This window comes from Dendrobium catenatum, unplaced genomic scaffold (assembly GCF_001605985.2).
Source record: "Dendrobium catenatum unplaced genomic scaffold, ASM160598v2 fragScaff_scaffold_716, whole genome shotgun sequence".
Classification (NCBI taxonomy): domain Eukaryota; kingdom Viridiplantae; phylum Streptophyta; class Magnoliopsida; order Asparagales; family Orchidaceae; genus Dendrobium; species Dendrobium catenatum.
The window spans coordinates 9,004,634-9,133,652 of record NW_021319178.1 but is presented as its reverse complement, the minus strand read 5'-3'; the positions used below and the strand labels follow the sequence as shown (position 1 = coordinate 9,133,652).

Below are 129,019 nucleotides of genomic sequence, written 5' to 3'. Positions count from 1 at the left end.
TATATATATATATATATATATATAATAACAATTTCATCCACTCATTTTCCTTTCTCCCTTAGCTTGTCGTGGAAGGAAAGGAGGAAGGGGAGAAGGAAAAGAGAGAGAGGAAAGAGAAGTCTGAATTTTGGTCGCCGATTCGTTTCGTTACTTTTACTAAAACTACTCAAATCATTGTATGTGATTTCTATCCTATTTATGTTTTCAAATATTTTGATTTCGATCGTTTGATTTCTCCCAAAATGATTTTATTACATTTTCTATGATTTATTGAACTTTTAATGCTTAGCTTTTTATATTTTGTAGCACTGATTATTTCAGGCATTTTGACTGATTCATTTTCATTTTGTAATTTCATCGGATAAAATTGTAATTATTGCATTTTGTATGATTTACATAGAATACTAATTTTGGCATTTTAATGCAAGCATACTATTAAATATTAATACAAGCATTGTGAATAATATGGGCATGTGATTGGGTAATAGTCATTTGCTATTACTTTTGTAATAATATGCGTGAAAACAAGTAAATGTTGATTATTTATTGATGTTGGCTAAAGACTAGCTAACTTGGACAATATAGTCAGCCGACATACTTTCTTTTAAATGCTGTGGTTTAGTGTTATCATTTACTGATTAACATGATTTTTTGATTAAGAGTTATAAGGAGATGATTATTGTGCTGATGGGTAAAGTGACAACTCTGTTTACTGAGCAAACGATTACTGATTTACTGATTATTGAAAAAATATCACGAATATGATTTTTGGAGTAATGAATACAAATCTGTGTTGATGTTTTGACCAATAGATTAATTTTTCGATGATATTTTATTATTGAAAGAGATTAGATAGCTTTGGTTATTATTATATCTAAAGATAAAATATATAATTCTTTTCTAATTTAGATTCTAGGACGTGACATGTATAATAATAAATAGGACAGAGAATTTTGTTTAATTAGTGAGATATTTGTGGTTGGGACATTTTTAGGAACATCTTAGCAGAATGTGATTGTTGGGTGCATTAAGTTAACTTTGATTGAAATAGATAGATGAATGAGGTTACATGTAGCATTGCCCAAGACTTGGTAGGCAAAATTGTGGGCATTATTGCTTATCTAAGTAATAAATATACTCAATCCTCTTGTGTGATAAACTATCTGAAGGAGTTTGGATTAACAATGAGGTAAATCTTATTTAGGGGATATTTAATGTGCCTTATTAATAAGTTATTGTTTACATGAAGCAAAAAATTATATAGTAATTTTGAGGAATTTAAAATATTTAAAACTCTATTTTTTCCTGTATTTTAAAATCATTTAAATTGGGCGATTACCAATTATAGCATTACACCATCTTGCTCTTCCTATATATATATATATATATTCAATGCATAAGCTGTATATTTAAATGGACTATATTTATGAAATGCATATATTTTGAAAACATCTAACAAAGCGAACCCTTAAAAAAATTTAGGATGTCTTGCTTATTTCCATGTGGATTCTATTGGCTTAAGATAAATTAAACAATAAATGATGCACGACTACAATGTTAGATGATACTTGATCTAGGATTTTGCCCGCTTAAATTTCAGAGAACAATAGTAAATACACTTATATTGATTTTATGCGATAAGACAAAACAATAAGACGATAAAACAAGCTTAGACCAAATCACATGCGTAGAGGTTAAGATCCTAAAATAGTCATGATGGAGACATCAGATCTTGGAAGGTTTATCAGAGGCGTGACCGCCGATCTACGGACACGATCGAGTCATTGTACTTTTGATTTATTTTATGTATTTACTTATTTATGCGTCATTGTATTTGTTTTATGTTTTATCTTATTTCCCATTATACCCTTTTAGTAAAAAGATGTCGTATGTAAGCCCCAAGGGCATTGTCGTCTTTTCTATTTTTGAGTCTCATGTACTAGGCTATTTATAGCCCCTTGTTTTGTCTTTGAAGGGTAATGAATGAATGAATGAATAATTTTGAGAATTGTGTTTTATTGTTGGAATTCTTGAGAGCTTGAGAGATCAGAGAGAGATCCCTTGGAAAGGGAGATTGACGCATTACTCACCAATTTTGGAGACGGCCGGGTTCGTGGTCTTAATTCTCTATATTCTTTCCCCAAAACAACCCCACCTCCACCTAACCGTCGGCCCTCTTTCCCGACCCAAGCAAGCCGCCGGCCCTAGCCCTCCTCCCACTTTAATTTCCCTTGCCTAATTTGGATTGGAGTAATTGGGGCAGATTTTGAATTCAAATCTAAGCGATTTGAAATTTAAAATCTTTCTTAAATTATTAAATCTATTTTAAAAAAATTTCTAAATTAACTCTATTTGAATTTCAAATTTAAATTGAAGTTAATTTAAACTTTCATAATTCCTAAATCCAAAATAGGAAGCCCCAATCACTTGCCCCCAATCCCCTCCCAGCCTCATGATGCCGTCGGCCCTCTCCCCTAATCCCATTAATTCCCTTTTAATTATTTCCTAAACCCAACTCTTCACTTAGGAAATAATTTCAAATCCCCAAATCCTCTTTGGCCGAAATTTCCAAAGCCATCACACCTCCTTATTTCTTTCCAAAATATAATATTGATATTTGGAAATAAATCCCTAGCCTCTCTCCTTGCTGCCGCCCCTCCCCTCTATCATTCCCTTTTGGAATTATGTCAAATCCCAACTCCCCTTCTCTCCAAAAATCTGAAATTATTTTCAGATTTTATTTCTTCTCCCTTTCAAGTCCAAAGCACAACCTTTAAATCTCTTCTCCTTTGGCCTGCCTCCTTCCACCCCACTTCTCGAGAAACTTCTTTCTTGTCAACGATCCTCAAGAGTATTAGCAACCCTTGGGAGGACTTTGTCATCAAGCACCCATGAATGGCCGATCCCGACACCGAGTATGAACTTGAGTACGACGAGCACGGGTTTGTGTGCATCTTACATTCGACCTTCTTCGACGTCAACCCGAGGATCGATCACTCCGTTGAAGATTACATTGTGCGCATCTTGGATATATTGGTGGAAGCCATTGAAGAGCAGTTAGAGATCGTTGAGTGGAGGATCGCCGCCGACCCTTGACGAAGGTTCTCTACTCCTCCTCAATGTACTTCTTTAGCCTAACTTTTATTGTGAATTGATTGTAGTCACGAAGGATGCCTCCACCTGCTTCTGCTAAGCTTAGTAAACGTTGGGATTTGAGTGTACTTTTTTGCTTACTAATTCTTATTGTTAGACTATGGATTTTGATTGAAGCTAATGATCTGACATGGTGTTATTTTCTAATTTATTTTGAAGTTTCAAATCTCTGGTCACGTGACTTAGGCTAAGCGGGCGTGACCCCTTTTTTCGTTTTATTCCGTTATTTTAAATGCTTGTAGTTCTCTTTGTTATTTTCTAATCAAAAGTTGTGCAAGATCTTACAAAACTTCATCGGATTCATACGTAGTTCTACATCAAGTCAAGTACTCAAAATGTTGCATACATGGAAGGTTTTCATCAAAAATCCCTATGCTAACAATAAGATTAGTTACTAAGAAAGGTCTCTCACTCAACTCTTCAATTACTAGGTTTTAGTGGGGAAGCATTAACACTATCTTCATGAATATAATAAAACCACAATTGATAAGCAACTAAGAAGATAAATGACTTGGAGGAAGAGTTTACCAAATTGAGAAAGTACTAGGCTTTGGTGATGTTGTTTGGGGCCAATGACGAGAGGAAAGCAACTTGCACCTTTAGAACGAACCTGCAGCAGTTCTGGACTGATTTCGGATGTCTGGACAGAAATGTAGCGTGCAGTAAATCTCTGGATAGCAATGTATTTTGCTGTGGGAAAATTCTGGACATCACTTTGGGGAATTAGGCAATGGTGTGACTAGATCCCTTGGGTTGAAGACTTCTGGACAACAGGTTTCTAGTGCTGGTAACTCCAAACAGCAACTGGAAAAAATATGGACAGCGATAGGGCGAGTTGCGGGGCTGGACAGCAGATGTGGAAGTACAGGAATCTGTTGGACAGCAGTTTAACAGAGTCTTGGGAAGGTCGGACAGCAACTATGCACTACGGGATGCCTTGGACAATCTCACACAGTCTTCTAGAATCACCTGGAAGCAATCACTGACCAGCAAACAGGGATCGCAGAAAGCAAGGGGTAGGGGCAGCCAAGGTAAGGGGGAGATGATATTTGGCTTTGGGTTCTTAGGGTTGGGTGGGGAATTAATGTGGAGAGAGGAAGGGGGCATGTGTCTAAATTCAATATATTTTGATTTAAGGTATTAAATACTCAATTAATTCAGATTTGAATTAATTGATTTGATTAAAGACCTTCCAAAAATAGGATTAATGAAATAAGAAGGATTCTAATAAATTAATTTAGATTTGATTTAATTGATTTAATTAAGGATCTGATGTCCGCATCAGTAAATTTGTTAGATATTTTTTTCATTTGGATATGAAGTTGATGAATTTGGCTTACATATTTTTAGGATTATCATAATTGAATGATCATAAAAACTAAGAGGGTTGTGTTAATTGTAACTATCACTTATAAAGGTGGGTATTTTTATGTTAAGCAGCAGACCTGCAATGGAAATTAAGTTGAGCTAGAGGTGTTTTTCAAGTGTGATATTTCCTTTGGATAAAATATTATGATATTCCATTTAGAGATGGAGTTTATAAAGTTGGCTTATATAGTTTAGTGTTATCATCATAAAAATCAGAAAAAAAAAAAGTTTCACTAAATGAAAATATCATGCATACAGACGGGTATGATAATGTTAGGAAGCAAATCTTCATAGGAAATAAATTGAGCTGGAGGAGTTATTCAAAGATGATGTGCAAGAAAGATGTCAGGTGGCTTCTAGGAGTGTTGAGATACAATTAGATTTGAGCACGCCTGTGATACAACTGAGAAGATCTTAAAGGATGCTGAAACCTAACTATAGATATTTTCTTTCCATACATGATTTATTTTTAACTCATATTGATGAACTTGAGTGCTTTTAAGAAGCAATATAGGTCAAAACTTTGCCAAATAGGAACTACCAATAGTAGAGGAGATTGACTCCTTATAGAAAATGACATTTGACAATTATACAAGCTACCAAAGGATAAAAGGCATTGTAGAACAAATGAATTTTAGAATCAAATAAGAGCTTAAATGACAATAAAAGATACAAAATTAGGCCACTCATAAAAGGATTTCAAAAGTAGTATGATATCAACTCTAATGAGAATTTTTTTTATTTGTTGAAGTAATACAAACTTATGTTGAGTATAATATTTTTGAGATAAAGATTACTTATGAAAATTTGGCTTATTCGTTGAACCTATCTCACGTTCATATTTGAGATTGTTTTATATATATTTATTATGCTAAGATCAAATATGTGAGTATTTTCTTGGTTTGTCACTTTAAACTCTCAAAGCAAAAATTATTTGAAACTAATGAAGGACAAAACATATTGCCAAATTTTGGGTTGATAAGCTGGCTCAATAATACATTTTATGGCGTGCGTTAGCAAATGTAGTTCAAATCCAAGCAAGATACATTAAGGGGCTATTTGGTTAGATGCTTGGCTGAAAAAAAAAAATGCATTGTAAAAGAAATACAATGTAAAAGAAATACTTTGGAGTTGTTTAGATGAGTATAAAAGGAATGCATGAGATTATTATTTTTGTTTGATTTGAAGTAAAATGAATACAATGTTAAGTGCAAAGAGGGTGTGGTAGATGGCCGACATTGGCAACCAATAGTGGTGGATTGTGGTGGCTAGTAATAGTGGTGGCTGTCATCGGCAGTAGCTAGTGGCGGTGCTCGTCGCTCGTCGGTGGTGGCCTGCGGTTGAGGCGGGCGGCGGGCAAAGGTAGTGGTCAGCGGTGGTGGGTGGCGGTATGGTGGTCGAGAGTGGTGGTGATTGGCGGTGCTTGTAGCCAACTTTGGTGGGTGTTAGTGGTTGGGGGTTGTGGCGGTGGTCTTTTATGGTGGCCGACAGTGGTTTGTGGAGGAACCGACGAAGGCGGAGACGGTGGTCAGCTGCAGGCGGTGGTCAGCGGCTTGCGCGTTGCAACGGTGGGTTGTGTGGGACAAAAGGAGGCAATTGCAATGAATTTTCAATGTATTTGAAACTTGCTCAAATATGAGGAATTTCAAATACACCAAAAATGAACTAAAGGGTGAATTCGAAACACACCAAAATTTTACATTGCATTTGTTTTACTTTAAACCAAGCACCAATATTCTTAAAACCCATGCGTTTGGAATCCTTTACACTCCTTTTACCTAAGTGTAAATGGTGTGGATTTTATTTTAATTGATAGGAGCACTGTTAATACTTATGCTTTGAAAGAATGTCGTGAAACTATAAATTTTTATTGATGTGGATTAAGTTAGTGATTTTGACACTTCAATTATGATAGGATCTATTGATACCTTGGTTGATACTACTAATAGTTGAATATCATGATTATTATAAATTGTAGCTTTATCTAACACAGAAGTTGAATATTCTATAGTTATTGAGGATGACAAGGAAATAATTTGGCTGAAATTTTTATTTAAAGAATTAGGAGAGGAATAGAATGGCATTGTTCTTTTTTGTGATAGTAATGTTTGCTTGCTTGCTTTAGTGATTGAGGATTTCTCTCTCCTTGCAGAGGACTCAGGTTTGAATCCATTTGCTTGCGAACTTTCTCGTGAAATATCACCCATTCCAAAAAGAAAAAGGTTTTATGCATTTAGTTAAGAGTGCAACGTTCTGTTTCATGATAAAGCATATTCAACTTAGATATCTATTTATCCCAATTTACATGGAAGGGGATTTCTTAATGGTGAATATACTGGAAGAATCCAAGGTTCTATCAAACAGGCTTACAAAGACATAAATGGAGAAACCATCTTTTGCAAAAACTAAATTAATCTCCGTGGATAATTGAGGGGTTGTGTTGCACGGAGTTAGTTTTGTCAGTTGATTAGGTAAAATTTTTGTTTTTTTGGATAAGTGATCATTAATTTATGAGAGCACAATTTGTGTTATATAAAATTAAAACACAATTTAAAATAGGTAATTTTTATGGATTAATACTACTTGAGCTTGGATAAAAAAAATATGGATGAAAGGTTTTTTCAGTTATTATATTATTATGTATTAGATCCAAATCAAAATTTAAACTGGTTTTTATTTATAAATTACATCTTCATAAATCTTATAAAAAGATGACCGCAAGAAGATAATTTGATTGATTTTTCTCCTTCTTGTGTGATATGATTGTGTGTATAGGAAAAAAATATTATTTGCGTAGTCCAGACTCCAATGAAAATGCGCCACGTCCAGTACCGAGCTTAGTACCGAGCGGTACCGAGTACCGAGTTTGGTATCTAAGCGTAAACCGGACGGTTCTCCCGTCCGGTGTCCGCGCAGAATAATCTCTCGTGTGTGTGGGGGGGAGGGCAGAGAGAGAGAGAGAGAGTTAATGTCTATAAGAATAAACTAGAGAGAGGAAAAGGATAGACAAAAAGAAAGATATAAGTGCATAGAGTAAAAAAATAGGTGGAGATGGAGAATAAAAAATAAAGATTAAAATGTTACTTTTCTTCTTTTTGTTTGTGATCATGGTGAATTTTTTCGATGCTGCACAAGATTGGTGCATGCATGGTGGTGTCATAGTCGATCATGACCGTGTTGGAATAAGTGTTAGTTATACACTTATACCCTTTTGCCATGAACAAGGAATATAATTCAAGGTTCTTTCTTTGATATATTCTCCTTCAAATGTGTTATTTTGTTGTCTTGTTCCTTTATTATTTTTCTCCCTATATTTTGAGGTCTATAAAAAAAGAATTTTGATGTGCCGCTCTCAATTATAATGAAAATATTCCTTGTTTGAACATGGATGCATAAGAGTTGATATAGTCTAACCATATAAAATTTGCATCTTTTATATTCTCTATATTTTACGTCTCGTCATTGCTTTCACTCTTATTGTTAATTTGTGCTAGTAATGATAATGTTGACATATTTTTGTCTTTTCTTTTTGAAATCTTTGACAATATAATAACACAGTTCAGTAGTTCACTGAACTTCATTTTCTGATAATGGGGATCAGGAAATAAATGAAGAATAAGCATTAATAAAGTGGGCCCTGGTGGTTGGGATTACGGTAGTAATGATAATGGTAACATTTTTTGTCGTTAGTTTTGAAATCTCATTTAGGCTTCCATAGCTCATTTAGGCTTCATTTGAGACGGATTTTTATTGCTTCTTAAAGTAACGTTTTAGTACAAAAATTGAAAATTTTGAACTAAAAAATTGCTTTAAGAAGCAGTAAGAAAGCCCTCCCAAACAAAGTTTTAGTCTATAACATATAAAAAGATTATGGCGTTCATTTCGTAACACTGGTATCAGAAAGTTATATTTCTTGATTCCTTCAGCTTTATGATTTCACAACATGATTTGAAACATATGAATTTGGAGATATTTACTTTTTTGCACCAAGTAATTCTTTAGATAGTTATTTCCCAATGGCACTTTAAGAACCTCATGTTGGATTGAAAGCTCTACGAAAAGAAGTCTGTTCATGGAATATGAGGTTTACAGAGATGCGAGACAATAGAGGATCAAAGGTTAGTTAAGGTTCTAGGTCTTCTTGGAGTGGACGGATATAATAAACGATAAAAATAAGAGACGTTGCAATTGTGTTTTTAGTACTCGTAGGTTAGTGGAAGGTTGGCTTCTCAGTGCGCATAGGCAATCGTGTTTGTGTCGAAAAATGTGCAGTAACACAACTGATATTCTGTTGCTGTGAACAAGAAATACAACTAAAGGTTCTCTCTTTATATCCTCCTCTCCAAGTCTCTTTGTTGTTTTTGTACCTCATGATTCTTCTTCCAATTAGGGGTGTCAATATTTGACCGGACCCGACCCTAACCTGGCCCAAAAATTTCGGGTTCGGATCAACCCGAACCGGGTTGGGTTCGGGTTAGGGATTTCGACCCTAAAACCGGGTTGGGTTCAGGTTGACTCGGAAACCCGAAATCAATCCGGTTTGACGCATTTTTTATTGATTTAGGAGAGTTTTAGAAGATTGTTATGAAATAAGTAAATGTTTTTTCCGAAAAATAATAAATCATGTTGCTCAAATTGAATTAATTTTGATTTATTTTAAATTGATTGAAGTAAATCTTACCTTAATTCGATTTAGGTTTAAATAAATCGAATTAAATAAAATTATTTTAGTAAAACATAAAAGAAGCGGGCCGGGTTCAGGTCCAAAAATTCGAACCTTTTGCGAAAACAGTCAGGTTCGGTCGGGTTAAAAAGTGCCGGGTCCGATTTGGGTTCAACCCAAACCCGACCCGAAACATGTTTTAGGTTAAAAGATTAAGGCTTAGTATTGATAATGGTTACATATTTTTTGTCATTAGTTTTTTGAAATGAACCCAAATCTGACCCGAAACATGTTTTAGGTTAAAAGATTAAGGCTTAGTATTGATAATGGTTACATATTTTTTGTCATTAGTTTTTTGAAATCTCAGAAATTATATTAACATTTCACTGTGCATCTAATTGTCCATTAGTTTATAGCATCTAAAAGATTAAAGCTTTCATTTGGTTCGGTTGGTTTTAGAAATTTAAATTTCTTGATGCATTGGACGTTCTGATTGAATAACGTAATTGGAAACTTATAAGTTTTTTGCTACAAAGTAATTTTGCAATACTTATTTCTGAATGTCACTTTAAGAACTTCATGTTCGATTAAAGGCTCTACCTAGGTTCAAGGAGTAAAATTTTTATAGAGATGTGAGATAATAAAGGATTAAAGGTTTGTCAATACTCTATGGTTCTTGGTCTACTTGGAATAGACAGATATAATAAAGCAGAAGAAAAAAACAACATTGCAACTGACATGTTCTTTGTATTGTTGTAGAGTATACTGAAAATTTGAGGCTTTTCATCTGCTTTCAACCTCTTTCAAATCCTGTGAAACAACATACAAACAAGTTTTTGATAGGAAATACTTGAGTTTGCAAGTAACCCTAAGGGTAATACTCGAGTTCGCAAGCAAACCTATCACCAATTGGTGAAAAACAGCGAGAATAATGCGAAATCTGGGTGAAAACAGCCCAAGGCAATATATTGCGGAAGAAAAATCAAAGCCAAACAATAAGGAAAACAAGATACAAGAGATCCTCAATTCAAGAGGACGATCGTCTCTCCCAAATCTCTAGAAAAGAACGTCTAGAGCCCAAGTCGCCAAGATACCCTAATTGAAATACAATCTGTCAAAATCTCAGTCATCCCTTGGCATTTGATCCCACGGTTAGGATGAGAATCCGTGGGAGGCTCACATGGATCACGCAAATATCCTTCTATATTTGGGTAGCTGAATTAGGAAGGATTATATTGAGGCAATTATGCATCAATTAGAAGTTATTTATTTCTTTATTAAGAAATATTGTATATATCTATAAATAGGGATAATTTTGTATAATAAGAAGAAGGTATTTTTCCCCTTCTCAAATTCTATGAATTCTAACATGGTATCAGAGCCAACGACCTTAATTGCCGTCGAAGAACGATCTTATATCATCGGAGGAAGAAAAAAAAATCGGAGCATCGCTGCCGACCCTACACGTAGAAGCCGGAAGCCAAGAAGGAGCAGAAGTCCCGATCCAAACTTTCGATCCGATAGGAAGGACAAGTCGTCGAAGGAGGATAGTCGAACATCCAGGAGATGAAGTCGCCCGAGAGAATCGCAAGCCAAACTGATCCCGTCTGGAAGAATCGACCGCAATAACCGAGCTCTGCGGACGACTAGGACGAAGCCCTTGCGGATGAAGCTTGGCGAACAGACGACGGATGGAGGCCTAGACTGAAGTTGCAAGCCGCAGACGAAGCCTTGCCTTGACGGAGAGCAAGTCGTCCAAGGAGGATAGTCGAATAGCCACGAACGAGTCTTCAAAACTTCCGATCCAACAGGAGGAGCAAGTCGTCGAAGAAGGTCAGTCGAAGCCAACGACGGAAGAAGAGAAGACGTGCGACCAAAGCCATGGGCACGGACGGAGCAAGAAACGGCCTTCATTGCCGTTGAAGATCAAGTGCTGTCAATCCATCCAGTGGAGACGGGGATTCGGCAGAGGCCATGCAAACTGAACTCCTCCTGCCGACCGAAAGAAGGAAGTCGGGACGGAGACTCGACTTGCGTCTTGAGAGGGCAAATCGTGCCTTTCTTTGTGCCCTAGCCATCCGGTCCGAGTCTTTTAAAACTCGGCTTAACCAATCGGAAAAAAAAAAACGACCTTCATTGCCGGACAAAAAATTTTTTTTTGGTGAAAAAAGGGAGGAAAATCTTTATCATCGACCTTTATTGTCGACAAGGGAAATTTTCTCCGAGAAGCCTTCATTGCTGAATTTCTGAGGAATACTATGAGAAATACATGTTCCCACCACCGGCGTTCATTGCTGGAATTCTGAGGGATACAAGTTCCCACAACTAGCCTTAATTGTTGGAATTTTGAGGATAGTTTTCCATCATCGGCCTTCATTGCCGACTTTCTCTGGTGGTTGATATCCTATCCATAACCAATGCAGCTCTACCTCTGAGCGAGTAATTGCAAGCTGGTCTCCAGCTTGAGGGGGAGTGTCAAAATCTCAGTCATCCCTTGGCATTTGATCCCACGGTCAGGATGAGAATCCGTGGGAGGCTCACCTGGATCACGCCAATATCCTTCTATATTTGGGTAGCTGAATTAGGAATGATTATATTGAGGCAATTATGTATCAATTAGAAGTTATTTATTTCTTTATTAAGACATCTTGTATATATCTATAAATATGGATAATTTTGTTTTATAAGAAGAAGGTATTTTTCCCCTTCTCAAATTTTATGAATTCTAACACAATCAAAACATAATCCCTTCCTAAACATCTCATGCTCTTAATACAAAAACTTTCGCAATCAATTCTCCCTCTCAAGGCCTACCCGCCCCCTCCTTTTGAATTTGAAATCCATTAGGCAAGTTGGGAACCACCATGTGGGCGGGCAAGAGTAAGGGAGGCGGACATGTTCCGCCTCCTATAAACCTGAGCCGGCCCTTGGGCCGGCTGGACCGGTTCAGGGTGAACCGGCCTAACAGTTTTCTAAACTTATATTTCTCTTTTACGGTCTATCTTATCAAAGACTTATGAGATTCATATGAACTCCTGAACAATGAAGTTACAGTTTTATTGGATGCATCGTGCATTTTCTTTTTTTGAAGCATCTATCTGGCTGTAACCTTTATCTGTACAAGATATGTGCATCAGAAAACTTAGCAAGTAAAAGCAATTGCAATCTAATTTTTTTTAGAAAACTTAGCAAGTAAAACCAATTGCAAGTTTAGTTTAGGTTGCACACTAAAGATTGTTCTTATTTGCTTCCTTAATCAGTTGACAAAAAAAAAGGATGATGTTGGAAAATAGACTAACCCTATTCAAAGATAGAGCAAAAAAAGTAGAGCAGCTTGCACAATTACACATGAATCTTATATAGAATGACTCAATTGATGGCTATATCTTGTTGTTGCTGTTACTGTAGATTGCACTATAATGTGATTGTTGAAAATTGCAGCCCTAATTTTTTTGATATAGCTAAAGATGGCCCTCCCCTCTTTATAAAGAAAAATATTTAAGACAGCTTAAATATAATAAATCCTCAAAATGCTCTTATTACAATAATCCAACAATGTTAGAACTTAGAAACCATTTAGGCGTTTGTCTCTTTACTAACTCGTGTAATACATTTTATTTATAGGGAAAATAATTAGATTCCACCACTTAACAAATGAAATATCTGAATAACTAGGTTTCATTCACCATATGAGAAATAATTTAAGCCTTTGTTTCTTTTTTCCAGCTCAATTCATAAGATATGTTTCTCGCTTCTGCATATTTTATCTGAACAATGTCAAGTCATTTTCCTGATGCTTCTATGTGTTAATAATGTCTGTTTCTGCTTTCCCTAGTATGTCTAAGGTTTCGTTTGGGACGACTTGCTTACTGCTTATTAGAATAATTTTTTAGTACATAAATTAAAAATTTTGTACTGGATAGCTGCTTTAAGAAGCAGTAAGAAAGCCGTCCCAAACAAAACCTTACTATTTTTTTATTGTTTCTTAAAGTAATTTTTTAGTTAATTTTTTTTAATTTTTGTATTAAAAAACTGTTTTAAGAAGTAATAAGAAAGCCGTTTCAAGGGACAGCTATTTATTGATTTCTAAAACAGCTTTTTAGTATAAAAATTTCTAGTTCTAGAATACTAGAAAGCTACTTTAAAAAACAGTAAGAAAGTTGTCCGAAATGAAGCTTAAGAGGCATGCTTGTTATAGTTGAAAGATATTTGGAATTCTCTCCGCCCTTTGATTCAATTCTCTTGTTTCCCAGATTTCTGCTGCTTTCAATTTGGCGGAGAAGAACGCCATACCTAAAGTTTTTGCAGAGAGCACGCTGAACTATGACTTCTGATACAGTTTGTTCAGAAATACGTATCTTTCTACCCCCCTAAATTTGATCTTGCAAGAAATTTATTTTCCCATTCTGTTCTTTAACGGACTGATTTCTGTCTTCAAAAACTGAGCTTTTTCTAAGGCAAAAGGTGATTTGATATTCAAATGTGAATTTATTAAGTTATGCTGGTTTAGCTCTTTTTGATATATACTGAAAAAAATGTGCAAGAAAACAAATTTTGCTAGGTTGGAATTGAAATTTATTGAATTTGTTTTGCTTTGAGATTAGTGCGGCATATAAAGAGTGTTTGTTGTACTAAATCTTAGATAAATCTAATAATTTTTATGTCCAATATAATGCAATTTGATATCTTGATATAATTTTTATTTTTAGATTGCTCAACTCCCTATATAGAAGTTCTCCTCAAAGATTAGTTTTATTGTTGCAGTTTATCAATCTTATATATATATAGTTTCATTTGGGATGATTTTTTTTTATTACTTCTTAAAATAATTTTTTAATTTAAATATTAAAATTTTTATTCTAAAAAATTGTTTTAAGAAGCAGTAGCAAAATCATTCCAAATGAAGCTTTAGATTTCGTGTGGGATAGTTTTCTTACTACTTTTTAAAGTAATTTTTTTGGTAAAAATTTTTTGGACTAAAACCAAAATTTTTTTGCTATAAAATAAATTTAAAAATAGTAAAAAAAGCTGTTCCAAATGAAATCTTAATTTCAAATCAAAATCATCTTCTTAAAATAGGTTTTTTCTAATGAAATGAAGGTCATAATTTATGCAATTTTTGAACTATTGTATTGATGAAGAAATGAACATGAAATTTTCTGAGACGTCTGCCATTTTTTTATATAAATTTTAGAGGATGGTTGGTAGGAATTTTGTATTTGATTTTTGAAGGTCATAATATTTATATGTAAAATGAGAAAAATAACGCTTTGCTAAGGAGAATAACATTTTTGTTATATATTTTACATTTATGTTAATGACTAGGTTAAATAAAATGAAAGTTGGAGGGAAAGCAAAGTTAAAAAAAAAAAAAGTCAAGTTTGTACGAGTGTCAATATTTTTACTCTTCAATCGGATCTTTTTTTGGAGAAATTATTTTGTGTGGTTACCGGACATTTTAGAGGCAAATTAGAATGTGTCATGTCATTCGGTACATAACAATACACAACAGTGGTAGTGTGGTACACAGAAAAAAATGATGTGACGTATCCTGATTCATCTCTGAATGCCGTCTGTTAACTGCGAACTTTTATTAGGTCCGGTGTAAGGACGTAGAGGAACGTTCGGTCGGAGGCAAAATCCCACCAGAAAACTCGATATTTGCTCGGTATTGCTAGGTATTATTTGATAATAACGAGGAATACCGCTCTGTGAAGACCAATACCGAGTTATATCGAGCTATACCGAGCAATACCGAGTTGTACCGAGTTTTTTTCTAGGAAAAACTCGGTACAACTTTGGTATAACTTGGTATTGCTAGGTATAGCTCGGTATAACTCGGTATTGGGTCTTCATGTGATGATATTCCTCGTTATTGTTTGGTATTCATCGGTATTTGCTCGGTATTTCTCGTTTTTTGGCGCGTTTTGGCCTCCGACCGGACGTCCGGTCGGAGGACGTAAAAATTTTCTCGTTGACTGCATAGAATAAATTCTCCTTATCTTGATATTTTGCTTTAGGTTTTATTCGAGATATTTTTTTTACTAGTTGTTAAAGTTTTGCTCATTAGTGTGGCAAATTGTCTTTGGTTTTGAGGTCACATAGGTTTGGCTCAATTATAGACTCTTCATTCAGCTAATGGTCATAAAAGAAGAACAATTATTAAGAGTGCTAGCAGAATTGAACCCTTGAACAATCTCATTAACAAGAATGAAGTTGTTCGCAATATCTATCAAAAGCGAAAGCAGATTGGCCAGGATGTATAAGTTTTTGAAGCAAAGGCTTGATCTTAGGGGTGTAAACGAGTCAATTCGTGTATCTACATAATCGAGCTGAGCTCGCTTAACTCTAATTGAGCTCAAAGTCGGGCACGAGCTCATTTGCTAAACTCGTGCTTGACTCGACTAAATTTTTTTGAGCTCGTTTACTAAGCTCGTTTAAGTAGCTCGAGGTTGACTTGAATATGGAGCTAGATTTTCTAATTTTAGATTTAAATTTTAAGTTGGATATGACAATATTGACAAGAATCCATTATGGAGATTCATAAGAATATGATTATTAGAAATTTATTTTCAGCATTGATTTAACTAGGCATTTATTTTTAGCTCTTATTAAATATCAATGCCTTTATTATGATCTTATGGTCCTTATCCATCCAGGTTCTTTTTCAAGTTCTGATGGCCTAAGTGTTGCTTAGTTCCAGCACCATATGCAGGCCTTTAATTCCATGAATTTAAATTTAATGTCTCCCTTTCACTACAAACATAAGAAACACTGATGAGATTCCTCCAATGTGCTTGTCATTAGTCTTTTTCATCCATAGAACCACTGAACATAAATAAATAAAAAAAGAACTAGAAAAAAATATTGTAGTTAGAGCAAGAATGTTATGGGTTGCATTTGGTTCAAAATAAAATCATCATGCTTCTAGCAGTTACATACAACTTAGGCTTCGTCTGGGGCGGCTTTCTTGTTGCTTCTTAAAAAAATAGCTTTTTAGTATAAAAAATTTAATTTTTGTAGTAAAAAGCCTTTTTAAGAAGAAGTAACAAAGCTGTCCCAAACGAGGCCTTAAATACTAAGCTTATAGTAAATGAAGGAAGCAGTGTAAACTAAATATGTATTACATGTTAGGATTTAATGGAGACAAAAAATAATTCGATCGTCTCCGAAAGACATGCCAAATCATCGAGAAAAGATATCGGAAGTGTACCTGAATCCATTGAAATGCAGAATGAAAGTTTTCGGTCTTCCACGTTTGAAACGACGTTCTCCAAGAGAGCGAGAGACCCCTTCTTTTCACTCAAGATGGGGAATGAGGAAAATGAGAACTTAACTGCTTAAACTTGGGACCACGACCCTTTTATACTTTAAGTGTACATATTTTATTTCAGCCCATCATTAAAATAAAATAAATACTCAGCCGCTACACAAATTAATTCCATATAAATTTAATTGAGATGCCACATAAGCCAAATAATAACTTAATTCTTAAATAGATCACAAATTTATTTGGCTCAAATTTAGATAGCTTCTAATGTATAAAAATTGTATTTATATGTATAAGTATATGAGTCCACATATAGAAATTTTCTAACAATCTCCCACTTGGTTACATATATATACATATAATTATACATTATAAAATAACCGCAAAAGTTCAATATTTGCTATATTTATAAAATAACATCTCAAGACAATATGGTCCATCAATCATATTAATATAGAATCAAAACGATCTTTATTACATTCTTCGTAACAAGATCCATCAATGATCACTATATTAATATAATTAACAACATAGATCAAGTATGTATGTGTAGCATGAAAATTTCATGTAATGTGATATCAATCATGAATATTTTCAACTGGTCCAATATTATAACTAAAAAAAGTTATAATAAAAATTCAATATTTTATGCTAAACTGTAACAAAAAATTAAATAATTTTATTTCAGAATTTTCAATCACTAAATAATAAATACTTTAGTTTGATCATAAAATAAGTTTATAATATTTAAACAGTACAAACAACCTCCCACTAAGCTAGCATAACATCAAAACAAATTACACCCATACGAGTCACATGCTCATGAATACTTTAGGTAGTAATCCTTTTGTTAGTGGGTCTGCAATCATAAAGTTTGTACTAATATGTTTAATAGAAATTTGACAACTCTTAACACTTTCTTTCACAGCAAAAAACTTTATGTCAATGTGCTTTGATTTTGACGAGTATTAGAAGATTTTATTTGCCTTAGCCTTTAGCTCTAGCCGAGTATTAGAAGACCTAACCATATAGTCCTGCAATCATCTATTTGCATTATCAAATAAATATTTCTTGAGGGTGCCTCTAACAAATAATTTGAAGCATTCTAAATGTGCTAAATTATTTGACGTATTCTATATCAAACAATTTCAGAAGTTCACTCAAATTTATTTATTTATTTTTTAATTACGTGCTCATATTGCTAATGCATATAATTACCCCCCCGCTAAATATGATATTTTTGTACCCTTTTGCCCCGCCGCTAGCAGACGATTACCGACTTCTTTCCACTGGTATATAAATTCAACTGGACGACGGCCATTTCGCGCATCTCGGTAACGATTCACGTTGCAGGAATTTTCTCCTCCGGAGCAGAAAGAGAGAAATCGTCAGAGCTACCAAGTGAAGTGAGATAAGCGAAGGTCTAACAATGTCCGAAACCCTAGGACGATACGAGACGAGCATAGGTGGATACGTCGGGTATGGCGGCGAATCTCTTTTGTCGAATGGTGCCTACTCGGGAAATTCCAGATCGCAGGTCTGCTTCTCTTCTATCTCTGTTCGTGTTATAGTTTTTTGCTGTTGGCGCGCGTACCGGTTTGGTTGGTTAACAAAGTTGGTAAAATTCTGCTGTGGAATGATTTTGCTGATAACTCCGTGTGCTTTTTTTTTGCCTTCGATCTGCTGTTAATTTTGTGGATTGGAGTCGTGAATTCAGTGGCACGAGGCTTTATAGTTTCTGGGAATAATCCGTTCGATGTTTGAGTTTTGAACTGGATGCGTATGAGTCTTCTCTTTAGGTTCAAAGTGGAACCTTTTTTGGGTTAGATTTTCTCCGTGTGAACTATATGAGGAATATGCTTCTTTCTCTAGTTGTTCGTGCTTATACTTACAGAAACGAGGGTTTTATTTTTTTTGTTTGTGATGGTCTATTGTATTGGGGGGATTGTGACTTTGGGCGATCAAGTCATTAATAAGAGTACACTTTTTAGATATTTTGGGTCTATTGTTTAGAGTGATGGTGAAATATAGTGATGGTGAAATAGATGAGGATATTGTTATTATAATTCAAGTTGGACGGCTGAAGTGGAGGGATGCATTGGGCTTGCTGTGTGATAGAAAAGTCCCCTTCAAACTTAAGGGAAAATTCTATAAGATGGTTGTTAGACTTGCAATGCTTTATGGTGCAGAATGTTGTCCATTAAAAGAGAAATATAATATTAAGTTAATTGTTGCAGAGATGAGAATGCTCAGGTGGATGAGTGACTTTACTCTTAGAGACAGGATACGAAATGAACATATACATGAAAAGATTGGAGTAGCTTCAGTGGAAGATAAGATTAGAGAGAGTCTCCTTAGATTGTTTAGTCACATAAAATGAAGGCCTTCCAATAACCCAGTTAGGAAAGTAGATGTATTAGATTTGACTTATGTTAAGAAGGGTAGATGTAGACCTAAAAAGACCTGATTAGAAAATATTAGAAGTGACCTTTCTTTTTTAGATTTAAATGAGAATTTAAATTTTAACAGGGCACAATAGAGAAAAAGGATTCATGTAGCCGACCCCACATAGTGGGTTAAAGGCTTGTTGTTGTTGTTGTTGTATGGTTTGTTAGCTCTGCATCTTATTTGAGGTGTAAATAATTTGTTTCTTATTGGTTGATCTACTCGATATTAGCAGTTTTCGTTCCATTGCTATAATGGAAGATGGAAATACATTATGTTATAATTTGTGAAATGATCTCCTTAGAGTGGGGTTTCGGTATTAATTTTTAAAAAGTTCTTGTATACCTTCTTCCCTCTCTCACTTTTATTCTTCTCTTTCGATTTTTTCAATGTGAGTTAACTTATGAACATGATGCTTTTCTAATGCATGAGAAACATTTGAGAAGTGCTGCTGTTCCATTTTTTCACATAGTATGTAATTTTTTGTTTATTTGCAACACAATTTACAGGAGCATGAGCAATGGTCCTCTAAAAGTAGGGAAAGAGGCAGAGTAAAGGAAGACAAAGAAACCAATAGAGACGAGGAAAGTGATTTGTATATGGAAAGGGAGAGAGATAAGGAACGTGACCGCCATCATGGAGACCACAAGGACAGAAGTGATAGAAAGAAACGTGAACAAGATAGAGTTGATCGCTATGATCATCACCGAAGAAGATGTAGATCTGAAGATCATGATCGCGATCGCCATGGCCATCGCCATAGGCGAGATTTTGATGGTTATGAACAGGATCAATGTCATGATGCCGATGATTATAGAAAAAATTGCAGCCGAGATTTTGATAGGTAAGAAGATCTTATGTTGTTTGTCCAAAACTTGTGTTTTCCCTAATTTTATGGTGGGTACTTACAAATTTTCGTGCACCTAGTGCAAGTGGCTTCAAATTTATACTTTACTTTTAAAAAATATAAAAATCCTTCAAATTTTCTTTCAATATATGACTTGCTGTATTCTTCTGCTGTAGAATGTGGAGATCTTCCAAAGTTCAATCTTCAAACTAGTAATGGACGCTAACATTACACACTATAAATCATTTTAATGAGAAACTACGTGGAATTCATTTGGACAATAAAATATTTGCCTTCCTAATCAATTAATACATTATAAAGTACCAAGTTAACATAGAAAGATTTATTTTTTCTGAACCACATCTTTAAGTATAAAATAGTGGCATACCATTCATATCATTATTCTTTCTATATTGTCATTTGAAAGGCTTTAGAGATATTTGATAGGTTTTACCGAGCTTTATAAGAAAGCAACCATCGTTTTCTTAATCTAAAAAAAAAAAAAAACATCTTTTCTTAATCTAAACATGCATTGTAAAATGGTCTCTTAAGCTCCAAAATTTTACGAGAATGAATGTTTTATTAACTGCTTGATCAAATAGGAATTTCAAGTAGGAGCATAAATATATTTCTTTTCATCATAAATAACAATAAAAAATATGTTATACAAAACATTGCCACTTAGGCTTCGTTTGATTGGAAGTTTTTGGTGTTTATTCCATTTTAAAACGACAAATTTATTTCTTTTTTACTGTTTGGTTCGTCAAATCACATTTCCAATAACTCCATTTTTTTTTTTTCATTTTTCTGCTGTTTTGAGAAAGTTTTTTATATATGCTTCAATGTTTTTTAAAATTGTCTTTCACAAAAGTACCAAATAACCAAACGAAACCTTAAACATCTCAAAAGTTTAATGATCTCATCATTCTTTTTTCACTTTTATTTATTTCATTATATTCTCTTTGTAGTCCACAATCATAATGTGACACCAAGGAAGGTTTGATGAACTATCAAACATGTAACAAAATTGTCATTCAAAAAAAAAAAAAAAAAAAAAAAAAAAAAAAAAAAAAAAAAAAAAAGAAGAAGAAAGAAAGAAAGAAAGAGGAAAGAAAGACAAGAATTGCACATTTGCATAGCATGGGCTCATCTTTTTTTATTTTTATTTTACGAAATCATCTTTCAGCTAATTCGCAGTTTCTTTGAAGGATATTAACATGGAAATGAAGCCAATTGATATCCTGATATACCGATAAGTTGTTAGGAAAATGATTTGTTCTCTTTAAATTCTTTAGGCATAATATTCTTTCACTGTGAAGAACTCAATATGAGGAGATAAATATACTAATTTGAAAACTATATGATATTAGTCGGTATTCCATTAGTATTGTATTCAAGTAGTAATTAGATTTGCAAATGCCAAACGCACAACAAAAGAGCACGCAAATCCATTTTAAGGTTTGTGGAAAATTGATTCTTATTGTTGACTTTGTCCTTACTGGCGATTCTTCCCTATTTTGATTTCACGAAAGGGACATATTTTGAATTTTTATAGGATAACATTTATTGTTTCTATTTAATGGACATCATGTCCCGTGAATGTAGTTGTAGAAAATGTATTAGAATCCTTGCAAACATGGATTTAGGATGATTAATCTTTGAAGAATGTAGAATATCTACATCTTATATGATATTCTTGTGACTTATCTGTTCCTTTGTTTTTGTTTCGTGCAAGCCTTAGTTTTCTCAAGAGCACATCTGTATTAGTTTTTTGAACCAATAACCACTCGTTTTCATGCTATCTCTTGCCTTTTTAAGTTTTGATAACAAATAGCTTGATGATCTTGTGGTAGACAACATGTTGGGACTTAGAAAAAAAAAAAAAGGGTGGGGGTTAAATATTGGTAAGCTTTAATTTATTGTCCATTATTTAAAGCAACTCCCCCCATTAAAAAAATAATTAGGTCCTTCATATGAATTTACCTGTGAAGAATGAGTCTTATAATTGCTTATATTTGCTGATAAAGTAAAACCCATCTTTCAGATTGGCAATATCCCATCTTTTAGATTGGTAATATGGACAACAAAAAGTTAATATGTGATAAGTTAAAATTTATTGTCCATTATTTAAAGCAATTACCCGATAATAAAAATGTGAGCCCTTCATATGAAGGTTGTTATGAAGAATAAGACTTACAATTACTTATATTGGCTTCTACAATGGCACCCATCTTTCAAATTGATAATTCTTGCACATTTTTTTTTTGGATTCATTACCTTTAATGATGATATTCGTGGGACTATTGCTTACCTTAAATGTTGATATCCATGTGATTGTTTTATGATATAAAGTTACCTCATCACTCTTAAATGTGTAATTTAATATTATTTATTTCGTTGTAAATTATCACCATAAGAGTTGAAATATTTTTCCAATTCCATAGGACAATTTGGTTTGAACTAAAATATGTTTAAAGTATAGCATTGGTTTGCTTTTTAACTTTTAAATGTTTGTTTTGCAATAAACCTGATAGTAAGTAAAATTTTGCAGCAATCTAAATCCATCAACTTGTTATCCTTATTAGTTGAAAACAATTTTACTTCTCTCTTCTAAACAAAAGACCATGCCACCCTTTCATCTTCTAAAATTTTAACTCTAATCTTTCACTAGAGAAGGGCATGGTTGTTGTTTGGATTAGAGTTTGATCTTCCTTCATTATGGCTATTAGCACCATCGCTACCCTCATCTGTAATATGGACATAATGATGTCAGCTTTGTGCCCTTGCCTTGTTATCTAATGTGGCTGTATTCTTTGCTCAAAATTTTAGCGTTGATATGAGTATGCTTTTTGCTTTTTGTACGTTTGATTTCACTAGTTTTAATTGATATTGATATATATTTCCATTGCGACCTATAATGCCCTATGATGAGTATTTCTCTAGCTCAATCTCCTTACCTAGGGTTTATGTTGATAACGCTTGCATATTGTTCTATCTTTAACACTTCTTTCACCATACAAACATATATTCATATAATAATAATAATAATAATAATAATAATAATAATAATAATAATAATAATAATATTAATAACAACAACAACAACAATAATAACAATAATAATAATAAATAGAATAATAATGATATAAAAAAGAATAACAATAATAATGATAATGACAATGATAATACATAAACAACATTAACAACAAGTCTTTATCCCACTATGTGAGGTTGGCAACATGAATCCTTTTTGTCCATTATGTCCTGGTAAGAGTCAAATTCTCATCTAAATCTAATAAAGAAAGATCATTTCTAATATTTTCTAATCAAGTCTTTTTAGGTCTACCTCTACATGGTCATCAGAAGGTTGCCATTTTATGGATAAAAAAATAATAATGATGATGATGATGTTTTTTTTGTTATTTTCTATGAATATTAAAATAGTTAATAATAGGTATTTGCATACTATTAATAGCTACTATTAATTTGAGTTTTTGGTAATCTTCTCACTTTCCACTATAAAGGAGCCTTTCATGACTCTACATTTTTAAATGGTTTGTTGGTACGCATATTTCTTATAGTACATTACAACAAAAGAAGTTCGTTACATGTTATTGTTCATGACTAGGGATAATGATAGAGAGAGTGAATGGTGTTACAAACATGGATCTCGATCTCGATCAAGGGATAGATCCAGGCACAGGTCAAGGTCTCGGTCTCGTTTAGGATCAAGGAGGTAAGAACTGTCATGCATAAAAAAAGATATATTTTTTTTCTTAAATTTACATGCTCGTTTTTTTATATCTTTTTATGTTAGAGGAATATAGTTCTTTAATGTATTATTTTTTCTTCTAGATCGTGTGATTTGGATACTAAACTTAAATTTATAAATTTCTATCTTGAATTGTATCAACTTAATGATTTGACACTCTAAATACAAATGAAAACATAGTTATATGGTTTTAGAACTCAGTATTATTTATTCATGTTTAACATATTATGCGTCTCATTGCTGTTTTCCTGCAGTTTTTTTGGATGGATTTGAAATTATTTGTTACCATGAATTATGATACATTGAACGATCCATACATGCTCTTATGCTTATTTTTACTCTATTGGAATTGCTTTATTCCTGTTAGAATACCTGAGAATTTTATGTCTTGTAACTTTATAGCTCATAGAATGAAGTACTTGTTTCTTTATTTTAATTTTCTCGACTAATGCTAGAGTACATCAATGTGCATTTATAGTCATCATTATCATTTGTCTTATCCCAACTATTTGGTGTTTGATGTTTGTATTATAATTTTCCTTCAGTTTCTGTTAAGTTTTGTCTGGGTATTAAACCTAATTTTCACAAATCTCTTTTGTGAAATTTGGAGGAAATCTAATAAATTTTCCTCTATTTTCTTGTTTGGAATGCACAAAATATGAAGATTTATACAGCCACGGGACCATATCCCTAGCCTTGCAACCTTCAATTCATTAAAACCTACCTAAAATGCATAACAAAAAATTGCAAGCAATTATGTTGAAAGAGATTTGAATGAATTGTTCTAATCCCTTTTAAAGCATAAAGCATTCCTATATAGGGAGAATTTTAGTTCCTTTCATGTTGGAAATACGGCCAAAGCTTCCCCTTATGCTGAGTTATAAATGTCAGTCATTTGATCTTGGACATCAGATTTCTGAAGTTGGCATGTTGAAGTGGCTTTGTGTGAAATCTACTATTTGGACATTTGTAGGAGTGTATGCTAGCCTTATGATTCCTTTTTCTGGTTTCTCTTTGATGAAGTGATGATTGATATCTATATATTTTATTTTGCTATGATGAGCATGATTGTTCGCAATGTTTATGGCAGCTTTGTTATCAAATAACATTTTCATAAAAATTTCAATTGAAATTTTTAGTTCTCAAAGAAACTTTGTTAGTTACATGCCTTCACACATGCTGTGGGATATGGCTCTTAATTCAATTTACACACTATTTGATGCAGGACTAATATGTGTTAAAAGGATGTGTTAAGAATTGCACGATTTGTTGAATAGGCAAGTAAGATTAAAACAATTATTAATCAAAACGACAATAGAAAACAAGAGAGGGGTGCCTACGTTTAGGCTAAGCCACTTGCCAAGCGCTTGGAATATCAAAACAAGTTAGAAACTCAAAAACATGCAAAGTAAGTAGCTTCAATAAAATCCATAGTCTAACTGATGAAGACATCGGAGATCAACGGCTACGATCTTGAGCTATTTATTTATATGTTTTTGTACTAGTTTATTTCATATTGTTGTTTTTCCCTTTATACCCTTATGGGTGGTCATGTAGTGTTGTAGCCCGGAGGGCATTTCAGTCTTTGTTATTTTTCTTCTCATGAGGCCTATTTATAGGCTAGCTTTCTTGTATTGAGATGATGATTATTGAATGAAAATTTTGCTCTTGTGTTCTCTTTGTGAGTTCCTTCTTGAAGATCTCTTAGTGAGTTCTTTTCTCCTAGATCTCTGTGTGAGTTCTAGGGAAAGCCCAAGGTGAGGGCAAAAGCAATACCCGCCAGTCATTGGAAGCGTCCTTGACTCGTGGTTTATTTTTATCTTATTGTTTTCTTCTCCAAATCTCGTTTTCCTCCTCCCCACGCCAAGCTCTACCCGAGTTCCCATCATCCACCACGTTACTCATTAGCTTCCTCCACCGCAACCCAAGATCCACCAAGAAATCCCCAAAATCGATGGCAAGCCCCTCTTCCTCCTTTGGCCGCCGGCCACCACCTTGCCCCAAGCCATGATGAAGATACCAATCATCATAATGGCTCCTTGATTGTGGCCTAGCAATAAATAAAGGAGTTACTGATTTTTGAATTTCAAATTTGAAATTCAAACTTTCCATTTTTGCAAAATTCCTAAAAAGGAAAGTTTTCGAATTGATCCAATCTAAATTTCATGACATGTGGAGTTATTAATTTTTCATCCTAGGTGGCATCGACTCAATTGGAAAACGCCTCATCCCTCCCTAATTTCCCTCCCCCTCTCACCATGTCGCCGGCCCCCATGAGGGATTTCCCCCATTGATTGCTCATTTAATGCCCCATCCTATTTGGATTTGAAATTAATTTCAAATAATGTTTCTCTCAACAGATCTTTCCTAATCTTTTAATTCTGAAATCAATTCCAGAATTAATCAAATAGTTAAGATACGGAATCGAATTTCCTTCAGTCTCTTGAATTGGAAATAAGTCCAAAATATGGCCCCAATTCAGCCGCCTACTTCTTAATTGTGAGCCTCACTTGGAATTTTTTTTTTCAGTTTTCAGCCACCTCTATTAGCTGACATTGAATTAGTTTATTGCTTAATTAATTCCCAAATCAAGCCCCGTCAAATTGGAATTAATTGGATCATTTCGAATTTTCTAATCAGTTTTTTATTGGAAACAAATTAGCTGAATACAAAAACCTGAATTGTTTCGGTTTTCATTAATTCCTAATGGAATTAATTTGAAGACCTCCAAACACATTAGTCTAGATTGAAATCAAGCCTGCCTTCTTTCCCCTGTTGGCCGGAACTCCCCCCATACCGTGCACACAGGTTCCCTTCCACAGATCTCTCCCAAACTTCATCTTACGGGAGCTTTCTGCCTTGCAAGGATTGCAGCCAGAGAATTCCAGCAGGGATTATTTGTTTCCCAGCAACTTGAAGCTTAAAAAAAAAAATCCTGCAGCAGCCCACCGACGTCCAGCCATCCCGGGAGCGACAATTGCTGTCCAGATCTCAGGGACAGCCGTTCTTCCTGTTTAGGAGTTCCCATGAGTTCAATAGGTTGCTATCCTGTTGACCACATCAAACTAGGGTGCTGTCCAGCCGTCCAGAACCAGTCCTAGCTGCTGTCCTGAGGAGATCTAGTGTCTTCCCGCCGCCCGAAGAGACTTCCATTATTGCTGAGTGATTCCAAAAGTTTGAAGGCTGCTGCCCCTTCATTCCATCCATCGTCATAGCTTCATAACTCCTTTTTATTTTGGGTAAACTCTTCACTCACTCTCTATCTTCTGAGTTAACTCTACTCGTGGTTATAATTTGATTCACAAAGCGCATGTTTTATCGCCTCCGCTAAACCTAGTATTTGAATGAGTTTTGAGAGAGGCCCTTCATAATACTAATCTTATTGTTAGCATTGGAATTTCTCGTTGAAACCACTCATGTATGCAAAGTAAGACTTAGTTGGTTATTTAATGATCTCAACCTCTCGCATGTGTTTAGACCTAAGCTATTTTATCACCTTAATGTTATCTCATCGTTTACATCAATAGAGGATTTTGCTTAACATTGCTCTCTAAAATTTACAAGTGCAAACTTTCTTAAGCAAGTCATTTTCGCATGAATTGCATCACATCACTAACAATAAGATCAGGAATATAGAAAGCTAACTCAATTCCTACGCTTACTAGGCTTGACAGAGATAGGTGAACAAGATCTTCATAAATCAATCAAATCACAAGAGTGAGTTAGACTATGAAAATACGAGAGAAAGAAGATTTGTAAACCTTTATCACGGTTGGGTTGCAATCCTCCACTGAACGGTGCCGAGTTGCTCTTCTATAGCTTCGACAAGAGTATCTAGAATGTGGTCCACATATTCCTCGACGGTGTTGTCAATATTCGGATTGACGTCGAAGAAAATTGAATGAAGAATGTGCACGAAACCTTGCTTGTCGTAGGCAAGGCCGTAGTCAAGATCGGGATCGGCCATGCATCGATCTTGTGGCGTCAAAGTATTGACGGAAGTGTTCCTATGCTGTCCTAGCAGATTTTCCTCAATAATCTAAGTAGTGGAAGATGGAGGAGGGTGGTCGGCCACAAGGGAGAAGCTTGGGAAAATTAGGCTCAGATTTTGGTGGAGTTTTGGTTGAATTTGGAAGAGAATTTTGGAGGGAAAGCTGTAAATCATTTCCAAATCAAAGATTCTTGAGTTGGAAAATATTTAGAGAGAATATGAGAGAGTAGAGGGGTGGTGGAGTTAGAGAGGAGGTTGGGATTTAATTCCAAAAGTGGAGATACGATTTTGGAAAGGAATTAAAGGAGGTGGGGCCTTGGGAATTTCGGCCAAAGGAGATGAAGAGGAGCTTTGAATTCTTTCCAAAAGAGCCACTTGGATTTTTGGAAACAAATCCCAAAGGGGATCCAATGGGGCCGGTGGCGATAGGAAGAGGAGGTGAGATTTAATGAGGCAATCAAAGCTTCCTTAAATTAATAAATTAAATTTGGGAAGAAATATTTCATCCCAAGTTAATTTAAAATTCAAAAGGCTATGATTTAGAAAGTTTCCAAAATTAGGATTTCTAATTTAGGCAATAATTTCAAATTCAAATAGATTTGAATTTGCTCTTTAATTGCATTACCTAAATTATGAAAGCTAATTTAGGAAAGGTTTAATGGCAAGGGAGTTGGGAGGGAAACCAAGGAAGGCGCCGGCGGTAGAGTGGATTGGCCGTGGATGGTTTGGGGGTTGGGCCTAGCCGACGGGTGGGGGATAGCTAGGATGGCCGGAGGCTAGTCGAGGGAGGGAGAAAGTGGTCGGTGGTGAAGTGACGAAGAGGAAAGGGAAAGATAAAATAACGAACCACGAACCCGGCCGTCTCCAAGGTTGGTGGGTGATCCAAATTCCCTCTCCAAGGGATCTCGCTCCAATCTCTCTCAAGCCCTCATAAGAACTCAAAGCATGCAGAAAATTTTATCATTCAATCATTAACATGAAAGAGAATAATGGGGCTATATATAGCCTCGTACAAGACTCAAGAAAATAAAAAGACGACGACACCCACTGGGATTACATACGACCTCCCTTAAGTAAGGGATAAAAACGAAAACACTAATAAAGCAAATACAACATAACATAATAATAAAGAAAATAAATAATATTACTCAGAAATACATCGACTTAATCTCGGCCGTAGATCGACGACCACGTCTCTAATAGACTTTTTACGCTCTGATGTCCGCATCACTATTTCTTATTTCAACCATTTGTTTCATGCTTTGCCATGTTATTAAGTTTCTCCACTTATAAGTACAATAACCTACAACCATTTGTTTCTTGCTTTTCTATGCTATTATGTTTCTCCACTCATAAGTACAATAACCTATAGTTGATATTTGATTTGTTGTTGAACCCAGCCCAATCAATATCAATAAATTCTTCAATTTCTCTATTTGAATTCTTCTTGGAAAATAATCCCCATTTCAAGTATTCGAAGTTGTTCCAAGTAGGATTATTCATGAAATTGTTCAGCATACTTAGATAAATTGATATTAGGTCGTGCGTGTGAGAGGTAAATGAGCTTCAGATCAGTCTTTAATATCAAAAATTTATACACAAGCGGAATTTCTTTTTTTATTTCCTATTTTATTTGTGGGGTACGGGGTTCAGTAGGGTGCGAGCTAGTTTGCATCCAAGAATTAGTTAGACCGGTCCACACGGGACTGGCCCAGCGCAACAGAGGTGGAACTTCTCCGCCTCTTGCGCATTCCACGTGAGCCGCCAAAGCCAACAGAGCATTTTAGGAAGAATTTTTTAGGGATTTGGGAGGGAAATTTGAATGTAGGGATTGGTTAGGGATTTCCTTTTGATCTGTATGCCTTAAATACTTTGTTTTCCTAGGGTTAGGGCATCTTGAATTTGGCTGAAATTTAAGATCTCTTAGATTTAGGTTTTCTTTTGGGCTCTAACGGCGTTAGAGATTCGGGAGAGATCGATCTTCCTCTCGAATAGAGGATCAATTGTATCTTGCTATTTTCCATATCCTTTTCATCATATAATACAAAGTATCTACTGTTTTCCTATTTTTGTGTGGATTTTGGTGGAGAATTCTCGCTGTTTTTTCGAAGATTGATAAGAAATACTTGAGATCTACAAGTGTTTCCTATCAAAATTGAAAGGAGAATGTGGGAATTTGATGAAGGGCTTGGGTATGAACGTAGAAGGATGATTGTGACCTTGGGGGGAACCACTCCCTTGGGGAAGAAGAAATTATGAAGGGAACAGAGGAAACGTAGGTGATCTGAGGGTGAGGAAGCTGAAGATGCCTTTTTTCGAGGGAGAGGGTGCCCATGGGTGGATCTATAAGTTGGAAATGTACTTTATTGTCAACAGGTTGACGGAGGGGGAGAGACTGATGGCAGCCAGGATGTGCTTGGAAGGGAAAGCTTTAGCATGGTACCATTGGAGGGATATGAGGTGACAAATAAGTACTTGGAGGGAGTTTAAGGACTGCATGTTGGAACGTTTCCAAACCAGTAGGGGAGAGGACTTCTACAAGCAGTTCTTCGCTTTGATGCAGGAGGGGATAGTGATGGAGTACTGTGAGCAATTTGAGTACCTCGCCAGTCGATTGGATCGGCTTCCAGAGTCTGTACTGGAGGGAAATTTTATGAAGGGACTGAAACCAAAGATTCACGCTGCAGTCAGAGTGATGAGACACCGGGACTTGGGAGATTTTATGGAGCTAGCTCAGTTGGTGGAGGATCAGAGGCACCTGGAAAAAGGAGCAGGAGGCAGCAGTTCTGGAGGCTTGTACAGGATGACCACCACCTTTTTGGCACCCAAGGAGCCAACAGTGGGTACTCTTAGGAAGACTTCGAAGGAGAAGACTACCGGAGGAAGACTTGGAGATAACTTCAAGAAGCTCACAGAAACATAATTACAGAAGAAGAGAGCGAAGGGGATCTGTTTCAGATGTGGCGAGAGTTATACACTGGGGCACAGGTGTAAGGACCAAACTATTCAGGTTTTTATAGTTTGTGATGAAGAAGGAATGGAGGAGGTCTCGTATTTCCACCTTGTGGACAAGGTGGATCTTTTAGAGGGGAGTATTGTTAGACCGATCCATTGGACCGATTGAGCCGGTCCACATGAGACCGGCCCAGCGCAACAGAGGCGGAACTTCTCCGCCTCTTGCGCATGCCGTGTGAGCCGCCAAAGCCAACGAAACATTTTAGGAAGGATTTTTGAGGGATTTGGGAGGGAAATTTGAATGTAGGGATTGTTTATGGATTTCTTTTTGATTTGTATGCATTAAATACTTTGTTTTTATAGGGTTAGGGTATCTTGAATTTGGCTGAAAATTGAGATATCTTAGATTTAGGTTTTCTTTTGGGCTCTAGCGGCATCTAGAGATTTGGGAGAGATCGATCCTCTTCTCGAATAGAGGATCAATTGTATCTTGCTATTTTCCGTTTCCTTTTCATCATATAATACAAATTATCTACTGTTTTCCTGTTTTTGTGTGAATTTTGGTGGAGAATTCTTGATGTTTTATGAATATTGATTGGAAATATTTGAGATTTACAAGTGTTTCCTATCAGAATCCCTATTTCTTTTTTAAGATCTAGAATGTGCTTTTATTTGTTAATGGAAATATCTTTCATTGATGACATCACTTCCATCCTATGAAATTATTTGAGGTGACTTAAGTGTTTAATCCTTACGCTTCATTTGGGGTGGATGGATAATAGTTTTCTTTTACTATGATAAGGTACTTTTTAACCGCGGTTTCTATTACGCTTTTTCAAAACCAGTTTTTCTAAGGCAAAATTTTAGAAAAACAATAAAAAATTATCATCGACATGGACATTTTTTTATTTTTTGTCCACTTACCTTGGCACAAAAGCAGGTAAAAAAGCTGTCGTAGACAAAGCTTGAGCAAGAAGATCCTTCAGGTTATTCATTTATTCATTGTCACCCCTGATTCTACATATTCAATGAGGATGTCCATTTTCCTTTTGAATGAGAATTTGGTAAACATGATACGATCTAATAAATGCTTAAAAACCCAGTCTTCACTATTGTAAATTGTCAAACCATTATTTGGGGAGACTGCAAACATTGTTGGCTTTTTTTGGGGGTTTAAGACCCTGAAGAATTTTTATATACTCTTCTTTTCCCTAGTAATTATTTAGAAATGCATTACTGAACTCCATATTGAGTTTGGTATCTGGGCAAAGGATTGGGTGAACTTATGCAATGAGTCAGGCTTTGAACTTATTCAGGTATCATATGTAATTATTATTTTTTTGGATATTTAGGCCAATTAAGGCAAACTCATACGTATATTATATATGTAATATTTGAGCTCAAGATCCTCTTGGTTGGTAGCTAAAGCTCCCAACCAATAGATCAAGATTAGCTGCATATGTAATTTTTTTGACAATGAAAATACATTTACATCCCATTGAACTTTTTTATGTAGGCATGAGATTTTCTAAGCACTGACTTTTTTTCTTCAAGAGTTATATTTTCTTATAGAATAGTATTCTTTCACATGACTGACAGCATTTTTTATATTTTTTGAAATATGTATAGGGAGTGAGTTGGGTTGAGGAAGGCTTGAGTGGTTTTGTGTTGAGTTGAGGGGAAGGTAGATGGGTTGTTTGGCCTGAACAGAGGGTTGAGGAGGAAGGCTGCGGGGTGGAGTTCGAATGTAATATGGAGGAAGTGATGGTAGCAAGGAGATTGGTCCAGTACAGTGGCTATAGAGGAGATCGTGCGGCTGTTTTGACTGGATGTGGACGCTGGAGTTCGGTGGCTGTGTGGTGCAGGTAGTGTAGGTCTGGACTAGGAGCTGGAGGTGTGGGCTTCTCTACGTGAATGGGAGACGGTTGCTGGGAACTATGGTTGTGAGGAAGAGTTTGGTTCTTGTATGGAATCCAGAGTGGGAAATGTGGCTTGGCCTGCTGGGTGGAGAAAGAAGGCTGGAGGAAACAGGGAGCTGGGGATGGGCTTCACGGCAAGGGAAGAGAGGAGGCCGGAGAGCGAGGGGACGAAAAGGGAGAATGCTGTTGTGAGTCTTGGGTGGTGGAGAGGCCGTTGGAGCTGCTGTTGTGCACAAGAGGGACTGAAGAGCAGGAGGATGGAGATGAGAGTTGTGTATGGGGCTGGTTGCATGCAGGAACAGAGGAATGGAGGCAATGAGTTTGGATGCTGGAGTGAGGCGAAAAGGTATGGCTAAGAGCATAAGGTAGAGGGGAAAAGTGAGCGATACATTTTTTTTATTTGCAGATATGATGCGCAGCTGACAGAGTGACGAGAAAGACTGAGGTGCCGAAATGCAGAGGATATGGCAGCAGGAGAGTTGATTGGATTAGATGATACGCTTTTTTATTGTTATTCAAATGATAATATTAGATTTTGATTAATTTTTTATTATAATTTTAACTGAAATAGTATTAAAATAAATAATAAAATGATATGTGAAATGAATCCTCACATATTTTCTCACTTCGTGCACATCATTTTCCATACTATCACCTCGAAACTCGTGTCATTTTTACTTTTTATTTGTGCATAGGCCCATGCAATATTATAGTCATTTTTTAGTATTCTCGATGTTTTGAACACAACAGCGAAGTCCGTTTCGTGAACGGGCGATGTTCGGGAAACTTTGTGTCGTGGTGCGTCATTCGCCGTTGACAAGTATGGGTTTGGGGTACTTAAATTTATCACACCTAAATAACACATTATAATAGTCATGAAGGGTAATTATAAAAAAGCATAGTCAATAAAATTGAATATTATATACTCATCATTTATCTTGCAGATTCAAAGGCCCATTTCTTATAAATATTTTATTTATTATTCCAATTTGCTTTCTTTAATGGGTGTTTCTCAAATTAAATTCATATAATTTGCAAAAACACATCCTCTTTTGTAAGTATCTATATCACTAATATAAAATAATATGGACTTAATGTTGATCCTTGATGCAAATCTTTGATAATAAAAAATTTTGATGTTACTTCTCAACTTCTTATACTTGTTAATGTTCAATATATATATATATATATATATATATATATACTCTTTAGCTTGAATGATGATATTCGTGAAGCTGTGGAATGAGTATTATAATTTCTTATATTCGCTTCTCTAGTGGGACCTATCTTTCAGATTGGTAATTCTTGCATTAAAAAAAATCAATATGAAACAACACCTCCATGTTTTTTTTTTTTGTAATAAAATGGATACAACAACCACAACAGCATCAAGCCTTTATCCCACTACGTGGGGTCGGCTACATGAATCCTTTTTTTTCATTGTGTCCTATTAAAGGTCAAATTCTCGTTTAAATCTAATAAAGAAAGGTCATTCTTAATATTTTCTAACCAAATCTTTTTAGGTCTGCCTCTACCTTTCTTAACTTAAGTCAAATCTAATACCTCTACTCTCCTAACCGGGTCATTGGAAGGCCGCCGTTTTATGTGACCAAACCATCTAAGGCGACTTTCTCTAATCTTTTCTTCTATTGGAGCTACTCCAACCTTTTCACGTATATGCTCATTTCATATCCTATCTCTAAGGGTAAAGCCACTCATCCACCTGAGCATCCTCATCTCTGCCACACTTAACTTAGTATTATGCTTCTCTTTTAATGGCCAACATTCAGCACCATAAAGCATTGCAGGCCTCACTACCATCTTATAGAATTTTCCCTTAAGTTTGAGGGGTACTTTTCTATCACACAACAAGCCTGATGCATTCCTCCACTTCAACCATCCAACTTGAATTCTGCTGATAATATCCCCATCTATTTCACCATCACTCTGAACAATAGACCCAAGATATCTAAAACGTGTACTCTTATTAATGACTTGATTGCCCAAAGTCACAATCCCCTCACTAGGTCTATTACTACTAAAATTACACTCCATATATTCCGTTCTAGATCTACTCAAGCGAAAACCTTTAGTCTCTAATGTTGACCTCCATAATTAAAGTTTACTTTCAACTCCCTCTCTAGTCTTATCAACAAGAAGAATATCATCAGCAAAAAGCATACACCAAGGTACATCCTCTTGCAAATGTATAGTTAGAACATCCATGTAATAAAATGGATAAGAGGGAAAAAATTATGGTGATCTTCTAAATGTCTCAACCCATTAACTTTATAAGTGGAGGAAAATCTAGCTTCTCTCTTGGAAATAAAAGGCAATTACTTTTTCATCCTCTAAAATCCTAGTTCCAATCCTTTGCCACAAAGAGAATCGTAAATAGTCAGATTAGAGTTGGCCTTTCTTTCTCATAACCATCATTACCATCGCCATCTCATCGATAAGGTGACCATGATGATGTTGACTCTGTACGCTTGCCTCTAGCACCATAGATTTTTCATTGTCCATTGCAGCCTTATGTTTCTACTCTAGTCCTTGGCGTCGATATGAGCATATAATTTTGTTTGTATTGTTGTTGTAGTAGTAGTAGGGTTTATATTAACGATTGATTGATATTGATATATATTTTTATTGCAATCTGTAGCATCAGGCAATGAATATTTCCTTGGCTCAATTTCCATATCAAGGGTTTATATATATTACTCTGCTACTAGTCCATTGCATTCTATAATACTACTATTAATAATACCAATAATAACAATAATAACAACAAGTGCATTATCAAAGGAAAAACTCATAGATCGAGGGGATGAATTACCTATGGTGGCTGATGAATTGCCTAGGGCGGTGTTAACTTAAAATAGCATGTATATCCAAAATCTTAATTCAAGGGATGAAATACCTTGCTGTAGTCTTGTTCCACATGTATATCTAAAATGAAAACTCAAGTTTCCTTGGTAACTAGCTTCATGCTTGATATATGAGGTGTGATTTGTCGATACCATTCTTATATGGCATTACATCCGATACAATTTATGTTATAAATTCTTTGAAAAATATTTTTTTGTGTTTTATGGAAACTTTGTTCATATCCAAATATTAGAATAATTAATAATATGTAACTGAATCCTTTTGATAGCCGCTAATTACTAGATTTTTTTGTGTTTATCTTCTTCCTCTACATTGTTTAGCAACCTTTCATATCTCTAATTACGTTTTTGATCAGTTTGTTGTGCTCGTATTTTTGCTGTAACATTACAACACAATGAACCATTATAATTGTAAGAGAGAGAACATTTGATGAGGATTCAGATGATGCGTCATCACTTATTAAGTGGCATTTCCTTGTCACATTGTTGCTTCTAACTTTTTTCAAGTAAATTATACATGCTTATAAGTTGTGTTATATTTTTACTTGTATTTGTTTATGACTACGGATTATGGCAGAGAGAGTGAACGACATCGTAGACATGTATCCCGATCAAGATCAAGGGATAGATCCAGACACAGGTCAAGGTCTCGGTCTCGTTCAAGGTCAAAGAGGTAAGGACTCCTATTCATGAAAAAATATTATTTCTTTTATAAATTTATATGCTTATTGTAGTTTGTTTACAAAGTTAGTCATGTTTTTTTTTTGGTTTGGTTCAATGATCTTAGATATTTTTTTATACAAATATCATCCTTTAATGCATCCTTGTTCCCTCTAGATCCTATTATTTTGATGTCCTATTGAAATTTATCAATGTCTATCTAGAATCGCATCATGTTAATGATTTTGCTCTTTAAATATGAACGAACAAGTAATTATATGATTTGAGGACTTGATGATTATTTGATAATTCAAAATTTAAAACAAGATTATCCCAAAACGAATTCCTATCTAATAAAAGAAGTGTTATGAAATAATTACCTATATAAATTTATTTGTCAATCTAGTCTGTGGGTCTCCGAAAGGGTTCCGCTCGTGTGGTTCGAATGCAAAGAGTACGATCACACTATCCCGTAGGACAAAATGGTCGTAGACCTTAGTCCTCGTTCAATCTTGACCTGGTCTAGTCATGATTTTAGATTTGGGTTCATAGGTTGGATCAGGAGGCATGTTTGCTAATAAAACTTTCTAATTCATAGGGTGAACCACTCAAAAATATAATGTATTGTTGGCTAATATAACTTTCTAATTCATATGGTGAACCACTCAAACTTTCTAATTCATACGGTAAAACTTTCTAGTTGGACCCGAGTCTAGTCATGATCGTTCGAAGTAGTCAAATGTAGGTTCATGCTTGAGTATACAAATTGTGTGTCCTTGTATGCTAAATATGGAATGTGCACCTTGTGTGCAAGAAATGCTTTTTTCTAGTTTTAGTTGGGTTAAGTTTGGTTTATGATATGCCAGGAGGGCCTAAGGGAAGCTATTTAGAAGGTTTTTAATCAAGGGGAGTTGTTTATGAAGGTTCCTAATTAAGGGGGAATTGTTTATGAAGGTTTTCTAATTATGTTTATATTGTTTATGAAGGTTTTCTAAATTATGTTTAATTGTTTAGGAATGTTTCCTAAATTATATTTAATTTATTTTGGAAGGTTTTCTTAATTATATTTAAATTATTTAGGAATGTTCTATTTATGTTATTGTGTTCTAGGGCTATTTAAGGGGGAGTTGTCTAGGGTTTTAGGAGCATGCTATTGATGAGTTCTGTGAGTGTTTGCTGCCGACTATTTTTTTGAGGGATTCTAGCAGCATCTAGAATTTGGGAGAGAAGGTCCTCTTGAAAGAGGACCATTATATCTTGCTTGTTCGTATTTGTTTTCCTATCAATAAAAAAATTATTGGTTTGCTGAAATTTGCTATTTGTTTGCTGATTTTTGGTGTTCAAGTCGTATTGGTTTATTTTCTGCATTAGGTTTCAAAGTAGTCTATTCTTTGTCATTGTTTGTTGACCATCTTTTCTTATTTGTATGAGGATATTTTCTCTTAATATATCATACATTATTGTTTCTTTGTCCATTTGAACTTTTAATGCTCTTTTTTGGTGCAGTAAACGCATCAGTGGGTTCGACATGCCACCACCAGTCATGATGCCCAGTGTCACTGTTGCAGGTATGTATTACTTTTTTGGCTTCTTTTTTCATGTTGACATTTTCTGGTAACTGCCGCAGAATTGTGTGATTATGCATGCTTTTTATCGGGTAAGCTGTCATTCCATCCATTTTTCTACTTGTGGATGACTCACGTTACTTTCTTTCTCCTTTTTGATCAGCAACTTTACTCGGAAGCTGAGGTTATTTCTATTGGTTGTTCTTGTTTTGCTGTTTTATTTTTTTGTTCTATGTATAACGTTGCTTTGATAAGGCAAATTTGGGTCATTCGCCCCTCTACTGCCAATGGTTGCGAGCTGACTACTGTAGATTTGATGTACACGGAGGAATCAGCACCTATTTGATGTCTTGTTCGTCTTCAAACTAGAAATATTTCTTTTTTGGTAGTCTTGCAAATATTTTCTCATGAAATTTGAAGTGATATGTTGCTTTTCTTTGTGATAATGTCATAGGGAGCTCTGGGCGTACCGCTCATCCGTGAGGAAAAGATGATGCCGTGCAAAAATTTTTGCTAATGTATTCAAATGTTTGTTTTTTTGTAGCCTAATTTTGTTTTACAGGCCAGGTACCTGGGACAACAGCTGCTGTTCCTGGAATGCTTCCCAATATTTTTCCTTTGGCGGGTGGACAGGTGCATGTCTATCGTTTATCCTTGATTTTATTTTGGTTAATATTGTATCGACCTGTTTCTTTGCTTGTGATTAGGTTCAGTTCCCTACTCTTCCATTGGTGCCTGTGCAAGCTATGACACAACAGGTTTGATCTCCAATTTCTCTATTTTCCACTTCATTTATCAATAATGTGATGTTTAAAAAAAAATCTTGTTATTCTCAGGCTACGCGGCATGCTCGTCGTGTTTATGTTGGCAGTCTCTCTGCTACTGCTAATGAGCAGGTTAGACATTTGCCGAGTTTATTTTGATCGCCATTTTCCTTTTTAATTTATTTTTTTGTATGTCCATTATATGTTTACTCGCATTTCATCAATACTTTATATTTAAGTTTATATTTTAAGATAGAGTAAAAGCTCAAAATAGTCCCCCAACTATTAATAAATGTCCAATTTAATTCAAGACTTTCATAAATGCAAAGTTTTTTTGAAGTAAATTTGGAATTCGTTCTCTAGTTCATTTTCAATGTATTAGAATTCGTCCAATTTGAGTAAATTTCAAATGCGCTACTTGTGTAAAGTGATATCATGTGCTGCTGCGATTGGCCACTGTTGCCCACTATTGCCACAAGCTCACCACCCCCATCGACCACTTTTGCTGACCACATAGCATCGAGTCATGTCTGCCTGTTTGCCTGCATCGACGTCGCGTGACTCGTCCGCTGCCTTGCCGCTGCTTGCTGTCATGCCGCTAGGATTTGGCTGAATAAGCGCACGAACGGAGGCCGACGACGGCTTATTTATGAGATTTGGCCGAATAAACGCATGAACGGCGGGAGACTTACGGGTCAGGTCAGGTTGACCCGCACCCGAGGTGAGTTGGGTTCGGGTCCGAAAAATTGACCTGCTTTTAAAAACAGGTTGGGTTTAGGTTGGGTCGAAAAATGCTGAGTTAGTTTTAGGTTGGACTCAAACTCGATCCGTGACTAGATTTGACAGCCCTAGGAGTATTCTATGTGAAAACAAATGTCTTTTATTCCTTTGTTACTGCAAACGAATAAATATAGTTGTTGAATGATAAAAATTTGGGTAAATTATAATTTTTAGTGAGCATTATTTTAAATGACATTAAAATTTCTGAAACATTTTTGAATATGATAACATTATGATAATTTTGAAATGTTGTTTAATTATGTCCCTTTTCAATTAAAAAAATTAAGGTAAAGTTGGATAAAATAAAAATGGAACTACTGTTAATTGATGTTAGTTTTATTAGTAACTAATATAATAATGATATCATTTTTCATCTTATAATTTATTGGCCGTCATTAAATAATGCAAAATGTAAATTTTAACTTGTTTTGCAGTGATAAATATTTTATATGTTCATTTTCTGAAGATTAACATCAATTTAGCATATGACTACGATGATGCAAATTTATGTTTGAAATTATAGATTCGTTATTCTTCCTTCAATTTATTATGTTGGAATTTTATAATTTATAATATTGTTAACTAGTATTTGGTAACAAATTATTTTGCAATATTTATGGATGCTACCGCTTGGTATGATGTTTAGTACCTCCAAGAGTAAATTTAATTTCTTGAAACAAACCCATTGTTTTTTGAAAATCGGAAACAAACAGAACTCTCTCAGAAGGCTACAATTCCTCTCATAAAGCTGGATGCCTGTTGTTGAACTAATTGGACTTACTAAATAATTATTCTACCATGCATTGCATACGGATGCTCATGTTTATACTTCAGTCTTTGACTTTTGGCAGTGTTTGGAAGGAATGGAAGCTTTGTTTTAGTTCATTGCATCATTGTCTGGATTTGTCCACTTAGCGTGTCTCTATGGTTATGCTAATTTCTTTCTTAGCTACAGTGCACGGCAGGGGTTGGTGTTAATGCATGGAGTAGCAAATTTGTCTGAAAGTGCATTTTAAAGATTTATCTTTGACTGCTTAGAGGATGCGTTGCACATTAAGTGCATTTTTTTTCCAAATAATTGATTAATTACATATTGAATCTATATGATTCTAGTTTTTTTTTTTTTAAGAATTGTAGATATCTCGCATGATGATTTCTTATTGCAATAATAAATGATGATGTGAACTTAAATGTTTTGTAACATTTTGTGCATGATGTTTTCATGTCTTATTTCATGATACTGCATTCTTATATCTCTTATGAATTTATATGCAGTCAGTTGCAATGTTTTTCAGTCAAGTAATGTCTGCTATCGGTGGAAACACAGCAGGACCTGGTGAGTGCTTATATTCTTATATTCTGTAGATTTGGATTTATGATGCCAACGGTAATAACCTTTTCATTGCAATTGTTGCAGGTGATGCTGTTGTGAATGTATATATAAACTATGAGAAAAAGTTTGCTTTCGTGGAAATGAGGTCTGTTGAGGAAGCAAGCAATGCTATGGCTTTGGATGGCATAATGTTTGAGGTATGTCCATCACCCAACCCACCCATCCATCCACACACTCAAAAACATATACTAGCATTATATGTGGCCTGTAAAATTATTGTGACTGCAGGGAGCTCCAGTAAAGGTTCGAAGGCCAAGCGACTACATCCCTTCGCTGGCTGCTGCACTCGGCTCAAGCCAACCTAATCCAAATCTTAATCTTTCTGCTGTGGGCCTGATGCCAGGTTCAGCCGGTGGTCTTGAGGGGCCAGATCGTATTTTTGTTGGTGGACTCCCATATTATTTCACTGAAGCGCAGGTGCGAGAGTTGCTTGAATCATTTGGGGCCCTTCGAGGCTTTGATTTGGTCAAGGACAGGGAAACTGGTAATTCAAAAGGCTATGCTTTTTGTGTCTACCAAGATCTTTCTGTCACGGACATTGCATGCGCCGCTCTTAATGGTATAAAGATGGGTGATAAAACACTCACGGTCAGACGTGCAAACCAGGGAAGTACACAGCCTAGGCCGGAGCATGAAATTGTTTTGTTGCAGGCACAACAACGGTTAGCAATTGAGGTGAGGCACAAATTTTACAATACATCAAATGAGTTTAGATATTGTAATATGAACAGCTAATGTCTTTGTTCTTGTTATTGTATATGTAACACCCAATCAAAATATTTCATTATGAACAATCTTCCCAAGTTCTTTTTCTCTCAAATTCTTTACCCAAGCATAGTCAAGCCATTATATGGAAGTAGACTTAGCCTCTAAAGGTTGCCTAGCTTTAAACATGCACTATGGAGTCATATAAGCCGTAACAAATTTGTTCGTAGTAGACTATAAGTTATTTTTTAGAAAAAATTTCTCGTAAAAGTCAAAACCTAGGAATAATTGTAGGTAAATTTGGTATTCTTCTCTGCTTTGAATATTTTTATGCTGAGACAAGTCAACAAGCTTTTCTAAAGCTAAATCTATGTGGTGTGCAACACAAGGTGTCCAATACAGATGATTTCTCTTCTCCAACTTATTCCCAGTTGTTTTATAAGCACTAGTATTATGTCACAACTTGTACCATCAAATGCTCTCCAATCTTATTTATTACTTCATCAAACAATTCAAAAATATACCATGCACGCTTGACATTTCAACAGCTTCAAAAGATTTATGAAAGTAGTGCCATATAAATAATTAATTAAAATGTTGATGAAGCATATATTATTTATATCAAATTAGCTGTTAGACATGATCTTTATGATAGGAAACACTTGGATTTCCACGTGTTTCACACCAAAACCCAAGTAGATCTAGGTTGAACTGCTGTCCACAGCAGGAAAACAGCCAAAAACAGAGAAGAAACGTTGGAAAACGTAGGAAAAAACAATACAAACGCTTTTATTTCGATAACGGATGAAAAGCACTTGCAAGATACAACTTTCCTTCAATTCGAGAGGAAGGAAAAACTCTCCCAAAGATCTCCGGCGAAGCCAAGAGCCCAAGACACCAAAACCTAGATCTCAAAATAATTCAAACTCAAGATGATTCCAAATCCCTCCAAAACACCTAATTAAAGACAAAGGATTAATACAAAATACCTAAACAACCCCTCATTCAAATATTTTCCCTCCTAACTTGAATTAACACCAAGTGGGCCCACCCACTTGTTTCCGCCCCCCCCTCTGCCTTCCGCCTCCTGTAGGCAATGACCGGTCCAGGGTGGACCGGTCCAGCCGGCCCAGGATGGGCCGGCGTAACACTTTACTCCAGTTTAAGGGTGTAAACGAATCGAGTCGAGTATCTGTCTAATCGTGCCTGACTTATTTAATTCTTACTGAGTTCGAACTTATTTAATTCTTATTGAGTTCGAACTCAACTCAAGCTCATTTTTTGAGCTCGAACTCAATTTGAAAATTATTAGGCTTGAGCTTAAGCTCGATTATTTGAGCTTGTTTTGAAAGTTCAAGTTTGACTCCAGAAATAATTAAAATTATTTAATAAATCTTTTATTATGTTTCTTTAGATTAATTTTAAAATATATTTTAATTTAAACCAGTAGATATGCTTATCAACTGAGTCTAGCTGAGATCGACCTTGAATTTTCATGAGCTTGTTAATGAGTCCAATTTGAGCATGCTAGCAAGCTGACTACGGCTCACTTATACCCTAATCTAGTTTGACTCTAGTCTTCTAATTTTGTCAATAACTTTTTCAATGTTGTTCAGCGCCTTCAATATCGAAGTTCTCAAACATATATTAATGGCGATTTTAGGTCTCTACCATAAGAATTTATGGAATGAATTATATTGAAATAAGAAGGGGATGTTGCTACATTAAATTGAATGGTTATCTTGTAGATGAACATTTCAATATCGATGCAAATATGCCTACGTGGCTCTCTAGCATTCTTAGGAGTCATTCTTGCCATGATGCTTTTTATCCTCCCAGTTTACCGTATATTTATTTATGGGTCCCTTCACACCTGCACTTGACATTGTTGACAAAGATGATGAGGAATATTCATCACTACGCTTGCTCCTATAATAAGATCAACATCAATTCTTTTATCAAATTGTCATCATGTCAAATACTTTGACATCGTTATTTTATTCATGTATGCTCAGATCTTTTCTTTCACTTATTTAGGCACCTTAGCGCATTGTGCAATATTTTTGTGTGAGCCAAAATGGTGCTCCTCCTTGTAACACCCTTTTTAAAAACTTTCTTGCAGTAGTTACACTTTAGATAAACATATGTTTTCTCATTTCCTCTAACTTGCACACACTATCTCCATGTCAGATTCTTTCTATATTCGTTGTACTTTTATCTAACAACTTTTAATTTTGAAAAGAAGTTTGAACATGTGAATTATCAAGAAAGAAGTACTGACTAAACAAATAAGAAATTTTAGATTTAGGAAACAAAAAACCAAATTCTGAAGTTATGGATATGAAGAGGTACTATGGAGAAGAGACGAGTCCCTTGGCTCTTGTTGAAGAAGGCTTGGCAAGTAGTTAGGAAGGAGGTGACTCGTGACTAGGAAGGAGCGGCATGTGATGGCGAATAAGAGTTTAGTATGCTGGAACATGTGAGCTGAGAGGTTAGGATTGTAGGAGCTTTGGATGTGTGGTTTCTTTGTGTGAAAGTGAGAGCAAGAGATAGAGGGGGCATGGTTGGTTAGTAAGAAAATGATTTTTTTAATGCCTAAAACCTTAATATTTTGAGGCTCACCCCTCATGAAGATTGAGGTAAGGCATGCCTCACATTATGTGAAGCATATGTATTTCCTAAAAATCTTGAGGCGCACGCCTCAAGATAACAAATACTAAATTGTACTGAGGCATGCTTTAAATTACATCATTTTAAGCCAAATTTTTTGTTATAGTTCAAACTTAAAAATTGCTTTTTTTTCTCTATCAATGGTTTTTTTATTGTAAATTCAGCCTTTATTCTTTTCATGTAAAAAAGATTTTGAAGTCACATGAATTGAGTTATGTGCTGTAATTAGTACAAATCCCTTATCCTTATGTAGCGCTCTGGTTAGTCTTTGACGATTCTTAGTTAGTTGAGGTCAGTAATTTAACATGTACTATATCCGCGTGGTTAGTATTTGTTTGGTTATGTGAACACTTAATCAAGAGCTGCAATTATTGCCAAGAACACTGCAGCAATTGTTTACATGGTTTTTTTGTCGATTGATTCACTAAACCTGAACTTAGAATGGCTGTTCTTTGATTATTCTTGTAAAACTTGGGTTGGAGGCTTGGAGCATCCATCTCATCACATAATACTTAGTTGTCTCAAAACTATTCCTTTGTGCATTCAGTTATATATTCCACACCTCCCTACCATTGAACAATTGTATGCCCCCTCACAAATAGTTGGCAAATAAGTCTGGTAACACCCACAAAAAATACATATTGATACCCAACTCCAAATAACACTTGCATGGATGGCACATGTGTCACCTGTACCGGTAGATGCCCCTCCCTAAGATTTAGGCTGTTCTACAGGTAAATATATATTATCATGGTCTATAAAAAAAGTAGATCTTAGCAACTATAAGAACTTCTTGGGATATATTTTTGCCTAATTTGAATCATTCATGCCTCAGGCCTATGCTAAAAAAGGTAGAGGTAGATCTAAAAGGGCTTGGGTAGAAAGTATCAGAAATAACCTTTTTTTATTAGATTTAAATAAGAGTTTGACTCTTAATAGGATACAATGGAGAAAAAGGATTTGTGTAGTCAACCCCACAGTGGGATAAATACTTGATGTTGTTGTTGTTGAATCATTCATGCATATGGCTATCCTGCATTTAAATCTACTTTAAGTTATTTATAGGATTAATAATAGTCTAAATTTTCATATATCTGGCATGTTTAATCTTGTTTTGCTTGTTTAGCTTTTCTTAGAAATTTCACATGATTGACTATTTTGGTTTTCAGTCTCACAGTTTCTTTCAGTGTTTTTTTAATTTTTTTTTTTGCAAAAAAGTGTTGCATGTAAGCAATAAATAATTTGTTGAGTTCATTGGATGCTCAATATTAGTTTATGTGTTTATGATCGTTTTTAAATTTTCTAATTTCGGGCAGGAGCTTGCGTTACAAGTGGGATCCCTTCCAACAAAGATTGTCTGCTTAACTCAAGTGGTTAGTGCAGATGATTTGAAAGATGATGAGGAATACGAAGAAATTTTGGATGACATGAAGGGAGAGTGTGGAAAATATGGTATGGATTTGTTATGTTAAAGATTGTTTAACTTTGTGTTTCTTTAGTTTGCTGGTAAATTCTTGCGTGGAACATATGGGCAACTTTTCTCGCCCCCTATCCCATGAAAGTATTCAATTGTTAGGATGACATTTAGATGTACTTTTTGCTGTTTTTTTTTTTGGTTCATTTAAGAACTGAAAATTGCTTGTTTTTCAGGCAATTTGGTGAATGTTGTCATCCCTCGTCCAGGCCCTCACGGAGAAGTGGTACATGGAGTTGGAAGGGTGAGTTTGCTTTTAGTTATAAGGAGGTTCAAATTTTGCTATTGTTGCTTATGCTAAATGAAGTCTATATTATATAAAATGTATGTTTTAAAAAATAATGTTTTTTCTTTTCATTCATTTTGTAAATGAAATCATTATCATTATATTAATTTTTGTTAAGTCAATGTTGATTTGTATTAATTAAGTCTAAATAAGTGTTGGATCTACATATATTGTTGATTTTCAATATGCGTTAACATGTTTTCTAACTTCAAACAACTAAATAAGCTGTAGGAAAATTGTTCATTTTCTTCGTTACCTTATTTTGGAGATGACATTTATTACCCTAAGTTGCAACCTTTTATATGAATACTGTTGAAGGCATATATTTGTTGTGTATTATTGATTGATTACATTTGCCTATAAAAACATATATTTCTAATAATAATACACTCCTATGTTGCACATATACGCCTATTTATGAGGCATGCTGTATCGGACACGTGTCAGATACAGATACGCCTCCGATACGGCACAGATACGTGTCAGATACGGCTTTGCCGTTTCCAATTAAAATATTATTTAAATTTGATCGGACACGCGTATCCCATACGTGTGTCCTATTTTTAAAAAAATACTCGGTACTCGGTACCGCTCGGTACTCGGTACCGCTCGATACTCGGTACAACTCAGTACCGCTAGTACTCGGTACTGCTCGGTACCGCTAGTACTCGGTACCGCTCAGTATTCGATATCGCTCGGTACTGCTCGGTACCAACCATTAAAAAAGCGGACGAGGCGTCCACATCGAGTAGCGCCTCAAGTCTAGGCGGAAGTCATGCGTATCAGGGCTTACGCCTCAAACCATCCAGCGAAGCCTACGATTTTTTCGCACAAGGCGTACGCATTAAAGCGTAACGCCTCGGGGCAGTATGAGGCACCGCCTCAAAATTTTTTATTCGGTATATATGTAAATACGACGCAGCCGATTCGTGTTTGTGTATTTGCGTATAGGATTAGGGCTTCCTGTGAGAATTGAAAGGCGAACTATAGGCGAAGCCGTGAGGGAAAGAGACGAAGCCGTGAGTGCAGGAGACGAAGTCAGAAGGAGACGACGCAGGAAACGAATCCAAAAGCAATAACGATTTCGAAAGCAGGAAATGAAGCCGAAGTTGTGAGTGCAGGAAACGTTCAGGCCTCGATTAGGTCGGAAGAGCAGGTGAGCGGTGTTGTGGCCTTGACTTTGAGGTGCAGTAACGAAAGCTTGAATAACTCCTGATTCGGCTTTCTTTCATTCGTTCGCTCAGTACATGCTTGGTACCGAGCAGGTACAAGCTCGGTACCGCTCAGTACATGCTCGGTACTGCTCAGTACATGCTCGGTACTGCTCAGTACATGCTTGGTACAGCTAGGTACATGCTCGGTATTGAGCGGTACATGCTCGGTACCACTAGGTACACACTCGGTACCGAGCAGTATATGCTCGGTACTGAGCGGTACATGCTCGGTACTGAGCTGTACATGCTCTATTCCGAGCAGTATATGCTCGGTACTGAGCGGTGCTGGCTCGGTACTGAGCGGTACATGCTCGGTACTGAGCGGTACGTGCTCGGTACTGAGCATATACAACAAGTAGAATTTCAAAATTACTCTTATAATCCATAACTCGCTCCCATAGTTTTAAAGTATGACACATTAACTTAATTCCTCTATAATTTGCACACTCATGTGCATCACCTTTATTCTTAAAAATAGAAATTAACACACTCATTTTCCACTCATTTGGCATCTTTTTAGTCTTCAAAACAGACAAAAAAATGACATCCCCTCAAAATTAGCACGGAAATTACATTTGAAATATTAAAGTGCGAGCAATATCGAGAAAATAACGATGTTTGCATTCAACTATTCTATTTTGCTAAGATGTATATGGAAAGGATGATTGATTTATAATATACTATTTTCAATAGAGAAGAGCATTTTTAGCACAAAGAGTTCTTATTTGAATAAAATATATACTTCTTATTCTTGATAGAATAGTTAGATTGTAAATAAGGTTGTAAGCTTGACACGTCTATATATAACTCGTTGTAACTCCAATGATGTCATCAATAATGAACATAAACTAATAAAGACCTAATGGGTAGGCATTGTCCCTCAAATGTCTGTTTGAACTAAACCTAAAGGTGCACTATTATGTAAATAGGAAGAAAAGAGGAAGGAAACTCAATCATTTTTACCAAATTTTTATCCTCTTCAAAGTATTATTCAGATTTTACTAGATTTTTTTTTGTGATCCATTTTTCAATAGACATATATTTGAACAAAGGAATTTGTCCAAGGCTAACTATTGTCTATGCTCTTCACAATAATCATGATGGATAAAGTACCTATTCAAATGAATTCCAGGTGATGTTACTGTGTGGATCCAGATAGGAAACTATATTGAATTAGAAGTACTTGAAGCCTTTGGAAAGTCTTTTAAAAATTTTCAGTTTTAAAATTTTAAAATAAAGGATGATACATGAGTGAAGCTTTGAAAATAATGAAGAGGGTGACTCATATGGAAGTTTCATTGATAAAAGGAAATCAATGATAAGGCAAGGCAAGCATTACCAATGAGATAATAAATACGACCAAACACTTCAACTAGTCATCTTCTTTGTGTTGAGACATTGAAAGACAGTAAAATTGATAGAAGTTATTAAAATGTTATTTGCTTTGATTAGACAATTTATAAGACAAAAAATGTTGAATGAAGTCATGAACATGTAGCAATGTCTAATGTTAATGGAACATATAGCAAACCTTTTCCTGTAATCAGAGTAGATCTATCAAGAATAATAAGATGTGGAGGTGTGGCATGATAAATGATGAAAATAATTCTTAGTTACTTATTGTATAAGAAGAACCATCATAATCTATAACTCAAGGTGTACCAGAATGACAGTTGCAGTTACAGTCACGACAATTGATAAACGACATATGAAAATAGTTCAGAAAACGATCATATAGTCTAAAACAGCTTCACACGTTCAAAATTTCCCTCCTAACTTTCCCCCTCCAGCTCCACGCGGATCGCGCCTTCCGCCCGACCCGTCCGTCTCCGCCTCGCGTAGAATTGGACCGGTCCAACCGGCCCAGGATGGGCCGGTCTAACAAAAGGATGATTGATTTATAATATAATATTTTCAATAGAGAAGAGCATTATTAGCACAAAGAGCTCTTTCCTTATTTGAATAAAATATATACTTCTTATTCTTGATAGAATAGTTTGAATGTAAATAAGGTTTTAAGCTTGAAACGTCTATAAATAGCTCGTTGTAACTCCAGTGATGTCATCAATAATGAACATAAACTAATAAAGAACTAGATGGGTAGGCATTGTCCCTCAAATGTCTGTTTGAACTAAACCTAAAGGTGCACTATTATGTGAATTGAAAGAAAAGAGGAAGGAAACTCGATCATTTTTACCAAATTTTTAGCCTCTTCAAAGTATTATTCAGATTTGACTAGATTTATTTTTATTTTTATTTTTGTGATCCATTTTTCAATAGACATATTTGAACAAAGGAATTTGTCCAAGGCTAACTACTGTCTATGCCTTTTCACAATAATCATGATGGATAAAGCACCTATTCAAATGAATTCCAAGTGATGTTACGGTGTGGATCCAGATAGGAAACAATATTGAATTAGAAGTACTTGAAGCCTTTGGAAAGTCTTTTAAAAAATTTCAGTTTAAAATTTTAAAATAAAGAATGAGACATGAGTGAAGCTTTGAAAATAATGAAGAGGGTGAATCATATGGAAGTTTAATTGATAAGTTGAAACATTGAAAGATAATAAAATGGATAGAAGTTATTAAAATGTTATTTGCTTTTATTAGACAATTTATAAGACCAAAAAGGTTGAATGAAGTCATGAACATGTAACAATGTCTAATGTTAATGGAACATATAGCAAACCTTTTCCTGTGATCAGAGTAGATTTATCAAGAATAATAAGATGTGGAGGTGTGTATGAGAACCATCATAATCTATAACTCAAGGTGTACCAGAATGAGCAGTTGCAGTTACAGTCACGACAATTGATAAACGGAATATTAAAATAGTTCAGAAAACGATCATATAGTCCTATTGGGAAATGGTCATTGAGCCAAAAGTACTAGTGGGATTGGCAATATTAGAGCCAAAGACATGTTGGGCATAAGAGGATAGCCAAACTTAGCCCAACAATAGTTATATGAGTGATTGGCCAATTGAAAATGCTAACATGGTGATAAAGAGTTACAATCATGACCATAAATATCGTTGTTGCCACCATGCGCATGAGAACTATGGCCACCTTTTGTTCTTGCAACACGAGCAATATTGTTAGGGCTAGAAGAGAAGAAATAGATAACTTAATGACCTGGAGAGGCGGGGTATGGTGGCTAGGTTTGTTAACCTAGCTTTGATATCATGTTGGAGAGGAAAATATTTGTTGTGTATTGTTTATTCATCAATGTGCATATGCATATAGATAATTAAAATGAATATAAATAGAGATAGTAAAGAGGTAATATCCTCAATTATGAGCATATAATATGCCAACAAAAATACAATTTTTTAATCTCTCATTTTCCTATAATAGTAAATACCAATATCTACGGCCTACATTCAAATTTTTCTTATGCCTTTTCCTAAATTTTTAGCCACATTCTTGTTACTACTCTCTTACCTAAGTTTTTGTGTTTTCTCCTTAGGTTTTCTTGGAATATGACAACATTAATGGAGCTGTAAAAGCTCGATTACGATTGCATGGAAGGAAGTTCGATGGAAATCAGGCGGTCGCAGTTTTTTACCCCGAAAACATGTATGCGAAAGGCGAATACGGTGGCTAACTATCTATTTCACTAATCCATCTACTTGTTAATGCTTGTTTCTGTGTTGTAGTATGATATGTTTAAATATTAATATAAAATTCAAACTTCTCATATATATCCTCACAAGCAATCAAATGTTTCCAAAGAGTGCTTAATGTAATGAGGCGATGGCAGATGCTATTCTTTTACTCATTTTCTTAAGGTTAGTTTAATTATATTCTGCAAAACCATATGATGTTATCTTCTTTCTTGTTCCATTGTCTTGCTCTTTTGTCTTATTAGAGAAAATATTAAGGTTTTGTTTGGGACGGCTTTCTTACTGCTTTTTAAAGCAACTTTTAAGTACAAAAATTTTAATTTTTATACTAAAAAGATGCTTTAAAAAGCAATAATAAAGCCATCCTAATGCGGACATCCAACCGTCCATGTTTATCCGAGCAGAAGTTGAAGATCGACGGCTGAGATCCCTTCATTTTATCTTATTTTATTAATTGTAATTTTTATTTAATTATGCATTTTTCTTTTTTACCCTTAAGGGATTTGTTTTATGTAAGCCCAATGGGCAAAATTGTCTTTTAATTTCTTTTAAGGCCTATATATAGATGCTTTTGCTCTTGTATTAGAAGATGATGGATTATTAAAAAAAGAAGGATTTAGAGCCTTTGTCTTGATCTCTGTGTGAGTTCTGGAGAGGAAAAGTCTTATATGGGAGGACAATCTTGTTTCCACCAGCTGCGGGAAGATCCGGGCTCGTGGATTGAAGTCCCTCGGGGAGGGCAACGTAGTACCCACCAGCCGCAGGAAGAGTCCGGGCTCGTGGTTGGTATCATTTTTATTTTTATTTTTTATTTTTTTTTATCCGTCCTCTCATCTATAGTCTCCATCATTCATCATCCGTTTTTATTTTATTTCGTTTGATTTTGGTTAACTTTTCTTTTGGATCAAACATCAACTCCTCCATCTCCATAGTGGGCCTATCACCTCACCCCTAGTACATCACATCCCAAACGAAGCCTAAGTGTATTGGTATATCCTTATCATTAAATTGAGTTGATAGTTTTTTTATTTGTCCCTAACGAACCGATCAAACTATACTGTTTTGCAAACCTATTAAAACTCCTCAGGTACAGGAACTTGTAAGACAAAACTGAACGTGGTTGAACCAAATCCTCGTTGTGTGGAGATTACAAGCCTCGCATTTGCTGCCAATTAATTCTCAGCAGGTCAGACTCTCTTCTAGCTTTTCACTTCGAAGAAATATTTTTTATATTCATAACTGCCAGTATAGACAATACACCACATGACTTGTTTAAGCTGAAGAACAAATGACCTTATTATATTTGTGAAAACTGGAATCTGAAAAAAAAAAAAGCTAATTGAAAGGGACATGGCATTTATAGTAAATTTAGGATGGCAGGTTGGTCGGGGAATCCTGTTGAAATCTTATTAAATATTTGCTTTGAATTGAATGAAATACAAGGCCCCCCCTACTGGTCTCTGGTGCTTACATATGGCTTCATGTACTGAACTCTTCATTTATTCCAGCCTTCAATATTTTTTACACAGACGCAGGAACTTCCACTTGAACATTTCAATAATAAGAAATCAACATAGAAAATATATAAATTACCATTTTATTTATATGGTGACATAATATGCTAAGTTTTTGTTTTAAAAATTTGTATTGTGCCTATAAAGAAACTCCCATTAAAGAAGATATTGCGATAAGGGATAAACATGTAAGTGATGATATGGTTGGATGCCAACTCACAGGTAAGAATTAGTAGTATATTTATTTGTTTGAGATTGAGATTTTGTTTTGGATAATTTTTTTAAATATTTTTTAAAACAGTTTTTTAGTATAAAAATATTTCGTTCAAGAATTTTTTTGTATTAAAAACTGTTTTAGAAAACAGTAAGAAAGCTATCCCTAATGAAGCTCGAGTGATTTACGTAATTTATGCTTTTTGGGAGTTTTTGCTATTATGTTATTTGTTTGAATGAATTTTTGGTGCATGGGAGTTGATGGTGTTGAAACGTTTGGAGTTCATTTATAATTAGTTTATATTTATATCATTTTATTTATATTTAATGTGAAAGAAAATTATTTTGGACATTTTAAATAAGTATTCTTTTTGTTTTATTGACTACTATAAAAGTTGGTGGTGGTGGTTGTTGATAGTTATGATTGGAAGTCTTCAGTTTTAATTAAAAAAAAAAAAAGAACATCTAAAAAGGTTCCAAAAATTATTTTAAGGATTAAAAAAAGATAAAAATAGCAAAAAGAATGAAAATCAAACATATTTTTTAAAAGTAAAAATTAAAAAGTGATTCAAAGCATCTCTTTGTGTTTTGAGTAGAAAGAACTAATTTCGTGAGTTTTACTTAAGGAGAAGATTATTAATGAGGAGATTTAAAAATATTGAATAATTAATTCTTATTTATTAATTTCGTTTTTTTTAATTATTTGAAGATAAATTTGATAATAGATGTATATGACCTAAGATTAGCACTTGTCATTAAGGACATTTTAATTTTATAAACATTTTGATTCATATTTTAAAAAGAAGATTACCCTTAGAATGCTTTCTAGAAGGGTTTATTACATTGTGGTTTGGCTATTGAATTAAAATTTGAACTTCTTTGCCCTTTCCTGGAATTCATATTCTCTTTAACTATTCCAATTTCATTTCATTAATATTTATTTTTTATAAGCCTTTGCAAATAGATGAGCTATTTCTAACTTTTGAATACCTTTTAACCTTTTATAGCTCTTGCATTACTTTAAATGTATGTTACTTAGAATTTTGGAAAAAATAAAATAAAAAAGAACTTTTTATAGGTTTTGAAATTAATTGTTATTAACAATATATTTTGAAAATAGTCTATATTACTAAATACCTTTAAATTGAATAACAATCTTCTTAATCAGAATGACTAAGAATGATTTGATTCCTTAATTAGAAGTCTTCACTCAAGATTGGATTGTTTTTGGTTTATACAAAAATTTCTATGAATTATAAGATATTTATTTATGTGATTTGAATGTCTTGGGTTTTGTTTGGAATGACTTTCTTGCTGCATTTTAAAACAGTTTTTTAGTATAAAAATTTAAAATTTTCATTAAAAATTTGTTTTAAGAAGCAATAAGAAAGATATCTAAAATGAAGCTTTAGTTTTAATTTCTATAATTTAACCCCAAATTTAAGGTTATGATGTGATATGATATACAATAAGAATAAGAAGAAAGCTGGATAGGGTTCCAAACCTATTTTAATGTGATCTAAATTCTAAAGGGAAGCCTTTGTTTGATGATAATGTTTAATACTCTGGGTGTAATTTGAATGGGATTTCTCACCTTGTTGCTAGAAGAATTAAAATGTTTATTGTTCTTCAACTGATTTAACTTATTTTTATTATAGAACCTTGGTGTAAATAGATAATCTTAACTATTTTATGCACCTCTTATAAAATTTGTGATCCCAACAACCTCTATGTATGTTTCCTTATACTTGTTTAGACCCCTTAAATTTATTTTGTTGATGAGCCACACTTGAATTTTTATATTCTTTTGTCAATATCTCAGCCTATTCTTGGCCTTTCAGTTATAGAATTTTTGTTTTGGTTTAATGGTCACAGAAAGGAAGGGGAAATTTTAATTTTGATAAAAATTGGTTGTTTTTATAGTTATCTCCCATATTATAATTTATATTTTTTGTACGGAACAAAATATTATAAATATATATATTTGTAGATGACACTCGACTTTATTAGCGGGGAATCTTCAAGGACTAGAACTTGAGAATTGATGAATAAGAAAGGAAAGGGAAAATAAGAGAAAGATACACTAGTCTATGAGAAGATAGAGCGAGTCACTAATGCTCCCAAAAAAATATTCAAAATTTGCCTCTTCACCTCTTTTTTTAGGACATTTAGGCTAATTAAGCTAATTAAGATAAACTCACACACACATCACATATATAAGACTCGAACTCAATTCCTCTTGATTGATAGCCAAAACTCTCAACTAACAAACCAAGATGAGATGCTTACATCTTCACCTCTTATTTATAGGAATCTGAAGCCTACCGTTAAAACTACATCAAGAAAAATAAAGAAGTGCATCATTATATATGGCTCGTTGTAGGTTGCACATAACTCGTTTCTTGACCTAATAGGTGCAGAGTGACTCTCTATCATATATAATTCAAGTCTAACTTCCTTTATCAATCAATCAAGTATCCCTTATCTACACCAAGTCAAACTAACTTTTTTTTATTATCAAAGATTCTTCCCGCATCCACATCCCATGACTTATAAAAGCTCTCAAAGAATGTAATTCAAAAGTTTTTGGTGATATATTTTCTAAATTTAAGTAGTCTTAAAGTATGTTGGATGGATGTGAGTTGACTTTCCAAGCTACAAAGTGTGGTGCTGACAGGCCAAACTTTAACCTATTTGTATTATCTATAATCGCCTTTGAAGAGTATTTTTGAGAAAGATATCGGTTATTAAATGAGCCCAACTTGATGAAAATAATATAAAATTCCATCATTTTATAGCTTACAAAAAGGTTTTATTAACATAATGTTCTAAATCATATATAAAAAGGAGGATAGTAACCATTTGGTTGAGCAAACTAAAAAAAAAAAAACTTTGCTACATAGCTGATTACATTATATATATATATATATATATATACTTTTGAGCAATCTTTGTTCAACTGAAACCATACATTCTCACTATTTGTTCTCTCTTTGCTTAGCTCAAACTTCTTTATGGTCAATAGAGTCCACTATAAAGTCAAATCAATTAAGATAACATATAAACATTCATTCTCTCTCTCTCTCAACCTAACTCATGGGCTTTATTTACAATCATAATTGAGTCTTGGTATATTTCCGTGGAAAATATTAGATTCAACATGTTAAAATATGCAGTCGGTGGGACATGCATATGATAAGAAACCAAGATGCAAAGCACCATGAGGAAATATCATTATGAAATGATTGACATATTGATTGTATTACCTGTGAACATCTCTACGTATGTGGGTACATTAATATATTGTAAATATTAACTTTAGGTTAAGATTATATATATTCTTTAAATTTAAATTATACCGAACATATACAAGATCGTTGAGCCTTTGATGCTCCAAATAATTCCGTCTCTTTGAGTGGATCTGCTCAAAAAATATTTCAATTTCTCTCGCATCCTGATGAAGATGATGTTTAGCTTATAAGTTTTATAGATATTTTTTAGAAGTTTGGACTAGATCCAATTAAATATCTTCCACCACTCATATGCATATTATCAAGTTAGAGAGCTTAGTAAGTACGCATATTTGAGTAAGTATATACACATATTGACATTAAAAAAGAATTATCATGATGCATTTCTTTCGTTATCGTCAGTGCAATTGGTTTTCCAAAGCTTTCTAAGCTATCACAGAATAATCTGACTTCATTTATTGCAACTGTAGGCTTAGAAACAAACCAGAACGAGCAGAAGATGGTGTTGGCTTCCCGAACGTGCAGAAACCCCAAAACAAGAAGAAGATACACCGAACTGGAACATACACAATACATTTGAATGAATTGTAGATTTTTTTTTCTCTATCGTATAAGCTTGGCCTTCATTAATCTCATCCATCAGATCTTCGTAAACGGCACTATAGCTGAACCGGCTTGTTATCAGAAATCAGGACCGGTTTGAGAAGGTCAATATAGATTTTATGCGAAACCAGTTTTAAAGTGAATCATAACCGGCGGATCCCATCAAATTTCAAAAGCCTTGAGAATGATTGAGGAAATCTCTAGAGAAATCTCGTATGTTGCTTCTCTGATTCGCCGTGACCTTATTTCAACTACTTTAACCCTTTACGATGAATTGCATCTATGAAGGGAAACACCATATAAAGTTCCCCCTTAAAAGGTTTACAAAGGGAGTTGTGGAGGATCAACCATGCATAAGATTTATGATGCTTTCCTTAAATTAATTTGAACAAGTTAGAAAAATATTTAAACATCAATAAATAGTTCACGAATAAAAGTGGTTATCTCTCACTGGGGGTATTTCCGTCCACAAATTATTTTGAAGCATTAAATAAAAACAAAAGCCAAAATTCTCTTCTCTAAATAGCTTATTTATTTAAAAATAATAGTTTTTCTAGGAGTTATTTGAGTTGTTAATATTTTTAATTTTATATTAGCTTATTAAAAAGTTATTATGAATTTTTTGTTAGATATTTATTTTATTGTAAAATATTTTGTTAAAGATATATGGCAGCTAAATTTAATCTTAAAATAAATAAAGATTGCAAGCATTATTTGATATTTTATATAAAGAAATTATAATTTTTATAAATATTTTTTAATTAAATATTTTATACTAATGATGTTTTTTTTTTTTGAAATATCAAACAATAACAAGCTTTTAACTCACTACATGGGGTTGGCTATATGAATGCTTTTTCTCCATTGTGTCTTATCAAGAGTCAAATTCTCATTTAAATTTATTAAAAATTGTTATGTTTATTACTTCCTAACTAAGTTTTTTCGGTATACCTCTATCTTTCTTAACATAGGCTGGATCTAATACATTCACTCTCATGACATGACCATCAAAAGGGCAATATTTTATTTGATCTAATTGTCTAAGACGACTCTCTCTAATCTTATCTTCAACTAGAATTACTCCAACCTTTTCATGTATATACTCATTTCACATACATTCTCTAAGTATAAAGTCACTCATCAACCTAAGCATCCTCATCCCTATGAAACTTAATTTTATGCTTCTCTTTTAATGGCCAATATTTTGCACCATAAAGTATTGTAGGTCTGACCAACTACTTATAAAAAAATTTCTTAAGTTTGAGGTAAATTTTTCTACCAACAATATGCTCAATACATTCCTTCATTTCAGTCATCCAACTTGAATTCTACTAATAATATCCATATCTATTTCACCTTAGTTTTGAACAATAGACCCGACATATCTAAAACATGCACTCTTTTTAATTATTTAATCCTCTTATAAAACATGCGCTATTATTACTAAGGTTGCACTCAATGTATTTGATTTTAGATCTACTCAAACAAAATCCGTTATAATCCAAGGTTGAACTCCATAAGTCAAGTTTTTCATCAACTCCTTCTCTAGTCTTATAAACAAGAAGAATAGCATCAACAAAAAGCATACGCCAAGCACTACTAATGTCATCGGGACGATAGGATTCGACATCGGGATGGCAGGATTCAGTGTCGAGATGGGTGGCTTCAGCGTCAAGGCTAGATGATTCGGCGTGGATGATATCCGACGAGAAATGAAGATGAAGGTTGCGGTTGAGAAGTAGTCAAATATGGTCGGCTAGGGCAACAAAGGCGAGATTGATAATACGGTGGATTTGCAGGGGGGATGTCTTAGTTGTCAGTTTTTAAACCGCTGTTACAAAATATTATAAAGCATTAATTTTTTTATAGTGAATTTAGTAGCAGTTTTAACCACTGCCTTTACCTATCTTTAGCAGTGGTTTTCAAACCGCTGCTATAAATTGCTGCAAAAAACATTAACTTATTACTAGTGGATGTACATCCTCTTGTAAATATCTAGTGAACATCTCCATGACTAAACAAAAAAAATATGGGCTTAAAGATGATTATTGATGTAATCCAACTGAAATAGAAAAATATTTGGTTAAACCACCTTATGTTTGAACACTACTAACTATTGTATATATATCCTTAATGACTTAAATATAAGCTTTGTTAACTGTTTTTTTCTAGAACTCTCTAGAGTACTTCTCTTAAAACTTTATCATATGTTTTATCTAAATAAATCATATGTAATTCCTTCTTATTCTTTCTATACTTCTCCATCAAACCTCTAAGCAATATGTTTTATCTAAATAAATTATATCTACCAACAATATGCTCAATACATTCTTTCATTTCAGTCATCCAACTTGAATTCTACTAATAATATTCATATCTATTTCACCATAGTTTTGAACAATAGACCCGACATATCTAAAACATGCATTCTTTTTAATTACTTAATCCTCTTATAAAATATTCACTATTATTACTAAAGTTGTACTCAATGTATTCGATTTTAGATCTACTCAAACAAAATCCGTTATACTCTAAGGTTGAACTCCATAAGTCAAGTTTTTCATCAACTCCTTCTCTAGCTTATAAACAAGAAGAATATCATAAAAAAAAGCATACACCAAGCACTACTAATGTCATCGGGACGACAGGATTCGATATCGGGATGGCTGTAATATCAGTTTTTGCTCCAGGTTCGTCCGGGACGAAGTTGGATCGTCCGGGACGATCGGTACAGGTTGTGCAGAAAATCAGTTTTGGCTGTATGGTTCGTCTGGACGAAATCAGGATCGTCTAGACGAAAATTCTCCCGTGAACCCTTCGCCAGGGACGATATGTCATTTTTCGTCTGGACGAAATTCCTCTCTTCATGGATCGTCCGGTACGAAGCTCGATCGTCCAGGACGATCAGTTTGGATATATATAGAAATGAGATATTTTGAAGAGAGAGAAAAAGCTGAGGAGAGAGAAAAACGAAGGAAAAAGTGGAAAAGCGGATTTTCGGACGACGCGGAGCCGTTTTCGTCCGAAGTGGCTGTTGAGGAAATTGCTGTGCTCGAGGTAAGGCACATTCCGCCTTTCTCAATTTTCAGAACCGTCGTGTTTGGCGGTATATTCTGTCCGGATTTCATTTTCGTTAATGATTTTTGTCCGTATCTGTTGATTGGCTCAGTTTTTACCGCGTAACTTTTTGTATATCGTTGCCGTGCCGGGTGTGCACGTTTTGACTATATTTTGAAGATTTTCGTCCGGGTATTTTTGATTCGACTGTGTTTTTAGTCGACCAGATTTTTCTGTGAAATTGGAATTTATCTGTGCAGTAGAATAAATGTTCTGAAATGTTGATATCTGTATTCTGTGCGAATTCGGTAAATTTTCTTTGCAGGAATTTTTGTGTAAATTCCGTATACTGCCGTTGTGCTGCCCGATTTTTGGGAAATTTTCGAATTGTCCGTATTTCTTCTGAATTGAAATGCTATGTGTATAAGCTATAAAAAGGGAGTTATAAGGGGCCTGAATCCTATGAGATTCAGTTAGTGAAACGGGAAATCTGAAATGAGCTCAAATCTGAAATTCTGAAATCAGTTCTGTTCCGGATCCGATGAATTCTGTTTTGGTGCTATAAGCACATCTGTTTTGGTGCCGTGAGCACAAAGGGAGACATAAGGGGCCTGGATCCTATGAGATTCAGTCAGTGTCTGGGAAGGGAGGCATAAGGGGCCGGAATCCATAGAGATTCCGTCAGTGTCAGGGCATTTAGCTATATGTATCTGTACTATTTTCTGTATCTGTTCTGTTCTGTACGAAATTGTGATTATGATATGATATGATCCGTACGATTCTGATTTCTGATTCTGACTCTGTTGATTTGTTCTGTTCTGATACGATCTGTACGACTCTGATGTGATTTGATATCTGTCCGTAAGTTTTGATTTCCGATTCTGTTCCGATTTCTGATCTGATTTCTGTCCGATGAATTTGGTTTTGTTTTCTGAGAATTTAGATTGGTGGTTTGTTGCTTTGCTGAGCTGTTGAGCTCACCCTTGCTTTCTGGTGGTTTTCAGGTTCTGGGAAGGGCAAGGAAGTTCAGGACTAGGTTTCAGAGTCTGATCAGATTAGGTACTTTTGTACTTTTGATTTTTGTACAGTCATGGCTTTTCTGTTCTGTCTTTCTTTCTGTTGAAAGCCATGTACTGTTCTGTAGATGATTATTTTGAGGAAATGAAAAGATAGATGTTTTGTTCCGCTGCATTTGATGTTTTTAGTAGCTCTGTTGTTCTGTGTGCTTCTGTTGAGTTAAGAATTTGAAAGATCAGTTCAGTAACCTAATCCAAAGCCAGATCCTGGTTAAGAAAGGTCTCTCGTCGCGATCCGGCTCGGGCGGGATCCGTCCCCGTCGGGTCGGGTCGTGACAAAGCTTTTTTTTGTGGTATCAGAGCACTGGTTTTGGAAACAGGTTGAATTGTAAAACAGAGCTCTAGGAAGTGATCAGTGAGTCTGTCTAGGAGGTAGTTTTGGGTCGTTTGGCTTTTTATTGTGTTATTTTGTGTTGTTTTGTGATAGTTTTCCGGATTTTCTGGATTTTTCTGTATGGATCAGCCAGACCCAGACATGACAGACGGTCAGAGTGACGATCAGGCAGCACCAGTGGGGAGTACAGCCCCAGTGGTCGGTGCTGATACGCTTTCACAGTTTGCTTCACTTGTTGCTCAGATGATGAGCGAGACTCAGAGCAGAACTTCGACTGTTAGATCTGAGGACATTGATCGACACCTGCAGTTATTTTTGAGGTTGAAGCCTCCGAGGTTTGAGGGCGCTGTTGAGCCCAGAGCAGCCGAGGAGTGGCTGAGGAGATTGGAGAAGACTTTTGACGGGATGCAGTGTCCTGCAGACAGGAAAGTTCCGTTAGCTGTTTTTCTGTTGGACGGTGAGGCTGAGCACTGGTGGGATGGCCAGCAAGCAGCCAGATTTCAGGGCAGATTGAACTCTTTGATTACTTGGGAGGAGTTCACCGAAGTATTTCGGGACTGGTTTGTTCCCCCTTCTGCACGACAGCAGATGCAGGAGAGTTTTCTGAGACTTGTTCAGGGGAGCAAGACGGTGATGCAGTACGAGGCTGAGTTTACTGCATTAGCCAGGTACGCTCCGCAGCTGGTTAGCACGTCTGCTGAGAGGTGCTACAGATTTCTGAGAGGCTTACGAGACACTTTGAGGCAGCCTCTGATACCGTTCCGGATTACTGATTTCTCTGAGCTTGTGGAGCGAGCTCGTCTGATTGAGAATGACATGACGGCTACTCAGCAGCGGTGGACTGCGAGTAGGAAGAGGTTTGGAGGAGAGACATCTGGCAGTGGTTCCTCTGGGAAGAGGAGATTTGTTCCTGGATCTGGATCTGGAGATTCCAGGAAGAGCGGAGGATCGTCTGGTACTGCTACCAGTACGACTAGTTCTGGATCTGTCAGTACGGCACCTGTGTGCCAGAGTTGTGGACGGCGACACCATGGCCAGTGCTACAGGATAGCTGGTCTTTGTTTCAGATGTGGTCAGCCGGGACATAGGATTGCAGAATGTCCGCAGATGGGATTTGATCAGCGTTCTGAGCAGCGATCTGAGGGCTTTGTCAGACCTGTTGGTTCAGCAGCAGGAAGACCGAGGACTGTTCCTCCTCGCCCTGAGGGATTTGCTGGTAGAGGTGGTGGTTCTAGTTCTGCACCGCGGAGACCACCTACGATTCAGAGGGAGCAGAGTAGTTCTGTTGCTTCAGTTCCTGCTCCAGTTCAGCCACGAGTTTACAGTCTGAGTCAGCAGGAGGCTCGTGATGCTCCGGATGTTGTGACAGGTACGGTTTACATTTCTGATCAGCCCTGTCGTGTTTTGTTTGACTCTGGAGCGAGTCATTCTTTTCTGTCCGAGCATTGTTTTGAGATTTTACATTTGGATTCGATGGTTTTACCGATTTCTTTGTCTGTGATTTTACCGGCGGGGAATCCATTGATTGCTCGACAGTTTTGTTTGTGTGAGATCGAGATTTCTGGCAAGAAGTGGAAATCGAGTTTGATTCGATTGCCGATTTCTTCGTATGATGTGATTCTGGGCATGGATTGGCTGAGTCAGTATGAGGCTCAGATAGACTGTCTGAAGAAGCAAGTGAGTTTGCTTGTGGCTGGAGAGAGAGTTGTATTTCAGGGATTACGAGGTGTTCTCTCCAGTCTGGTTTCTGTGTTGGAGGTGAGCAGGATGTGGAAGAAAGGATGTCCGGTATTTTTAGCTTCGGTGCGGGATCTGAACCTGGAGGTTGGTTCTGTTTCTGAGATCCCTGTGGTACGGGAATTTGCTGATGTTTTTCCTGAGGAGTTGGTTGGTTTACCTCCGGATAGAGATGTGGAGTTCTCTATCGATGTTTTTCCGGGTACAGCTCCTATATCGAAAGCTCCGTACAGGATGGCACCGAAAGAACTTTCTGAGCTGAACTTTCAGCTTCAGGAGTTGGTTGACAGAGGTTTTGTACGTCCTAGTGTTTCGCCCTGGGGAGCACCTGTTCTGTTTGTGAAAAAGAAGGACGGTACACTCCGTATGTGTATTGATTACAGAGATTTGAACAAGGTCACGATCAAGAACAAGTATCCTTTGCCTCGGATAGACGACTTGTTTGATCAGCTTTCCGGATCTTCGGTATTTTCGAAGATTGATTTGAGATCCGGATATTATCAGGTGAAGGTGAAGGAAGCTGATGTGGTGAAGACAGCTTTCAGTACTCGGTACGGGCACTATGAGTTTTTGGTTATGCCTTTTGGGGTAACCAATGCGCCTGCGATTTTCATGCGTGATGGCATGCAGGCGCGTGTGGGCAGGCGAGCGGGTAGCCTCGGGTGCGCGGTAGAGTGCTAGCAGGCACGAGGAGCTTCGCGGGCAGGGTCGGGCAGCTCCGTGGGCAGCCGGGCAGGGGTCGAGCAGGCTGGGCAGGTACTCAAGCAGCCGGACAGACGTTTTAAACGGGTTTTCGGGTTGACCCGACAACCGATCGGATCAACCCGAACCCGACCCCTTTTTCAAACGGGTCGAATCCGGGAACCCGAACCCGACCCGGTTTGGAAACGGGTCGGGTCAAATCTGAAATTTCCGGGTCGGATTTGGATCGAATTTTCATGCCTTGTCAAATATTGACACCGCTAGTTTTAAGAATCAGCCCAGCTGGTCAGTTCGGCCCAAGTTTCAGTTATTCCTTTAGGGGTTGGTTCAGGCCGGATTCAAGCCCAGCCAATCATCTTAGAGGTTCCGGGTCAAACCTGAAATTTTCGGATCGGGTTTGGATCGAATTTTCATGCCTTGTCAAATATTGACACCGCTAGTTTTAAGAACCAGCCCAGCCGGCCGGTTCGGCCCAAGTTTCAATTATTCCTTTAGGGGTTGGTTCAGGCCGGATTCAAGCCCAGCCAATCATCTTAGAGGTTCAAATACTTAACAACTCGCTAAACATCAACGTCCTGCTAGTTAAATGAGCATTAATGTTGCTTAAAAACTCTTTTAACCTTTAATTTAATGATAATTAAAAGTTAATTAAGCTCATTAGTATCTATGCAGCGCTTAATTCATTCCACATAGGGAACGTCGGACGATATTGGATTGCTTGACCATTCACAGGCTACCGCACATGTTTAATTATAAGTAGTTGGATGTCTCCCGGCATAATTTCCACGCGGGTACACGTGGCGATAGGAGAAGCTGCTATAACATTGTACTATGTTTGGGGGAGCGTAGCAAGTTATCCAGACATTTAAGTTTGTGTTAATTAACTAAAACAATATTTATCAAGCTCATGCCAAAATATCTTAAACGAAATATTATAATAAAACAAACTAAAATAATAGAAATAAATAAAAATTTTATAGGAGGTTTTAAGTGCAAATATAATAAATTTTAAAATTAATTTTCTTTTATATGAAAATTTTTATAATTTAAAATTTTGATAAAAAAATAAGTAATTTCAAATTTTATAAATATTTATCTAGTTTACTTTTTTTAATAATTAAGAGCAACATATTTTGACTTTATCCCAATTGTTCTTAAATCTAATAATTATATCATGATTTCAATGAAATGATAATAATATAATTAATTTGTATCATTAAAATATTATATAATCTTATTGTGCATCCAAATATTCAAATTTTTTCAATCAAATTCAAATTAAGGTTTCATTTGGGACAATTTTTTATTGATTTTTAAGTTTTTTAGAAAAAAAATAGTTTGAAAATTTTATGTACTAAAATGTTATTAAGCAGGAAGAAATCGTCCTAAACAAAACCTAAATCAAGATAGGTTAAGCCAAATTAAAATATAATATAATTTGATTGATTTCAATGGCTCATCGGCTATTAATGCACTCCAAGCTATTAAATTTTTAGGAGCTCGATAAACAACTTAATCAAATCAGATCTCCCATTAGTCCAAATAATTATTTTATTTTTTCTTATTTAATGTATTATCAACTATAAAGTTAATTCCATAAAAGTTAATTTCTAATTCAAATTTATAAATAAGGGGCCCACATATGAGCTCATTTATGTCGTTTTAAAATTCAAATATATTTTAAATAAATCTTTTAATTTTTTTCTAAGATTATTTTTTCTCTCTATTTTTTAAATTTGTATTTAATATTCTTTTGAATAATTATGAATTCAACACTTATATTAAGCTTTTAGTTATATTATTATATTTATAATAAAGCTGGAAAATTTTCAGCTCTATCGATATTATTTTTTAATATGCTAGTTTTTTATTTTTAAAAATTTTTAGAAATAAAAAAATGTAAGAAAATTCGAGAAAAAGACGGAGATCGGTCGAGTCACGCCATGCGCTACACGACAATAGCAGGAAGGTCGACACTTAAGCCTGGGGAGTCCGGGGCAGATGCCGCGCGCTGCTCGATCTATCGTCACGAGACACGTGTACGGTCAGATTTCTTGTGATTGCCAACCTTGACCGTCTAGCTAACCATACTTCTGCACCACGGTTAACACACCGCATTGCTTCTTCGCTTCATCCTCTAGTTTTTTTAGTCCTATTTAGAATTTACTTCCTCTCTCTCTCTCTCTAATGTTCAAAGCTCTCTCTTTCGCACCGCCAGTGGCCAGTTTCAGGCGGCCGCAAGTTGAATAAGAAGGTGAGTCGTAGTCGGAGTTCGGATTTGAGCCTTGGCCGGAGCAGAGAAGCTGAGCTTGATTGCCGGAGATGCGCGGGGCTTGAGTTTCTTCAATAAAAACGGGATCGTTCTGCTTGAGGAGAGCGTTCTTCTGGCATGAGAATTAGGAGTTTAGAGGCCATTATCTGAGTTGCGATTCCATTTTGAAAATTTTCATGCTCTTTTTACTTTTTAGCTGCTCATGCCGGTAGAATTTGAGGGTTCCTCTGTTATGACTATGTCGAACTCTGCCTCCGGTGAGACTAGTGTCTCGTCCGGCCATCTTGCGGCAGCAGCTTCCCTTCTGCCACCGCCGAAGAAAAAGAGGAATCTTCCCGGAATGCCAGGTAAGCATGAACCGAGACACTCAAGAGGATACTCGTTCCTCTTCTTTTGAGCTGGAAAGATCGTCTTTTTAAATTTCTCCTGTATTAGATCCGGATGCGGAAGTTATTGCGTTATCTCCAAAGACTTTAATGGCGACGAACAGATTCGTGTGCGAGATCTGCAATAAAGGGTTTCAGAGGGACCAGAATCTACAACTTCACCGTCGAGGGCATAACTTGCCATGGAAGCTCCGGCAGCGAACAGGGAAAGAGGTGAAGAAGAGGGTCTATGTATGCCCAGAACCCAGTTGCGTACACCACGACCCTTCTCGAGCTCTCGGTGATCTCACCGGTATTAAAAAGCATTTTTGCCGCAAACACGGCGAGAAGAAGTGGAAGTGCGACAAGTGCTTGAAGAAGTACGCCGTTCAGTCCGACTGGAAAGCGCACGCCAAGACTTGCGGAACAAGGGAGTATCGCTGCGACTGTGGAACTCTATTCTCACGGTAGAAAAATGTCAAAGCACAATACTCCGCTGGATTCTTTCATTTAGTTAAGTTTCCATTCACTGATTTGGTTTGCGATTTGTTTGCAGGAGGGATAGCTTCATAACACACCGCGCTTTCTGCGACGCACTTGCGGAAGAAAGCGCAAGGACGCAGACGAACGCCGTGGCGGTAGCGGCGGAGAAAGAGTCAAAGCTGGCGGTGACGGCGCCTGCAAACTTGCAAGAGAAGCAGATGGCGCCGCCTCCGCCGCCGTCGGATCAGAAAGGTTTTGTTCTTTTTCTTTTTTGGGCAGATTAAAAGCTCGCTTTTTCTTCTTTTTTGGACTAGTCTGAATCTGGGATCTTGATGCCCATTTTTTATTTGGAGGGAAGTGAAAACAGCAATGGTCTGGGGAGAGGGTTTTTCCGTAGTGTTTTGTCTGCTCTGGTGAATAAAAAACAGGGAATGGTGGTCTTTGCTAATTCCTTTTTAGTTAATTTTCTTCGTAGAAGATAAGAGGCGGGTGATTAGGGTTTTAGACTTTTGAAAAGGGATAGTGGGATTTCTGCCTCGATCTGCTTTTTCTGTAGTGGAGATGTTTCAAAAAGCCGCTCTGATTGAAACTTTACATATTCCACTTTCATTTTTTGAATGGAGCTTTCGCTATACCTGAACTCTAAAAAGAGAGCGAGTTGGTGAAGATTAATAAAAGAGATTCATCATGCATGAATCAAATTGAATCGAAAGTTATTACAAAGCATCATTGCATACTATTATCCAATCCCCTTTCTCTGTATAACCTTTAAAATTTGTGTTTTTATTGAAAAAGATTTTTGCTTTATTCTCGCATCTGTCTTCTGTTCTTATTCAGAGCCGGAAAACGCCGCAGGAATTCTCCAATACCTTCCCCAGCCGCCGCTGGCGCCAGTATCCATGTCCATGAATTGCAGCAACAGCAGCTGCACTACCACAAGCTGCGGAAGCAGCAGCCTCTTTGCATCCACGGTCGCAACGCAAAGAACATCTTTCTCGGATCTCATCGGTTCTATGAGCCGGCCGGAAGTGGAACCCCCTTCCCTCTGCCTCTCCTCTAATGGCCCTTCATCTCTGTTCCCTCCAGCACCAGATCGCCGTCAATTCCCTGCGCTACAGCCCTCAGCTCATATGTCGGCCACTGCGCTACTGCAGAAAGCTGCTCAGATGGGTGCCGCGGCATCAGGTTCCTCCTTCCTCCGTGGCTTTGGCCTTGCCGCTTCGACTTCTCCTTTAGCCGCTGGTGGTGGTGGGGAGGCCCAGTGGCCTGAACCGGCATCGATGTCAGCTGGGCTTGGGCTGGGTCTCCCTTACGATAGTGGCTGCGCCGCCGCCGGGCTGCCGGATATGATGATGGGTTCAGCCGCCCTTTTTGGTTCGAAACCAGCTGCGACGCTGGACTTCCTGGGACTTGGTCCGTCCGGTGGCGCGAACGCCGGCGGTCTATCGGCGTTTATCAACTCTATCGGCGGGGGAGGACTCGAAGCCTATAGCAGTGGTCGAAGCTCGTCACCAGTTAAGACCTGGGATGGCGGCGGCGGCGGCGATGTGAAGGCCAATGGCAGGGCAATTCTATAATCATCGCATTCACTGATTTTCTTTGGAAGAAGTGTTCAAGTTGAGATCTTTTTTGCCGTGTAACGCTCAGTGTGAATCTGGTGGAAGTGGGAGTTCAGAGCTAAAGATTTGGGGAATCGGTGATGCGATTTTTTAAAAACAAATCTGAGTTAGCTTCTTTTAAGCTAAGCATCGAGATGAAGAAACTGGACAAAAGAGGCATTTCTTCTACTTCGGAGAGCTCATCCTAAAAGTTTCTTCTTTGTTTGCTCTGTAAGTAATAAATAGAGCTGGAAAATAGAAACAGGACTGTAATTTTGTAGCTGTGGCTCTTATCCTTAAAATGCAGATTATATTTTTGGTTTTTTTTTTTTAAATGATTACTGGTGTGGGCGAAGTGCATGTGAGTCGTCGTATTAGGCGACGATGGAGTATTGGAGTTTGTCATTGGGAATGGAGCTTTGGTGGGATTAGGGAGTGGGATCGGGTAGTGTGGCGGCGGATCACCGTTTGCAGTACCGCGGGCGCGAATCTTGAGGGATTAGACGACAGGCTCTGGATTATGTTGCACTGAAAAGCTGAGGCAGTTCATAGCCCTTCGATCTGCTTTAAAGCTTGTGCCAGCGAATTCACTGGATTTTTACTTTTTTTTTTTGTTTTTGAGAATCAGATTTAATAAATTTTAGATATTAATATTGCTTATGGTCGAAATATTGCTCTAAAAGCTTGAAGCTATGCGCATGTTTTTTAAAGAATATTTTATCAGTTCTATTATTTTAAAAAATATATTTGATAGATTTTTCATTGATTCAAATATTTTAAATAATTGGTTCTTTTTTCCAAATTCTTGTTAAAAAAACCTTTGATAATTTGGACTTTAACCCAAATTTCATCATCTTATGCTTCTTAAAATCATACTAAGGCTTCGTTTGGGATGGTTTTTTTTCTTGTTTCTTAGAGTGATTTTTTAGTTTAAAAATTAAAAATTTTGTATTAAAAAATTATTTTTAAAAAGCAGTAAAAAAGTCGTCCCAAACAAAGTCTAAGGGCATCTCCAATCGAAAACTTCATTTTTCACGGCAATGTAAAGCAAAACTTCAAAATGGCACGGTGATGCTCCAATCGAACGCCATTTTAGGTTTTTTTTTGAGAAGGTAATGATCGCTCTCCCTTTCGCGCGTTTTTTCGGTTGAGAGCAAAAAATGGCGTGAGTGAACAGTGCGACGCCAATATTGGTGTCGCACTGTTCATCTGCGATTAAATGGCGAAAATTTTCGCTTTCGGTTGGAGCGACGGAACGACTCCATACACTCGTTTAGCGTTCGGTTGGAGATGCCCTAAGTGGGTGTATAAAATTGATTCATTTGGATGTAGTGGTTCATTTGAATTTTTTGGCTTATATGGCTGTTAGCTATCTTATATCATGCTTAAGTTTAAAAGCACATAACCTGCCCCTAAAGATGAATTTAGGGGTGTAAATAAGCCAAACCATGCTCTAGTCACCACTGCATTGAGCTTGATTAACAAATAGAGCTTGAGCTCGAGTTTAGGTTTAATTCTATGAGTTCTAGGAAGCCAATACATGACGAAAGAGAGAAAATGATTATAATTGAAGTAATTATTATAATAAAATTAAAAAAAGAATGAACAATTAGAAGATAAGTAATAAAGAATCACTTGATAGGAAATATGAAATATAATTTAAAAATATTTAAACTAGTATTATAGTTGAACTTCTAAAGTTTCATATATTTTAAGTGTATTTTACAATAGTCTTATTTTTAAATGATTTGGCCCGTGAGTTAATTATTCGAGTTGATGTTAATTCAAGCTTGACTCATTAGCTAATCGAACATGGTTGATTAGCCCTTTATCGAATTGAGTTTGAGCCGACTCTAAAGTAGGCTTAACTCACTTACAGTCCTAGATGAATTCGTATGGTTGATTCAATTACTTTGCTTGACGTGTGATGATATGAACAAATTTTAGTTTGTTAGAGAATGATAACCGATGAAGAAAACTCTCACGTAGTAATTAAAAACTTTGGGATTCACATTGCATCATACTATTAATAAAAATCAAATGACAACAACAACAACACATGAAGCCCTTATACCATTACGTGGGGTCGGATACATAAATCCTTTTTTTTTTTTTTATTGTGTCCTATTAAGAGTCATATTCTCATTTAAATCTAATAATAAATATAATTTCTAATATTTGCTAACTATATCTTTTTAGGTAAACCTTTACCTACCTTAACATAAGTCAAATTTAATATATCTTATACTTTCGTAACCGGGTCATCAGAAGGCTGTCGTTTTTATGTGACCAAACCATCTAAGGCGACTCTCTCTAATATTATCTTCCACTGCTGCTACTCCAACAATTTCATGCATATGCTCATTTCGTATCATGTCTCTAAGAGTAAAGCGGTCACTCATCTATCTGAGCATCCTCATGTCTGCAGCACTTAACTTAATATTATTCTTATCTTTTGATGGCCAATATTCTTCATGACCATAAAGCTTTGCAAGTCTCACCACCATCTTATAGAATTTCCCCTTAAGTTTGAGGGGGATTTTTTTATCATACAACAAGCCCGATGCATTCCTCCACTTCAACCTTCCAACTTGAATTCTACTAATAATATACTCATCTATTTCACAAACTCTGTGAACAATAAACCCAATATATCTAAAATGCATACTCTTATTAATGACTTGATCGCCCAAAGTCACAATCCTCTCACTAGATCTATTACTGCTAAAATTATACTTCATATATTCGATTTTAGATCTACTCAAATGAAAACCTTTACACTCTGAGACTGACCTTCATAATTCAAGTTTACCTTCAACCCGCTCTCTAGTTTTATCAATAAGCTCGATTAATATCTTGAATGCCATGATTTTCATATGTAATGGTTGTTATGAAGAGTAATCTTTGGATAATGTGTTTCTATATTGATAATGACAAAAAAAAAATTCTATTAAATTGTTTAATGTTACTATTTCTAATGCATATAGTTACAGTTTAAAGCTTGGCATTTTAGTTTATATGTGTGACATTAGGGCTCTTATTACTATTTTATTTGGTTCTATAGATTAGCGTATTTGATTAACAATTTGACACTCATGCAAATGAGTTTTTTTATGAACATTTATTTAATCTAGTAAGTTTGGACAAAATTTTAGAAGCTTGATTTATATTTATACTGTTAATTTATTTATGTTAGTACATGCTGATTTACTATTTTATAAGTAGGTTGTTAAGTGTTCAATAAAATAATCAATTAATGATTGCTTTAATTGCTTATTTAATTAATGTTGTATTTTATAATCAAATGATAATATTTTTATATCCTATTTTATTATATATATTATTAATTATTGAGTATAAAAATGATAATAATATATACCAATTATACTTATATAATAATAATAATAATAATAAATAATATTATTATTTAACAAATATTTGAATCTTTTCAAATGACATAAATAATATTTAATGAATTATTTCAACCCTATTAAATTTATGTATTGAAATGTGTAGTAATATGATAATAAGTAAGATCGATTCAATAAAATTTTTATTGTGATTTAGTTTAATAAGAAAACAAGCAATTAATATGGAACAAAATTTTAAAAATTCTGACTTATGGTCAATCTCTTCACAAATTCAATAAGAAAATAAATAAATGAATTTAAATAAAATAATTTTTGGCTACTTATTTACAAACCTATTCATATTAGTTTATGTATATAGTGGATCAACAAAAAATAGCGACAAAATGACGATCGGAACAACAAAAATAGAGCAAATGAAAGACAAGTTGGAAATTACCTATGACCGAGAACCAGAATGGCAACCGGACTTTATCGGTGATGACAGATTTGGCGACGGGAATGGATTTATACCTCAGCGCCGGTGGATTTGGCCGTGGATGAGGATTCGGAGGCTACGACGTCAGACATTTCAACGAGCGACTACAAGGAACTAAGATGAGCCGGAGGAATCGTATACGCGCGAGGCGCTCGCAGGTCGAATGGCTCGGCTAGGGAACGGGGGAGAAATAAAGAGCAAATTCTATCAGCGGCTAAAACTGTCGTAAAAAAGCTAATATAAAAGCGGTAAAAATGGGCGTCATAACTCATATATAGCATCGGTTATAACCGCTGTGAAAACAGAGATTTAGCACCGGTTTATAAACCGCTGCTAAAAAAGACTGCGAAATCTTCATGTTTTTGGTAGTGGGAATAATATCATTTTTATGTTTTACACATAATTTAAGAATGTCTTCATATTTTACAGGAGTATCATTGCTATGTTTAAATTATATTTGAATAATGTGTTCATATTTATGGGGAGGGAGAGGTGCTATTAGTTGGTTGGCAAACGTTGGTGTCTTTTATTTGTGTTTCTTAGATTCCTTCAATCTTTTTAGTTTTGTAAGGTATGATGCATTCAGAATTAAATGCAAGGGATTTTCTTACTTTTGAAATACCAATTTTTTGTGTTGTAGTATTATTCATGATTATAGAGATTTTGGCATGCAAAGATTATATAAATATTATGCATACATAAAAATAAGTAGTGCACCACATACACATCTATGAGTTGAATTGCTTACATGAAAAACTATGAGGTCCAGTCCAATTAAAATGATTATATTAAAATAAATTATTGATTATAATTATTCATTGTTTAGGTGATCGAAGGACGACATAGTATTACATTGTGAAGACTCTAGTTGTAGGAGTTGTCTCTTGCAGTGATAATTGATGGTGTTATGAACAACACTCTTAGTGGTGGTTGATGATGTTGCTAACAATAATCTCCTCGGCTAATAGTAAGTGTCAGTCAATTTTTAGAAGTTTAGAGTCAGGTATCAATGATTGTGGAATCTTAGTTGATATAGGTGATGGACGTGATTGATGGTGTTGCGAACAATAATCTCATCGATCAATAGTAGATGATAGTCAATTTCTAAAAGTTTAGTACAGTAAGGTGTCAGAATATGTAGAATCTTAGTTGATAGCGGAGATGGACGTGGTTGATGGTATTACAGTAAGGTTTCAGTGGGCATAGAACCTTACTTGATAGTAACGATGGACGTTTGACATTAATGTGGTCAATGATATACATTAGACTACAGATGATGACGATATTTAGATATTTACTAAAAGAAGATGGATGATGTAATTGTTCTCTTGCTAGGAAGGAAGATTAGGATGACATGCCCTCATTTTGGATCACTCCCATATTGTACAATTTGATGCGTATGTGGCTTGACATCCTAATGTAAAATTTAAAGATTTAAGTTGCAATATAATGTTTTGACTATAACAAAATATAGAAATGAAACTCGCAACAAATATGAGTAACATTTCACAAGTCCTTTCATAAGAAAATATGAACTTTGTTCTTATCAGTTAATTGAAGAGGGAAAAGAGGAAAGATGAGCCTCCAAGTTTGGTTGCTCCCTAGCTGAGAGAAAAGATACAACTTGTAAAGAGAGAGATGTAAAGAAGAAGAAGCATGAGAGAGAGAGAGAGAGAGAGAGAGAGAGAGAGAGAGAGAGAGAGAGAGGTTTGTAAGTAATTCAGCTTGAAATCATAGGTCCATTATAAAAAAAATAGGGGAGCTGACCTCACTATTTAGAAGAAACAACTATAAACTCTATCATCTTCTATATCTCGATCTTCGCTAAAGCTATTATTTCAAGAATTAATTTTCGGCAAACATGCAAAAATCCTTTCTAGAGGCCGGCAAACAAGGAGCTACATGCACCCAAAGTATTAGTTTGTGTAGCATTTACGTGGAGAGTGATGTGTATAATATCAACAATCTTCTCAAAAGACTATAGAGGTCGATCAAGGTTCCTAATGCCCAAAATTACTATTTACAAGGATGTTGCAAAGCTCTTACCTTCTTAAAGTTCCCTTAATCCCTCTTCCCACTCATTCAGATCAAGATTTTTAGCCTCACTAATAATTTTCCTAACAAACTTTTTTTAAATTTTTTCTTTATTTTTTTTTTACATTTGATTAATGATTATTATAAGTTACGATTAATACATCTAAGAAAAAAATTGAAACTATATAATTTTTAATTAACCCTTCTATTTAAAAAGTTATTGTTAATTATGCCCAATAAATTTAACATTAATTATGAATTAAAAATTGATTGCACGATTTTTTTTTTGAGTGTGGGGACAGTTTATGAGATTCAAGGGAAAGCAACGGTTCCGTCAGCTTGGCTCGTGGCAACCTTGGTGTTGATCTCGTTAGGATGGCTGCTTCGCGTTTTGGTCCACCAATTGGATGGTCCGAGCTTGTCTTATGGGAAGCTGATAGTCTCGGCCTTCTACTGAGCCCTCGGGGTTGTTTTTTTCCGCTTGTTTTTGCATTTGCTTTTTGGATATTGTAATCGCTCTTTTTATGGAATAAAAAGTTTCCTTTTTGTTAAAAAAAAAAAAGGAAAGCAACGGAGAGGAATAAGCTTCTGTCTACCAACGTGCCGCATAGCTCGAACCCGACATATTTCATTTTCTTCAAACTTCACAAATGAATGTTGATGTATTTAAGTAAAAAAAGTCTAAACAAATTTTAATTTCATAAAATAAAAAAATCATGTTCCGCCGAATTTTTTAATTAAAAAATTAAAAATATAAGTACAAAATTAGGTATGCCTAATTTTTCTTAATCTTCCATTAATTATCCTGTCTATGGTATTCTTCTATGCATGGAGACTTTCATGGTCACCGTCTTTTGGATTGCATGATTAATTAATAATTATGAATAACCTCAAGAATTATAATAGGCTGATAATAAATGAGTTAAATTTTAGTGAATCCATGTAAATTTGTAAATAAAAATTTTGATTTCGACTTGATTGGAACTCAGTTAAAACTCTACATTATTTGCGAGTACAGTTGAGAGTTTAGTTTTAAGATTGGATCGGTCAGAAATTGAATCAGCTTATTTGCTCGAATCGAGTTGACTCACATTTTCAGCTTGTATCTTGATTGGATCTAGCTGGCTAGCTCAAAATGGGCTTCACTTATAAATATTATCGACGACGACAACAACATCAAACATTTATCCCATTTCATTTTCTTTTTTGTCAAACCTTCCTCCTAAGTAAGGGCCTGTTTTGTTATCGATTGCAAACAGTGGATTAATTCAAATTAGTCTATGCCCCGTGGTTTTTCTCCTTTTCAGAGGCTTCCAAGTAAAAATTATAGTGTCCCTTATAAACGTTATAACCATATAGTTTTATCTGTTTGTATGTTGAATCTTCGTACAAAACTAAAACGCTAAACTATATCACTCTCTACCACTCCAAATATTTCTATACGCAACGAACTTGAATTGAGAAAAGTGACCTGAGATAAATGTTGAGAAGAAGTACTTCAACAAAAGCTTTTTTTTTGGGACATTTAGGCCATTTAAGGCAAACTCACACACACAACGCATACACATAGACTCGAACTCTGAACCTCTTAATTGGAAGCCTAAGCTCTCAACTAATAGGCCAAGAGAGTTGTGTACTTCAACAAAAAGCTAACCCCTATCACCAATAAAGAAAGAATAATTCTAGCATTATTTTTTAAAAACAAACAAAAAAATATTATAATCCTTTCATTTCTCCTTTGACCTTCTCTTATACTGTTACCTCTTATTGCTGATGCATTCGAGTACTCTAAAAGCTTTTAATACTTAGCTCCAAAATTACCAAGACAAAGAGATATTAGTAATGAGCAAGAAGACAGCAGGTTCGGACAACCAACAGTTCATTTATAGAAAAGCTATATTGCATTTCAGCTTTCTGAATTTTCTGTAGACTTTTTTCTTCAATAGAGAAGAATTTTTTTTTTTGGGAAAAAGATGAATAATTTAAATAAGAAATTGCACAGGCCCTGAAAACGATGATAGAGATAGAGATAGAGATAGAGAGAGATTTGAGGAGTTTCTTTCAAGATTTGACAAGTTGAATTTAATGCTTCTTCTTCACTGAGCTCGAGGCACTGAATGCCATGGGATGCATAGTTGGTGAGATTTATAGGCTTTCTATGAAGAAATTATTGTAATCCGAATACTTTTGGAGGCGAATTTTGGCATGCCATATCACCGGGGCCCAGTACATCCGGTGACGTGGGGCATCCGGATTTGCATCCGAATACATTCGGATTCCACACACAATAATTTTTCTTTTTTATGAGAGTTTTGTTAGCATTTGAATCAAATTTTTTTTTAAAAAAAAAAACTGATAGTTATTATTATTGTTATGTTAATAAATTATATTATAATGATAATAAAATTCATCTTCATCATAAACTTCTATAATATCAGTTGTCGTTAATATATTTTTTGTTCTATGACTTAAATAAGATATCAAAACAGGTTAACAGGCTGAAGATAAGTACAACTAAAAATTGATTCTATTTTAATTTCTTCAACTCAAGTCCACCCGTTTAATAAGCAGGTCAAAAAGATGGAGCCATGCACCATTTATTGACAATATGGATGACTCGATCTTCGTACAACGCTAAGACGTTAAACTATATATTTCTCTACCGCCGCGAATATTCCAGGACGCAACATGGATGACTCGAACTTTGCCTAATCAGCCATTTTGATTTTAAAGAAACTATACCGTGTTAATTATAAAATTTAGGTTGGTTGGTAAAAAATATGAATATCATACCAACATGAAGAAGAATTTAAGAAAAAAAATAAGCTGTTAAATTTCATGTTAAAATCGAGTTTGTGGGTCAATTGAAATTAAATGGGTCAAAATTTTATATACAAATATGACTCGTTTATTAAACGGGCAAATTCAAAACTGAATTTTTATTTTCAGACCCAAATCAGGTTATCGAGTGATTCGAATAAATTCATTTGTTAACGCTCCTACTTAAAAGATACTGTACTTAATTTATTTCTCTAGTTTATTGTTGATAAATGCTATGTTATTTGATTTTTATAAAAGCACTAATATTAATAGAGATTAAGAAAGAAAAAGATACAAATCTATATTAAAATATTTTTTGTCGAGAATCTCATAGCAGCATATATATATTTATAATATTTTTTATTTAAATGATAAAACCAATTGACATTAATGGCAAGTATTTAAAATTCATAAAATTATCAGTATCTATTATTTGGAATATAATAATATTTATTTTTAAAAGAGCTATATTAGTGTGCATTAATAGCCTCAAGCCATGAGCTCAGGCTGTCCTGGGTGGTTCTATTTGATTTTAATGAGTCAAATCTTCTTTGTTGAATCAAGCTTTATGAAATTCGCTTTAAAAATGATGCAACGTACTCGATGACACTAATCTCCATAACCTTTGAAGACTCTCGCAGAGGCTATATTCTTCTGTTCACACTTAAAATTAAAAATTACCCATATAACATAAAAATGTTTTTAAAGATATTTTTGTTATTCATAATTTAAATAAATAAGCATAATGTGTAGCTATAGTTAAAAAAAAAAATTTGTGAATATTGATGCAATTTTTAAGTCATGATGTGTATCAGTATGGTTGCAATTTTTTAAGGGAAAAAATTCTATATGTTATTAAAAGTAATCTTTTTTTTAATTTTTGTACTGAAAAATTGTAAAAAATTGTTTCAAATAAAGCCTAAGTTTACACACAATCTCCTACTTAGTCTTTATAGCAAGTCCTTAAAAAAAGTCAAAGCTTCATCATTACTCATACTTTCTCAAAAAAAAAAAAAAAAAACTCAATTAGCCTAAAAATTAATTTTTTTTTTGCCTAATTTCTTCTTTAGCCAAATAAATGATAAAATTTCACTTTTCTATCATTTCCTCTCTTCTAATCCCTTCAAATCAAACATAATGAAAGTGTTTTGTCATTGAAATTAAAGATCAAATTTGCAATTATATAAGCCCTATATATATTCTCTGACATTTTGTATTTTTGTAATTTTTTTCTCCTAAATGATTATATGATTAATATAATAAAAAATATGAATATTGAAGAATGTGAGCTACTTAATTTATGATGCTCAATAATGACTATGAAGCTCTTAGATCGATGCCTTTCATGAGGATTTTATAGGCTGAGGAGGATGGTCAAAAGTCTACTCATTCAACTCTTTAGTTTAGCCACTAGCTTTAATGATGCATGGTATTATTTAATTGTTTGATCACAATTGGAATCTTTTTTAAGTGGAGGATTTACATTAGGGTTATTTATATAAATTTTAATGATTTAATTTTACAAATAATTGGAATGATACTCTCTCCTATTTTAAGACATAAATCATGATATTTAAATCTGGCCTATGTGGTATTAGTATTTATTACATGATATTGATATTAGTATTAAAGTTTTAATTAAATTGTTTATTATGATTTAATAACAATAGATTAAGATAACTATGCACTATATTAGAGTGGGATATCTTGCAATTAAAATGAATTATTACTTTATTTATAAATATCAAAACTAGACTTTTTTTTCAAAAAAGATTTATTGGGAGTTTCATATAAATTTTCTTATCATATGTCTTGTGATTTTGTCACATGTTTTATTAAAAAAAAATGTTGGTTTGAGTTATAATGTTAGTTAAGGAGAAAATATAAAAGAAAGTTTAGATTTTGGAATTGAAAATGAATGATGTCATATTAAGGTGGGATGACAACATGATTTTAAGTTGAAATAAGAAGACACTATGGTACTAAACTTAGAGCTAAAAAATGTGTCACTAAGTGGAGATCATCATTAGTCCTATACTACTATTTGAGATGATAAAACAAGCTAATATTTTTTAAACAATGTCATTTAATTGGTGCTTTTAAATTTACTTTTATTGAGATGGGAATTAAAATGGAGAAAATTATAAGGTGGTTAGTGGCTCATTAGTTTATTTATAGCATTATAATATCTAAATTATTATATCTAGTAACTTTTTTGTTTATATTAATTTAATAATTTGTTATAGAAATTAATATATCCTCATTATTGATGATATTATTTTTATTGAATTTATGTTTATTGTTCTATCCTCAATAGATTGAGCTTTGCTTGCATTAACATAACAATTTGGTAAGAATATAGCTCTTCCACAATCTCATCACATTTTTTAATATGGAATTAGAGCCTTTGTGAGATCTCGTTTCTTTATATAGGCTTTGGTGACCTGCTGGGCTATTTAAGCTCATTATATGTGGTTAACAATTTCAGGTCCGAGCAAGGCAACTGGAATGGAGTTCGATCAGAATGTCAGACGAATCCTTTCACTATTGATATCTGGGGCATTACAGCCTTGATCCAACTCTTTGCTCCTCCCTTAAGATTCTCTATCACTGTTTCATTGTACGAATGCCACCCCTGTCCTCTATACATCATAAGCATCTAAACTAATTATATGTGACTTCCCTTTCATGACCCAATGACTACATAATGATTCCTTTAAACTATTGTCCCAATCAAACAATCAACAACTCTCCTCACTGAAAACTACTCTGAAGAAGTTGAACTCCTTGGTCCTCACAACCTCTAACAACTTACTCGTACTCGAGCCAATTTCACCTGCTAACCACTTCATAAATCTCCCCATTGCCTCAGATCAAGTTGTTGACCATCTCCCATCAACTGCATCTCCTTCCATCGAGTTAACTAGCCATTGATCCTATCATAGCCTTGAACCATCTAGCTCCTATCAAATTCCTTCCCAAATATTTTCAATGTTTTTGAAAAGATAATGTTTCTTTACACTTCACCTCACTTAATTCCTCCATAAAGGGAACCCGAATTATATTCCAACTCTTTTCCATATCTAAGAAAAATTTGAGCTTAGCCTCTTCATTTGATTTATATAACATTATCCCTCAAACTGCCTATACTTTTTCAAATCCTCTTTAATAAATAGCCCTCATATTTTACCTATTAACCAATTCACTATCATTATTCCAACACTCAGTATCAATACTTTTAATTTCTCAACACACTTTTGACCCACTTCTATCAAAACTCTATATTGATACTTTTGCGCAATGAATTTGATTTCCTTATATATCATTGATCTTGATGTCTGCTCTTTATGTATAATTCATATATACTTCTATCATTTTTTGACGGAGTGACGATACTCTTGTAAAATAAAACTTTGACAGCTACTTCTCTAACTACTAATATTTTCAAGCTCTTTTCAAACTCAAGTTCACGTATTATATACTACCATATAGGGAATTGAGTGTTACATTATCTAAATTATATATATTATGTCAAACTTATAATGTGAATATTTACTATTTATGTAATATATATTTTTATCATTAAGGTAGCTATCATTTATCAAAAATTATTTATTATTCTCTCTTGTTGTTGTATAATATAGTAATTGAGTTAATATGTTTCTCTTTCACAATCTTACCTCCCAGAAAAATTTAAAAAATAAAAAATAATTAAATTCATCATAATGTAATTATAAATAATTATTAATTTCAAACTCCATATATAAATCTTTCAAAATTTCCATAAACATGATTATATATTTAAGTTTCTCTCATTTTATTCACAAATAAATAAGATTATCATTTTTAAAATCATATTTTATATCCAAACAACCAATATGGTTGCATGAAACCTTAGTTGGTCTCTTTGGCTAAACTAGTCTCAAAATTATTAGCTAAAATATTTCATGTAAATATCTAAATTTGATGAAAATATCTACAACACAACAAACCATATTTCACAAAAAAAAAAAAGATCAGAAAGCTCAAACAAAGAAGACTATGTTTGAAGACTCCATTCTCCGCACAACCACACACACTAATATAACTTCTACATGAACTTTATTTTTATTTTTTATATTACTAGATCAAGGAGCATTTCAAATCCTTCACATTTCCCTTCCTTTGATTTTTTCTCTTTCCTCTCCCTTTTCAATCTCCCCTTCACCTTTTCTCATTCCATCCTCCTCTTCTTCCTCTTTTTTTTGGGCCTCATCTTTTTCTTCATTACTCTTCCTTATCACATCTCCTTTATGTTTCCCCTTCCTTTTCTCTCCTTTGCCCACTTCCTCTTCTTCCTTCATTCTTTCCCTTTCTCTTTGTACTTCCTCTTCTCTCTTTCTTATTCTCATTTCCTCTTCTTTCTCTCTTGTCTCCCTTGCTCTTTGCTCATCCTCCTTCCATTTTCTTTGTGCTTCCTCCTCTTTTTCTCTCATTTGTGCTTCCTCTTCTTCCTCCCTCCTTTGGGTTTCCTCCTCTTCCTTTCTCCTTTGTGCTTCTTCTTCTTCCACACTTCTTTGCTCAGCCTCCTTCGCCTTCCTTTCTTCCTCTCTCTTCTTTTCTTCCTTCTCTTCTTTCCTTCGGGCATCTTCCTCTCTCTTCCTTTCCTCCTCTCTTTTTCTTACTTCTTGCTCGTGTCTTCTTGCTTCCTCTTCCTCCTCTCTTCTTTTAGCCTCCTCTTCCTCTTTTTTCCTTCTCCTCTCTTCGTCCTCTTCCTCTAATTTCTTCTTCACTTCCTCAGCACATCCTTCACATCCTAACAACACTTCGTCTTTTTGTTTAGCCAAGAGATGTTCAAATGTCTTACTCGTCACATTAAAAGAAGCTGCCATGACTTCCCTATCCATAGCTTGAATCACTGACCATTTCCCTGTTAGAAACTGAGGATGGTTCTTCTTCCCATTGTTACTAAATCCCACAAAAACAAAGGAGGAATTGTTGAACGACATTTGAGTCATCGGATAGAATTTTGGAATGATGAACACATCACCTTCCTTCACATAGAACTTCTTTGTTGTGAATTTTTCGATTCCAAAACCTGATGGATTTGAAGGGCATATAACTTGTACTATTCCATGACCTTCAATAACAATGGCTATCTCTGTGGCCTTTGGGTTCCAATGTGGCCCTATCATAGATCCCTGCATCAATGGAGAACTAATACAATGTAAGAAAATATAATATAGCAAAATGTATATGTCTTCTATGATCTTCTTGCAATTTCTCTTCAATTTCTCTTAAAATTAAAGCTTACCTTTGTCAAATTCACCATAAAAACTCCCATGGAAGAACCTTCTAATGATTTTACATCCTTTTGAGTCAAGGTAATGCTTCGGCCGTGCCTGTTCTCCACATCTGGCTTTCTCTTGAAAACATTGAAGGCCTTCTTATCAACGTTGCCATTCAGAACATCGTCTGTTCTCATTCCCAAAACAGCTTCAAAAACTCCTTTCCAATCGCTATTATGGCTTTCACTTTCATTCTTTACCTCAAAAGGAATGATAAGAGGTGGCTTCTCAGTTCTCTTAATCTTTTCAATAACTTCAACTGATGCCTGAGAAAAAGCCAGAAGAATAGATTAATTTGCAAGTATTTCAGTAAATTTGAGCTTAAATTCTATTAGAAATATTGTTGTCTTACTCCAAAGCTCATCTGGAGAACTTCCATATCAAAACCTCGAACCAAATCAGCAATATTGGAGTAAGCTCCTCCTATAAAAGACTCCTGCATTGAATAGTATATCTATGAACTCAACAATTTTTCAACAGTCCTTAGCATTTCGAAGGTTGATCCACATATTGCTCATGCACAAGATATATATATACAAGAAAATTTGTATTACGGCTGATTTTCTGGCTGAAAATTTTTCATTTTTCCAGCAGATTTCTTGAGGATTTTTTTTCGAAGATAAAATGCGAGTTGGCAAACATTTCTGTCGAAAAAAAAAAAAGAAAAAATTTCAGGCAAAAAAAATCCGCCAAAAAGCTGACGGAAAAAAATCCTCCGAAAAGCTCGTCGGAAAATCTGTTGGCAAATTAGTCGGAAATATTTCAGAATAATCTATCGGAAAATTCTCTGTCGATAATGAGAGATTTTCTTGTAGTGATATATATATCACTATAACAGTCACATAAACAACTTATTACACAAATCTAATTCTACAATTATCTGAAAGAATACATTTTGCATATATATTTATGAACAGATCTGCAAATAAAATACTATTATTAGATGCGAAATGATAAATTATAAACTTACAGTAGGGTTCTCGGTGCTGAAAATTGCATGGATCCTAAGCTTTTCTCTGTTTGAATCCCCACTGCTTTGGATGTAGAAAACAGTTCCTTCTTCCAGTCTGTAGATGTCTCCAGGCTCAACCTGGAGAACTTCAACCTTATTCTTGTCAATCCAGCTAATAGTTCCTCTGCCTGTAAAATTTATATATTTAATAGTGGAAGAAAAAAGGCATAAATTACATAGCTCCAATTAAGTGCTTATATTATATTAAAATTTTTTAATGAATTTTATACAATTATTTATCAAATTGTTCATCAAAATACTTCTCACTTACTACAAATTAAGGATCATCATTTTATATTCCTACCAAATATTTCCTCTGTGCAGGTCACAAACCTCTCCATTAATTTGCTACCAAGTTAATTAGAACTCATAAGGCTATTAGCTCCAATTAAATACTAATGGTTAGGATTTAATTCAATTAAAATAAATAATTACTTAAAAGATGCATGCAGAAGCGCCCTGAAAAAAAACATCAAACACCATAAAAAGCTACCTAGAAGCTATCAACACTACAAAAAAATTATCAATTGCCGACAGTATTACCAGCAGACAAAGAACATCCGGAATTACCGACGGTTAAACCGGCCATGCGACAGCCGAGTTTAACCAGCCGAGTTTAACCGGCGGTTTTTAATAATAAACCGTCAGAAATGCCGGCGGTAAAATCAGCCTTATCTCGTACCTGTGTGCACATAGAACACCATATCTGCATGTAGCAGAACGGGAAGAAGCAGCGAGCGAGTGTCGAGCGTAAAGAACTCCATATGGTATGATCCGAAATCCTTCTGTCCATTGCTAACATCGAGAGCTGTGATTTCTCCTGCCTCTGTGTACACCACACTCCTCCGGTTCTCCTTCGTAGCTAAAAGGCCCTGGCTCTGGCCGGCAGCTCCTGTGGCTAAGAAGTGCAAGGTTCCCAGTATAAATGTCACAAAAACAAGGGACCTGATCCAAAATTTTCGCTTCATCTTCATCCTCTCCTGCATCGAAATCTCTGAGGAGATGAGAGCAAAGATTGAAGGAGTATATAAGCTACGAGGAAAGTTGGTGGCAGGTTGCATGCGTGCCACGTGGCGCTGGCTGCATGCATTGTTGGGGAAGGAGCAACAAGTGTAGGGTAGGGCGGGGGATTTTGGCGTGGCTCTGCAAGCAAGCCGGTTAAGTTATGCTTTGATACTCGTGCTTTTTGTTTGATGGATGACTGAATTTGCTCCATATGAGGAGGGCAAATCTCGTAGAGGCCTCGAGTGACGCTTTCAAAAGAGTTTAGAGACATGTGGATCATTAACTTCTGTCAAAATTTAAAAGAAGAAGAAGAAGCAAATATTAGTAGTTGCATTCACACATCTCATGTGATTAAATATGAATTAGGCCCATCATTGTTTAGCTTGATTGGTGGACGAGTATGATTAACCCACGCTCGAATACTCTCGAGCAGCTGTGCATCTTAAGTGGGGTGCAATCAAGTGTGGGTCAGGAGATTTATGTGTGGGTGCATCTTCTAGTTCTGTCGAGAATTAGTCATGTTGCCGGCCAAACGCCATAAATGATGATTTCAAAAAGTAATTTAGAAATGAGTTCCAAATGATATAAATTTACTATGATTCATTATTTAGAGGAACTAATCTGCACGACTTAGAGTGCATCATCCCAACAAAAAGTTTATTCGACGGTATTTAGTTTTCTCGAAGTTCATATACCATTACGTAGTTCACACTACAGAAAATTTACTAAATACCGGCAGAACTTCCGGCTGTCATTTGACCACCGGTTAAACCTATTAAAGTGTTTTGAGGGTGAGCAGAACACATGTATGTACTCCGTACGCCACTAGCGCCTAGAAAATGATCGAAATGCCTGCATCAATGCATCACCTCTTTTTCATCTTTATGTTATGCTTTCTATCTATATAATAGTGTACTATTTTACACAACAGTGAATAGAGAAGATACACATTTTACTCTCTAGTTTTTAGCTTTTCTTTCACCATTGTCTTCCCTGTTTTTGAGTACAGGAAAGTTCTCATGGTATCAGAGCATCATTAAGCCTCACGGCTTTCGTTTTCTTTGTAGTATATATATATATCTGTATGGATTCTGGAAGTTCTTCTACATCAACTAGTGTCACGGAAGCTTCGCAGGTGCTTGGCATGGTTACTATTCCACCCTAACTAAAATTCTTAATGTCTACCATTAAGAATGTTATCACTATTCAACTGACACCAGAAAATCATCTTACCTGACGGTCACAAGTGCTGAAAGTTTTTCGAGCCAATGGGTTAATTAGAAGCTGGTTATATTGATGGCACAGTTAAACGACCTCCTCGTCAAACTACCAATGCCGTTGGTGTATTTACTCAGAATCCCTTGTTTTCCACCTGAATGTTAATAGATCAAAACCTTGCAGCTGCCTTGTTTTCCATAATTTCTGCACCATTGCTCCCTTATGTTTTGAATTTAGATTCCTATGCAGAGATTTGGGAGATGATTGGTAAACATCTTCAGTCTACCAACCGTTCTCGAATCATTCAAATTAAGAATGATCTTAATCATGTTTCCATGGAAAATAAAACAATACAACAATATTTATCTGACATTAAATTAAAGGTTGATACTCTTATGATTGTCGGTTGCAACCTAGATCCAGAAGATGTTATTATGTACACCCTTAATGGGTTGCCAGCACCCTATCAATCTTTCAAGACAACTATACACACTAATTTGCAACCATTAAGTATGGATGACTTTTACTCGTTGTTATGCAGTGAAGAGCCAAACCTTGCAAATGAAGTCGCAAGGGATCTTCAATCCATGCAAATCTCATATACTTCATTAACTCTTGCAACAACGCGTGGTAGAGGTGGAAATCGTCAACCGTTTCGCTCCTCCTATGGTGGTCACAGGCCATTTTCCCCTCGTGGCGGTCTCTCTACCTCTCACGTCGAATGTCAGATTTGCTGCAAGCCAGGGCATTCAGCAATCAAATGCTGGCACATGATGAATTTAAACTACAACAATAGTAACATTTCTTCCGCTTTGTTGGCTGAGTTTGCAGAAACTCAATCTTCTTCGGTCGACTGGATTTTGGATACGGGAGCTACATCGCATCTCACAAATGATGCAACTAATCTCGTCAACTCTCAGCCTTATCATGGATCCCAACAAATTCAAGTTGGAAATGGCCAATCACTATCGATTTCTAATACAGGTCAAGGCATATTCCTCACTCCTACCCGTAAGTTTGCTTTATCTCCCTTACTACATGTCCCACAAGTTTCTCACAACTTGCTTTATGTACATCGTCTAACTTCTGATAATGGTTGTGTTGTTTCATTTTCTCAATCTGGCAATCATATAAAGGATTAGAGAACAAATCATTCGATCCTTTCGGGTCCCTGCTGTGAAGGTCTCTATTTTGTTTCCATGTCATCCATATCCTCATATCAAGCTTCCACTTCAAAGGCTCTCGTCACTACTGCTGGTTCTTCTCATCTTTGGCATGCTCGGTTGGGTCACCCTCATAATGTCGTGTTCTCTACTATAGCAAAGTTAAATCCGTCTTTAAATATTACTAATTCACATGTTGTCTGTTATCCCTGTCAAATAGATAAAAGTCGTAGGTTACCCTTTGCCCGGTCTGAGTCTATATGCAATTCTTCATTTCATCTTGTTGTGTCTAATGTATGGGGGCCTTCCCCAATTTTATCTTTAAATGGATATCGCTATTATGTTTTGTTTATGGATGCCTTTTCATGATTATCTTGGATTTATCCTATGGTTACTAAGTCTGAAACATTTTCCAAATTTATATTGTTCAATACGATGATTGAAAAATAATTCTCCACACATGTTAAAATTTTTTGCTCATATGCTGGAGGGGAATATTCAAGTATACTGTTCCGTGATTTTCTTTCTACAAAAGGCATTGTTCATCAGTTCAGCTGTCCATACACGCCCCAACAGAATGGTCTTGTTGAACGCAAGCATCATCATATAATTGATGAGACTGCTCGCACCCTCCTACTTCAGGCCAATCTTCCAACTCAATTATAGATTGAAGATGTTATGACCGCTACTTATCTTATTAATCGTCTGCCTTCTCTTACCACAAATTCTTTATTTCCATATTAGCAATTATATCAAAAACCTTATGTATATTCCCATCTCAAAATATTTGGGTGTTTGTGTTTTCCTTGCCTCCAACATTCAGCTTCTCATACATTTTCTCCAAAGTCTTCAGCCTGTGCATTTCTCGGTTACCGTTCTAATCACAAAGGATACCGTTGGTATCAAATTTCCAATCAGAAAATCATTATTTCTCGTCATGTATAATTTCATGAACATACTTTTCCCTTTGAGTCTTCTGGTTTCACTAGTTCTGCTACTTCTAATATTATCCCCACTTCCATAAAAGCCCCTCTAAGTCTTGTTCCTTATACTCTTACAGATACATCTTCTGCTCCACCTAAGTCTCTCCCTCTTGAACCCACACATCCTCCTTTCACATCTCCCAATTTGTTAGTATCTCCACTTACTAATATTTCTACACCACATTCTTCCTATATACTACCAATTCAACAAGCTAACACCCCTCTATCTGATACATTGTCCTATATTTTACCTCAACCGAGACATCCCATGGTGACTCATCTCAAAACCGACAGTCTAAAACCCAAGCAACAATTTGATCTCCAGCATAAACTTACCTAATTTTATAATCCAACCTGTTATTCGGCGTCTGTTAAACATCAATGCTGGCAAGATGCCATGTCTACTGAATTTCAATCTCTTCAAGCTCAAGGCACTTGGGATCTAGTTGCATCACCACCAAATCAAGTTGTTTTAGGCTGCAAATGGATCTATAAAACTAAATGACACTCCGACGGCTCTATTACTAGGCACAAAGCTTGCCTTGTGGCTCAAGGTTTTTGTCAAGAATATGGGATTGACTATACGGAAACATTTAGTCTTGTGGCTAAATTTTCTACAATTCGTCTCTTCATTGCTCCAGCTGTTCATCATCACTGTCCCATCACTTAGTTGGATGTCTGCAATGCATTTTTACTTCGAGATTTACATTCTTGTGGCTCAAGGTTTTTGTCAAGAATATGGGATTGACTATACGGAAACATTTAGTCTTGTGGCTAAATTTTCTACAATTCGTCTCTTCATTGCTCCAGCTGTTCATCATCACTGTCCCATCACTTAGTTGGATGTCTGCAATGCATTTTTACATCGAGATTTACATTAGACTGTCTATATACCTGGCTTTAAAGATCATCAACATCCTGATTTTGTGTGTCGGTTTCATAAGGCTATTTATGGCCTTAAACAATCCCCTCATATGTGGTTGTAGGGGTGTCAATTTCGGGTCACGGGTCGGGTTCGGGTCGAACCCGAAACTGACCAGGGTTCAAACGGGTCAACCCTAACCCGACCCGGGTAGACAAACGGGTCGGAAAACCGAATCCGGACCCGACCCGGCGGGTTGCCGGGTTGACACGACCCGACCCGGTTTTTATCTGTTGCTGTGAAGATGTTAAGCATCAAGGCTGAATATAATGTTGCTCGTGAATGTTTTAATCAATTCATTGGGCTGCTTAAGGAAACCAATCCGACAGATAATTTAATTCCTACAGATCTATATCGGACAAAGAAGTTAGTTTCGAAACTTTGTTTGACATACACAAAGATAGATTGTTGTGTCAATGGATGCATGCTATACTTTAAAGAAGATATTGCAGAAACTGTATGCCGTCATTGCAATGCACCAAGATTTAAACCCAAATCTAGAAATAGAAGGAAGCAAAAGGATGTGCCTGTTAGTAGGATGTTCTACTTTCCAATAATTCCGAGACTACAACGGCTATATGCATCCATGAGATCTGCTGCACATATGAGATGGCATAATGATCACATTCCACAAGAAGGTGTTATTACACATCCATCAGAAGCAGAGGCTTGGAAGCACTTTGATCGTACACATCCCACATTCGCGGCAGAACTAAGAAATGTCAGATTAGGTTTATGCGCAGATGGTTTTACTCCATTCAGTCAGTCGGCTACACCGTACTCATGTTGGCCTGTGATACTCACTCCTTACAATCTTCCTCCAGAGTTATGTATGACTACTCCTTATATGTTTTTGTCACTTATAATTCCAGGGCCACATAATCCAAAATTAAAGATTGACGTATTCTTACAACCTCTGATTGATGATTTAAGTTTATTATGGGAAGAAGGAGTAAGTACATATGATATCTCCACCAAACAGAATTTTACACTAAGAGCAGCATTACTTTGGACAATTGGTGACTTTCCTGCATATGGTATGCTCTCAGGTTGGAACACTTCAGGCAAGTTAGCTTGTCCATATTGTTTGGAAAATACAAAATCATTCACTTTAAAGTATGGTAGGAAGAACAGTTGGTTCGATTGTCATCGAATGTTTTTGCCTCAAAGTCATCCTTTCAGGCGAAATAAAGAAGCTTTTACTAAAAATAAAATGGTGATGATTCCTCCTCCACCAAGATTCAGTAGTGAAGAAATTTTTGAAAGAGTAGAGTTCTTGCCCACCATAATGGAATCTCCAAGATTAGCTGAGTTCAGATTGCCGGAATATGGTGTCTACCATAATTGGACCAAGAAAAGTATTTTTTGGTCGTTGCCATATTGGAGAACAAACTTGATTAGACATAACTTGGATGTTATGCATATAGAGAAAAATGTTTTTGATAATATTTTCTATACAGTTATGGACATCAAAGAGAAATCAAAAGATAATATAAAAGCAAGGATGGACTTAAAGGAGATTTGTAGAAGGAAAGCTTTGGAATTGAAGGATGGTGGAGCGGGAAAATTCCTCAAACCAAAAGCTCCATTCACATTAACTTTAGAGCAAAAACGAGCAGTTTGTGAATGGGTGAAGACTCTACGAGTACCTGATGGATATTCTTCCAATCTAAGCCGGTGTGTTGACATAAGATCAGGGAGATTATTTGGATTGAAAAGTCATGATTGTCACATCTTCATGCAATGTCTACTATCCACTGCTTTCAGTTATCTGCCAGATCAGATTTTGAAGCCCTTGGTCGAGTTAAGTGTCTTCTTCAAAGATTTATGCTCTTCTAAATTAAATGTGGAGAATTTGATTCATATGGAGCAGCAAATTCCATTCATTTTGTGTCAACTTGAGAAAATATTTCCTCCAGGCTTTTTTGACTCTATGGAGCATCTACCTATTCATTTACCATATGAGGCTATGGTTGGTGGACCTGTTCAATATAGGTGGATGTATCCTTTTGAGAGATATTTAAATAAACTTAAGAAGACCGCTAAGAACAAAGCACGACCCGAAGGCTCTATCTGTGAAGCATATTTAACATACGAGACTACTCAGTTTTGCTCGTATTATTTTGAAACAATATCTCAATCAGGTGAAAGTTCAACATCTCAGAATGTTGGTAAATCCTCTAATATATCTGTATTTAGTGGAATTGGGGAACCTTTAGGCGCTAGCACCGTGCGCTATTTGACTGATAAAGAGATGACAGTTATCACATTGTACATCTTGCTTAATTGTGATGAAGTTGAGCCGTATCTCGAGTAAGTATGATTTCATTTTGTTATATTTTTAGTTCTCTTTTATACTTTCTTCTAAACTCAAGATATGAATTTGTAGGAGGTTCATTGATGGTCTTAGTATATCAGAAGAAGGAGAAGTCCAGAAGATAGTGGAAAAAGAATTCACTGCTTGGTTCAAAAATACGGTATATTTTGAATAATTATTCTTACTTAATGAGTTAATTATTTCTGCAATTAATATTAGTAACAATGACACAATGTCACATTTAAAGGTACACGCTGAAGACAGTTCCCAGTTTTCAAGGTTATCTGAGTTAGCTTGGGGACCAAATAGATTAGTAAAATGCTATCAAATATTTGAGGTAAATGGTTATAAATTTCAAACAAAAAATTTGTGTGAAGGTAGGAAGACAGAAAATTCAGGCGTATGTGTAAGAGGGAACACCCATACAGGCGATGATTCTGAATACTACGGGGTATTACAAGAAATATTAGAGGTTGAATATCCCGGTATGAGGAATATTGTGTATCTCTTCAATTGTGAATGGTTTGATCCAGTACCAAATAGAGGCACGAAAGTTCATCCAATTTACGGTATAACAGAAGTAAAGCGGGCTAGGAGATATGCAAAGTTTGATCCTTTCATCATTGCTAGTCAGGCAACTCAAGTCTATTATGCTAACTATCCAAGCGGAATACGAGGCAAACAGGATTGGCTGGTAGTTATGAAGACTAAACCAAGGGGAGTAATTGAGAAAACCAGTACGATACCAACAGCACACCAAGAAGAGTTTATGTCTAATTTAAAAGATCTCCCAATCAATGTAGATGACCAAATCAGATTTAATGAGAGCGAGTTGCAGTTAGAGGAGGTAGATCTAAACATAGAGGAAAGTGATGATGAATCTGATTGTGCTAGGAGTGTATCATCTGATGAAAGTGAATCAACAAATGATGAGTTAACAACATAAGGTAAATTATTTTACTTCCCTGTATTTTACTTCACTGTTTTTTATAGCTACTACACTCTGTTTTTTTTTTTTACTTACCTGTATTTTACTTCAGTCCATTTTTTTTAGCTACTGCACTGCGTTAATTTCCATTTCTGTTATAACTCATATTTCTAATATTTCTTTTTTATTTATGTGCAGATGGCTTCAGGTGAGGAGCAGCCTAATAGAGGGTTGATAAAAAATATTTTTAACAGGCGCACTAAGAAGACTACAATTGGACCACATAGGTCACTACGTACTGAGGAGACCACCTCGGCTCAGCCTGCTACACAGTCTCAGCCTGCTACACAGCCTCAGCCTGCTACACAGCCTCAGCCTGCTACACAGCCTCAGCCTGCTACACAGCCTCAGCCTGCTACACAGCCTCAGCCTGCTACACAGCCTTTACCCACTCCTGGAGCCAGTAGCCCGCAGTTCTACTCACCGGACCTTCGATTTCCTTCACCAGATCTCGGGCAGGCTACTCCTTTCTACCCATACTTCACACCCCCACCTTATGCTGGTGCCCCTCCTACTTATCCATTTCCACCATATGCTCCACCATACTATCCCCCACCACCCCATCAGCCTGCTACAGCTGGACCTTCGACAGCAGCTGCAGCAGAGCAGCAGACAGATGGTAGAATGTTGATAGCACCTGAGGGTGACACGTACGTATAGTAACTTTTATTTAAACTAACTAATTGTTTTATTTTATATTTTATATTTGTTTTACATAACTTTATTTTTGTAGGTTCTATCCATCAAAACAACCAACACATAAAATACGGGACATCATACGGAGCAGGTTTGACGCTCCTTATGTTTCTTGGAAGAAAGTCCCAAAAGAAGTCCGGGAGATGTGGTTTAGAGAGTTTGAGGTATTTCTGTGTTTTTGTTTTTATGTTAAATGATTTATTCTTTCTTACTTAAGGTAAATTGATTGTTTTTTATTGCAGAAAGAGTTTTGTTGGCTGCCCCAACACAATGACAAGATTAGAAAGAATTTTGAGAAGCGTGGCTCTACTCGGATGCGCGACATGTTCACAGATGTTAGAAAGGTTGGGAAACGACCATTGTGGATTGGAGAGGAGATATGGGCTGAGTTGAATGCAGCTTGGGGCAGCGAAGAGTACACTAGGAGGAGGGATCAAAATCGACAGAACAGAGCTTCTGATGTTGGGGGCTTAGGTAGTGCACTTCATACAGGAGGCTCCGTTCCACATACTGAGCACAGGCGTCGTTTGGTAATGAATTTTAAATATTTTTTAAAATTGTTCTTTAATCTATATTAATAAAATTCTCTTAATTCAAACAGAAAGTGATGCTTGGTAGAGAACCAACTCCTGTTGAATTGCATAGTCGCACTCATAAGCGACAGGAGGATCAACGGTGGATTGATGAGAGAGCAAGGAAGGCCCATGTAAGTATATTTTTATAAATATTTGATATTTTATAAGTTTTAGTTTAATTATATATATACTTATATTCGATTTTCACAGGAGGAATATACACGGATTCGAGAGACTCATGCCGCATCAGGTGAGGGCTCTTCTGGCGGCTCTGTGGAGTATTCTGAGTATCGCATGTGGTCGCAGGCCGTCGGAGGAATGCAGCATGGTAGAGTATATGGCTTAGGTGCGCAAGCTCAGGCATACGAGGGGATGACCTCCTCTACTGCATCCAGCTTCGCATCCAGTTCGCATGAGTCCTTACAAGCTCAACAAATAATTGCCCTTCAAGCTGAGCTAGAACAAGTAAGGAAATCACAAGTTGATTGGCAAGCTCAGCTGCAAGCACAGGTTCAAGCTCAGCTGCAAGCACAGGTGCAAACAAGTACGGAGCAACACAATCAGTTGCTGGATGAAATGCGCAAGATGAGGGAGCAACTGAGTGGAAAAGACGTAGCTCCACCTGAGGAGGAGTCGACGGAGTCAGAGTAGTGTAATTTAGTTGAAATGAACTTGTATTTTTATGTGAACTTATGTTATTGGACAATTACTTTTAATATGATGTTATCAGTTGATTTTTAGTGCTAAACTGTTGTGAAACTGTTATAAATTATTGTGAAGTAACATGTTGTGGAACTTGTATGTGTTAGAATTGATAGGTTTGCAGGTGTGGAAATGGGATTGTTGGCTGGGAAGGCAATTTTTTTTTGTCAATGCTACAGGTTTCCGGCGGATTATGCGCCGGTATTCCGTCGGAAAAGACGATACAACGAAATGTATCGTACGTACCGGCGAATATGATCCGTCGGCCACTACCGTCGCAAGTCCGGCGGATATTCCGCCGGTAAGTACCGGCGCAACAATTGCGTCGTAAAATGACCGTGGAATTTCGATGGCGCAACTCCGGCGACTTATCCGCCGTTAATTACCGTCGCATTATACGACGGTAAATACCGGCGCATTAGGCGCCGGAATTCTCATATTCTTCACGTCGGCAAACAAACCGTTTAATGCACCGGTAATGCGTCGGAAACTGCGCCGGAACTGTTTCCGACGCAACTTATACGTCGGAAAAAAATTATCGACGCACCATAAACCGGCGGAGATATTTGCGCCGGAACATGCGCCGGAAACTACCGGTTCCGTCGGATTGTACATTGTTTCCGGCGGATTAAGTCCGCCGGTAATAACAAGTTTTCCTGTAGTGCCAATGGATATGAGTATGCTCATAGACTTATTGGTGGGTAGGGTTGGTACTCAATATGGTAGATAAATCTACTGTATTAAAAAGAGAGAAAATTTAAAAATGCATAAACATTATTTTAAAAGTGAAAAATGCATACAGACTATTCTAAAAGAATTAATAGACTTGCACGTGAAAATATGATGATATATTCTCGATTAGTATGAGATATGTACTTTTGTATCTTAAAAAAGAGGCATGTACTTTAATATCTTAATATTTTAGTATTAATTTCATGCAAGCAAGAGTGTAGGACGAATGAAGAATTGAAAATGGCATTGCCTACTCAAGAGGCGATCGAGCGCGAGCTTAAGAGCAACAAAGACAATGCTGAATTTTATATCACCGATAATGTCACAGGGACGTCGGACGTCTGGACCAGATTTGGCATTGTCTGCCACCGCAGCGGTACCACTTCCATCTTACTCGAGCTAGCTGCTTGCAAGGCATGCAAAAAGAGATTTATGCACAAGAAGACCACTGGAACTAAGATGATGGGTTTGCACAAATGCGTCGTACAACAATCTGATGTCGGAGCCGCCAAACAGTTCTTTAAGAAGCATGCGCCCACGATGAAGGAGAAAGCCAAGATGACGGTGGTTTTGACCAGCTTCTGCGCGAAGGACATGCGCCCATTCGAAGCCTTGTCCGGGTTAGGCCTCAGCGAACTGATCCAAACAGCGCTAGATATCGACATTGCTAGCTCCAGTCGCATTCTCGTTGAGGATCTGCTTGAATTGTCCATCCGGTCACAGTCCGTCGACATGTTACAAGTCGTGCCCAGTCAGGTCGTGAGAGGCTCGCCGTTATTCTCAAGGAGCACTTTGAATCAGGTGTTGGTGCGGCGTGTACAAATGACCTGCGGATGGACACGATCAAGAAGGTATCATACATGTCCATTATGATCCATTACATTAACAAGCCCTTCATCATGAATGTGCACACGATGCAGTGAAGCCATTGCGTGAGGCCAGCCACACAATGATCATGGTGTTGAACGAGTTCAAGAAAGGCCTGGGCATGTTTGGGCAGCTTGTCAATTAATTTGATCAGATCATTGTCGTCTCTGATAGTGGCTCAAACATTTGCGGGTAGGAAGGAATACCATCCGAGATCTCCTGGTTGCCCTGTCCAGATCATAAGCTCGGGAGCGTGCTAACAACTATCGTCAACAAGACAACCACGTTGATGCACAGTGTTCAAAGCAAATTGTTGTACCGATACTAGCACGGTCCATACATGGCTGACCTGTTTGAGGTGATCGATTTGTGCAAGAAACTCGTCGAGTACTTCAAGCGCTCGAACCTGTAGAGCAAACTGACCAAAACACTCATATAAGAGAATGTCACACGTTGGAACTCGCTGGTACGATGCCTGTGTAGCATCCTTGACATGTTGGATGAGATTGTAACTATTCTATAAGAGAAGAATGTGATCCACAAGCTGGGTGCCATCCAATAAGATCTTTTGAATGAGTTCATTATATTCCTTGAGATTTTCCAACATGCGACGCTGGCGCTGGAGGTGTTCAAGCACCCAACGTTGCACAAGGTCGCATTTTGGTGCCATCGTCTACAACAACATATGAAGCTGGTTCGTGTCGACACCATGGACCCGAATTATCCACACAGAGTCAAGACGAAGAAAGATTATGATCCGATAATCTCCCTCAAGGAGATCATCCAGCACATCTTCAAGGAGAAGTTTGTGCTCCAGCCTATCCATGTCGTTGCGACGATGCTAGACCCAATCATGAAGGCTAATTTGCTTGGGTTTGGTATCAATGTTGATCAGATTGAAGAGGCCAAGGAAAAGTTGAAGGCATACATGATCAAGTACGGCCATGGACTTAACTCTGTCATCGATGAAGATGACGATGACGATGGCATAAGGCCACCGTCGGCTAAGAAGGCACGAATAAACATCACTGCCTCCTACTCAGTTTACGATGACTTTCCTGAAGATGATGACGAGCCTGAGATGGCCGCCACAATTTCCCCTAACAGCTTGCAAGTTAGAGCCGGCCTAAAGTTCATGACCTATGTACATGGCGCATAGGGTTAGCCCGCAAGAGCAGAATATGTGCAACGATGAGGATCGGCAGTTCGACGTCCTGAAGTGGTGGGGGCTCGTGGGCGTCAAGGCGTTCCCAATCATGACACAAGTCGCGCGCTCTATTTTATGCATTCTGGCCGCCAGCGCCATGTCTGAGAACAACTTTTCATACACCGGCAACACACTGACTAAGAAGCGCAGCAATCTAAAGCCCGCTTACGTGAACGACTATTGTTCTACTGATCGAACGATGACTTGTGCGGCTTGTTAACACAGTAGTCCAATGCACCGCAAGCTTCATATAACATACCCTGCATCATTATATAAAACCATGTATTTTGTATTACAGGCATTTGGGGAATATGAATACTTTTATTATGTTATTGTCTTCTACCTTTCAATTCTTTGCAGGATTTCTTTTATGTCTAAGGTCGAGCAACGCATGGGTATGAGTAGGTACATCATCTTGAAAAATATTATGAGTGGGGGTGGGTGGACGAAGGCGTGAAACCAGCCCGCATAGAGTGTGGGTACCCAATGGTTACTCGACCAGGACCCTATGTAGGGCTCTGTTCACTATCCTAGACTTCGTTTGGGATATTTTTCATACTATTTTTCATACTATTTTTCAAAGCATTTCTTAGTACAAAAATATCTTGAAAGCAACAAAACTAATGACAAAATGTTATCCCAAATGAAGATTTCGTTTGGAACAACCGCTATCTTACTACTTTCTAAAACAACTTCTATAATACAAAAATTCTAATTAAAAAAATTTTATACTAAAAATTTACTTTAAAAATTAGGAAAAAAGCTGTCATAAGTGAAGCTAAAATGTTAGAAAAACAACTAGCAGATTGTCATAATTGATATTCAACCCCTTTATGCGATTGAAAATGAAGAGCATATTATTAAGTCATTATTTAAATATAAACATTTTTTTACTGTTTATTACTTCCGCAAGGTTTTCAGTAGTCTTTTATTGATTATTTGCATGAAGAGCTTCGGACACCTCACATGGCTAACTAATGTTTCTGTCTTGCATGGCGCCGACGTCCACGTCCTGAAAGGCTGGTAGTAGTAGTCCAAACGTCGGCATCGTACCTCAATGATGGAATCTTGGCAAAATTTTAGAAAGGAACAATAATTAATTTAGATTAGCATAAAAAGTTTGATCAGTTAAAAATTTAGGAGGAGCAAAATCGTTAAAATTTTCAGCATAGTATTGAATGCGTTAAATAATTTAACTAATTCTAAAATTTAAATGCGTCAAATAGTTTGATGCCTGAATGAGAGAGTGCATATATTAAATAGATAGTATATCTTGTATTAAATGCTAAATATTGTATTAAATATTATACTGAATATTTACCTAGCAGTCTAGCACTATCAAAAAACAAGCCCTATCGCAGCGGTTGTTTGCACCGGTTTTAAAAACCGCTGCCAAAACCACTAATTGCATCAGAAATTGGAATACAATTGCACCGGTTAAAACCGTCGACATAGCCCATCCGTGGCTTTAAGATACCCGAAGCCCTTTCCCCTCTTTGCTATGTGCTCGCGCGATCGGGACCGAATCCATACAGCTGCGACGAAAATCTTCTCCTCTTGTGAATCCCGGCCGACCGTCCCTTCAATCTTCATCACTGTGAGTCTCTTCTCCTTCATCATCTTCTTCTCTTTTTCTTCTCATTGTTTTGCTTCATATTCTTCTCCCTTTTCTTCATATTCTTCATTTGCATTCCTTAGGGTTTAGGTTAATCACAACCATAGCTTAGCCGTTGGTTGTGTGCCGTGTACCCACATGTGCATATGCATATATTTTCTTCTGTGTGCCTTCAAAATCCAATTTTTTAGTTGTGAATCAAGCAGCCGATAAAATTCTCATCAGAAAAATTATTGAATGATCCAAAATCCACTTGAAATTTATGTTCTTGCATTTTTTTCATTGGAATGATCTATAGAAAGTGAATTTCTTGAAATGTGGCTTCTTATGCACGGAAATAACCTTCTTAAGAGATTATGTCAAAAAAAAAAAAAAAAAAAACCCACAGAATCTGCCAGAAATCACTGCGTGATAAGTTTCAGCTAGAAACTTGGAGCAATTTCTTCAAAAGAAAAATAAAAATAAAAAAACTCAGCACCATCCACATGCCAAGATTATTTTATTCAGAAGGACATAAATGTTTTCAGTATATATCAAATAAATACAAATTCATACTGAATAACTTTTATAAACACTAAGAAAGCAAATTTGCACTTTATATTGTTTAAAGCGTTCAGCTTTGCAAAATAACTCAATCAGCTTGTCAAATTTTACTAAAACAGCATTTCTACATCATTTATAATTACTTGATGAATGCTCTAGTCTTTTTTATGACCAGTAATGTATATTTTTCTGACTTCTAAGCAAACTAAATGAAAACTCACACATAAAAAATATAAGCTTCGAACTCAAGACTTTTTGGTTGATAGCCAAAACTCCCGATCAATAGGTTAAGGTAAGCTATGTCATGCCTAGATATACTTTATATAACTTAATAGAACATGTAAAGGGAAAATACATAAAAAAAAAAAAAAACGCTCATGATAAGTGTCCATTAAATTATTTTAAAGCTAGAACTAGCAATTAAGGCTTCGTTGAGGACAACTTTTTTTTTACCACTTTTAAAATAGCATTTTAGGAAAAAAATTCTAATTTAAAAAAAAAAAAGAAAAATAGAAAGCTATCTCACTACTAAAAAATTGGGTTTTCGCAGCACAATTTTTTACCAAACCCGCCACTATTTTCTTTGCAGCGGTTGTAGAACCGCTATATAATCGCTGTGCTTGCAATGCGCTGCAACGACATTTCGCAGCGGTTCGAAGACCTTTTCCCCTCCCCTCTTCCAAAGCCCAATGCAGTGTTCTTCCTGCTTCTCACTTATCAATTTCTTCCTCGATCTCTCTCTAGCTTTCATTTTAGGCTATAAATAGGGCGACAAGGCATGTATAATAGATTGTATATTAAGTAATGAAATAAAATTATATTGTTCCTCTATTATTTTGTGTATGCTTATTAAATGTGTATTTTTCAAAAAATTCTGCCAATGCCAAGAAAAAACTTGTCCTCACACAATGGGTCGTGTGAGTTCAGTTCGAAGATAAAAGGAAACGGTATAAAATTAAATATTTATTTATAACTACTAAATGCTTTATTTTCAAACTTACATTGTTATTATAATTTTTTGTAGTCTATTAAGGACAGATTACAATTATGGAAAATCAATAGGATCCACAAAGATGAGACATGGTCATCTGAGGACTATATATAGTTATTACAATTTTTTTTATAAATCATTCTTCAATATATTTAACTATATGTATTTGTACTGTAGACGCAGGCATGCAATCTTCTTTCCGAAGAAGGGCTTACACTTGAAGAAGGAAATATTGAAGCTAATGAGAGAGTTTTTGCTATAGTTATGAGACCAGAACATTCAGGTCGAGTTCGTACCCAGGAATTTGGTGTCACCCCGACTAGATACTTTCCTCAAAGCAAAAATGAAGAAGGTAGTGATAGCGGCAGCAGTTTTGGATAGATAGCTAATCTTAAAGAGGAGTTCAAATTTTTTTCGTGAAAATCATGCAAGAGAATTTGACTCATTTCGTGATGAGATGAGACAATTTGTGCAAGAAATTCAATTGAATCATCCACCCCATGGAGGATCAGAAATGGTATAATTTTTTTTTTAAGTTAAATGTAAATTGCTTGATTATTATTATCTCACTCTCTTTATACTATTTTCAAGGTGGAAATGACAATTCATCTGATGCCTGACAGTCTGCTGATGAGCACTAGTATTAGATGTGATGCTTATGGTTATATGTATATCTTATGTAATTTCGAACTTATTTTGTTTTGATTTTGAAATGTAAGATTGTTATTTTGTGCTCATTTCCTTTCTTGTTATATATAAGAAATAGTGTTCCCTAGTAATTTTTCTTGAGTTTGACTTGACATTTAGTGATTTCTTTTTGTTGAAATACTCATAATACTCAACGATCTCAGCTTAAGTTGTAATTCAGCTCAATACTCAGCGGTATGGAAAATGATGAGCTGGTTTCATTTCCAAATGAGGAAATGACTCAAATATATTGTTGTAGTCATATGATTCAAATATATTTTTCAATGCTCTCTTGTTGTTGTGAATCTCTATGATTTGTTATATTTTTGTGGGAGTTGGCTAACCAAGTTATCTAGCTCTAGGGTGAATGGTCAGGTTTCAGAATTAAAAAAAAAAAATTTGTGACTTTAGTGGCAGTTATAACCGCCACTAGAGCCTAGAAAATAGCCGTAAAACTGGCAATCGGTTGATTTCACTCATATTTGTCGCGGTTATAACCGGCACAATTCTGTACATGTGCAGCGGATATAACCGCTGCAAAAATATGCATTCGGTAAAAATTTTCCCCGCCAGTCTTCGAACCGCTGTGGAATGCCGTTGCAGCGTATTGCAAACACATCAGTTATGTAGCGGTTCTACAACCGCTGCAAATAAAATAGTGGCAGGTATAACCGCCGAGAAAGGTAAAAAAATGTGCTGCGAAAACCCAATTTTTTGATAGTAGCTATTTAAATAGGCATTGTATTAAATATTGCATAATATAATTTGATTAACTGTTTAATTAATATATATATATATATTTTATGTTGTTTTTGTCTCCACAGCCGAGTGGAGAAGGGCAATGATTTTTTGCGACATATTTTTTCCACCTCAAATAATTTTACGATGCCACTTTTTGTGTTGGATTATATTCCGCCGCAAATCGTATTTTGCGATAGATTTATCCTCTCAAATGTAACTTTCCTGTAGTGCCCTACTCTCTCCCCATTTGTCTCTCTCTCTCTCTCTCCTTGTTATCTCTCTCCCCGCCATTTGTAGCTGAATGTGCCAAACAATTTGGCGAATTCCTTCCTTTCTAAATTTTTGGCCGATCATACTCCTTCCACAAATTTAAATTAATTATCAACTCCATTCTAAAATCTTGTCTGGTGTCTTCACATGTCTACAAAAGCTGGCCGGTTATCACTTAGTAAATAAAAATATATGAAATTCAATCAAATCTAAGTCCATCCACTAGCAACAATATATAAGGTTAAAATAAGTTTAAAAAAAGCTCTAAAATTTTTCAATTAAACATATTCAGGGTTTTGATAATCTTGTGAATTTTAAAAATAGAACAAAAAAAAAACTTAAATAATAATGAAACATAAATATTAAAAAAAATGATAAAAATATCAATTAAGAAAGACTCAGAAATTTGTTGAAAGTGCTAGAAAAATTATGCACATTGGAGAAGAATTCAATAGGTTGAAAAATAGGTATGAGAACATAGTGACGGTTCTCTCAACATAGTTATAGAACCCTAATTGTCTCGTAAAAAAGAAATATTTGTGAAAATAAAAATGTCTATACCACGATGTATCGGTCGAATCTCTTATCACCACTCCCTAAAAAATTTTCATTATCAAGTTGCACTACATATGTTATAGCACAAGTTTTTCGACCTACGCCTAATAGAATTATAGTAAAAAAACTTTAACTTCTTAGAATTATGAATAAAAACAAATTAAAAAGAGAGAGAGGAAAGACTCTAATGCTAAAAAGAAAAACTGAGAAACAAATAATCCAATTACTTTCAATGTACATTTCAAATGAGAGATGTATGAAAATAAATTTTGATTTTTCTAAGAGATCAAGATGGAGGCATGCATTCAAAAGATTGAGGGAAAGAGAAAGTATTGTGTTAATATTATTCTATGAGAAGGCAAAGAGAGAAAATTATAGATAAAAAAATAGAGCAAGAGATTTATAGTGATTTGATCATGAAACTTGCATCCAGTATTAGAGCAAGCAAGGAAAAACTAATGCAAGTGATTAGAATGATGAATAAAAATAAAATAGAGAAAGAATAAAACCTCTAATGCACAAAAGAGAAACATAGATACAAAGAATTATATAATTACTTTCAATATATACAATTCAAATGAGAGTATTGAGGAATGAAATTTGACTTTTTTGAGAGAGAGATCTAGATAGAGACATGCATGTTTGAAAGGTGGAAGAAAATAGAAATTGCTATGTTAAGGCTATTCTATGAGAAGACAGATAGAAAAGTATGAAGAAGAAAAGAGCTAGAGAATTGTAGTAGTCTAATGCTAAAACCTATGTCCATTGCTAGAGAAAACGAGAAAAATTACCCACTATGTTTATAAATAAGATGCAATTTGGGAGTTCTATTAATGTTCTAAAATTTTTCATGTGAGCATCACAAATAGAGGAGAAAATTGCAATATAAGGAAGCCACATATTAAAAAAAATGCAATTATTACATTATTGTGTCATTCTTGAAGCAAAATGAAGAGAGTACTCAAGCATTCTCTATAGTTGGAGTATAAATTGGCAACTAAAGACAAAGATTGAAGGACCTTTAGAGATGGCAATTGCTTGAAAGATAGGTGAATAATTTCTCATGACTCAATGAGATACTATCATCATCCTTTTAAGAACTAGATGTTGAGAACTTTATCGATAGGCTTTAGTTCATAATTAACTTTGTAATTAATGATGACGACTTAGGAGACAATAGTGGTTATATGGCTGCGTAATATCAACCCAATGATGAAGCAATGAGTGGTAGCTAGAGATCCTTCTCACAAATGATTAAGTAAACAAAAATGCAAGTTATAGATGTGTCAACACATTGCTATGACTTTAAATGACTACTTATTTGCCTCATGTATAGCTAGCTAGATTTATCTAATTTTATGGGATTTCAACACGAAGTTTTTTTTAGTGCTTTATCATGTCACGTGGGATGCATGTCAATGAAACTTTAGGATTTTGGGAGAGCAATTTGAGTATAGAAAAATAAGGTTGGTCAAAAATAATTTGAGGGAACCCATATAATTTTGAGAGGATCTTGAGACAAACATAATTAGAAGTCTTCCTAAAAGGAAATCCTAAGTGGAAAATTGAAAGGGGATTCTTGAGAAAGAAAACTTTGAGTGAGAACTTTAGAGAAGCCTCTGATCAAGAGGGCTTTCCAAGAGATAGCTTCGTAGAGTGCTTCTTAGGACACATTATTTGAAAATTATTCCAATTGCATAATTAAAATGGTTATGTTGTTAGCTCCATGAGCCATGGTGTATGATGTCACTAGATTTTGATGATAACAAAGGTTGTGTTGGATATGACTAATGGTTTACATTAAGTACATTTTAGGAAATAAAATCACCAAACTAGACTTACATTGGTTCAAGACTTGAAGATTGAAGACTTGGGTATTTATTTTCTAAAGCTCTCTCAATATCTCAAACAAAATAGCTCACATATAAATAAAATTTGCTAAACTTATGTGCATGGCTCATACAAAATTAATTCATGATTATTTAAATTCATACATTATCATTTTTAGCGCTATTTTTTTTTTTTTTTGGAATCATTCATGAACACATATTTTATCATGGCACATTATTCTATACTATTTTGTCCATATAAATTAAATTAAAATATTTATAAAATATAGTGAAATTCATTTTATAAAAATAATAGTGAAATTCATTTTATAAAAATTGGATACTTAATATCAATGCTTTAATCTTTTTATCCAATAAATTATTAATATTATTAATTTTTCTTAACTAACTAATAAAACTAATTAATACAAAATATTTTTTTATCGCAGACGATCACTTTAATCATTGAAATTCATGCACATCATATTCATCAATAAAGTCTAAATTAATATAGGTTTAGCCAAATAAAGTAAGATTTGGACTAAATTTAATTAAAATAATAAATTGTCTTAAATTGTGTAATTCATGAGACTTAATCCTATTGACTAATATATTCGACGCATGTATTAATAAATTAGAACCTCATCCCCTCTCTTAGTTGCCTCATGCATTAAGACCCCTCAATTAATCCTTCTCAAAATCACTTAATCTTTATTTGTGAAAATTATGTGGCTGAAGTTTGCTTATGCTTGGAATTATTTTAATTTTGCAAATTTCCTATTGACTATATATTATTATTTTCCTTGGATTGAACCCTAATCTAATGGCTCTAAATTAAATCAAATATGTGCATCATCCCTCTCCCTCCCTTGGACGAAATTTGCAACATTAAATTTAAATTATTGTGACTTAAAATTGCATGGCTCTTTCCTATTTTGCCTTGGCTGGCCACATGCTTCATTGGAGGCTGATTTAATTTATTATAAATCTCCTTTCAAGTTTTCATTATAGCCTAAAATGTTTCTAACTAATTTTCTCATGCCTTGGCCGAAATTCTCTTTATAAGTAAGAGATGTAGGCTTAGCGTTTGTCCTCTCTCTTGCTCTCATATATAATAACAAAACTTTGCCAGAGTTTTTCCTCAAAGTACTAGATCATTTTTCTAGACTTGGTCGTGCATTTCAAACTAGGTCTCTTACGCTTGGTGGAGTGTCTTCATTGCTCTCTCTCTTCTTCATACTTCAAGAAGATATTTTGGTGAGTTCTTTTCAATTGTGGTGTTTTAATTCTTTCAATCTTGTGTAGGATTGTGATGTCACTTTTTTTTTGGATTCAAATTGTGATAATCTTCATGGTAGCTTGATATTTTATCATAATCATATCCTTCATGTTGTACTTCAAAGTTTGATTGAGCATTATTGTAATCTCTTGCTACTCATACAAATCTTGTGTTGATTCAAAAGTTTGTTTGAAATATTTTGTGTATCTCCTCCTGCAAAATATCTTATGTTATTGTTCATGTGTTGCTAAATTCCCGAAGATCTAAACCACCGGATGTCCACCGTAGCACCGCCGGTGGCCGTCGGTAACCGCCAGTAATAAACCGGTGGTGTAATGCCATTACCGGCGGCTTCTCATTGGCCGTCCGGTATCGTCGTTTCCGGCGGCCAAACCTAATAGCCATTTTTCCTGTCCAATTGGATTGAACCCTAATCTAATGGCTCTAAATTAAATCAAATATGTGCATCATCCCTCTCCCTCCCTTGGACGAAATTTGCAACATTAAATTTAAATTATTGTGACTTAAAATTGCATGGCTCTTTCCTATTTTGCCTTGGCTGGCCACATGCTTCATTGGAGGCTGATTTAATTTATTATAAATCTCCTTTCAAGTTTAAATTATTGCCTAAAATGTTTCCAACCAATTTTCCCATGCCTTGGCCGAAATTCTCTTTATAAATAAAGAGGTAGGCTTAGCGTTTGTCCTCTCTTGCTCTCATAATAACAAAACTTTGCAGAAGTTTTCCTCAAAGTACTAGATCATTTTTCTAGCCTTGGTCGTGCATTTCAAACTAGGTCTCTTACGCTTGCTAAAGTGTCTTTGTTGCTCTCTCCCTCTTCTTCATACTTCAAGAAGACAATTTGGTGAGTTCTTTTCAATTGCGGTGTTTTAATTCTTTCAATCTTGTGCAGGATTGTGATGTCACGGTTTTTTTTTTTTTTTTTATTCAATTTGTGATAATCTTCATGGTAGTTTGATATTTTATCATAATCATATCCTTCATGTTGTACATCAAAGTTTGATTGAGCATTATTGTAATCTCTTGCTAGTCATATCAATCTTGTGTTGATTCAAAAGTTTGTTTGAAATCTTTTGTGTATCTCCTTCTGCAAAATATCTTAAGTTATTGTTCATGTGTTGCTAACTTGTGTTTGAATCTTCATATACTTTTGTGAAACTCATCTATTAGATTAGATTGCTTGCAAGTTTACTTTGTGATTGCATTTGCATTGATATTTAAAGTGCATAATAAAAAGAAATTATATTGTGAGCTATCAAATTTCTTGGCTATTGTTGTTTATTGTTTGTGAGAGCAACATTCATTGTTTTTTCTTATTATAGTGAGATTTGTACTTAATTTAATTATATTCAAATTTAAAATAATTTCCCTATTATCTACCTCTCAGTTTATTATAGTGAGATTTGTACTTATCCACACGCACCCAAGCCAGCCCCAGCCCCGAGCCCACGTGCTCGCCTGTGCCGCGGTTCCACCCGCTGAAGGCGGGATTCAAACCCTGCCCTTCACGCCGCCGCTCAAGCTCCCAACCATCATGCTGCAATGGAAAAACTTTTATGTGAGTTTTTTTTTCTATATTTAAATTATAACTTATAAAATATAAAATTAACAATGAAATTTTAATTTAGTTAATATAATTTATTTATTTTCTTTAAATTAATTTAATTTAACAATGAATTATTAAATTAGTTAATTTAATTTTAAATTATTTTATTTAAATAATTTAATTTTACAATACGTTATTAAAAATAATTAATTATAAATATTTATTATAGACATTTTTAAGGAAAAAATAATTTTCTTCGGAAATTCCGTCGGAAATAAATTCGTCAGTAAGCTAATAAAAAATTCAACTGGAAATTCGTCGGAAAGTCCGCTGGAAATGTTCTGTCGGTAATCCGCCATAAAAGTCATCTGAATTTGTGACGAATTATTTCCGCCAAAAATAAGCTATTTTCCTGTAGTGGCTCTTCAATTTTGCATGAGAGGTTGTTTTGAACCTCCACATTTGAAGTCACACTCCTCGTCGTTCTTCTATTGGATCAAAGGAAAAAAGTTCAACAGGAGTTTGGTCGTTTTGAAGCTATAAAATGTTTTTTCCTTTTGTGCGCTTCTTCGTCCAAATCTTGTAAATTCGCCGAACTCCTAGATTTAATAAATCAAGGATTTACAGTAAAAAGAGGAAATAAAGATTTAACTTGCTATGAGAAAAGCTATGACATACATAAATTATATGCTTCTTTGACATACATGAATTGCATGCTTCTTTATTTCTCAACACCCTAATATGATACATTAACTAATCAACATGACTTTATATTCCAAAGAATTTAGGGCAATTTCATAGAATCATAAATATAGAGCATCATTTGGATAAACTAATACAATAGTTTTGAGAATAATTATATAGTCTAATCAAACTAGTAATTATTTACAATATTCCACTTTATTCTCACTCATCTTTAATTTAAAAAAAATTAAAAAATCATCTTATTTGTATAAAAAATCACCTTTGTCTGTCTACATGGCGGCCAATAGTCATTAAAAGTTTGTGATGTCATTAAGTTCTATAAGCAATCTTAGAAGCTTATTCTAACCATCCATCCAATGATATGATCAATAAAATAATATATATAAATACAATTTTTTTTAAATTAAACCCACTATAGGGCATACGCGTTAATATCAAAATTGGTACAAAGATCCTTAGAGGTTCCTCCAGCTAACTACGCTCATAAGAGCTAACATCAAAAGAAAATTAAATCCTAATAGCCGGTGGATCCCTTTTCTAGAAATACAATAAGCCAAAAATAAAATCCAGTATGCATAGCAGCAGCACCCAAAAAACGTAAGTAATGGATTAACTCATTCAGCATAAACTTCCTGCAAAAAACAGAAGGCAGAAAAAAAGATGCAAATATAATAAGTAGTAAGATAAGATTGCAACCTTTGAAGCTCCCAAACTCAGGCATCCTAATGACCCTGCAAAAAACTCTCCAAAAAAGGGTGTTAAATAAGAAATAGCAAAGATGAAATATAGGATAAAGTATCTTAAATCTAACAGACTCAGTATCAGAAATAAGCTTGAGGAGTTCACTGATCTCCACAAAGGCACGTAATAGATCTCCTTAGTAAAACCCTTACTGAAGAAACATAAGCAGGAGGAGATCCCAGTAAGAAACCAGATATCCTGGTAGTATAAATGACTAGCTCGTAAATTTAGCCATAAAAACTCAGCTAGCACCTCAAGACAAAAGACACAGGCAAAAAAACAGCACCACAAAAAAAAAAAAAAAAACAACAAGCCCAATAGGCCAACAACTCAAAGAGAAAAAGATCTCCAGCACCCCAGCAGTAGAAAGATTAAGGATGATGAATATAAGGAAGACCCAATTTATCAAGAGAAATCATGCCTTTAAGAGGGGAAGGCAGATTCATCACAGAAAACTGATTAAAACTAATACTTTGGGAGCAGACTTAGCCAACCAGTCAGCACAAATGTTCCCTTCACGGTAAATATGGGAAATATTACAAGTGAGCTCATTAACAACATCTTAATTCTTCCTAATAGTATAAAGTCTATTCCCAAAATTGTTCTCAGAAATCACATGAATAACAGATTTAGTAATCAACTTCAATGTTAACATGATGGTAGCCCAAATTTTTGTAAAGTTCTAAACCATAATTAGCTAAAAAGATCAGCAGACAACGCAGAACATATATCCAGAGGCCACAGAGAAAACCTCCATAGGATTGCCAAGATGATCCGGATAATGCCTCCAACACCGCAGAAATTCTACTAACAGAACCATCAGTGTTGAGTTTTAACAAAAGAAAAATCAGGTTTTTAACCATTTAACAATTTGAGCCATCCTAAAATCAGTAGCAGTAGCACAATTATACCAAAATAATCCGCAAGAAGATTGCAGTTTTTAAATTCTTACAGAAATAAGTTTTACAGAAAGAGGTTGTAAAACCTTATTTCTAAATCTTAGTAATAATGAGATTGGCATTCATCTTAATCTCCTCATACTTCTGGATTCATTTCTGGCTTTCCATAAGTACCAAATAATAACAAGGATGGGGGATAAGTTTTGGAATATGACCCTTGCCTTTAGTAAACCACTTACTCAGAATATCAGTCAAGGCGTCATCAAAATAAGGAGCTCCAAACCAGCCAAGTTACTGAAATGAACCCAGACAAATTGTGCTATGGAAATATTAACAAAGATGTGTTGAATGCTCTCGATACCATCACAGAGATTAGTACAACATTGACATTTCGAAACAAGATAAAACCTTTTTTCCATAATCTATTATCAACAGGCAGGTATCCTTTAAGACATCTCCACGTAAGTAAAGAATAAGAAATCGGAATAGTATTAGCCACAAAGTTTGGAAATATGAGCAGTATCCTCTTTCACTCTAATTTGCTCCCAAAGATTGTTGAAACTAAAAAGCACCCGAAGAAGAAAGTTTAAAAAGAATTTTTATCTTCCATATGTAATTGTAACGGTTTTTTATAATCAACTCAACAATCTCTTGGGGAACCACCTCAGGCAACTTAGATCAGTTCCACAACCCATTGAGAAGAAAGCATTCACTTTAATATTATCAATGGTAACAGTATTAAGATAATTATCAATAGAAGAAAAACCCAAACCAATTATCTTGTCAGAAAGAAACCTCCCCAATACTGATACCCCATTGATGTTCAGGTCCGCTTCTCTTTATATTTGCAAATTCTTTTCCAAATCGAAGAGTCAGTGTTTTTGTAATGAGCAATTAAAGGATGCATACCCTTACAGTATTTAGCTAACATAAAATTAGCCCAAAGGCTATTTTTAGAACGCAAACTAAACCACAGTTTATGAGAAAAATCTTGAACCATATCAGAAATCGATTTGCAGCCCAGAGAACATTCCTTATAAACACCACACAATTTACTCCACTTAGCCCAATAATACAGTTTTTGTTATTAGTAGCACCCCAAAAAAATTTTATTTATGAATTTTTCCATGCGATTGCAAACGCTAATAGGGGTTGCAGCGTATGAAAGATGAAAATAGGAATAGAATTCAAGACACTCTTAATCAAAATTAACCTACCACCATACGAGAGAAAATTAGAAGACCAATGCATGAGTTTCCTTTTGAAAAATAGTGAAAATGTTGTCAAAGAGAACAACTTTTTTCCTACCTCTAGTCAGAGGAGTCCCAAGATACTTGATCGGCAGGGAACTGGAATTAAACCCACACAAACGTTTAATCTTGTTAAAAGAGTAGTATCCACAGATTTTCCAGTGATGAAATTACTCTTATCTCTATTAATCGAAAGACCACTAACCTCCTGAAATCCTTCCAAGAATTTAAACAAAATTTTAACCTTTTTAATCGAAGCATTAGAGAAATGATGAAATCATCAGCAAAACTAAGATGAGAAATAGAAAACCACCAGTGCGAAAAATAAGATTAGGGAATCTCCTATAAAGATTATCCAATCCTCTAGAAAGAAATTCCATAGCAATAATAAAAAGAGAAGGGATAAAGGATCTCCTTGTCTAATACCATTTTTAGATTGAAAAAAACCATGGTTCCTACCATTAATAATAACAGAAAAAAACAATTATCAATGCTATGTTTAATAAGATTAAGAAAGACTTGGTTAAAACCAAAAAAATATAAAACTTTATAAATAAAATTCCAATTCAAGTTATCATAGGCCTTAGAAATATCAAGTTTAAAAAGGATGTTGCTACCAGTGCTTTTGATATTAATGTCATGAACCAGTTCTTGAGCTAAAAAAATATTGTAAAAATGCTTCTACTTTAACAAAACCAGTTTGGTTAGAGGAGATAATCCTAGGCAAAATAGAAGATAATCTAGAGGTAATAATTTTTGAAACAAGTTTGTTAAAAAAGTACAAAGACTAATAGGTCTAAAATCATTCCAAAAAGTAGTATTCTCTTTTTTTCGGGATAAGACAATATTAGTGCAAGAGAAAGCTTTAGGGTACGGATTACCATTGAAGAAAATCATGAACAGCATCAATCACATCCGATTTAATGATGTCCCAAGTTTTTTCAAAAAAAAACTTCGTAGTAAACCCATCCGGCCTGGCAACAGAATCAACATTCATATTTTTGATAGTGTTCCAAATCTCCTCCTCAGAAGGAATTTGAGTAAGAGAAATATTATCATCCTCATTCAAAATAGTAGGGATAGCATTAGGGTTAACATCAGTGGAAACGATTGTCAACATTAAAAATATTTTTAAATAATCCACACAGAATTGACAATAGAATCTTCAGTATCATAAACATAGCCATGTTTATCAACTAACTTGTGAATGAAGCTTTTAATTCTATTCTTGTTAACCAAAGCATGAAAAAAAGAGGTATTCCTATCTCCATCTAACAGAATAGAAGCCGAGGCCTTTTGTTTCCAAAAGATTTCTTCCTGGTTTTGTAAATTAAAAAAGAAGAAGCTTACTGTTATCAAGAATAGAAAGATTTTTAGAAGAGGGATTATTCTGACAATTCGTATCCGCAATCAGAACCTTGTCCTCAGCCTCCTTGATATTGTCAAATATGTTCTTGAAAACAAACTTATTCCACCATCTTAAGAGCTGTTTTAGTCTACTTAATTTAGCCCACAATCTAGCCATACCACAAATGCTATTATCAGGAGAAACAATAGCACCCAATTATTAGACACAACATTAAGAAAATCAGCATGATATAATCCACATATTTTGAAATCTGAAAGCCAAAGGTCCCCCTCAACTTACTATCAGAAATATATAAGGAGCAAGGGAGCATGGTCCGAAAGAGTTCTACTCAAATGCTGAACATGAGTCATATTAAATTTGCCAATCCAATCATTATTAAAAAGAAGCTATCAAGACGTTGCCACAGATTATTTCTACTCCAAGTAAAAGAGCTACCATAAAAACCAATATCAGTTAAATTGCAAGAAGAAATCATATGATTAAAGTCATCGATGGCATTCAAATTAGGAGGGTTACCACCTCTTCTTTCACTAGCATTGGAGATGATATTAAAATCTCCCCCAACACACCAAGGGCCAGCAATATTATGGGCAAGTCAGTTAAGTAATCCAAAGAGGGACATGGCCAATTCTAGTAGAGGCGGCATAAACAAAAGAAGCACTAAAGATAAAGTGATTATAAGAAATTTGGACATTAACCACTTGAAAAAAATCAGAAATAACAGTAATCTTTAAATCCTTTTCCACATGATCCAAATTTTATTGGAAGTGTTAGAAAAACTACAAGGAAAATCTAGAGCAGAAGCAGTAGCAGTAATTTTATCAGAAGAAATAAAAAGTTCAAATAAGAACTAAAAAGGAAATGTTGTGAACACGACATAAATTTCTAACACGGGTCTTAGAGTCAGACCCACCAATCCCCCTCACATTCCAGATAAGAGCTTTAATCATTAGAACCTTTTGAATTAGTTTGGGCCCTAGTAGAACGAGGGGTATCTGGTAGGGTGACTTTGACATTCTTCTTTTTTTCTTTTGAGTTTTAGAGAGCCATTCTTCCTCTGAATTTTTTTCTTCCATCACTTTAGCAGAAGAATCACCTTCAACCACTAACATTATTATCACTTTTAGCCAACGAATTAGTAGAAATATGCCCCGGAATGTATTCCCCTTCATCACAATCATCTGCCGGTTCATGATCAGAATTGTCAGGTTAACCCCATTACAGGGGAGTTAGAGTTAAGCATAGACTCCACAGATATAAAAATGTCAGGTATATTTCCAATTTCATTACTCATGTTATCATTAACAGGCAAGGTTTTCACAGGAGTGCTATTAGAGTTCAACAAGTTTTCAGGATCATTTAACGACTCATTTCCAACCGTCTCAACATTGGATTGGTTTTCAACATTCGTACAGGGGTGGCACTCTGAGGATTTTTAGTTACAGGATCCTTATTTTCCACCAATCCATTGGAGTTGTTGGAAACTTTCTTAAGCTCCGGGTGAAGTTTTAAAACAATCAGACACCGAATAACCATGAGCTTTACAATGATTACAGAAATCAGGGATTTTTTCAAATTCAACTTTTTGCAAATACCCTAAAGCTTTTGATCCCACCCAGACCTCTTTCGCATGCTTCTTAGTAATATCCACTTCAACTAAACCCGTGCAACCGACGGTCTTGTTCAAGAAGCAGAGGCTTGATCGGTTTGTAGGGCTACCAAAAATCGAACCAAGCGCATGCAAAACCTTAGGGTTGAAAAATGAAGTCTGAGGTTAGGAAAAGAGATCCAGATAGGGACTATTGGAGATGCCTCCTTAACATCAAAAAATGAAGTCCATTTAACACACGCATTTGACAGTTCAAAATGAAATAAGATCTCGGCACAAAAACCCGACTATAATCCAAATCGTTCGATAGTTGAATAGCCACATGTTTTGAATCCAAAAGACCAACGGAGTAAACACCGAGAGCTTAAGATTATCGAAAAAAGTTCTAATCGCATCAAGATTTGGGCGTCTAACACCAAACTTACCAACAAGGGTAAGACAAAAGGGAGAAGCCAACTTCAAAACCTCATTATTAGAAATTAAAACAGCAGGCACGCGTTAAAAGTCGAAGGAGTAAGAGAAGATAAGGTATCACCTGCCGATCCAGCTAGAACATCTTTAAAAGATCTAGATTTAGAGGGAGAAGCAGCATCTGCATCAATGTTGAAAAAGCCTTTGTTTTGTCTTGACTTTTAGAAGAGACATTACCCCAAGCGTAGAGGATGCCTCCCCCGCCATCGCAGCATGGCCCGAAAGGGCCAGACACTCGAAAATACACCAGGTGAAACAAGCAAACATATCTCGTACCTAGAACAGGGGAGGCACGAGAAGACGGGCAGAGAAAAAACCCTAGAACACAAGAGCGGCGCTTCCTTTATTAGAGAAAGAAACCATAAGATCTCATGATATATATAAATAACATTAATTGATACAAATGTCATTGTTTGGTCGTAAGAATTTATAGCCGAAGTGTGCTATGGATGCTTGAAATCATAAATATTTGATGTATAACCAAACAATTGTTAGGACACAAGATGTTAACAAATGAATTCTTGAACAAAATGAAAATTTTCATCAAGGCAGTCTATTGATTACCTTTATATCGAAGGGAAGGTTTTGTTATCCATATTCCAAACATAAAAAGAAAGCCTATCTTACACCAGATGAAATTAATGTTGAACAATATCATAGAGAATTTATTCCAGAATATTAATATTGGACTTCACATGGTGAGACATTAGCATTATACATGTTAGAAATTTAATTGTTGCTTATGTTGAAAGTTTCATGTGATAGAAATAATGATGCCTTATTAAGTAATGCAGAGTTATCATTTAAATAATTCAGCAATTTGAGAATCCAATTTATGCATATCAGTGTTGTCTAATGTAATAATGGTGCTCCTTATGTAAATCATTTTGGCTATATAATTTGTTATTTTCATGTTAATTTAAATAATTCATGTTAGTCATATATAAAAGCATTTGCACAATATAATTATGTATATAACCGAACCCTATTGGGGACTCCATAAGAAAGCATTAGGTTTCCAGGGGTTGCTGTTTATCTTCTCAGTGAAAGGTATGTGATATATATATATATATATATATTATATATATATATATATATATATATATATTATATGAAAATATAATTGGATATATATATATATATATATATATATATATGAAAATATAATTGGACATGAATTGAAAATGATAAATGATTGATAAGTCATCTAAGATACAAGGAAACCTAGTATGATTGCATTTATGAACATTAAAATGATTTGTATTAATAGTAGATTGTCATATATATTAATAGCATTGACATATTAGAATTTTGGTGTAAGAAACATAACATGTGTCATTACTATTTTGATTTGGTGGCTATAGGTTGTTATTTCGTTCCCTTAGGTAATTCATAATTTCATATTGCACACCCCACTCCTTTGTTGTTTATGCTTTGATAAATAGGAGTTTTTGTTGTTGATGAGTTTGATTTATCAAACCCACATGTTGCCTCTTTTTATAGTAGGTCATGTAGTTGTGTTTAATATACCATCACTTTAAGAGCAGAGTTACCAGTAGTAGACTGTTTTTTTTTTTTATTATTATTTTGTAGTAGTTTATTACGCTTTTGATTTTGGAAAAATTATTCCGTCAGGTTACCTGACGTAGAGATACATCAGGTAGCCTATAATACGTCGCCACGTGCACTTACTCTTTACCGCGCGACCCGACGACCCGACCCAGAGCAGACCCGGGAGTTGGCGTAGCTCGGTATTGATCCATTTTGCTCGACAAAAATGAAAAATACTATTCTGTGAAGACCAATACCGAGTTCTTTTAGGTATTACTCGGTATTAATACCGAATTCTTTTAGGTATTACTCGGTATTGCTCGGTATTGGTCTTTACAGAACGATATTTATCGTTATTGCCAAGCAATACCGAGTAATACCTAGCAATACCGAGCAAATACCGAGCAATACGCGAACATAGTAATCCCGGATTCGGTCCGAGTCGGGTCGTCGGGCCGCACGGTAAAGAATAAGTGCTCGTGGCGACGTATTATAGGCTACCTGATGTATCTTTACGTCAGATAACCTGACGGAATAATTTTTCTTGATTTTGAAAGTAAGATAGCTTCTTTCCTGCTTTTTTGTTATATTTATATTCCTTTTAGCTTGTATCACAATTATTATTATTTGGATGTACTAGTTATTGCATTTTATGAATGATTTGAGTTTTTAATTAACTTACCTTTGTTTTCTTTGTCAAATATATATCGTGTTTATCACTTGTATATGTATGTTTTAGTTTGGACACCTATATGATCTAATCATTTGAAAGACACCTGAAATAAATTGAATTTAGGATATATATTCTTAAGATAGCTATATTTATATACACGGCAGCTGTAAGAAAAGAATATATAAACGGACCATAGCCGTTGGATGGACACGATCCTACGTTGCAATTTTAGTTTCATGCTACACTTAATGCAAGTCAAATAATTTGATCAGTTCGATTACCTTTACTATAGATAGCTGTTGTGTAGGATTTGAATATCACTTGGGGGTGATGGCAGTCAATGCCAAGGCACTTACACGAAGAGCATCTGTTCTTGTTCCACGACAAATCTCCAGAAATCTCGCTCTGTCTCTCCTAATAATTTCCTCCCGGGACGCTGGATTTCGTCCAGTTGAGTGGTTCGCTTCATGTTCTAGGAGGTTCGGTTGCTGCTGAGCGGGGCCGGCCGCAGCAATGGTGGTTTGGCAAGTGGGGGAAAGTGGTTTTCTTTCACATTGAGGTGGTTTTCTTTCAGAGTGAAGTGGTTTTCCGGGCGGGTAAGTGAGTTTCCTTGCTTTTGTGTTCTCTTTCGCCGGTTCAGTTTCTTTTAGGGTTTTCTCGTGATTTGTTGGTTTTTATTGTGATTGTGAAGTTCTAGAAGCTGCTTTTTGAGCTGGATCTAGTGGCAATTGGGAGAGTTGGTTGGCGTTGGGTGCTTTGTTACCCGTGTTTTGCTCTTTAGTTTTTTCTTTCTTTTTCTGTTTAAGTTTATTTGTGAATAGTGGGTTAGTTATCATTTTGGGAAGTTGAAGATTTCTGCTAAAAAAACTGTGGTATTGCTTCATTAAATTGTGCAGGTAAGGGTTTGTTCTTCTGTTGCTTGTGCATTTTAGTGGAAATGTAGGTTTGAAGGTCGGTGCATGATCTTTCAAAACAGTTCATGATAGAGCTTTTTTTTTAGCCTCATTGGTTGCTTGAAGTCAGAAAAACACTGAGTTAACTGGATTCCCTTGTTTGGATGGATGTATTTAGGAATCATTATGGATTTTTAACTGTTCAAACGTCTTAAAAATCTGTAACAACTGGCGATTTTCACGCCCAAAATGAGTGAACACAGAATCATCACTTTCGAAGGAGCTGTTTGGTATTTTATTATTGGCTGGATTTAGGTAAGATTTAACTTTAAGATTTTTGTGTTTTGATAAATATCTTTTCAATTCCATTATTGGTTAAATTTAGGATTTGTTTAATCCCACCATTTATTGGATTTAATGAATTTAAGTTTTTCTCCTCTCACAAATTTTAAATCCTGAAATAAATAGTCAAATAGTTTGTTCGGATTTAGCAGGATTTAACAATTGCCATGTAATTTTCATATTTTATTCCTTTTAAGCTTTACTAAATCTGAATTTAATACTAGATCTTATTTATAGCCAAACAGCCCCAAAAACATATTTTTCCATCTACAAAAAACAGAATGAGCCCTTACAGTTATCTGACTTTTGTGTAGGGTTTCTCTTTTCAAATATGGGTCATGCTTGGAGTGATCTCAATGACCGGTCTTTCCTTTTTTTTTTTTTGTTCAAAAAAATTTTAAATTCCTTTCTTATTAGATGATGAAGAAGGGTATTTGATTCCCTGAAGACAATCACTTCGGAAATTACAAAGTTTATTTAATGGTTTGAACAGTTGCTCAGAAGTCTAAAGTTGTGCTGATTATAAGTTTGACTCTGTTTGATTGGCTGATATTTTCTATGTCATGATATGTTTTAGATGTCTTTGTTTGGTTTGCTAATAACTTTTAATTATAAAACTTCGGCTTCGTTTGAGACGATTTTTTTGTTGCTTCTTAAAGCAGCTTTCTAGTATAAAATTTTTAATTTTTGTACTTAAAAGCTGCTTTAAGAAGCAACAAAAAAGCCGTCCCAAATGAAGACTTAAATGGCACCTCAGTCCTTTTGTTTTGTTATTGGGTGAAACTTAATGCTAGGCTATTTGAAAAACGTTTGGCGGGATACCTTTGAGTCTATCATATAATATTTGATAGATAATATTGACATGGTAATAATTCTGATATTAGAATAATAGCGATAGCTACATGACACTTAACCAAACAGCTCCTTAGTTGTTTTCTGTCTATTTTTGTATCTCTATGCAGATATATAGTAGTCATTGTCACTTGAAGACTGATTCTTCATATCCTGTTGTGGGTCTAGAAAGTATGTTGAATCTTTGCTTGAAGCTTTTCACTCCAGTCAGTTTTGTGATTTCAGTATCTTATTAAATAATTGTAATGTGATAACCTAGTAGGCAAGATAAATTCATTCTTCTACTGTTTTCTATGGTGATTCCTCATTCTGGAGAGCAACCTGTCCTTCATTTTATGCTTGTTAGCCTGCTAGGTGTATTTTAATGAAAACAAAATTTGAGAATTTTCTTTATCATTTGAAGAATTATGAAGTCAGGTTCAAAAAACGGTTGGAGTTCTCTCATGTCATTTCGGGTGGGAAGGAAATCTGCAGTACGCTTTTCTTTGTTCCCCAAAGTTCGGTCAGCTGGTCAAACATCAGGAAATGCACCTGTTTATCTAAACGTGTATGACTTGACTCCCTTGAATGGTTATGTTTATTGGGCAGGCCTTGGCATATTCCACTCTGGGGTTGAAGGTATTGCTCCTTGTGTTATCATTTGGGTTCTATTTGAGAAGATACTACTACCACATGGCTTGCATATATGATGATACTTTGTTTTTCTCTTTCGTTTTTTTGTGGCTCTTGAACTAAAATGTTGTTATATTTAAAGCAATCTCTTCTACAACATGGTACAAGACAGAAAGATACAATTTCATTGTTACATTTATTCTGCAACACTAATAGATTGTGTAGTTACTAAATGTTCATTTGAATGAGTATTCTCTAAGGATTTCTACTGATATACCACTGCAATTAATTGAATTACTTATATAGCTGCCGATTCTTAGGAATGCAGCAAAACCCATCAATATTATTAACTTGTTCAAAACTACCACCTTACAATAACAACAACAATAATAATATCTAGCCTTTATCCCACTCCGTGGGGTTGGATGTATGAATCATTTTTCTTCATTCTGTCATGCTAAAAGTCAAATTCTCATTTAAATATAATAAAAAAGTCAATTCTAATATTTTCTAACCAAGTGTTTTTAGGTCTACTTTTACCTTTCTTAACATAAGCCAAATCTAATACATCTACTTTCATAACTTGGTCATCGGAAGGCTGACATTTTATTTGACTAAACCATATGAGGCGACTCTCTCTAATCTTATCTGCCACTGGAGCTAGTCCAACTTTTTCACGTATATGCTCGTTTCGCATATTGTCTCTAAGAGTAAAATCACTCACCACCTGAGCATCCTCATCTCTACAAAACTTAACTAAATTTTATGCTTCTTTTTTAATGGCCAGCATTCTATGTCATAAAGCATTGCAGGTCTCACCACTATCTTGTATAATTTTCCCTTAAATTTGAGGGATACTTTTCTATCACACAATAGGCCTGATGCATCCCTCCACATCAACCATTCAACTTGGAATTCTACTAATAATATCTCCATCTATTTCATCATCACTATGAACAATATACCCGATATATCAAAAATGTGTACTCTTATTAATGACTTGATAGCCCAAAGTCACAATCCCCCCACTAGATTTATTATTTACTAAAATTACACTTCATGTATTTGGTTTTAGATCTATTCAAACGAAAACCATAATTTAAGTCTACCTTAAGTTCCCTTTCTAGTCTTATCATCAAGAAGAATATTATCAGCAAAAAGAATACTTCAGTGTACATTTTCTTGCAAATGTCTAGTAAGAACATCCATGGCTCAAAACTACCACCATCTAAGGAATATTTTTATTCCTCTCTTAAACTTCATCAAATATGCAATGAGCCCCTAAATTAGGTTATGGTGTCAACAAATGACATACAGCTGGTAGTCGCCAACAATTAGTAGTAGTCAATGCCTGATGCTTTGGTGATGGTTGGCAATGTTTGCTCAATGGTGTAAAGTTGGCCAACCCAGCCACTGTTAAAGATGGATTGATGCATGCCGTGTTTCCTTGGTTGTGGCAAACCCAACCACTGTTTACTCAAGTTTATGGCATAGTGGTATTGTTACGACAGCAATTTAATACATATGAATTGGGCATGCTTTCTGTAATATAAATAGCTTGTTTTGTTACAAGTAAATTAAAATCCAATCTTTCAAACCAAGATTGCTAAGTTGGAAATTGCATTAGATATCATATTTAAGAACTCCAAGTCGATCAAAACAAGTTATAAAGTTGGCCAAAATTTAAATTTTCGCAATTTCAACCTGTTATTTCGAAGTACTTCAAAATATAGAAATATGTTAGATGCGGAACAGGCTTCCGGCTGTTTAGCTGAATATGCTTTCGCCTATTTAGGCGGTGCAAACGTCTGTTTAATTGAGGTGAGGCCCAACAGCCAAGCAGCATTTAAGGCCAATAATTAAGAGGAACTTAAAGAGGGGATTAGGAGGGAAATTCAAATTATGAGGGCTGTTTTGGCATTTACTATATTTTTGTATGCTTTAAATATATTATTTAACTTAGGGTTAGGTTTTATCTTGTGTTTGCTGAAATTTAGAGTGTTCTTAGGGAGTTTTGAGCTCTAGCCGCCGGCTAGAGATTTGGGAGAGCCATATCCTCCTCTCCAATTGGGGATTCATTGTATCTTATTCCTTTTCTTCCCTATTCCATCAATTGAAGAGAGTTTTCTTCTGTTATCTTTCTACATTGGAGATTGTATTTGGATTGTTGAAATTCAATTTCAGCCAAGAGGTATTGAATTTCTACAACTACTTCATATCAAATTGGTATCAGAGCGTTGTCCTAGGTAGAAATATAGGACTTCCTTGCTGATTTCTACTGTGTTTTCCCCTTCGTATTGCTGAATTTGGCAGCTTGATCGCCAAATCCGTTGTTGTTTGGCCATTTTTGTTTCCTATGGAAGGAAGAGAGGTAGAAGCGTTGGAGGGGGAGATTGAACAAATGAAATCTGAAATTTCAAATCTCCAAACCCAAATTTCAGATTGCAAAAGTCAAGTTGCGGCCGTCCACAAGAAGATCGATGGAAAAATTTTCATCGTGGAAGAGATGTTGAAGAAATTGCTCAAGGGCCAAATCAAAATATCTCCGACTGAGGTGAGGGAAGCCGCCGACAGCTAAGGAATTGGGGAAATCCAGCCAATAAGGCGAAGTGAAGATCAGGAGGTGGAGATTTTGGAGGTAGCATAAAAAATGCCTCCCTTAGAACTTATGCTTATGAAGGAGTCGAGTAGAGAGTATATGGAGAGCCGTGAGGGGGTTGGGCATGAGCAGAGGGGTGTTGAATTTGAAAGGAAAGGGGTTGAATTTGAAAGGTGAGGGCTTGATTATGATCGAGGGGTGTCGAATTTGAAAGGAGGATGATTGAAGTGGTGCTGAATTTGAAGGGAGAAGGTGAGCTTGTGATGAAAGGTTTGGATACAAGCGGAAAATGGATGATTGTCACAATTGGGTGGAACCGCCCCCCTTGGGGTATCACCCCTCTTGGGGTATAGGAAATGTTGGTGGAAGAGGGGGTGTCGAAGGAGATCTGAGGGTGAGGAAGTTGAAGATGTCTATTTTTGAAGGAGATGATACCCATGAGTGGATCTACAAGTTGGAAATGTACTTTACCATCAATAGGTTGACAGAGTAGGAAAGATCGATGACAGTCGAGATCTGCTTGGAGGGAAGATCTCTAGCATGGTACCAATGGAGGGACACGAGCCGGCCCATACGAACCTGGAGGGAGTTTAAGGATTGCTTGTTGGAACTTTTTGGAACCAGCAGGGGTTAAACTTCTGTGAGCAGTTCTTTACCCTGATGCAAGAGAGGACAATTGTGGAGTATTGTGAGCTATTTGAGCACTTGGCCAACCAACTTGATCGGCTTCCGGAGGTTGTACTGAATTGAAACTTTATGAAAGAGCTTAAACCAGATATTCGGGCGACAGTTAGAGTGATGAGGCCTCTTGATTTGGGAGAGGTTATAGACCTAGCTCAACTACTAGAGGATCAGAGGTACCTGGAGAGAGAGATTGAGGGCAGCAGCTCAGAAGGTTCGTGCAAGATGACCACCACCTTTTTGTCGTCCAAGAAGCTGACATCGAGTACTTAGATAACCTAGGGTTTGGTTAAGTAGAACATTAAACTTAGATAAAACTTCATCTCAAAGCAATGCAAAAACTCTTATTAAGAAATTTAAAGCTATGCGAAAAAATAATATAAATAAAATTTAGCCTTGAAATAGATATTGAAAGAACTTTTTCATAATTATTAGAAACATGAGGAGAAAGAGGGAAGGAAAGAGGAAAACTCATTGTGCAAAGGGAAGAGTTTCAGACTAGTTCGTCGAGAGCTGCTATTGTGAGGAAGAAACGAAGAAGGAAGAGGAAGGAGTTTTCGGTGGCTTAGAGAGGGAGAAAAGAAGTGAAAGTGATGCCCTAAGTTATCTATTGGGTTAAATTGGAGAGAGAGAGAGATGTTGGCAGGAGTGGGAAAATTTCAAAACGACGAAGAACTTGTGTGATTTGTACGATTGGAGGGAGAAAACCGCTATTGGGAGCCGCTTAAGTTGCTCGTGTGCAAAGGGACGAAGGAGGAGCAAGAGGGGGACGGCCGGCTTGCATGAGCGGGAGAAATCCCGGACTGAACCTGTCCGGGTCGGGATATAACATAGAGTAGTAATCCATATTTTCCTATTGTTTGCTCATGCTCATGTTCTTTTCATTCCTCTATGTTGCCTATGTGAAAAGAAAGATATTTGAAAAGAAAGAAGAGGAATGATGCCATGTTTTCTAAAAAACAACCTTCTCTCAGATAAACAGTTTTAGATTTCTAGTTGCTACTCTATCATGACTTCGGGAATAAAGTTATATGTCCTCTTGAATAAATTTGTGTCTTTTGTAGAAACCAATTGCAGTATGCAGTTTGATAATTATTTTCTATATATGATTATAGCCATGTATGATATCTTGACATTTTGTAACTAATTGAGTTAAAGTATTTTTTAAGGCATTTTTGGGACTTGCCTTGGGGTGAGCGTGGTAAAATTTCCCAAGGTTACTTAAAAGAGATGTTTAGACTGTGGGGCATACGACCTTACCGGCTGCATCATCACCTTGGGCGCTTGAGGCTTGCCTTTCACATTCTTTTAGCTGAGCAAAAATGCCATGATATAAACCAAGTTATCAAATTACAAAATTTTAACCTCTTATAAGTATCTTTCTAATTTATTCATATAAAAAGATGTTTTTAAACAATTATTTGTCTTTAGGTCTCTCCATCATTTCTCTCATCCTATCTATTTCCAAATCTCTATTAGCTTCGCCAAATACTCCCTTTCTATTATATTAATTAATTTAGAAGAGAGAGAGAGAGAGAGAGAGAGAGAGAGAGAGAGAGAGAGAGAGAGAGCTGAACTTTGCATTTGCATTCATAAAACCAAAGGAGCCATACAAAAAGAAGTAAAGAAACCAAAAAGAGAAACTAACGGCCAAGCGGCCTTTCTACCAAAAAACCCCTCCTATCCTCCTCAAGGATATTCAAAAAATCCTTAGGAATCGGTACATTAGAACTATCCCCTCCCCTCCAAAAAAAAGAGAGCTCGATGGCCTTCTGTGCACAAAAATGGGCCGCCGAGTTAAAACGCCGGTTGGTATGTAAAAACAAAACTTTTTTGCATTCAAAGTCTAAACAATCAGTTTGCTGAGTCTTCCACCGCTCCCTCTCTTTGTAGTCTTGCATGAACTGGATAACACTGGCATTATCACCCTCTACAATAACCCCCCTCCACATCATTCATCCAGTCGAGAACTAACTCGTTAATGTACCGAAACGCCAGCAACTCCACTTGAGTGCTATCCCAGTGAGAAATCCCCCAACCTGCCGCCGAAAGGAGGAGACCTTTATCATCCCGAACGACAATGCCAATTCCCCCATCATTCGACCTTCTGAGCGCACCATCCAAATTGATCTTCCACCATCCAAGAGGGGGGGGGGACACCACGAGGAAGATGACAACAATCTAGCAGATTGAAAAGCATCCCGTTTTAATATCATGCTACGTGCAAAATATTTATCAAGTATATAAAAAAATACAAGGATCCTTGAGGTATATAAAAAATATTTATAGAGAGAGAGAGAGAGAGAGAGAGAGAGAGAGAGAGAGAGAGATTCTCCTTCTAGATTGCTAATGATTATTCAAATTTAATATCATGCTACTGATTATGATCTACAATATAAGAATTATATGGTAATTGAGTTTCATCAATGTTTGTGTATATTTAAATATTTATCAAGTATATAAAAAATACAAGGATCCTTGAGGATGTAGAGAAGTTTTTTTTTGAAGTTTCAATATTTCTATGTATTGTACTAATCAAAATTATTTAATACGTGCAAAATATTTTGAAGAATCTATGTATTTGATTCCAAGTCACTTAAAATTCTTTACACTTTGAATTCATAATTATCTTATAATGCAATGAGAGTCATCCATTATGAAAGCCTGATAGGTTTGATGTTTATGACTCATGATCAAATAATCTTAAAAATCCTTGAAATTGTGCATGCCACTATAGCTTTAAAGATGTTAAAGAGATTGAATTATTTTGATGTTGCATTTGAAGATGGTAATATCAAAATTTAATTTGGAGGATAATGGTGATTTTCCTTCTAGGATATATTCTTAAAAATTAATCTGAGAAAAAAATACATCTCCTGCACCAAATATATTTAATATATTCTTTCCTTTATTATTAATTAATATTTTCATTCATTTCATAAAGTACATGTTCAATAGTTTATTCTTTGATTGATACTTGATTATTCTTTATTCAAGTTAGATTTAATTAGAATTAAACCGTGCAAAAAGTTTTTTTCTTTTTTCTTTTTTAACCTAAAGTAAAGCTAATGCTTAAAATTAAATAAACATTTTAGCAGATATATATTCAATCCAGTAAGGAGCAAACATCAATGAAAGTAAAACTCTCTTTAACGTAGCATTTCACCAACTGTTATGAATTTCATAGTTGTAATCTAAGTTCGAAACACATTGACCTTGTGATATGTATGTTGAGGAGTTTAAATCAAAGAGGTTCAAACATGGCCCTCATATACTAGTGATCAAACTCATTTTTAGTCCAAATATTTAAACCTATGAGATAAGTAAACGCTTGTTATTTCTATACCAACATATTTTTGATTATCAGTCGTAGAACTAGCTTTCTTCTTTCACATGTTAACAATCCTTACCCCCTTCACATGAGAGTCCTCCAATTTGTCCATCATTTCCTCTTAAACTAAAGTTTTTTAATATTGTCAAGTAACATACACTAAGTTGGACTTTGATACACCATCTGTGAAAACTCATTTTTAACCCAGAAGTTTAAGTTTATGGCTGAAAGCGAACCTTTTATTATTTTTATGCTAACATATTTTTCGACTATCCGATCTAAGACTAATTTTCACTCTCATGTATACTTAGCCATACCTCATCAATTACTAATTGAAAATTTCCTAATTGGGTTTTTGCAACTAATATAGAAACTTTAATAGAGATGAATTTTATGGTTAATCTTTTTTTTTTTTTTTTTTTGAGATACTTGTCTAACTTTACTAGTTTGTATATATCTAGATCATTATGATTTGTCCTTGAGAGTGCTTTGTACATTGAATTCTAAATCATGACGTCATTTGCATATAAACTTGAACTCCACACTTACATTAATATCTAAAAGGATATTCTAAAGTTTTATAATGCTACAATTACATGCTTTCAGTTTATGGTGTGGAGTATGCATTTGGGGCGCACGACTATGCAACAAGCGGAGTTTTTGAGGTTGAGCCTAAGCAATGCCCAGGCTTCAGATTTAGGAAGTCTATATTCATGGGTACGACTTGTCTCGATCCAATTCAGGTCAGAGAGTTTATGGAACATCATTCTACAAACTACAATGGGGATACATATCATTTAATTATTAAGAACTGCAACCATTTCTGTAAGGACGTCTGCTACAAGTTGACTGGAAATTCTATTCCAAAATGGGTGAATCGGCTTGCAAGGATAGGTAAACACTAAGGCTTAGTTTGGGACGGCTTTCTTTATGTTTCTTAAAGCAAATTTCTAGTACAAAAATTAGAAATTTTGTATTGAAAAGTTGCTTTATTAAGCAGTAAAAAAGCTGTCCCTAACGAAGCCTAAGCCTTCATCAACTTCATGAATTGCTTCACAATTTTGTGTAAGCTTGACTGTGCTTAGTAGAGGATAAATGAGTAATCATTCTCATATTAACTTGTTTCATGCTTAACCTTGTATCTCACTAAGGCTTAGTTTGGGACGGCTTTCTTTATGTTTCTTAAAGCAAATTTCTAGTTAAAAAATTGGAAATTTTGTATTGAAAAGTTGCTTTATTAAGCAGTAAAAAAGCTAATCCCTAACGAAGCCTAAGCCTTCGTCAACTTCATGAATTGCTTCACAATTTTGTATAAGCTTGACTGTGCTTAGTAGAGGATGAAGGATCTCTTTGTGAGTTCCGAAATTCCCAGGATCTCTTTGTGAGTTCTTGAGGAAGTGGCTCTTGTAGATCTCTTTGTGAGTTCTATTGGAGGTGTTGCTCGAGGTGTGTAGCTCCGGATTTTCTTTTTCCTAAACCCAATTTATTTCTTCTCAACCTAACCAAACTCTCATCCTCCCAAATCCCCTCCACCGGCCCCCATAAGTCCACCGCCAGCCATCCCAGGCCAATCCCACCACCGTCGGCTCCGCCGACCTCCTTGGGACGACCAAGCCATCAGCCTCCCTCTTGGGAATTTCAAATATGAAATTCAAATTTGTTTTCAAGAGGCATTGAAGACTTTCCTAAAATAGTTCATTGATTTAAGGCTTTCATATTAATTGGATGTGAATTTGAATTTGAAATTCCAATTAATTCTAATTGATAGCCCTATTATTGAAAATTTTCCTTTCTTTCAAAATCTGAATTTTAATTCAGATTTTATTGAATCTTTGATTAGTAATGTGGGCCCCACTCTACTTATGACAAATAATCTCCTCCCTCTCTATGTGGTCGGCCTCCTCATTGGGCATAATCTCTCACCTATCTCATTAATAGGCTCCCTCATTAAGCCTCCATAATTACCTCCCACAATTTCCTCTCATCCAATTTAATTCTCCACATTAAATTTGAATTTAAATTCAAATTCATCCCGCCAATTCCACTTAATCTGAAATTTAATATCAGATTTACATTCTCTCTCCCCAAATTGATTTGGGATTTAATTAATCTTGCCACCTAAGCAAGTACATGGCATTTACGTTTCACATCAGTTTGGTATCAGAGCATGGTAGGCATGCATGACATGTTAGAAAAACATCCTAGGGTCTAACCTTATGTTATAGTTTAATTTTTGCATGCATATCATCGCATATCTAAGCTTATTCACTGTTTTTCACTGCTGTATTTACAATTCCTGCACGCATTTAGTGGGTTTTAGGTTATCTTTTCATGTACTTAAGTGCTGTTCACACTCTAGACACCTAACCCAACACTTAACGCAATTATTTCAGCATTGTAGTGTGCTGTCCAGAAGTTTCCTGCACCGTTTAGTGACATTTAGGTGACCTAAGACCATTGTTAAGTTGCTGTCCACTTAATTCCTGCGCATATTAGTAACCTTTTGGGCGAGTTTTAGGTAGTAGTCACTTGCTGTCCGCACTCCATAGTCCGCCCAAATAGCTTAGATAACTTTGTCCATCTTTTAGCTTGCTGCCCTATTATTTCCTGCAACCTTTGCCCCCTGTAGTGAGTCTAAGTGAGCCTAACTTAGTGTCTAAATGACATCCCTTACACCTAATCATCTTTGAGTGTCATTTGACGCTTCCTAATGGACCCGATAAGACTCCAAAAGATTTTAAATGACATCGTTAATCTAGTGGGCAATATGACTAGAATTATGACGGAGAAACCCGTTGACTATCCCCACTCTACCTACATGCCCCACTCAGCTTATCACCTGAGACCTGAACCTAGGCCTCCACGACCTCACTTAGAGTCACCTTATCGTCTGCCTACCTTTGATGGTTCTTTGGACATTTACTACTTTAGGGAATGAGTTAGACAAATAGAAGATTATTTTGAATCGTGTCATATCCCTGAGTCCCACTAGGTTAGCATCGCTAAGTCTCACCTTAAAGGTCGAGCTCTTCAATTTTGGGCAAGATTGGAAGACCATAAAGAGTCTCGCGGTGAGTACACTACTTGGAATGACATGAGGAGAGATCTTAATTTAAAATACCGACCCTCTACTAGTGACCGTCATCTAGAGCATAACCCTACCTCTTTCGTTGGGACAACCCGTGGACCTTACTGTGGTCAAGACCACCCACCCATTAGTAACATCCGGGTTGCTGCCCCACCCTATAGGTCTTCACCTAACCTTGATGGCCGACCCTCTACTAGGTCTTTTGTTAGACCAATCTCTTATGACTCCCCACTTGGACCTACTTCTAGCCATCCCAGTCAACCTTTCGCCTCCCCAGTCCTTGACCCTGCAAGTATGATTATAATAAAGGAAAACATTAAGAAGAAGATATTCCCTGAACCTGAGACTGAGTGCATCCATTTCGTGGATGCTAGTGATATCACCAATGACGAAGAATTCTTTGAGGATGAAACAGAAGTGATTGAATCAGACTCCCAGAATGACTTAAACCCTGAGCTAGGAAAGTTAGAACCTTTAAACGTCGACACCTTAACCCACCCCGATCCTAGTCTCACCGATGATAAATCTTTGGACAAAGTATGCCTGGACGATAGGAATATGATCTTGAAAGAAGCCAATCTGGCATTCGACACATTGAATTTAAATTCGGAAGATCCTGATTTAGTCGTATTACCTACTGAGTTGACTTTGGAGAATCTTGATGGTAATAGTATCGAGTCGGAAGTGGTTCAACGACACTTAATTCCCGATTTAATTGACCCTAAACCCATTTATCATGATTCTATTGAGCATAGTACTATGAGTTCAGAAGATACTGATTTGGGTTTGAAAGTTTTTGAGCCGAATTTGAGTAATGAATCTCCTTTTGTTTTATTGGAGTCTAGTTTAGGAGTGACTCATCTAGCGTTACATTTTAACGAGTGTGTCTTTCTTGATTGGACTTATCTCTCCATTCCTCGTACCGACAACAACGTTAGAGAAAGTCTTAGCCCATGCTTTAATGTCACCACCCTAATTGTTGTGCCCACTTCTTATAGGAATACCTTACCCCATTTCTTGAGTCTCATACCTGTTGGTGACTCTTTGGACTATCCCCTTATGGTAATGAGTCAGGACCCATCTTCTTATCATATCCATGACTCCTCCAACATGTCCTCTTTAGTCTTGTCCTCCCCTATTAAGGACCCCCCCTCTCCTAGTGGATGAATTTGATAGATTACACTGCTACCCCTAGGAGACTAACCTCGACCCTAGCTGAAACTTTATATGGAAGTGCCTTAGTAGCTAAG

At 35.5% G+C, this 129,019-nt stretch overlaps 6 protein-coding genes across 14 annotated transcripts in view; 5 read left to right on the top strand and 1 right to left on the bottom strand.

The window, feature by feature from the left end:
- The window catches only part of LOC110105300 (outer envelope pore protein 24, chloroplastic), a 17,767-nt gene extending 3,992 nt beyond the window's left edge, over positions 1–13,775 (top strand). The window contains exon 3 of the mRNA XM_020834740.2: positions 13,438–13,775. Coding sequence (XP_020690399.2) covers positions 13,438–13,518 — 81 coding nt within the window. The 3' untranslated portion in view covers positions 13,519–13,775. The remainder of the gene's footprint in view (positions 1–13,437) is intronic.
- A 3,925-nt stretch (positions 13,776–17,700) lies between these two features.
- On the top strand, positions 17,701–50,599 carry LOC110105268 (splicing factor U2af large subunit B-like). 5 transcript variants are annotated; one of them, XM_020834691.2, is made up of 14 exons: positions 17,702–17,991; positions 19,409–19,743; positions 23,375–23,482; positions 35,846–35,941; positions 37,435–37,496; positions 38,056–38,126; positions 38,201–38,251; positions 38,330–38,389; positions 40,313–40,373; positions 40,455–40,567; positions 40,659–41,105; positions 45,122–45,257; positions 45,456–45,523; positions 50,250–50,599. In XM_020834691.2, the coding sequence occupies exons 1-14, from the start codon at positions 17,884–17,886 to the stop codon at positions 50,385–50,387; spliced, it is 1,854 nt and encodes a 617-aa protein (XP_020690350.1). In that variant the 5' UTR covers positions 17,702–17,883; the 3' UTR covers positions 50,388–50,599. The 5 variants fall into 5 exon arrangements, with proteins under 5 accessions (XP_020690353.1, XP_020690350.1, XP_020690352.1 ...); XM_020834694.2 differs by lacking the exon at positions 23,375–23,482 and having other exon boundaries at positions 17,701–17,991; positions 50,250–50,387; XM_020834693.2 differs by lacking the exon at positions 35,846–35,941 and having other exon boundaries at positions 50,250–50,387.
- An 8,064-nt stretch (positions 50,600–58,663) lies between these two features.
- On the top strand, positions 58,664–62,872 carry LOC110105294. The gene is made up of 2 exons (XM_020834734.2): positions 58,664–59,044; positions 60,049–62,872. Exon 2 carries the CDS (start codon positions 60,575–60,577, stop codon positions 62,870–62,872), a length of 2,298 nt encoding a protein of 765 aa, XP_020690393.2. The 5' UTR covers positions 58,664–59,044; positions 60,049–60,574.
- A 2,205-nt stretch (positions 62,873–65,077) lies between these two features.
- LOC110105279 (zinc finger protein GAI-ASSOCIATED FACTOR 1) lies at positions 65,078–67,946 on the top strand. Of its 2 annotated transcripts, none has more exons than XM_020834717.2 (4): positions 65,078–65,512; positions 65,601–65,997; positions 66,087–66,265; positions 66,869–67,946. In XM_020834717.2, exons 1-4 carry the CDS (start codon positions 65,368–65,370, stop codon positions 67,588–67,590), a joined length of 1,443 nt encoding a protein of 480 aa, XP_020690376.1. In that variant the 5' UTR covers positions 65,078–65,367; the 3' UTR covers positions 67,591–67,946. The 2 variants fall into 2 exon arrangements, with proteins under 2 accessions (XP_020690376.1, XP_020690375.1); XM_020834716.2 differs by having other exon boundaries at positions 65,080–65,512; positions 66,851–67,946.
- Positions 67,947–80,459: 12,513 nt separating this feature from the next.
- Positions 80,460–83,711, bottom strand: LOC110105286 (vicilin-like seed storage protein At2g18540). Its single transcript, XM_028695955.1, has 6 exons — positions 83,333–83,711; positions 82,609–82,778; positions 82,193–82,282; positions 81,991–82,074; positions 81,605–81,904; positions 80,460–81,491 (listed from the first exon to the last, which is right to left on the bottom strand). Exons 1-6 carry the CDS (start codon positions 83,709–83,711, stop codon positions 80,460–80,462), a joined length of 2,055 nt encoding a protein of 684 aa, XP_028551788.1.
- A 31,976-nt stretch (positions 83,712–115,687) lies between these two features.
- Positions 115,688–129,019, top strand: part of LOC110105274 (deSI-like protein At4g17486) — a 21,444-nt gene continuing 8,112 nt past the window's right edge. The window contains exons 1-3 of one of the 4 annotated variants that reach the window (XM_020834707.2): positions 115,688–115,967; positions 117,876–118,076; positions 125,288–125,575. In XM_020834707.2, coding sequence (XP_020690366.1) covers positions 117,902–118,076; positions 125,288–125,575 — 463 coding nt within the window. In that variant the 5' untranslated portion in view covers positions 115,688–115,967; positions 117,876–117,901. Of the gene's footprint in view, positions 115,968–116,288; positions 116,580–117,547; positions 117,630–117,861; positions 118,077–125,287; positions 125,576–129,019 lie in introns of those variants that run through there. The other 3 variants (XM_020834706.2, XM_028696086.1, XM_028696085.1) reach the window with 3 other exon arrangements.

Excerpts from the sequence above, each read along its gene's own strand:
- LOC110105268 (XM_020834691.2), top strand. The coding sequence starts at position 17,884 with ATGTCCGAAACCCTAGGACGATACGAGACGAGCATAGGTGGATACGTC. Across the intron at positions 41,106-45,121 it reads AACAACGGTTAGCAATTGAG|GAGCTTGCGTTACAAGTGGG; the intron begins GTGAGGCACAAA and ends AATTTCGGGCAG. Across the intron at positions 45,258-45,455 it reads GGGAGAGTGTGGAAAATATG|GCAATTTGGTGAATGTTGTC; the intron begins GTATGGATTTGT and ends CTTGTTTTTCAG.
- LOC110105294 (XM_020834734.2), top strand. The coding sequence starts at position 60,575 with ATGGATCAGCCAGACCCAGACATGACAGACGGTCAGAGTGACGATCAG.
- LOC110105279 (XM_020834716.2), top strand. The coding sequence starts at position 65,368 with ATGCCGGTAGAATTTGAGGGTTCCTCTGTTATGACTATGTCGAACTCT. Across the intron at positions 65,998-66,086 it reads TGTGGAACTCTATTCTCACG|GAGGGATAGCTTCATAACAC; the intron begins GTAGAAAAATGT and ends ATTTGTTTGCAG. Across the intron at positions 66,266-66,850 it reads GCCGCCGTCGGATCAGAAAG|AGCCGGAAAACGCCGCAGGA; the intron begins GTTTTGTTCTTT and ends GTTCTTATTCAG.
- LOC110105286 (XM_028695955.1), bottom strand. The coding sequence starts at position 83,711 with ATGCAACCTGCCACCAACTTTCCTCGTAGCTTATATACTCCTTCAATC. Across the intron at positions 82,283-82,608 it reads TCAGCACCGAGAACCCTACT|AAATGTTTGCCAACTCGCAT; the intron begins GTAAGTTTATAA and ends TTTTTTCGACAG. Across the intron at positions 81,905-81,990 it reads TTCTCCAGATGAGCTTTGGA|GCATCAGTTGAAGTTATTGA; the intron begins GTAAGACAACAA and ends GCTTTTTCTCAG.